The sequence below is a fragment of the Pongo pygmaeus genome, chromosome 9, assembly GCF_028885625.2.
Source record: "Pongo pygmaeus isolate AG05252 chromosome 9, NHGRI_mPonPyg2-v2.0_pri, whole genome shotgun sequence".
Classification (NCBI taxonomy): Eukaryota; Metazoa; Chordata; class Mammalia; order Primates; family Hominidae; genus Pongo; species Pongo pygmaeus.
In genome coordinates, this window is record NC_072382.2 from 1805156 (window position 1) to 1929964 (window position 124809).

Genomic DNA, 124809 nt, shown 5'->3' on the forward strand with positions numbered 1-124809 from the left:
CGGGTGTGGAGGGAGGCGGGTGTGGACGAGTGGCGGGTGTGGACGAGTGGCGGGTGTGGAGGGCGGCGGGTGTGGAGGGCGGCGGGTGTGGAGGGCGGCGGGTGTGGACGAGTGGCGGGTGTGGAGGGAGGCGGGTGTGGAGGGAGGCGGGTGTGGACGAGTGGCAGATGTGGAAGGGGGCGGGTGTGGATGGGCAGCAGGTGTGGACGGTGGCGGAGTGGGCCAGGGCAAGGCTCTGTGCTCGCAGGGTGGACTTGGTCTGGGCCTTTCGTCCTTTTTCTAACTTCATAAGTGAGATGATTAGCTCATTAATTCCCACCTCTCCTCCTTTCCAGTTTAATGCTATTGGTTTTCCTGGAAGCACAGTCAGCCCTCCATGTGTGCCTGTTCCACACTTGCAGATTCTACTAACTCCGGGTGGAAAACGTAGTTTGACAAAGGCTCTGCTCGTACTGAACATGTCCATGTTCTTTCCTTGTTATTGTTCCCTAAACAATACAGTATAGCAATAATTATGTGGCATTTACGACACATTAGGTGTGGTAAGTAACCTAGAGATGATTTGAAGGAGACAGAAGGATGTGTGTAGATTATATCCAAATACAATAGCATTTCACATCAGGAACTTGAGCGCCTGTGGATTGGGGTATGTGTGGGAGGTCCCAGAACCTGTCCCCACTGATCCTGAGGGACGAATGTGCTGTTTGAGCAGCATCCTCAAGCTCTGATAGTTAGTATTTTCTGCTTTCAATATGCATTAGTTCTGAATTTTATGTAATTTCCAAGATGATTTATCCTTTGACCTCCAGCTATTTTAGAATGCCCTTTTTCATGTTTAAAAATGCATGTTAGGTCATCTTGTTGTTGTTTTGGTTTTCTAATTTATTTGCAATCTGATCAGAGACAGGGGTCAATATGATACAAATTGATTGACATTTATGAGACTTACTTTATGGGCTGATAGGTAGTCAATTGTTACAAAGGTGAGCCTGGGCAGAACTCGAACTCTCTAACGGTTGGATCCCGGCAGCTCCAACGGTCTGTTAGATCAGGCTGGTAAATGGTGGGGTTAAATCATCCATATCAGTCTGGGCTTCAGAAATTGCAAGTGGCTGATTTCAGACTAACTCTCTGGAGAAAACAATAATAAATTCTAGACAACGTGTTTTTAAAAACTATTTAACGGAACTGGTGAGCCATTGAAACCAGGCATAAATTGATGGGATTCAATGTGAGGGAAAAGGCTGGGCCAAGGTGACATTTTTGGAGTTTCTGTCCCAAGGGCACACTCCAGCCCCCTGAGCCAGGCAGCGGGGCTCCAAGCAGACAGGGCGAATTTCACTGGAGTTGGGGGTCAGAGGATGAGGGGGTTGGGGTGAGAAAGGAAATCTCAACTAGGAGGGAGCTACAGGGAGGGGACACCCAAATCTTCATCTAACTCATTCCAAATCCTAGACCTCTGACCCCAAAAACCAAATCTGCATGGACAGAACTCAAGGAGCCTGGTAAAAGCGGCAGCTGAAAAGATAACCACCTTCATCAAGGACACACGGAGCTCAGCCTCCAAGTCACACCAGTGTAGGGAAGTGTGATAACCACCTTCATCAAGGACACACAGAGCTAAGAGTCAGAGTCACACCAGCGTAGGGAAGTGTGATAACCACCTTCATCGAGGACACATGGAGCTCAGCATCTGAGTCACACCAGTGTAGGGAAGTGTGATAACCACCTTCACCAAGGACACACAGAGCTCAGAGTCTGAGTCACATCAGTGTAGGGAAATGTGATAACCACTTCATCGAGGACACATGGAGCTCAGCATCTGAGTCACATCAGTATAGGGAAGTGTGATAACCACCTTCATTGAGGACATGCGGAGTTCAACCTCGGAGTCACACCAGCGTAGGGAAGTGTGATAACCACCTTCATCAAGGACACGTGGAGCTCAGGGTCAGAGTCACACCAGTGTAGGGAAGTGTGATAACCACCTTCAAGGACATGCAGAGCTCAGCGTCAGAGTCACACCAGTGTAGGGAAGTGTGATAACCACCTTCATCGAGGACACACAGAACTCAGGGTCTGAGTCACACCAGCTTAGGGAAGTGTGAAAATTGCCTTGGACATCTGTGAAGACCCCAAGGGTCATTCCTTAGGGGCACAGAGTAAGCTCCAAGATAGGATGTTCCCCCGAGACACATCTAGATATCCTGATAACTCTTAAAGAACTAGAATTTATCATTGAAAAGCTCCCAAATAAGAAATCTCCAGGCCCAGCTGGTCTCCCTGGAGATTTCCATCCAACATTGAAAAAGAATGAGCCGGGCGTAGTGGCTCACACCTGTAATCTCAACACTTTGGGAGGCCGAGGCAGGCGGATCACGAGGTCAGGAGATCGAGACCATCCTGGCTAACATGGTGAAACCCCATCTCTACTAAAGAAACAAAAAAATTAGCTGGGCATGGTGGCGGGAGCCTGTAGTCCCAGCTACTTGGGAGGCTGAGGCAGGAGAATGGCGTGAACCCCGAAGGAGCTTGCAGTGAGCCGAGATTGTGCCACTGCACTCCAGCCTGGGTGACAGAGTGAGACTCTGTCTCCGTCTCAAAAAAAAAAAAAAAAAAAGAAAGAAAAAGAAAAAGAATGAGGCCGGGCGCGGTGGCTCACGCCTGTAATCCCAGCATTTTGGGAGGCCAAGGTGGGCGGATCACCTGAGGTCAGGAGTTCAAGACCAGCCTGGCCAACATGGTAAAACCCCGTCTCTATTAAAAAATACAAAAAATCAGCCGGGCCTGGTGGCACACGCCTGTAATCCCAGCTACTTGGGAGGCTGAGGCAGGGGAATCACTTGAACCCAGGAGGCGGAGGTTGCAGTGAGCAGAGATCACACCACTGCACTCTAGCCTGGGTGACAAGAGTGAAACTCTGTCTCAAAATAATAAATAAATAAATAAAAATAAAAAGAATGAGGATAAATTCTATGCAATCTCTTCAAGGAAACAGAAGAGGAGGAGACATTTCCTAGCTCATTTATGAAACCAGCATTAGCGTGATGTCAAAATGTTCAAAAGTTTAAAGAAGTCGTATAGGCTGTCATGTCTTAACCCAATGGAAATTAGAAATCAAATTAATCAATTTTAAAAAGACCTAGAAAAGTTCCCAAATATTTGACAAAAAAAATCACATAGGAAATTAGAAAACATCTGATCCAAATAAAAATGAAAATACAATGCATCAAAATTTGTGAGGTGCAGTTTACGCTGTGCTTACAAGGACATAGGTAGCTTTAAATGATTTTACTAGTAAAAAAAAGATTTAAAATCACTTATCTAAACTTCCAACTAAAAACAAAAAAGAAGAGCAAATTAAACTAACTTTAGTGGAAGAAAGGAAATAACAGTGCAGAAATAAAAATAAAAATAATAGAGGATAATTAACAAATTGATTAAAAACCCTAGCAAAACTAATGTTTAAAAAGACAGAAAAAACAATTTACCAACAGCAGGAATGAGAGGATGTTGGGAGATCTCTCTGCATGGAGCTCTCACACTTCTGTCCTGGACTATGGAAGGAGTTTAAAATATGCTTCACTGGGGCCGGGTGCGGTGGCTCACGTCTGTAATCCCAGCACTTTGGGAGGCCGAGGTGGGCGGATCACGAGGTCAGGAGATCGAGACCATCCTGGCCAACATGGTGAAACCCTGTCTCTTCTAAATACAAAAAATTAGCCTGGTGTGGTGGTGCCTGCCTGTAGTCCCAGCTACTCAGGAGGCTGAGGCAGGGGAATCACTTGAACCCAGGGAGTGGAGATCGTACCACTGCACTCCAGCCTGGTGACACAGTGAGACTCTGACTCAAAAAAAAAAAAAGGCTGCACTGGCTGGCATATTAACTATGAGTTAAAAGCACTTGGAAAACAGCAGGTAGAGAAAGATCACTCTGACCTTTGTGCCATTTCTTAAAAGCAGGAGCTGAAATTCCCACGTGAAAGCTGCAACACCCTTATCTTCAAGAACAAGAAATCTAAGATAATTCTGTACAGGCCTTGTTAGACTAGCTCTTATCTCTTAAGCCTCCCCGCCTAACTCACTTGCTTCTTCAGTTTCTGTTTCTTTGTTTCCTTAGGAAGTCTCCTCAGCCACGTAGAACTTCTTTTGAATAAATGTATGTGCCTTTCTCCTGTCGATCTGTTTCATGTCAATTTAATTCTTGGGTCGTGCCAGGATCCCAAGAGGATGGAAGTAGAGTTCTGCCACCTTCCACTATCTTTCCAGGGATGTTTGCCGAACCTTAGAAGAGGCAGTGTCTCCCTGCGGGGCGGAGGGCAGATTGTCCCGGATAATAAAGATGGGGTCCCCCTATGGGCCAAATAAAGATAATGTCTCCCTCTGGGCAGGTTTGATAGCAGGTCCTTATGAAATATTGGGGCTTCCTAAACTTGGGTTCCTTGTCTGGGACTCAAAACTACCACATCCAAAGCACCTGTCTGAGCTGTTCCTCATCCCCCATGGGACTTGGGGACAAGCACAAAGCTCCTGCTGCCTGATGAGCTTGAGGAATCGAGTGCTTGCTCTCCGGGAGTCTCTGCCTACACCTGGGCAACTGAGCAAGATATAATGTTAGCTGGCTGGGAGGGCACATGGAAGGAGGAAATGGGAAACCTGCACAAATGGAGAGACAGACCATCACGTCCAGTAATCGGAAGACTTGAGGGTGTTAAGGTGGCAGCTATCTTCAGATTTCTCTACAGATTTTACACAATCCAAATCAAATACCATCGGGATTCCAAAACATATGTGGAAAGGCAAAGGAACTAGAAGAGCCAAATTAATGTTTACAAAGTTGGGAGAGTCATACTACTCCATTTCCAGATAAAATTTATTGGCCAGGCGCGGTGGCTCACGACTGTAATCCCAGCACTTTGGGAGGCCAAGGCGGGAGCATCACGAGGTCAGGAGATGGAGACCATCCTGGCTAACATGGTGAAACCCCGTCTCTACTAAAAATACAAAAAATTAGCCCGGCATGGTGGCAGGCACCCGTAGTCCCAGCTACTCGGGAGGCTGAGGCAGGAGAATGACGTGAAACCAGGAGGTGGAGCTTGTAGTCAGCCGAGATCGCGCCACTGCACTCCACCCTGGGCGACAGAGAGAGACCATGTCTCAAAAAAAAAAAAAAAAAAAAAAATTATTTACCGTAAAGCTCCAGTAACCAAGACCATGTGCAGTTGGAGGAAGAATAGACTCAGAGGTAAATGGGACAGAATAGAAAGTCCAGAGAGACACCCACACAAACACAGTAGCTTAATTTTTGACAAAGATACAAAGTAAATCAATTGAGAGAGGATTGTCTTTTCACTAAATGATGCTGGAAAAATTAGACATTAACTGCAAACAAAGCAAATGAAAAACTTTGAGCTATACCTCACACTTACACAAAAATGACTTCAAAGTATATCATAGATCTAATTGTAAAATGTAGCACCAAAAAACTTAAAAAGAAGAAGCATAGGAGAAAAATCTGCATGAACCTGAGTCAGGCAGAGTTCTTAGACAGGATTTGTCAATGAAAGGATTGATGAGTTTGACTTCATCAAAACAAAACTTTCAGTCTTCAATTGGCACTGTTAAGAAAAGGAAAAGATAAGTTATGAGCTTGGAGAAAATATGTGCAAATCTGATGTCCAACAATGGATTTGTATCAAAAATACATAAAGAGGCCAGGTGCAGTTCCTCACGCCTGTAATCACAGCACTTTGGAAGGCTGAGGTGGGCAGATCATCTGAGGCTAGGAGTTTGAGACCAGACTGGCCAACATGGTGAGACCCTGTCTCTACTAAAAATGCAAAAATTAGCCAGGCCTGGTGGCACGTGCCTGTAATACCAGCTACGCAGGAGGCTGAGGCAGGAGAATCACTTGAACCCCGGAGGTGGAGGTTACAGTGAGCTGAGATTGTGCCACTCCAGCCTGGGTGACAGAGTGAGACTCCATCTCAAAAAAAAAAAATAATAAAAAAAAATAAAGAATTCTCAAAACATAACAATAAAAAACCCCCAAAACCTAATAAAGCAAAGGGTAAAAAATTTAAGCTTTACCAGAGACACAGGGCTGTCAACGGAGCACATGAAAAGATGCTCAGCACCACGAGTATGTTACTGAAAATCCAGGGGTTCAGTCCAGGTCCTGCCATGCATTGCACAGAAAGCCAATCGCTGAGACAACAAGTACTGCCAGGGAAGAAGGCTTTAATCGGGTGCTGCAGCTGAGGTGATGGGAAATCAGTGTCAAATCCATCTCCCCAACCAGCTAAAATCAGGGGTTTATATGGCAGAGGAGAAATGTAACCACTTGTGGGGAAACAGGAATTAGAGAGGCCTAAGAAAGAGTTGGTCAGCAGTAAGCAGGTGGTGGGTTAGGCAGTAATAACGGGTGAGGGGTCCAGCATCTCATTTTCCAAATGCAGAGATCTGGTGAGTTTCACCTCCTTGACACTATCTGGGAGACATGATGGCTGGTTTCCGGAGAAGGGAACTCAGAGATAAGACAAATGTAACTCTCTCAAGTTTTAAGACTGGGAGGATCAATTTCTATGTTTATTCAAAAGAAACCATTGACATCAGCTCTATGGGACAGTTGGGTTGGTTTCAGTATTAAGAAAATTCAAAATAAATCCACAATGAGTTACCACTACATATTTATTAGAATAGTAAGTTAAAAGAAAATAACAGGCCAGGTGCGATGGCTCATGCTTGTAATCCCAGCACTTTGGGAGCCTGAGGCAGGAGGATCACTTGAGGCCAGGAGTTTGAGGCCAGCCTGGCCAACATGGTAAACCCCGTTTCTGTCAAAAATACAGAAATTAGCTGGGTGTGGTGGCACACGCCTGTAGTCCCAGCTACTCGGGAGGCTGAGGTGGGAAGACAGTTTGAGCCTGGGAGGTGGAGGCTGCAGTGAGCGAGATCGTGCCACTGCACACCAGCCTGGGTGACAGAGCCAGACCCTGTCTCAAAATAAATAAATAAATAAATAATTAAAAATGAACAGCACTGCATGCCAGGAGGATGTGGAGTGGCCGGAATCTTGCCCATCGCTGCTGGAAAGGTGAGACGGGGCAGCCATGCTGGAAAGTGGCCAGGCAGCTTCTTGTAGAGTCTAAGGTGTGCTCAGATGTGACCTGCTATCGCACTCCAAGGTATTTGGAGTGAAATTAAAGCTCGTGTTCACACAAGCACCTGTACATACATGTTTAAAACAGCATTATTCATTAGCATGAGATGTTGCAAACAACCCCAAAGCCCTTCAATGCACGAACAGATAAACGTACTGAGATGGACCTGTGCATGGAATATTCCTAAGCAAAAAAAGGAACCAATTGCCCGAGCGGGCGGCAACGCGGATGGCTCTCAAATGCGTCATGCTGAGTGAGAGAGGCCAGACCTGCAGGCTGCACAATTCCAATTGTGTGACATTCTTTAACTGACAGAAACTATAGGGACCAAAAATGGGTCAGTGACTGCCAGGGGTGAAGGGTGGGAGGGTTGACCACAAAAAGGAAGCTTCAGGGACAATTTTGTGGTGACAGGATTGCTCTAGATCCTGGTTTTAGTGGAAGTTATGTAACTTTATGTATTCTTCAAAACTCACAGACCTGTACACGCACAAACGAGTGAAGTTCACTGTCTGTAAAATAAAAACTACATTTAAAGACACAATATGCATTCTTTCAAAAGTTTACTGTCAATCAGTCAATCTCCTCCTCCTCCTCTCTGGGAATGTGAGGTCCTTATAACCTCAAACTCTAATCTCTCTCTCCTTTTCTTAGGTATTATTGGCAAGTATTTTATTTCTACTTTTTTTAAACCCGTATGGCTTGTTTTATTATTTCTAAGTTAATTTTTTTTAGTTGTACATAAATGTTAACCAGTTAATTAACTCACCATTTCTTCTTGTGCCTTTTTTTTTTTTGAGGTGGGGTCTCATTCTTACACCAGTCGCCCACTGGTGTAATCTTGGCTCACTGCAGCCGTGAACTCCAGGGCTCAAGTGATCCTCCCACCTCAGCCCCCCAAGTAGCTGGGACTACAAATGCGTGCCACCATGTCCCAGCTAATTTTTTTTTTTTTTTTTTTGGTAGAGACACGGTTTTGGCATGTTGCCTAGGCTGGTCTCGACCTCCTGGGCTCAAGTAATCCTCCTACCTCATCCTCCCAAAGTGCTGGGATTAGAGGTGTGAGCTACGATGCCCGGCCTTCTTCTTGTGCTTGATCAGTCTTCCTGGCTAGAATTTCTTCCTGAAATCGACTCATTAATAGTTTCTTTCGTTTGACTCAATTCAATTTAGTTAATTGAATTTGGTGTGCAAATAAAACACCTTCATTTCCTCCCAGGTCTTGAATAATCATTAGATGGGTAAGTGTTTCTATGCTGGCAGGGGTCTCTTACAAAGCAATTTGGGTTTTTTGTGTGTTTTCTTTTTTTTTTTTTTTTTTTTTTGTGTGTGTGACAGAGTTTTACTCCGTCATCCAGGCTGGAGTGCAGTGGCTCAATCTTGGCTCACTGCAACCTCCACCTCCCGGGCTCAAGCCATTCTCCTGCCTCAGCCTCCTGAGTAGCTGGGACTATAGGCAGGTGTCACCACGTCCGGCTACTTTTTATATTTTTAGTAGAGACAGGTTTCACTGTGTGGGCCAGGCTGGTCTCGAACTCCTGACCTCAAGTAATCCACCTGCCTCGGCCTCTCAAAGTGCTGGGATGACAGGCGTGAGCCACCGCACCCAGCCTCCCACAAGCAATTGGAAATGTACTTCCACGTTCTTCATACTCCTGTTTTTGCCAAGAGACCTGCTTTCAGTGTATTAGCCATCTTTTGTTGGGTGATCTGGCACGATCCTAAATTGTGTGAACATTGTTCTCTTGCCTTTTCTTCTGGCTACTGTTTATGAACGCCTCCCCAGCTCATCTCCGTCAGTTTCCCTGACTTTTCCAGTTTGTATACAGGACATCCTGTCAAGTGAAGTGCCTGTTCAGGTCATTTGCCCATTTTTGATCAAATGATCCCCATATCCTCACTGATTTCCAGGAGCCCTTTTTATTCCAGATACCTGTCCTTTTCAGTGATAAGTGTGGCAGATATCTTCTCCAGCTCCATAGATTATCTTCCCACTGCTTATGGAGATTTGTTTTATCAACTTCATTAAGATATGATTAAATACAACAAAATGCACAGATTTTTTTTTTTTTTTTTTTTTTTGAGATGGAGTCTCACTCTGTTGCCCAGGCTGGAGTGCAGTGGCCCGATCTTGGCTCACTGCAAGCTCTGCCTCCCAGGTTCACGCCATTCTCCTGCCTCAGCCTTCTGTGTAGCTGGGATGACAAGCGCGTGCCACCACACCCAGCGGATTTTTTGTATTTTTAGTAGAGATGGGGTTTTACTGAAAATGCACACATTTTAAGTGTATAGTACAGTTACTTTTAAAAATGTATATGCTCATTTAACCATGACTACATCAAGATATAGCCTTGATGCTCATTTAATTGTGACTACATCAGGTGGGAATTGCATGGATGTTTGCTTTATGATAATTAATGCTTATATGTTATTTGCATTATTTGGTGCATTTCATAATTAATAAATGAATGATTGAATAAAGGTACATTTTACATCCTTCATATATGTTTTCATTCTCCATTCTCTTTGCTGTTAATCTACACTCTGCTGCCTGCCCCCACACTCCCATTATCTGCTCCAAGCACCTGCTAATTTGATTCTGATCCATTATCAATGAGTTTTGTTTGCTCTAGAGTGTCATGGGTATTAATTTTCATCTGGCTTCCTTCACTCAAAATAATGTGTGTAACAGCAGCCCCGAACCTTTTTGGCACAGGAGACCAGTTTCCTGGAAGACAATTTTTCCACAGATGGGGGAGGAGGGGATGGTTTGGGGATGATTCAAGTGCATCACAATTGTTGTGCACTTTGTTTATATTATTATTACATTGTAATGTATAATGAAATAATTACACAACTCACTGTAATGTAGAAAACAGGCCCTGAGCTCATTTCCCTGCAACTAGACAGCTGGGGGTGACGGGAGACAGTGACAGATCATCAGGCATTAGATTCTCATAAGGATCAGGCAACCTAGATCCCTTTTATGTGCAGTTCACTGCAGGGTTTGTGCTCATATGAGAATCTAATGCTGCTGCTGATCTGACAGGAGGCAGAGCTCAGGCAGTCATGTGAGTGACGGGGAGCAGCTGTAAATACACATGCAGCTTCACTTGCTTGCCCACTGCTCATCTCCCACTGCGTGGTGAGGTTTGGGGACCCCAGTCTAGAAGATTCATCTGTGTTATTGCATGTTTCAGCAGTTTCTTCATTTTCATTGCTAAAGTATGGATATGGCACAATTTGTCCATTCAGTCGACAGTTGATGGACCCTTGAGTTGTTTCCAACTTTCAGCTATCGTGAAAAATGCTTCTATGGATATTTGTGTAGAAGTCTCCTGGAAGACATATGTTTAAATATCTTTTGGGCAAATTCCTAGAATAGATGGGTCATATAATAGATGGATGTTTAACTTGATAAGAAACTGCAAAACCACTTTCCAATCTGATTCTACCATTTATTTACACCAGTCAAGTCCTACACTCTAATTTTGGAGCTGGAAAGTACTTTTACAAAACTTCCTGAACTCCCCATTATAAAATTTGCAGAGTTCTTTTTAAATTGGAGTTTTTAAAGTATAATTGATATAAGCCAAAAAAATTTAAAGTATACGGTTAGATGGTGTTTGACACCCACGTATACACAGTTAAAATAGTGAATATACCCATCAATCCCTCCCCAAATTCTCCCCAACTCTCTGTGACCCGTGTTCTCCTCCCCAGTGATCCCCTAGAGACACCTGCTCCACTTGTGTTTACTGTGGATGAAAGGAGACCTGAACGCTCACAGTTGTTCATTTCTTCCTGTAAATCTGAGATTACATCTGGTATAATTTCCCTTTAGCCTGAAGAACATTATTTCATATTTCTCATAATGCAGGTCTGATGGCAATACATTCTTTTACCTCTTATTGAGGAGTTCTTATTTCACTTTTTTTTTTCAAACTTGTACTGTTTACTCACCATTTTAATATAGTTGCCAATTATAGCAGATTAAAATCTGTACATATGACAAAATGGAAAAAAGTCCCAAAGTGCAAAAGTTTCAGCAAAAGAACGTACTAACTAAGGAATACTACAGTTAACATTGCTACAGTAAAACAATGCACACAGGGAGTTGGCAGTGCCTTTACAAAGTGGAATCATGCACTGTGAATACATGTTAGATATCTCTCAACAGAAAAGGCCGGGGAGATGGAAAACAAGAGGAACCTTGTACAAAACTCCCTGTGATTGAGACAAATGAGCAAGAATCAAAGTGGTCAACTTAGTAAATAAGTAGCAGCAAAGTCACTGTTCTGTTTGGAATTTAGCAATGGGCATTCCTGATTGGCAGCTGCCCTAGGTGTGTCTGTATCCATGAAGCTGACTTTATCACACAACATCGGCATTTATCTAGTAATTTGGTAATCAGCATAAAGAAAGTTAACCTTCGACCACAAGCTTAAAGAAAAGAGAGAGTCATTAATAGAATCTTACTGCAGAACTCGCCAATGTAATTACCATTTAGAAACTGTAATGGTGCTTCCAGCAGGATCACTTGTATTTTTGAAGACTACTTTTCCAGGTGCAGACTCTGGCTGACAGCTGTGTGTGTGTGTGTGTGTGTGTGTGTTTCAAAGAGCTTTAAAGACATAATTCCATTGTCTTCTGGCCTCCATTGCTTCAGATGAGTAGTCAGCCATGGTTTATATTTGGTCTGCTGTATGTCATGTGTCTTTTTTATCTGGCTATTTTCTATTTATCTTTAGTGCATAAATGTGGCTTTCTTTGTATTTATCCTGACTGGCATTCACTGACCTTCTCAGAACTCTAAGTCAATGTTTTTAACCAAATTTGGAAATCTTTCATCCATTTTTTTTAAAATTTTTTTTCTGTGACATCCTCATCCTATTTGCTCTTGGATATTTAAGTTATATTTATTTTAGAAGATTGGATATGTTCCCATAGGCCATTGAGTCTCTTCTTCTTTTTAATCTTGTTTCTTTCTCTTCTTCAGATTGGATTATGTTTTTGGTCTGTCTTTAAATTTACTGATCTCACCTTCTGTGGTCTCCTAACTGCTCTTATGGTACTCAGTAAATTTTCTATTTCAGGTTATGTACTTTTCAGTTCTAGAATTTCCTTTTGGTTCTTTAAAGTTTTTATTTCTCTTCTGAGTTTTCCTTTATGTTCACTCATTAAGACTTTATTTTAAGACTTTGGACGTAATTGTAATAGTTGCTTAAAGTATCCTGAATGTAACATCTGGATCATTTGGGAGCCTATTTCAATTAACTGCTAATTTTATTGACTATAGATTTCCTTAAAATTTCTTTGCATGCCTAATAATTTTTATTGTATACTGGACTAGTGGAGGATGCATTGTCAGAGGCTAGATTCTGTTATCTTTCCCTGAAGAGTGTTGATTTCTGTTCTAGTAGCAAGCTTAAATGCTGGCTGCTTACTTCGCATTTATGTAGGCTTGGTTTTATGCCCTGTTAGGACAGATCCAGGTTTTATCAAGCTTCTCTATCTTAGAGGATTCGATCTCCACACTCTGGCTTCTCTGTGGCCCTTGACAGGGTTTGCTTTTAGGTTTTGTTAGGACATATCTGGAGAAGCCCTTACTCTGGGGAAAAGAGGCCAGCAAACTTCATCTATAAAATAGCAGAGAGTGAGTTGTTTTGGCTTTGCTGGCCACACAGTCTCTGCTGCAGCTAGTCATTCAGCTCTGCCATTGTCACACAAAAGCAGCCATGGATAATACATAAACAAGCAAGTGTGGCCAAATTCCAACAAAACTTTATTACAAAAACAGGTGTCTGTACAGTGCGCTGAGATCACGCCACTGCATTACAGCCTGGGCAACAGAGCAAGACTCCATCTCAAAAACAAAAACAAAAATGAAAACAAACAAACAAAAACAACAACAAAAAAACAGGTGTCTGGCCCACAGGCTCTGACTGGACTGGAATTCCAAGATAGCTTAGCACTTCTTAGCTTCCGGCACCCCCATTTTCCTCTTGACTCCTTGGCAGCAGCTATCTGGCAAGCCCTCCATATGCACAGCCCAGTCCCCAGCCAAGGACCTTTAAGGAGCCCCCACACTGACTCCAGAGGTCCCTCTGCACAGATCTTCCTCTGAGGTACCCTGCAGATTCCAGTCCCTTCAGTAGCCTTGGACTGTTACCTCTGCTTTGAAGTTCAGCCCAGCAGGATCCCTTTCCCCTGCGTGGTGGCCTTGGCACCAAGGTTGGGAAATTGGCCCCAGGGTGAATGTCGAGTTCGCCTCATGAGCTTCTCTTAGGAACTGCAGTTTTGCATTGTCTGCTGCTGTCCAGTGCCTGGAAACAGTCATCTTCTCTTGACAAATTCTGTCCAGTGTTTTTCAAAATTGTCTATTGCTCAGGTTGGAGTGCAGTGGTGTGATCTCGGCTCACTGTAAACTTTGCCTCCCGGGTTCAAGTGATCCTCCCACCTCAGCCTCCCAAGTAGCTGGCACCACAGGTGCACACCACCACACTTGGCTAACTTTTGTATTTTTAGTAGAGACGGAGTTTCACCATGTTCGCCAGGCTGGTCTCAAGCTCTTGACCCCAAGTCATCCACCTGCTTTGGCCTCCCAAAATGCTGAGATTACAGGCATGAGCCACCATGCCTGGCCAAAAATGTCGATATTTTTACTTTTAATTTTGAAGAATATTTTCAGTGAACATTGAATTCTAGGTCAGAAGATTGTGTTTCACTCTCTGGTGGCATCATTCCAATTTCTTTTTTTTTTTTGAGATGGAGTCTCACTCTGTCACCCAGGCTGGAGTGCAGTGGCACCACCATCTCGGCTTACTGCAAGCTCCGCCTCCCGGGTTCACGCCATTCTCCTGCCTCAGCCTCCCGAGTAGCTGGGACCACAGGCACCCGCCACCATGCCCGGCTAATTTTTGTATTTTCAGTAGAGACGTGGTTTCACTGTGTTAGCCAGGATGGTCTCGATCTCCTGACCTCGTGATCCGCCCGCCTCAGCCTCCCAAAGTGCTGGGATTACAGGCGTGAGCCACCACACCTGGCCATCATTCCAATTTCTTCTGGAGTGCGTTGCTTCTGCTAAGAAGTTGCTGGACAGCTTAGCTGTTGCTTCCCTTTGGGGCATTTGTCTTTTTTCTTGGCTCCTTGAAAGATTTTCTCATTGCCATTGATGGCTATGACTCTCTAGCTATCCGTTTTCCAGTTGTGTTCTGTTTGGAGTTTCTCATGCTTCTTTAGTCAGTGGCTGGGGCTCCTTTCGGCAGTGATCACTTCCGCGTCTCATCTCCGTTCCATTCTCTCTAAGGCTCCACGACCTGTTCGACGCTCTCGTGTATCCCACTTCACGCATCACGTCTGCCAGTTCTGCCTCCCGCAAGCTTTTGTCTTCCTTCCAGTTCACGAATTCTCTTTCAAGGGGCACTCACTTGCTAGCAGGTCCGTTTCAGCCACCACTGAGATTTTTCTATTTTTTAATTCTTGAATTTCCATTTGATTCTTTTTCATAATTTCAAGTTTTATGCCAGATTTGGTTTATCTAATTTCTTGAAGATAAAACTCAGAGTTACATTAAAGAGATGCATGACAATATTCCCGGTGCAATGGCTCACGTGAGGCAGCCTGCCAGCCATAACAAAGCAAGGGGTCCGTTTCCCCGGGGGACACGTTCCAGGACCCCCAGTGGACGCTGGAAACTGGGAACAGCAGACAGCCCTGAACCCTCTATATACACACTTGTGTTAAAATTTAATTTGTAAATTAGGCACCGTAAGAGATTCACAATAACCGACAGTAAAAGAGAACAATTGTAACAGTATACTGCAACAAAGTTACGAGATGTGGCCTACGTTAGGCTCATCCTTCTTCCTGTGAGGCAAAAGGGATGGAGCCCACAGGGCAAGAGAGCTCCTCATGCTACTCAGAACACTGCACAATTTGGAACTTATAAGGCCGGGCCTGGTGGCTCATGCCTGTAACCCCAGCACTTTGGGAGGCCAAGGCAGGTGGATCACCTGAGGTCAGGAGTTCGAGACCAGCCTGGGCAACATGATGCAACACTACCTCTACTAAAAATACAAAAATCAGCCAGGCGTGGTGGCGGGTGCCTGTAATCCTAGCTACTCAGAGGAGGCTGAGGCAGGAGAATTGCTTGAACCCAGGAGGCAGAGGTTGCAGTGAGCCAAGACCACACCACTGCACTCCAGCCCAGGCCACAGAGCAAGACCTTGTCAAAAAAACAAAACAAAAAACAAAAAACAAAAACTTATGAATTGCATCTTTCTGGAATTTTCCATTTAATGTTTTCAGACCATACTTGGCCATTGGTAACTGAACCCACGATGAGGGGTGACTAGTGCGCCACAAGTGGCACAGCTTGAACAGCAGGAATCTGTTGTCTCTCAGTCCTGGAGGCTGGAGTCTGAGATCAACCTGTGGCAGAGTTGTTTCTTCCCAGGCTGCTCTCCATGGCTTGCAGACGCTGCCTTCTCCCTGTGTGCCCTCAGAGCTGTCCCTGGGTGTGTGTTTGTCCTTACCTCTCCTTCTTGTAGGGACACAGCCACACTGAATTAGGGCTCTCCCTGGAGACCTCATTTTAACTTAATTGCCGCTTTAAAGATTCCATCTTGAACAGCCTGACTAACGTGGTGAAACCCCATCTCTATTAAAAATATAAAAAATTTAGCCAGGCGTGGTGGCGCACACCTGTAATCTCAGCTACTTTGGGAGGCTGAGGCAGGATAATCACTTGAACCCAACTGGAAGGCGAAGGTTGCAGTAAGCCGAGATTGTGCCACTGCACTCCAGCCTGGGTGACGGAGCGAGACTCTGTCCCAAAAACAAAAACAAAAAGAAGATCCCATCTCGAGCTACAATCACATTGTTAGGCACCGAGAGCTAGGACCGCAACATGTGAATTTTGAGAGAACACAATTTAGCCCATAACACAACTGCTCAAAGCACATTTGGGAGGTTGCAGAAGTGAAAGGATTTCTGTGTCCCCAAACCAGGGGCCCACAGGGGCCGCCTCCTCTATGAGCAGACCTCATGCAGAAAGACTTTGATTTGAAAGGGAGATCAGACCCGTCTCCTGGAGGCTGCAAGCTCCAGGGGAGTCAGGAATGGAATAGGAACTCAGGCCCTCGGGCAACACCCGACCCCCGACGGCAGCGCCGGTGTGTCCCAAAGAGGAACCTGCAGGAAAGAGACGCTGATGTTGAATGGGGCCAGGCCATGGTGCACGGCAAGCCTGAGTGGCACTGTGTTAGGACAAACAAGCAATCCTCCCCTTGTGGAAGGCTCTGGGCCTGGGCCTGGCCTGTGTCCCCTCCCCTGCAAGGAACCGCCCCCTCCTCCATGGAGGGCCAGCTTGGTGGGCCTGTCCATCAATCAGTGGCCGTGGCCATGCTCCCCGAGAAGGAAGACCGTGTCTTTCCAGGGACTGCTCGTGGGCTCCCGGACCAGAAAGCCTGAATGGGCTCTTTGGTTCTTTCTTCTGTTCTGACTGCCGCCCCTCCTTCCAATAAATGCTGTCTTTTCTTCCTGGCTTAAGTTGGCTTCAGTTTGTGTTATTGCAACCAGAGAGCCTTAACTGTCCCCAGGGCTCTGTGATGATTACACCGGAATTTCCCGATGGTGGTGGGGCACTGAGGCCCTGGGGAGGCTACGGCCCTGGGAGGCTGGGCCTGAGGCATGGGCGACCAGGAGTCCGCTGGGTGGCCGGGCGCTCTGGGCATCATGTCCAGGGCCTTCCCGGGAGAAAGGCCAAATACAGGCCCAAACACCAAGCTCTTTCCCTCCCTTCCCCAGGAGAAGGGCCCCATGGGAGCAGGGGTGTCTCCTTCCATAAAGGGACAGGGGCTGGGCTCACGTGTGAGTCCCCTAGAAGGGGTGACAACTTCTGGCCTTTCCGAGAATACTCCGGGATGACAAGGTGGGGAGATGTGGGGCTGCCAGAAGTGCTAGCACGTTGCTCGGGAATGAGGCGACCTCAGAGTCACGAGGGCTTAACCCCCATTGTAGTGGGCCCAGGAATGGGACTAACTTCTGGATAAACTCAGGGAGAATGCACCAGAAGACAGCAGCCCACAGAGCCGCCTTGCCACGCATTTCCCTGATGAAGGCAGCTGAGGCAGGAGCTCTGGGCTGGCTGAGGACACAAGTGTCTTCCAGGACCACTTGATGGCAGCTGGGGCCACCCAAACTGCCTCAAAACCTACAAACGGCGGCTGCGTTGGCCGTGCATGGGGCACCCCATGTAAGAGCAAATGGCGCAGGTGACCCACCTGTTGGAGTGGGTCTGGTTGGACAAACCAAGTCCACGCTGGGGAGCCTTTGTGGCTGACAGTGGATGAGAGGCTCTGGGCGAAGCTGTGGCTGGTCTCCCAGACCCGTGTCTGGGGCACTCAACATGGGGCAGACCAGATGGGGATTAACACACTGTCGTTTACTAAGAAAGGTTTTGGGGTGTGAATAAATATCTTTTAAAAAATGGGACTGTCAATCAAAGCTTGCAAAAAGAGACCAGGCGCCATGGCTCATGCCTGTAATCCCAGCACTTCGGAAGGATGAGGCGGGCAGATCACATGAGGCTAGGAGTTTGAGACCAGCCTGGGCAACATGGCGAAACCCCGTCTCTACCAAAAATACAATAATTAGCCAGGTGAGGCGGTGGGCACCTGCAGTCCCACCTACTCAGGAGGCTGAGGCAGGAGAACAACTTGAACTCAGGAGGTGGAGGTTACAGTGAGCCGAGATCGCACCACTGCACTCCAGCCTGGGCAATACAGCGAGACTCTGTCCCAAAAAAATAAAAATAAAGCTTGCAAAAAGGGGCAAGGGCCACCTGAAAGAGACAGCAACCAGGATGCTGAGCAACCTGCCTGTGCCCTGTAGTTTTTTCCGTCATAAAACGGTTCACATAAGGTGTGGAACACAGTGAAATGAAAATGAAACCAGAAAGCTAGCACGTGAGAGAGAAATGAAATCAGTGCAGCTCATTTCGTATAGAGCTGGCAGCTTAACCACCCAGAGAGAATTTATTTCAGGAAACTTTAAAACACAGTAATATGAGAACTTCTGCCAAATGTGGTGGATTATGGGGCTGTGTTGATATGTGTTGTGTGTGTTTGCACATGGATGTGTGTCTGTGCATAAATGTGTTAAATGCTATCAGGGTAGCATTCTCAACTTAAGGCAGATAAACTTGTGCACTCCAAGAAGTCAAGAAAGAAACTTAAAATCCTGTATGTAAATTAGAAATATCAGTATGAGTCCATGATATATTTACCTTTAAAAATATATATTTCCAGCTGGGCCACAGTGGCTCACTCCTGTAATCCCAGCACTTTGAGATGCCTAGGCAGGCGGATCACTTTAGGTCAGGGTTCAAGACTAGCCTGGCCAACGTGGTGAAACTCTGTCTCTACTAAAAATACAAACATTAGCTGGGCACGGTGGTGCACGCCTGTAATCCCAGCTACTCGGGAGGCTGAGGCAGGAGAATTGCTTGAACCCAGGAGGTGGAGGTTGCAGTGAGCCGGGATCACGCCACTTCACTCCAGCCTGGGCAACAGAGGAAGACTTTATCTAAAACAAACAAACAAACAAACAAACAAAAACAAAAAAAAGTTATTTCCTAAGCCAGTCAAAAAAAGAAAAAAGAAAAGACAAATACTGTGTGATTCTACTTGTATGAGGTCCCTAGAGTAGTCAAATTTATAGGGACAGAAAGTAGGATGGCGAGTACCAGGGGCTGGGGGAGGCGGAGGGGGAGTTGGATTTGATGAGAGCAGAGCTTCTGCTTTTTGAGACAAAAGGCATTCTGGAGCTGGGTGGTGGGATGACAGCAGCGCGAATGTACTGAATGCCACTGAACTGTGCACTTAAAAGATGGTAAATTTTGTTACACATATTTTACCACGATACAAAAACTGGAAAAATAGCTTTTGCCTAACTCTGTCCACAGTAAAAGCTTAGAAACAATAAAAATAAACTAGTAGCAATGAGCACCCTGGCACCCAAAGTGGGACCTCTAAATACCCACCAAAGTCCCTTTGAAAAGAACTGTGAACCCTTGGAGAAATAATTGGTTCCGGGCTGAGCCGTGACATAGGCAAGACAAACCTAGAACTTCTCATCACATCAGAAAGCTAAGAAACGATCAAACACTACCGGGGTCATTTCAAAATGACATACCAGTCAACTTAAAAGTATACCCATTGACCAAATGTGGGACAACATGGTCACCAGTAAAGACAATAAGTTCAATGAATGGAAGGGCATTGTGTCAGGCACACCCTAATGTGGCCTCCAGTGAGTAATGGCCTTATTTAATCCCCTGCCCTGAGGCAGGGCAGAACTTGTGATTTTTCTTTGACTGACAGATTAAAGCAAAAGTGAAGAGACTTTGCAGATATAATTAAGTCCCTAACCAGTTGACTTTGAGTTAATCAAAAGAAGATTTTTCTCAGTAGTCCTGACTTAACAGGCAAGCCCTTTGTAAGAGAGTCTAGGGCTTCTCTGAAGTTAGAGACTCAAAGGGGCAGAGATCCTCTCTCTCTGTTTCTGGCTTTGAAGGAGGAAGCTGCCATGAATTCTTCAACTTCATGGAAATGAGCTTGGAAGCAAAACCTAAATGAGCTTGGAAGCTGCTGCTTCCCCAGTTGGGTCTCCAGATGAGAACACAGCCTGGCTGACAGCTTGATCTCAAGCTAGTGAGACCCTGAGTGAGGAATCTGGCTAAGCTATACCAGGACATCTGGCATACAGAAGTGCATATACTAAATGGGAGTTGTTTAAAGCTTTGTGTTTGTGGCAATTTGTTCCATAGCCATTGAGAATTACTGCACACATTCAATACAGTACATTTAAGTAATATACTTCAATTTATGATTTCACAATAATATATATTTAAAATAATCAATATTTTTCTCTGCCTTCCCTGTACCAAATATTTGATGTGGGAAAGTGTATCTTTAGAAGAACTCTTGCAAATAAATGCTGAAGAAATACCAGGTTTAGAAAATTGCAATTTTGCAACCCCTAATGAAATGATGGATCAGGGCAGTGGTCCTCAACTGGGGGCAATTTTGCCCCTCTGGCAATATCTACAGGTATTTTTGATTGTTGTAACTGAGCGTTGCTGTAGGGATCAGGGATGCTGACAAATATCCTAAAGTGCACAGGACAGCCCCACAGCAAACATTATCTGGCTGGGTTGGAAAGACCCTAAGATGAACCACAGTGACTTCTGCTTCCTGTTGGCTGTGCTTCTGTGTTGTCCCCTCTCCTTGAAAGTGTTAACCAACAGAATATGGCAAAGGTGGTAGATGTCACACCTGGGATTACATTATAGTAGATAATATTCTGGAGTCATTCTCTCTGTCTCCTGCTGGCCTTGAAGAAGCAAGAGCCATGTGTGAACTGCCTTTGAGGGGCCCACAAGACTGGGAACTATGGGTGGCCTGCAGGAAGTGAGGACCTCAGTGCTACAACCACAAGGAACTGAATTCTACCAACAAGCTAAGTGAATGCAAAGCAGGCCCTGTCCCAGTTGGACCTTCAGATGAGAATGCAGCCCCAGCTGACACCATGGGATCCTGAGGTAGAGAACCCAGCTAAGTTGTGCCCCAGGCTTCTACCCACAAAAACTGTGAGATAAGAAACATGTGTTGTTCTAAGCCACTAAGTTTGTGGTAATTTGTTCCACACCATAGAAAACTAACAGCCTGGCCCCAAATGCCCACAATGCCAAGACGGAGAAACTTAACTTAGGGCTTGTTGTTGTGGTTGTTTTCTGCAAGGGCTGAATTGCAAACACGTCTGTCTTTGCAGGCCATTTGCTGTCTGTCATTGTGTCTGTTTTTTATCACTGTGTAATAAATCACCACAAACCCAGCTGTGAAACAAATCCTGTGCATGGTTGGCTCACAGTTCTGTGGAACAGAGCTCTGGGCATTCCTGTGGAGCTTTTTCCTTAGGGCCTCACTGGCTGAGAGCAGATGCCAGCCAGGCTGGGCTCCTCTCTGGAGGTGTTGAGGAAGACTCCACTCTCGGAGCATTCACGGTGTGGACACAATTCAGTTCTTGTGTTTGTAGGTCCCCATCTTCCTGCTGGCTGTAGGCAGGGTGACTCTCTGCAGGAGGTTGTGCTCAGTCCTTTCCCCTGGTTCATGGACAGCCTTCCTCGAAGAGAATCCCCTCTCACTGTGAATCCCTCTCAATTTCTCTCCTGCCACCAGCTGGGGGGTAAAAAAAACAACCCAAACTCTGCTTTTACAGGGCTCATGGGATTCAACCAGGCCCACGTTGATCCTCTCTCTGTTTTAAAGTCAATCCATTAGCAGCCTAAACTTTACCCACAAAATGCCTTTTGCCAGGCAACATAATACAGTCACAAGGGTGAGAATTATTCACAATTCTGGGAATCACGGCACAAAGTCTGGGGGGACCTTCTTGGAATCACCACAGCCATGGTACCATGAAAGCAGTCACGGATGGTACATAAGTGAATGAGTGGGGGCCATGTTCCAATAAAACTTTATTTAACTTTATTTATGAAAACAGATGGGGAATAAGATTTGGCCAGGGGTGACTGTAGTTTGCTGACCCCTGGTCTAGGAAATGTCACCAGCAGCTGCTAAAACCATGAAAAGAAAAGCCACTGGGCACTTGGTGGCTTATGACTGTAGTTGGCTACAACCAAACCTACTCACTGATCAGCCCCATATCCCAGGAGGAAGTTCCAGGACATCCAGTGCCTCTCGCCATGCACAGAGGAAGTGCCATCTCCCTCCATGAAGCAGCTTCACCAAAAGGCTTGACCTCACACTGATCAGGCCTCAGCACTACAGAGTAAGGAAAGACACCTGAAACGCTGTGTTGCGACTTGTGAAACCCAGAATGTTGGGAACTCCTTAGGATGAGCGCCCTTGCTTCTTCAACAAATAAGTGGCAAGAATGAAAAGACAGAGGCACCAATTGATCAAAGGGGGCTCCAGAGGCACAGGAGCAAGGTGGCACATGAGTTCCATGTGGGGTGACTTGAAGACACCATCCATAAGATCCATTTATGAGACAATGGGGGAAATTTGAGACCTGTCCAGGTTTGATCATATTAAAGAATTACTGGTATTTGTTTAGCTGTGAAAATGGATTTTTGAAAAAGCGTTCTTATCTTTTGGGAACATGACAAGAGAGACAGAGGCCCACTGGGACTTGCTATAATAAGAGGAATCTAGAGAGGGAGCCTCAGGGTGGGAGGCACTGGCTGGCTGTTTGGCGGTGCTCATGGAATCTAAGGAAGCCTTGGAATGTTGCTGTGTGTGTGTAAAATTCTCCCAATAGAGGGTTTGGGAATAATCTGCCTTCAGACTACAAGGCAAGCTTCAAATGGAAAGGCCCAGGGGCCAGGGGAGCCCCTCAGAGCTGTGGGTACCTGGCTTTCTCTCCACCAAGCACTCCAGGTAAACATGGGTTGTGACTCGTTACGGAGAAATTGCCCCTGGGCATTTGTGAGTCAGGGCTGCTGTGTGCCAGAGTGTGGCCAGCAGCAGCTTTTAGGACTCCTTCCCTCCATGCGGCCCTGGGGGCCACTGTTCAAGTTCCCAAGGGACAGCCCAGCTTCCCTCCACCTTGGCCTTGGCAGCTGAACATCTAATTCCTGAGCAGCCTAAACTCACCCAGCGACTGCCCAGTGGGTCTTAAAACTTTGCTCCTGCACCATCCGACTCACTCAGCACAGCTACAAGCTGCAACAGACATTCGGCACATAGGAGCTTGAGAACAACGGGGCCACACCTACAATGGGGCAGCTTACGAACAGCGCCAGACCCAGCAAGCCAAGATGACAGCCACTGACCATTACCATGAGAATCTTGGGGCTTGCGTGTCCAGCATCACCTCCATGACTGCATAAAATCATACATGGGAGGGAGGGAGAAGAAGGAGGGAGAGAAGGCAAAATGGAGTAGGTGGATGGATGGATGGATGGATGGATGGATGCCTGGATGGATGGATGGATGGATGGATGTTTGGGTTGATGAATGGTTGGGCGGATGGATGGTGAATGGATGAGTGAGTGAGTGAGTGGGTAGATGAAAGAGTAGATGAATGTATGTATGTATGTATGTATGGATGGATGGATGGATGGATGGATGGATAAATGGATGTTTGGGTGGATAAATGAGTGGGTGGATGAGTGGACAGATGAGTAGGTGGATGGATGGATGGATGGATGGATGGATAGATGTATGGATAGATAGGTAGACGGAAGGATGGTTGAGTGGATAAATGGATGGGTGGATGAGTGGGTAGATGAATGGATGGGTGGATGGATGGATGAATGAGTGGGTAGATGAGTGGATGGATAAGTGGTTGGATGGATGGATGGATGGAGGGATGGATGGATGGATGGATGGATGGACTGATGATTGGATGGATGGATGGATGGATGCATAGATGGATGGATGGATGGTTGGGTGGATAGATGTGGATGGATGAGTGGGTGGATGGGTGGATAGATGAATGGATGGATGGTTGAGTGGATAGATGGATGAATGGATGGATGGATGAATGGTTGTGTGAATGGATAGATGGTTGTGTAGATAGGTGGGTGGATTAGCAGGTAAATGAGTGAGTGGCTAGCTCTATCTACCTATCCACCTGGCTATCCATGTAGCTAGATAGATAGATGCAGAGAGAGGATAGATAGGGGCACACAGAGGATGAAGGAAATGACAGATATGAGCATACCCGCAAACACAGAGCCCCATGGACAGGCAGATGAACACACACTAGCAGGAATAGCCTCTGACATCCCAGGCACCTTACAGCTCTCTGCACTTCCTACATGGTAAGTTATGGCAGCCCTTGGACGTGTGTACTGCAGAGGCGGCATGTGAGGTGTAGGAGGGCCCTCCTTCTTGCTCAGCATCCTGCAGCTAGTAGGCAGAGGGACCCACACCAAGCGTCTCTGGGTGCCATGCTAGGACCCACAGAAATGCAGGGTTACCCAGGCCCCTGGAGAGCAGATGGGCCCACAGAGAGGAAAGAAGTTGGGGCCCGTGGATGACCCAGAAGTTCAGACACACCCACAAGTACCAGAAGTACACTAGGGGCCACAGAAACTCAAGAGCCAAGGAAGATTCTTGGAACCACAGAGGGGAACACACACAGGCAGACACACAAACCCAGATGGCTCTTTTACCTGGATGCCTGCCTGGGCAGTGACTGGATGGGTTAAAGGAACTTTCCTCAGCCCCACACCCCACACCCCACACCTCATGCCATCCAGATCTGCCCACAATTAGGTCAGGGAGGGATGGCTGAGAGTAACGAGGGGAGGGCTGGCTTTGGACCACCAACAATCAGCCAACCCAGCCAGCAGCAGCTGTCACCATGAGGTGACTCTAGGGTCTGAAGAAGCCATCGAGGCCAGCAGTAGAGAGGTTCCACTGCCACCACCCCTAGGCCAACCCTCCTCTCTACCCTAGGGCCTGCCCTGAGCCCTCCAGAGTTCTCTATATTTGGAGACGCTGCCTTTCCGGCTGACAGCCTCAGCAGGAACCAGCCCTTTGCTGGCCTACTTTGAGCTAATCCCCCAACCCTGCCCTGTGGGCACTGGGAAAACAAGCAGCCAAGTGGGCTGGAAGTGCAGCTGGGAGCCAGTCAGGGTCTCCAGGCAAGGAGGGAGAGGAGCTTGGGAAGTTCCAGGTCCCCGGGTCACCGCAGGGCAGCTTCTAGGCCAACATAGCCCGGCTGGATTCTGGCGAGCTGGTCCTGCGCCCCTGCTGTGTGCCTGCATTGCTTCTGCCTAGAACACTGGCCCTCCGATCTCCAGTCCTAGGACAACCCCCAGGTCACTGAAGGCCCGCTAGGCTGTTTTCCCCTGGGAAACACTGTGGGCCTAGGCTCTTGCCTAGTGCTGGGCAGGCCCCTCTGGACCCCCACATGGGCAGTCTGTGCACCCCTGTTCCCCGAAGCGTGGGCCTAGGCCTGGTGTTCCTCTACCATCCCTGGGAAGAGGAGCCACCCTGTGGGTGGGTCTGCTCTGACCCTGGGAGGACCTTTCCCGAAGGTCAGAGTCCCTTACCTACCAGCCCCTGACCACGTCCAGTTCTGGAGAGGGTGAGCGTGGACAGGGAGGCCCAAGGGGCTGCTGGTGGCCAGGCCTGGGAGGGCAGGCTGGAGTGAGGGGCAGCATACCCAGGGGGCAGGTGGGCTACAGGCCTCTGGAGGCCCCCACATTCCCCCACCCAGCACCAGGCTCTTGCATGTCTTCACCTCTGTTCAGAATCTGGCCCTAAAATGGTGGCAGAGGCTGGAGGCTGAGCGCCACCCCAGACTTAATGGAGGTGAACAGGAAGCCCCCGCGATCCAACGTGGCTGGAACATGCTGTGGCTGTCAGAGGCGGGAAAGGCAGGACAGCCGTGCCTGCTGGCTGGGGCTGGGTGGAGGGTGCCCAGTGGAGGGTGGGCCCAGCCTCCTCTCCATCCTGCTGGATGAGGCCAGATTTGGTTGGCTGGCCACTGTGCTGGCCACTGGTGGACCTTGTGTGCCCCACTGGGAGCCAAAGGAAGTGGCCAGTGGTGAGGAGCAGAGGTGGAGGCGGTGAGACCTGCAGGCACTGGGCAGCCCTGGCACCCGCCCATGCCCTCACCTGCCAGCATGTGCTCACAGAGCTGGGTGGCACCTGACGTCTCTCTGTGTACACCTTGGCCAGGACGGCAGTGCAGGGTGCAGGGAGCCAGTGGCCTCTGGGGAACTAAGACCCGGCCCTTCCAAAGCAGGTTTGTGCCGAGTCTAGACAAGCTGCAGAATGTTTCCACCAAGAAGGCAGCTGCAAGAATCAGGGCGACAGTGGAGATCCCAGAGTCACCTGGGGGGCTGACGTGGAGAGAGCAAGTACGCGTGCGCATGGGTGAGTGTGCACGTGCATCGTGTGCGCAGGGAGCGAGTATGTGTGTGCGTGGGTGAGTGTGCACGTGCATTGTGTGCACAGATGCTTAGCAGTGTGCCCGTGCCTGGCGTGTGCGTGTGTGTGAGGCTGTGTGGGTCAAGCGCCCACACTCGCAGGTGAGGGCTGGGGCTGACACTGCCAGAAAGGGTCTCCTGTCCTCTTCTGCCTGCAAGCTGATGCCTAGTGCTAGGCAGGCCCCTCTGGACCCCGACATGGGCAGTCTGTGCACCCGTGTTCCCCGAAGTGTGGGCCTAGGCCTGGTGTTCTCATGTCACCCCAGGGAAGAGGAGTCCTGCTGGGTTGCCAGCTTCCACAGACCCCGACATGCTGGGTGGCCTTTGTGCTTCGCTGGGTCTTTTTCTCCTTCTCTCCCAGCCACTCAGATGACTTCAGTGGTGGCTTCTGATGCCTCAATGTCAAGGACTTAAGGTGACCCTCTGGGTTGGGGGCGAGGGCAACATCTGAGATCAGGAAGCTAAAGCCCCTTCCAGGATGATCTGGATCTCCTGGGGTCACAAACTGCCCTGCTCTGAGCTCTTTTGGGGACAAAGGAGGGCCCCAGGGCAGAGAGCTGTTCAGAAGAGACCCCAGTTCAGAGGCTTCTGTGCAGACCAGGCTCCCAGGACAGACACTTTTATCTAGAAAAAGGACCCCTGTGGGGAGGGACCCCAGGAGGAAGGCTCTGAACAGTCAGGGGTCCCAGGACGGCCCCCCTGGGAGGAGGAGGGTCCAGGCCTGCACTGGAGAGGCCTGCGAGAGGCCTGTGTACGGAAGGGGGCGCCCGAACGCCTGCCAGGCCAGCAGGCTGGGCTGGGAGGCAGCAGGCGGAGTCTGGCCCGTAGGGCAGGGAGGGAGCAGGGGTCGGGCGGGAGCCGGAGGTCAGGCCACCTCCAGGAGCGGCCAGCAGACAGCAGGGGGAGCTTGGAGCCCAAATGATCCGGCTCTGCCAGCAAGCTCTGCCCCATGCAGCCCAGGCTTTCCTGCTGGGACCCCCCCCACCCCCGGCAGAGGTGCCCTGTGGGGCCAGTCAGTCCTCCCCGGCCAGCAGCTGCCCTTGGGGATGCCCATGAGGGAAGCTGAGAAAGGCCCTGAGGGCATCTTGGGTTGGATCCTGAGCCACCCTGGACCCAACTCAGGGGAGCTGGGACTCAACTCCTAGCCCACCGGCCAGCCAGATGGGGGACCCCAGTCAGGGCTTGGGCAACGAGGAGCCCCGACCCGCATCACAGATGCACCAAGCCTGCTCGAGGGCAGCGGGAGAAGTGCGGCCCTCAGATGCCAGGTGCTCCAGGCCCAAAACCCTCTGGCTGGAGGGGCCCTCTGGAACTGCAGAGAGGACTCTGTAGCCAGGTGGGGCTGGGGGCCGTGGGTGACCCTGGCTCCTTTCTTATTCTCTGAGCCCAGCAGCCACTTACTTGGACTGCTGTGTCACACAACCCTTGCCCCAGGTCTGCACGCACTGGGGCCTGCACATAGTGGTGCCTGCACGCAGTGGGGCCTGCACACAGTTGGGCCTGCACGCAGTGACGCCTGCACGCGGTGACGTCTGCACGCAGTGGGGCCTGCACGCAGGGTGTTTGCTCACAGCAGGTCCGTGCATGGTGGAGGCAGTGCCACAGGGCTTTGGTTCAGCCCGGTCAAGGTGTGGGAAAGCCCCCGTCGCACCTGCAAGTCCCCCACCTGCTTGAAGGGAGCTCCTGGCTCATCCTACCAGGAACCCCGGGGGGCTCCGAAAGCCAAACCACTGGTCTGCCCCTGAGCTGGGGGTGCCTGGAGAGTGTGGAGCCAGCAGCTGTGAGAACGAGGCTGGAATCCCAAGCAAGTGGCAGGGGGCAGGGCAGGGGGGACGCAGCACCAGGACAGGTGGGGGTCCCGGGGCTCTCCAACCTGGGGGTCAACTGCAACTTCCGGGTCCTAAGTGTGGGGACCCCACAGGGTGGGACCCAGTGCCCTTCTTCTATCCAGGGACACAAACCAGCCTGCCCACGACCGAGCCTGAATCGGGCCTCCTCTTCTTCCTCAGAAAACCTGAACGGCCCCCCATCCACCTCCCAGAGAGCCCGGCCGGCCCCTGCATATCCCAGAGCCTGCCCGCTCGTCTCTCCCATGGGGGCCCTGGTGGGTAGGACCCAGCTCTCACTCACACAGGGCTTGGAAAGCTGGGGCAGCTCCAGGGTGACCCCAGGAATCCCCAGGACAGGAGACATGGCATGTACACCGCGTCATTCTCTGACCTCCAGGGAGCACACAGCCAGGAAACTTGGGAGGCTGAGCGAAGGGCCTTCCCGCAAGGGAGCCAGAGTGGGTGGGGGCGTGGGCTCCAATGGGCTCTGTCCCTGGGCCACAGCCTCACAGCACCCAGCATCCCAGCCAGGTTTGGAGCAGGGGGCAGGGGTCTGCAGCCCCCAGAGGTGTCACACCCCTACCGCCTGCCTCTGTCCCCCACTCCTCTGGCCTGGGACCCTGTCCCAAGGCAATGCTGACACATCTGACAGCCAGGCCGTCATGTGTCCTAGCCCGGGCAGCCAGTGGGTGGGTGGCCAAGGCAGCCTGGGCAGGAAATGGCAACGCGGTGGAGGGCCCTGGAACATTCCTCCAGCCTGCGCACTCGCTGGTCCCTCTGGCAGCTGGTCCAGGACATGCCTCCGTCGGAGACTGGGCTCCCACACCCCGACACCCCCTGCTCTCCAGGCCCCTGTGTGTACAGGGAAGGCTTTGAGCACACAGCTCCAAACTGTGGGTCCCCTTTCTCCCCTCGTGCCCCACCTCGGTCAGTCCCTGCGTCTGCCCCCACTCGGTGCTGCTAGTGCCAGCAGTATGAGGGTTTGCGTTGGCTTTTGGCCAAACCCTGGAATGTGCCTGCTGGCTGCACAGCAGCTGTTCTTGGAACCGGGCAACAATGCACAGACTGTCTCTGAGACGTGGGCGGATGGGATGCAGACTGCCTGGAGCTGCGCGTGAACCCAGGCCCCGAGACAAGGGTGAATGGGCTCACACAGGCCGAGACACCGGTGAATGGTGTCCAAAGATGCAGCAGGACCTGGAACTGGCACTGGGGGCCCTCAACCTCAGCCTGTGTGAGGTGCGGGGCACAGGTGGCTGATGGCACACACGGCTAAGAACCCCTGATGAATGGGGAGCAGAGCACCCCAATACTCAGACTCACAGGGACACGTGGTCCAGGTGCTCAGGTGGGGTGTATGAGCGACGGCACCCTGATTCCAGATGGGCATCTACAGTCACAGGCAAAGGGCATGTCGCCGGTTGTGCAGGGTTGTGGGGGGACAAGGCACCCCAATTTTAGGGTCAGTGGGGTTCATGTCTCTCAGATGCTTCTGGGATTGTGAGGGCTTCAGGCCTCTGAGGAAGGGGCACAAACCCCTGGAGGCTTAGGTGATGAAGCTGAGAATTCGTGAATAGGGCACAGGGGTGTCTGGACAGGGATGAATGTAGCTCCCACGGCCGAAACAGCCGCTGATGAAAGGGCAGCAGGCGTCCAAAGACACAGGGGAACTTGGAACTGGCACCGGGGCCCTCGACCTGGGATGTGCGTCTGCGTTCGAGGCAGGCAGTGGGGGCTAGGCTGCCGAAGACCCTGACGGACAGGGTACAAGGCATCAAAGCCCTCAGGCAGCTAGAGAAGAGGGGGGCTCGAGGGCTCAGAGTGTGGGTGCACAGCTCCCAGTGCTGCAGGGGGCGAGCTAAGCCATCGCACAGAGGGTTGGGGTGGAGCATCCAGAGACCCGAAAACCCAGGGCAGAGTGCCCGTCAGAGTGAGGGTTGAAGTCTTCACTACTCAGATGGTCGGAGGAGGGGGTAGGACACCCAGTCAGCTGCCGGACACTCAGATAAGGAGGTACTGGAGCCAAACTGAGCGACCGGGTCTGCAGGACCTGGACCTTGACAATAAGAGGGCCCTCTGCAGTGGGACCAGGAGGGAGGGTGTGTGTCCAGACACGTGGGTGAATAAGGGCTGTGCTTTCTGTCCTCAGGGGACTGGGGGCACCTTTGCAGACGTGTGCAATATCACCCACACTCTCAGAGGATTCCAGACACACACTACTCAGAAATGCAGGCGAGGAGCACCCGCTGCACCTGCCCTGAGAGAGCTGCAGAATGGGCTACCAGCCCCTCGGATGGAAAGAGACAGCCGGAGCTCGCAGGGTAAGATAACCTCATTTCTGACATATAGGGCACCACGACATTCAAAGATAACCTCATTTCTGACATATAGGGCACCACGACATTCAGAGTCCTGGGGTCCACGCTGCCCAGATACTCAGACAAGTGGGGTATCAAGGCCCATTTCTCCGTCATCCAGGTATTCCAGTGATTAGCGTTCCGGCTCCAGAACTGTCAAGAGGGCGGATGGACAGAAACTTGCCCAAGCCTCCAAGCAATGGGGTCCAGAGACCCAGATGCTCAGGCTGATGAGTGCAGGAACCCACACACTGACAGTAATGGGGTCCAGAGACCCAGACGCTCAGGCTGATGGGGACAGGAACCCACACACTGACACCAATGGAGTACAGGGCTCTAGGTATTTAGAATAATGGGGTACACGTGTCTAGATGTCAGATGATTGAGGTGGAGGCTCAGCTCCTCAGAGGCACATTACAGAGCCATGGGAATGAGCAGCTCTCAGACAGGGCAGACACGAGGGCAGAGGAGGTGCACCCAGCAGTGAGATGCCTGGAGCACAGGACATCCAAAACCACAGGAATGAGGCACCAGACTCCTGGCCCTGGGCTGGCACCCAGGCTTAAGTACCATGTGTCATGGGGGATTCAGAGGGTTCAACAGGTGGGGGGCACGCTGTCCTGGCACCCTGGTGACAACAGGAGACCAAGGAGGGGCAGGTCACCTGGCCCTGGGCATGAGGGAGGGGGCTGCACAGGCACTCAGGCCCCTAAGCTGTGTCCCCCAGGCACTCTCAGGCATGGGGTGTAGAGATGCTGACGCCAGGGTTCCCCATGAACACAGACCCCCCTAGACAAGGTAAATGGGGTCCACACAAAAGTTGTGGGGGATCAGGCCCTAGCCATGAGGTCCCCAAGGCCCTTGGGAGATGAGGTCAATGCGGGGAGGACACAGAGAACCCCCGTCCTCTGACACGGCGGCTGCAGTACCAGCCATTTGAGGAGTGGGTTACATGCCCCCAGACTTCCAGGTGACGGGGGTGGCCACCCAGACACTTCAAGACGTGGGGTTTTCATCACCAAAATCCAGATGCAGATTCTCAGAGGATAGGAACTGAGCCCATGGAATCAGCACCAGCCATGTTCAGAGGGTGCAGACCCCCATGCCCAAGACGGAGCAGAGCCTCCCAGAGGCTCGATGATGGGGTGCAGCCTCCCCGGAGGCTCAGGTCATGGGGTGCAGCATCCCAGAGGCTCGGCGATGGGGTGCAGCCTCCCTGGAGGCTCAGGTCATGGGGTGCGGCCTCCTCCCAGAGGCTCGGTGATGGGGTGCAGCCTCCCCGGAGGCTCGATGATGGGGTGCAGCCTCCCCGGAGGCTCGATGATGGGGTGCAGCCTCTCCGGAGGCTCAGGTCATGGGGTGCAGCCTCCCCAGATGCCTGGTTGATGGGGTACAGCCTCCCGGGATGAAGAGGCACAGATGGTATGCATGAAAGGTAAGTGTGGCACACACAAGCTAAGACACAGAGAATGGGCACAAGGCATCCCAAACCACAGAGAACTGTGGCAAGCTGAGCTCCCCCATCCCCGGCCATCCCGGGCCCCAGCCCTGCGGGGCTCAGCAGCTGGGGTCAGAGTGGGTGGGGCAAACACGCGCTCACCCAGCACACTTCTCTTTGTGTGCCAGTGACTCCTGGCTCCCCAGAGCCAGCGCTCGCCTTGCAGTCCAACCTCAAGCATTCCCCAGGCGACCTCAGAGGAAGCGTCCCCATCCAGGAGCCCCACCAGGGTCTCCATGAGGCTGCTGGCTGCCAAGCCACCGTCTCGGGGCCTCGGGGCTGGCCTCGGGCTCCAGCTCTGTTTGGTTTTCTCCTTCCTGCCCTGGAACCTCAGACGCCCGTCTGGCCGTGAAGGCGCCCATACACTGGGGAAGGTACAAAGCCCCTACACAGCTGGCTGCAGAGAACCGCGCGCGGGGCACGTAGCTCAGCTGTACCCTGGGTCCAGCGTTGAGCCACCCCCTGCATGTGTCCCCTTGCTTGCCTAAAAGCCCCACTAGGGCAGCCTCTGGCCCTTCTCATCCCAGACTGGGTCAGACTAGGAGACAGACCCATGCCCTGTGCAAACACCAGAAGGACGTACACGTCCCCACACGCCCAGGGCCGCGTATGACCGGATGGGCCCAGACGTGCACATGCGTGCCCACACGTCCTCCTGCTGTGGCCCGAAAGCATCCTTGGAGCCTGGGCTATGTCCTCCATACTTGCTGCCTGACCAGCCCTGCGGGGCCGGCCCCACTGGGACAGGTTTTCCCGTTAAGCATTAACCACCAGCAGATAAGGGCTCTGAGGGAACGCCCTGACCTGGAATGGCTGCTCCACGGTAGGCCTAAGTCATGGATTTGACTAGAGTGACCAGACCAGACTAACTGGCCAGAGCAGAGGGAGGGGAGCTTAGGCTATAGGCTCTGCTCGGGGGTCCAACTGAAGCAAGAGGCACTGAGGTTAGACCAGAGTGAGGACTTCCAGCCACTCACCCAGGGGCCAGCTGATAAGGGGATCACTCATTAGGAAACCAAGAGCTCAAGGGATTGGGTCAGCCCAGCAGGAGACAAAGGCACAGAGGGGAATGGCCTGAGGGTGCCTGGGGCTGGAATCAGAGGCAGCGGCGGAGCCAAGCAGGCCTACCTGGCTCTCTGCGAGCCCCCTGCCCCACACTGCCCAGGGCAGCCCCCGCCCGGCCCCTACCCTCCTCACACTTGGTTCTACCCTGCCCACAGCACCTGAGGATGCCCTCTTCCAAGTCAGGCGGCCCTGCACCTCAGGACCCCTCCCCGCTGTGAAGAACCTGCTCAAACCAGGTTCAGCCAGGCCACCTCCTGCTGCCCCTCACCAAGGCCAGCCTGACGGGCCCATCACCCGCTCCTGCAAAGCTGGGTAGGGCTCAGGGTGCCCCCAGCCCTAAGGGACCCTCGGAAATAGGCTGGAGCCCAGATGCTCAGCCTCTGCGTCTCGGGGTGACCTTCCTCCCGAAGGGAGTTGCCCAGCTCTCACGGGCCAGCAGTTCCGGCCACAAGGTGGGGCTCCTGCAGCCCTGCCCCCCGCATCCCCTCCTCCCCCAGGAGAGAGTTCCCCGTCACCAGAGGCAGTGCTGTCCGAGAGCTGGACCAGCCTCTGGTTGTTGGAGACGAAGGCCTGGTGGCTGGCCGGCCACAGGAAGCGGTGGGCCTCAGGTGAGAGCGTTTACACCTGTGGGGCTGCCAGCCCCAGCACTCGGGGAAACGTTGCTTTTCCAGAGGAAGGGCCCACGGAAAGGTGTTCCCACGGAAGCAGAAACCATTCCGTGTAGACTCACCATGGAGGGAAGCATTAGCAAGCCTGAAACGGAGCCCGCCTTGGGCTAACAAGAAGTCTAAAGGAGGGGCTCACCCCCGTTCTGCCTGGTGGGGACTGGGGGCCCCAACGGGGTGGAATTCAGCACAAAACGTCATGGCAGGTCTGGGGGTCCTGGGGTGACCAGGGAGGGCTCCCTGGAAGAGGTGGGCTCACACTGGCCTTGGAGGGTGAGCCGGATGGGGATGCGGAGGGGCCTTCTAAGCAGCTTGGCAGCTGCAGGAGCAGAGCAGCCGCCTTCGTGGCGAGAGCGGAGCCGGCTTCCAGAGCCTTAAGGAGCCTCCTGGAGCAGTGGCCGGGGGGAGCCAGGGAGGAAGGGCCCGTCTCCCTTTCCTGGGAAAACATGGCGTGAACTCCTAGAGAAGGTCTTCCCAGCAGGGCCGCAGGAGACAGACAGCCAAAGCTAGACAACGGGGAGAGCAGCCCCGGGAGGCTCAGGCAGGGAGGGCGGGGGATTCCCAGATCGGGGAGGGGAGGCCCGAGAGCCCCCAGCACCCAAGGGTCTGCAGGGCACTGTCCCCAGGAGCCACGAGGGAGGCCCGGTCCCGAGGGGCGGACGGCGCCACCTGGTGGCCATGCGCCCGCTGCACCTGCACCTCCCTGGGGTCCCGGCGGTCCAGAGGGACCCCGCACCTCCCTAGGCCTTGGGACCCCCAGAGTTGGCAGCCAGCGCCCCCAGGGTCCTGGGGTTCTTCGCAGCAGCTTCTGGGTGGCCCCTGTGCTCCTCTGGGGACAAGGTCACCAGGCTGGCCCAGGAGTACCGCTGGTCGGCAGCGACAAATCACTGCAGGGCTGCTCTCCCCGCCCGGCCCTGACTGTTCTTAGACTAAAGGAAGGGGGATGCCAGCAAAGCGGGGGCACAGGGGAGGGGCGCAAGCACACGCACACATGCCTGCACTCACAGATGGAGATTCTGTATTGGCAACTTATCCGGAATCTCAACCATAAAAATCTCGAGTGAAGCTACTTTAATCTAAGCATGTATACAGGCTGTGACATTTCAAAAGGAGAAGTTGCCTTTAAACTCCACGTGGGGAGGAGGCAGTGGCCTGTTTGAATCTGGCCTGCACAGTCCTGCTTCAGAGACCCTGCGGACCCAGCCCATTCCATCAGCCACCACTAGGGGCGGTCCGCCACCCACGTGTGGGACGCCCGACCCACCTGGGAGTGTCCCCCAGGGGCCAAGGGGCTGCCGAGGCCCGTGAGCTTCGCTGCACACCCACACTCTATCTGCAGGGGACTCACCCAAGGGGTCCCCCAAACAGGACAAGCTCCATAATTTGTGAGGCCCAGTGCAGAATGAAAATGTGCAGCATCTTGTTACAAAATTAAGAATTTCAAGATGGCCCCAGCACGCATTAAACCAAGCAGGGACCCCTCTGAGCATGGGGCCCTGTGCACAGGATGCGGCCTGGAAAGCTGGCCCTCACCTCCGCGTCTCCTTTTTGTACCTATAATCCCTCCACCGTGCTGGCCCCTCTGCTGTGGGGACAGGCTGGGCTTCCTGGGCCATGCCGGCCTCCAGAGCCACAAAACTAGAGCTCCCAGCCTCGGTCCACTCGTCTGTAAAACACCTGGCCTGCTGACCTCACAGGGACAACATGCATATGGGGCTGGAACCTGGACCCTCCCTCCCCTCCTTGAGCTGCGGCCCCCTCCTGTGAACACTGGGTGGGGGTTTGGGTCCGTTCTGGGAGTGCAACTGCCTCTCCCAGCCTGCCAGGGAGTGGGGCATTTATGCTGTATGCACGTGTGCACACGTGTGTGTGTGTGTGTGTGTATGTGTGTGTCTGGAGTCATGGCAGGGTCCCTTTCTGTCTCCTTGCTCTGCCCCAGACTGGGGGGCTGCAGAGGTGAGGGTATCTGACCTGAACAGCTGCTTATTCCCGAAGGGATGGCCTGGGCTGGGCCCCTAAGGTCAGGCTGACTTGGACATGGCAAGAGGGGTCCCAGGCTCTTGTGGGCAAAGCAGGGGAGGTGCCAATGTGGAGGAACAGAGTCTCCTGGCCGGCTGCTGCTCTCTGGGGCGGGTGGAGTCAGGGAAGAGCTGAGCTGGGGAGACACGCTGGGCCTGGGGTCACCGTAGACCCCATGTAGCACCCTGGTTCCCCTGCCTGTAGGTGAGAGGAGCCAGCCCAGCCAGGTGTGCTCCCTCTCCAAGCCCCAGGCAGGCGGGTACAGGGGCCAGCAGCTGCACCCGCCCCACCCTCCTTCCCACCCGCATGCCGAAGGGTGGCCAGGCAGGCAGGTGGACGAGCCCAGGCAGCGGCTGAGTCAGTGTGTGAGGAATGTTCTGGCCGCTCCCAGCTGCACCCTGCCCCTACCTGCCACCACCTCACCTTCGTCCCCAGGCGCTGCGGCCCTGAGCCCCTGCCAGGAATGCACCTTTAGCCCAGGCCTGCTCAGTGAGCTCCGCCGACAGCCAGCCCTGCTCCTCCCTCCACGACCCTGCAGACCCCTCTGGGCTTCCAAGTTCCTGGGGGCTGCAGTGAACATGCTCCACCCGCATGGCTGGCAAACCATGGTGGGCCCCAGCTGTGGTGGGTCCTGGGGTAGAGGCAAGGAAGTGATGGGACTGCAGAGATGAGACCCCCAGGGATGAGATGGGACCCCCAGGCAGGGCCCAGGGTCCAGGGCCCAGGAGAGAGAAGCAGGGAGGGAGAGGGCTTCCTGGTGGAGGAGGCATCCTACAGTGGGGGCAAGGGTGCTCTGAGGTCCGTTGAAGGCAGGGACTAGGCTGCCCAGGCCCTGCCTGCTTGGCTGGGGCTGGGGGCTGCTGGGAGGTGGCCAGGAGGCTGGGCCTGGGCAGCTAAGCTGGAGCTTTGGCCTGGGTCCAGAGCCTCCCTCCCTTCAGCTTCCTGCTGCACAGAACCCTCGCCCCTGGCCACCCCGTGCTATCCTTGCCCAGGCAGACCCAGCGCTGGCTGCTGCCAGGCAGATGGGGTAGCGGGCAGGGGCTGGAGGGGCCACCCTCCCAGCTGACCCAGCCTCCTGGGCCGCTTCCTCCAAACCAGTGGGATAGAAAAGATGGGGCATCCACCAGACTCTCCCAGTGCCCCGGCCCCAGCTGGCACCACAGCTATACCTGGGCTTATTCCAGACCTTGTCGCCGGGACCCCCTGTGAGTTGTGGGATTCCCAAGAGGGGTGTGGGGATAATCCAGCCAAGTGGGGGCCGCAGCTGTCCACAGATGCACTCAGCCTGGCCTCTACCCCAGGGCCCCGCTGGGCTCTCATTGCTGGCACCCTTGCCGCGGGCGTCCTCCTCGTCTCCTGCCTCCTCTGTGCTGCCTGCTGCTGCTGCCGCCGCCACAGGAAGAAGCGCAGGGACAAGGAGGCCGTGGGCCTGGGCAGTGCCCGAGGCACCACCACCACCCACCTGGTGAGGAGCGGCTCCTTGCTCACTCAGTCCAGAGAGGGCTCGAAATCCAGTCTCCAGAGCCCAGGGCAGCGAGGCGAGTTCAGCCCCAGGGATGGTTTAATCCCCACAGAGGCAGGGGCGGTGAGGACCTTCCTGGCAGGGAAAGTGGGTGAACAGAGGTGAGAAGGAGGCCATGCAACAGGGGCTGCTCCATGGGCCCGAGGGAGCCACAGCGGGTTCTTGAGGAAGGCAGGGGGTACCCTAGATGCCACGTTTGGGGTGGGTTTGGCTGGCCTCACAGAGTGAAGCCGACGATTTGTGCCTGTCGGGTGGCCTGGCCTAGAGGCAGGGGGTCTTGACCCGTGTCATGCAAGTGCTGCCCGGGAGCCCAGGGCTCTGATGGGGCATGATGTCAGCACCACCTGCCCCTTGTCCCAACTCACTCCAGGTGCAACCTGATGTGGATAGCCTGGAGTCCAGCCCGGGGGGTGCTCAGCAATGGGGGCGCCTGCAGCTCTCCCTGGAGTACGACTTTGGAAGCCAGGAGGTAAAGGGCCCCACTGCGCAGGACCAGCGATTCTGCGAGTTTCCAGAAAGGGTGATGGGGGAAGGGCAGACCCTGTGCCCTGGGTAGTGGGGAGCTGACAGGGCAGGGGCCCTTGGCTGAGCCCACCCCCCTGGCTGAGCCCACCCCCCTGGCTCCCAGATCAGGGTGGGCCTGAGGCAGGCAGCCGACCTGGGGCCTGGGGGCACCGTGGACCCCTATGCCCGGGTCAGCATCTCCACCCAGGCCGGACACAGACATGAGACAAAAGTGCACCGAGGCACGCTCTGCCCCGTGTTTGACGAGACCTGCTGCTTCCACGTGAGTCAGGGATGGTCGGCTGGGTGGGCCTGGACGGCTGGTTGGGCCTGGGCTGGGTGGGCCTGGGCAGCTGGGTGGGCCTGAGCTAGGGCAACAGGGCCTGGCTCACACAGCTGCCTCAGATCCCGCAGGCAGAGCTGCCAGGGGCCACCCTGCAGGTGCAGCTTTTCAACTTCAAGCGCTTCTCGGGGCATGAGCCCCTGGGTGAGCTCCGCCTGCCACTGGGCACCGTGGATCTGCAGCATGTTCTGGAGCACTGGTACCCGCTGGGCCCGCCGGCTGCCACCGAGGTGAGGCGCTGGTCACCAGGCCACAGCCCAAGGCACAGCTGGCAGGGGCTCTGCCCTATGGGCCATTGGAAAGACTGAGGCCTGATGGGCAGCAGCTGCGGGGGCCTGAACCCCAGCTTGGCCAGAATCACCTTCCCGGGCTGAAGCCCCTCTTGCTGCCCACAGCCCGAGCAGGTCGGGGAGCTGTGCTTCTCTCTCCGGTACGTGCCCAGCTCAGGCCGGCTGACCGTGGTGGTGCTGGAGGCTCGAGGCCTGCGTCCAGGACTGGCAGGTGAGGGTCACACCTGCCCACGCTGGTGTACAGAGGGGGGGCCTGTGCTCAGCCCCGAGCCCTGGGATGCCCCTTTGACCCCCTTGCCCTCCCAGAGCCGTACGTGAAGGTCCAGCTCATGCTGAACCAGAGGAAGTGGAAGAAGAGAAAGACAGCCACCAAAAAGGGCACGGCGGCCCCCTACTTCAATGAGGCCTTCACCTTCCTGGTGCCCTTCAGCCAGGTCCAGGTGGGCCACCGGGAGGCAGGGGCAGAGCGGGACCCAGTGCCGGACCATGATGATTGTGGTCTTTCTCCCCCAACTCCAACCTCTGGTCTGTCTCTGCACAGAATGTGGACCTGGTGCTGGCCGTCTGGGACCACGGCCTTCCGCTCCGGGCTGAGCCCGTGGGCAAGGTGCACCTGGGTGCCCGGGCCTCGGGGCAGCCCCTGCAGCACTGGGCAGACATGCTGGCCCACGCCCGGCGGCCCGTCGCCCAGTGGCACCCCCTGCGGCCAGCCAGGGAGGTGGACCGCGTGCTGGCCCTGCAGCCCCGCCTGCGCCTGCGCCTGCCCTTGCCCCACTCCTGAATGCACCACGTGCCTCTGTCTCCCCGCTGAGCCCAGGCACTTGCTCAGGCCGCCCTGCAGGACCACTGCAATAAACGCCTTCTCCTGCCACTGTGTCCGGCTGGAACCCGGAGGGGATGCAGAAATAGGCCCCGGGTCTACTCACCAGGGCCGCCTGACAAGGACAGGGGAGGGGCTCCTCTCCAGACTCAGCCAGGCCCTGAAGCCTCTGACCGGTCCCTGCTTGACCCTGGGGTGGGGGTGGGGAACCTCCCCAGGAGCAGAGATCTCCTCTCTCCGGGCCGCCTGGGAAGACCGGGGAGGTGGGGGCCAGAGAGTCGGGACCACATGGGATGGGGCGGGCTAGAGCCAGCCCTGTAGGGACACAATGGGCAATGGTGTTTGGGGGCTGGTGAGCGTGGAGGGAGGACCCCCAACACCTCAGAGACCTGTGCTGCAGGGCCTTCCCCACACAAGCAGCAGGGGGCAGCAGATGCCTTCGGAAGCCGCTGGGGCCTTCAGGGGCTCAGTCCTGGCTGGATGCCCCTCCCCGTCCCCACACATCTGGGCTGCCTTAGCGGCTGGAGCCTCCACGCTGCTGTCTCCTCTGATCCTCCCCACGGGGCTGCGAAGCCGGCAGGGCTGGGGCCAAGAGCCCCCACTCCGAGAGGGTGCCAAGTCACAGTCCAGGGGGCCTCTGCAGGGTGGGGGCCTGGGGGCTGGGGGGGCGATGGCCTTGGGCCTGGGTGAAAAGGGCAATTCCAGGCCTGCCCGGGCAGCCAGGCGGGCCCCAAGCCCCCACGGATCAGAGAGGCTCCCAACGCAGGTGGCGCCATTCTCCTTAGGTTGAAGGATGGGTTCCAAGTCGCCCGGCGAGGGGACTGCAGCAGGGCGTTCTGGGCAGGCTGGGAGGGGCCCAGAGGCACGTGCGGCGTGCCCCTCACTCCTGGTCCTGCTCCCCAGGCAGGAAGATAGCATCAAGCAGGGAGAGGGCAGCCCCCAGCCCTCGGCCTCTGTGGCAGGGCCCAGAAGGCCACATCTGGAGGTCCAGACCTCACCCCAGGAGCCAGGCTTGCAGAAGGGGGTCAGGCCTGGGCTGAAGTGGGAAACCCCTTGCAGGGGCTGAGCCGGGGATCTGGCCCCGCAGGGAGAGGCTGTGACAGGTTGGTGGGCTGGACGCTGACCTCGGGCGAGATGGGCTGAGGCGAGGTGTGGATCCTCGCAGTGACTCCTCAGCTGACCTGAGCCGTGTGCCCGGCCGAGGCCACAGGCAAAGCCAGGCACACTGTCCTCAGGCTCCTTACAAGAACAACGGAGGCATCTCCAGTGCGTCACCGAGCCCTAAATAGAGCAGCCCAGCCACGGCACCCCCCACCAAGACTTCTTGTACTGGGCGGCAGCACGCGGCCAGGCCAGGAGGCCGGACAGGTGGGGAGGTCTCTGTGCCTCTCCGCGCCCCCATTGGTCTGAGGAGGACTCTATGCCCTTTCTGAGCAGGGGCCCAGCCTGGGGGAGGCCATTTATACACCTCCCCCTGGGCCCACCAGCCCAACTCGCCACTGCCGGCCTGACCTCGCTCCCAGCCCTGCTGCCCAGATTCTAGGTGAGGCCCAGCCCAGCCCGCTGAGGCCGGGGGACAGGGCGTGGCTCGAGCTAGTTTGAGGGAGGACTCCCTGGGGCAGGGGTCTAGGGGCCTGGGGGATGCCGCCAGCAGCCCTCTTTGGGGGCCTGCGCGGATCCGGGAGTGAGAAGGAGAGGCTTGGGGAGGCAGCTGTAGCGTGAGGCAGGTTCTAGACAGTCCCTGACCACCAGGCTTCACCTTTGGGGACCCTGGAAGGAGAGTTTAGGGGTCAAGAAACCCCAGAACCTGAGCTCCCAGGCCAAACTGAGGAGAGATTTCTTCCATGCACTTAGGCCCAAAGCCAAAGAGAGAGGGTTAAAAATAACAGCGTCACTCAGGCTGCCACCTGCGCCGGCCCATCCCACCCTCCCTCGGGGACAGCTGCAGCTCCTCAGGCTATGCCTGGGACATTTTGGGAACACTTTCTCCTCTTACTTCTCACCCTGGGGAATTCCAAGACACTGTCCTTGAAGGAGGTGACAGTAGGGGGAGGAGGTGAGAGTAGGGGGTGGGCGGGAGGGGGCTGTCATTGGGAGCCCCGAACCCCTCCCCACCTGATGGGCTCAGGCATCACGGTGGCAAGGGCCCGACCAACACCTCTGCCTTCCTCTCCCCACAGGCTCCAAGCTCAGGACCTCAGGATGGGAGAGTAAGTGGCACCCCTGTACCCCCATACAGTGACTCTGCCCACCTCCTGCCCTGTCTGCCCCATCACGCACTCCGACCCTGCCAGCCATGGCCCTAACCTCTGTCTTCTCTCCCCGTCCTGCCTGTGTCCTCCCTCCCTGGACAGTGAGGAGGTAAGTACTTGCTGGGGGCTCAAAACATGACGAGGAGGGGGCTCCCCCTACTCGGGATAGGTCATAGGTCACAGCCTTAAGGCCCTGAGGCCCAGGGAAGATGGCCCGGCCCTCCCTGCTGGCAAAAGTGTCCCACCCACCCACCAAGACGCTGCCGAAAGAGAGGAAGTGGCTGCCCCGAGCCTTCTGGGGCAGGGGAAGTGTGGCTGTGGCCTGGTCACAGGGGAATCACTTCTTCTTTCTGATTCCTGCACTTCCCACCCCCACCTCGCCAGCCGACCTGCCCCCAACTGGCCCTGTGGCCCGGACTCCTCTCCCCCAGCCTCTGGCCTCCCAGCATCATGTGCCACCTGGGCAAAGTGTCACACACCACACAGCACCGTGTCCCAGAGCAAGGTCTGGGGCCAGGGAGGCCCAGCCTGCCCATCATGGCCTCGGGAGCCCCCAGGCTCTGCTGGTCCCTGAGCTGGAGACCCTGACCTGGCCAGGGAGCGTGGAAGGGGGTGGGGGTGCTCCAGACCTGGAGATCCTGACTCGACCCCGTGTCCCCTGCCCTGCAGAAGCGGAACAGGGTCATCACGGCCCGCAGGCAGCACCTGAAGGTAGGTGTGGGCTCCCGGGGGGCCGCCCAGGTGGGTCTGCAGGGGAGCTGGCTGCAGCCCCTCACCTCCCGCCCCACTGCAGAGCGTGATGCTGCAGATAGCGGCCACGGAGCTGGAGAAGGAGGAGAGCCGCCGCGAGGCCGAGAAGCAGAACTACCTGGCGGAGCACTGCCCGCCGCTGCACATCCCGGGCTCCATGTCTGAAGTGCAGGTACCAGCCCCTCCCCGGCCTCCTCGCCTCCCCAGCAGCAGGGCTGCCTGCTAACTCAGTTTCCCCACTTGTCAAGAGGACCAGCGGGGTAGTCAGGGCAGGGGCAGGTGACCATGGCTGCCAAGTGTCAGGACGACCGCCCACCCCCACACCCACCCCTAGGAGCTCTGCAAACAGCTGCACGCCAAGATTGATGCAGCTGAAGAGGAGAAGTACGACATGGAGGTGAGGGTGCAGAAGACCAGCAAGGAGGTGAGTGGTGGCGGCAGGCCGGCGGCAGGCGGGCACGCGGTGGCCCAGCGGGCAGGCGGGGCGGGCCGGGGAGGCCGAGACCACCGGGACCTCGGGCTCCCACCTGGCTCCCCTGCCCACAGCTGGAGGACATGAACCAGAAGCTGTTTGATCTGCGGGGCAAGTTCAAGCGGCCCCCACTGCGGAGGGTGCGCATGTCGGCCGACGCCATGCTCAAGGCCCTGCTGGGCTCGAAGCACAAGGTGTGCATGGACCTGAGGGCCAACTTGAAGCAGGTCAAGAAGGAGGACACAGAGAAGGTGCGTGCCACGGGGGGAGCACCATCACACCTGCCCTGCCGGGGGCCACAACACCCACACCTGCCCTGTCTCTGGGGAGCACCACCACACCTGCCCTGCCAGGGGAGCACCTCCCACACCTGCCCTGCCAGGGGAGCACCTCCCACACCTGCCCTGCCAGGGGAGCACCTCCCACACCTGCCCTGCCAGGGGAGCACCTCCCACACCTGCCCTGTCCCTGGGGCGCACCTCCCACACCTGCCCTGCCAATGGAGCACCTCCCACACCTGCCCTGCCAGTGGAGCACCTCCCACACCTGCCCTGTCCCTGGGGAGCACCTCCCACACCTGCCCTGCCAGGGGAGCACCTCCCACACCTCTCCTGCCAGGGGCCCTGTACCACTGCCCCTCCAGGGTGCCATGCAGGGGACACTCCACTGCCCAATGCAGAGGGTAAACTGAGGCTGAAGGTGGTGTGGACCAGGGTGCGTGCATAAGTGGGTGGGCCTGAGCTCTCTCCTGCCCTCTCCTCCACAGGAGCGGGATCTGCGAGACGTGGGTGACTGGAGGAAGAACATCGAGGAGAAGTCTGGCATGGAGGGCCGGAAGAAGATGTTTGAGTCCGAGTCCTAGGCCACTCGCTGCCCTTACGCCTGCCCCAGTGCCCGGCTCCCAGCAGAACATACCAGGGAGATGCACCCAGAGCCTGCCAGGGAGGGCTGGCCTCACCTCCACTGTCAATAAAGGATTTGAATCCCTATGGCTGGTCTGGTCTGGCTCTCCCCAGCCTCTTGGGCCATGCTCTGGGCCCCCGCATCGGTGGCCTGCAGTGTGGTCAGTGGCCAGCAGGGAAAGCCTGGGAGGAGGCCACACGGGGCCTGGGATTTCAGGCTGGGAGGGAAGCTGCTTCCAGCAAGGAGGTGAGCCTGGGAAGGCCCCTACAGGGGAATCCACCCCAGGCTGTACGGGGCTGTTTGGAGAGGGCCCTGATAGTTCCCCAGGCGTTCCCAGGGCTCGGCCTGGGCACATCCAACATGCAGGGCTGGGGATGGAGGCTTCGGAGCCGAGCCAGGTCTGGGTGGGAGTTTCCGAGATAAGCGGGTCTCCCATTTGCACAGCCATCCAGAGGCCCTCCCGGGGCTCCAGAGACATCCACACACGTGTGGCCCCTGCAGTGCTGGGGGCAGCCCCCTGTGCCTCCCAAGCTGCCCCTCCTCAGGGAGCTCATCTGAGGCAGGAAGCCAAGAGCCACATTAGACCCCAGGCTGCTGTCCACGCGTGCCCACCCCCAGATCCTCCTGCTCATCCCCCTCCCACATCACTTTAGGGGCAGACCCCCAGCCCCGGGGCCTCCCTGCTTTTCCTATCTGCCCCCTGCCCTGAGCACTGAGGCTGGGCGCGGGGAGCGTGGAGGGGCGAGCCTGCATGGTGGGCCATGACCAGGCCAAATTGGCAGTCTCCGGGCTGGGGACCAGCATGGTGCTGGAGGCTGGCCGGCCTCGTCTCTGGTCCTTACTGCCACCCTGAAAGGCAGGCTGTGTCACTCCTCACTATGCCAGGGGACCAAGAGACCTGTGCCCATCGGGCAGGGGCTGGGCCTGGCCCTGACCTGGCCCCAGTGTGGCTCCCAAGTCTCGTTTCCACTCAACCCCAAGATCCCAGCCCCATCTGGCCACCAAGGGCAAGGCAACTGACAGGTTCTGACAAGGCCGGTGACAGCAAGGCCGCGTTATCAGCCCTGCTCTTTGAAGGCTGACAGAGCAGGCACGCCAAGGTCCCTGTGCTCAGATCTGCCCTGGGGAGGCTGCCAGCCCGCGCTGTGCCCTTGCCCCCGGGAGGTCCCTTCGATTGATCTGCCGGAGGTGGACGTGCAGCAGCAGTTCCGCCTCGGGCTGCCTTGAGGGACTGACGTCAGTGGGCGCCCGGGACGGCCTTGGCTGTGTGCAGTCCCCTGCTCCCCGGGCACCCTCCAGCACTGGCACTCAGCTCTGACCTTTTCTGTAGCTGGAGCCCCACGCCAGTCCGAACCCCCCACCCGGGGCTTCTCCTGGAGCCTTCTGTAGGGGAAGGCACGAGGCAGGGCAGCTTGGGGCCAAGGGGACACTGCCTGGTGGGTGCAGCTGGGGCAGAGGTGCATGGCGCCCCATGCCAGAATGATGGGACCAGGCGCGGCCCAGGGTGTAGGAGGCCGTGGGGTACAGAAGTGAGGCCTGAGATCTGGCCTGTGGGGGGGACTCTGCACAAGCCCAAGCCTCGGCTGAGACCTGAAGGAGGACAAGTGTGGAGGCAGAGGGTGCTGCAGGCCGAAGCACGTCCCATGTAGAGCCAGGCAGGCAACAGGCAGAGCGAGGGACAGGCGGCAGTGGGGCCTGGCCATGGACCCCTTGCAGGGGACACGGCAGCTTTCCGGAGCCTGTGCCCACTGGGAAAGGGGGCCGGACCCAATCCCACAGGGCGTCAGAGGAGTGGGACAGAGGAGCCGGGGCAGGAGCATCACACCTGGCTCCCAACCACAAGATTCAACTCGGCCAGGGCAGACACACTGTGTGGGAAAATTATCTTTTTTATTTCAAAGGAAGGAAATGTTGAACACAAACACGAAATTCCAAAGAGTGACCCTCTGGGGTGGGTGGGGTGGGGGCAGAGCAGGGGCAGAGAGGACCCCTACGCTGATGAAGGTTTGGGGGATGTTTTAATTCTTGGGCTGGATAGTAGATGCACGGGTGTTTGTTAAATTTCCAATAAATGAGTGAATGAGTAAATGAAGGAGTAAGTGAGAGGCCTGCGGAAAGCAAACCAGCAAATATCAAACCGGCGCCCCTCTGAGCCCGGCTCCGTCCCCCTCGGGTGATTCTGGTGTCCCTGCTGGAAGTGAGGCCTGCAGCCAGTGCCACATGGGGCAGTCCCCCAGCTCTGCATTCTAGAAGGACCTCAGCAGGGCGGAGCACAGTGGAAGTCACCACCGGGTCGGGGGAGTGAGGAAGGGAGACATGGAAGGGGCCAGGTCCCCAGGACTTGTTGGCTGAGGGACATGAGGAAGGCAGGCACCTGCTGGGGGCACGGGCGGGCGGAGACTGTTCTCCAGGGCAGGAGCTGTGAGAAAGTGGCTTTGGGAGGAGGTGAGGCACTCACTTTGGGGCCGCTGGGTTTGGGGGCCCCGTGGAAATTCCGAGGGGAGAGCTGGCCCAGGCAGCTGGAGCAGGGGCTGGGCTGGAGATGTGGATGTGGGTGTCCTGGGTGGTGAGCCGATGGGCAGAGGTGCCCAAGGCCAGGGCGAGAGGAGAGGAGGGGGAGGGCGGGGACAGCCAGGGCAGCCGGGGCAGGCATCATGAGCCCCAGGGGAGTCCCGGAAGAGGAGGGGGACAGGCCCAGGGCAGGGGATGTGGGCAGCCCTGTGCGTGGCTCTGGAGGTCGGGGAGGACATGGCCTCTGAAGTCCCAGGTAACCCGTGCTGGGCTGTGGCCAGGAAGGGGTTGGGGAAGACTGGGCACAGCGGGCCAAGGAGGGACGGGTGGGAGGAAGCGCACAGGGCACCCCTGTGGGTTGCGGCTGCTGGAGACAGACAGCAGGGGTTCCTCGGGGGAGGCAGGCGTGGGTGCAGGGCAGGCGTGGGTGCTTCTGCACACACAGGCATTTCCTGCTCTGCCGCTGAGCCACTGAGACGCAGACACCCCAGTGTCAAGGAGCAAACCAGGCCCCAGGCCCCGCTCCCTAAAGCCGTCCTCCCCTGAAGGACCCGGGGCTCCTCGGAAGAGAGGCTGACTGCAGGGTGGGGCAGAAAACGTGCAGGAAGAGCCTGACGTGTCCTTTCTGCTAGGAGGCTGCGGTGACGCAGAGGGCCTGCCCTGTGCCCCCGCTGATGGGAGCGGCCATCAGGACACAGACTGGCAGACAAGATAACAAGCAGTGTCCGCGGTAAACGTGCTCAAGTTCATAGCTACTCTGTGGTTACACAAAACAACATCTGCATTCCAAGGAAACAGACCTTAAAGTCTTTAGGAGGAAAGGAGGGAGACAGAGAGACAGAGAGGCAGAGGCAGAGAGACAGAGACACAGAGACAGAGACAGAGACACAGAGACAGAGAGACACACAGAGACAGAGGGACACAGAGACAGAGACAGAGAGACAGAGACAGAGAGACACGGACAGAGGCAGAGAGAAAGAGACAGAGGCTCAGAGAAACAGAGAGAGAGGCCGAGAGGCAGAGAGGCAGGGGTCGAATGGCAAAGTGGACGTGTGCCCTGGGTGAGGGGGGTACAGAGGCACCTTGTCAAATTCTTATTCTTGAAACTTCTCTGTGGGTTTGAAATGACTTCCCCCAAAGCTAAACTTTTCTTTAAAAGTTAAAGCAACACAATTTGTAAGCAACAACAAAAACAGATGACATGAAAAATACCACAAGTTAGCAGAGAGGAGCTCACAGGGCTCAGGTGTGGGCAGAAAGGTGCCCCAGAGGGTGTGGGGGACTTCGGGGTGGTGGGGGAGGCTGAGGACTGCGTGTGTGCCCCTGGCTGAGGGCCGAGGGCGGGGCTGGGTGCCAGGCCCCCAGGGACACCTTGGTTAGGGTTAGAGTTAGGGTTAGGGTTAGGGTTAGGGCCAGGGATCCAAGGCTGGAAAGTTGCCCTTCAGGGACAGCAGGAGGGAGGCCTGGGTGCCCTGGCCACGCTGGGCGCTGGGTGGAGCTAGGATGAGGCAGGTCACAGGGCTTCATTCTCTCCGCAGGGCTGAACTCAGAGGGGGCTTCCCCCGACTTTCACCCCCTCACGCACCCGATCAAGGGGAAGCCGGGAGTGGGGTCCCAGAGGGGGACACAGAGTTCCCCATGAATGTCCACCTGCTGGACCCCCTGTGTGGTCCTCAGGGGTTCCCTGGGCCGCCACCGAGGGGCCCCAGGATCAGGGCTGGGCTTCACCCTCTCTCTCCAGCTGCACCTCACCCCTGACCTGTGCAGCCCTTGTCCTTTTTGTTCCCCTGGCACCTGCTGTGCCTGGGCCCAGACCCACCTTTGCAGGCTGGTGCCTGGCTCCAGCCATCCTTGGAAAGCTCAGCCCGGTGCTTGCCAGGGCCTCACCACCCCCACTCCTCCGGCTCCAGCTCTCCCCAGACAGCCCTGGAGCCCAGGGCTAGAGCTGCCTCTGTGGCTCAGCCCCCACTCCACCCCAGGGGGCTGCCCAGCCTTGGTTTACCCAGACGTACAATGAACATGGAGATGAGAGCGCCTGCCTCACTGGATCACCAGGTAGGCAGAGACCCGGCTGGCACCTCCTGCATCCCTAAGCTCCCCTCCTATGTGCCCCCCAGAGTCAGCCCGACTCTCCCCCAGCCCCAGCAAGGCCTGGCTTGGCCCCCTGGACCACCCAGCTGCTGAATATCACGCCAGGACCACCAAGCCTGCCTCTGCCCCAGGCCTGGAAGCTTCTCCCCACTCTCCCTGTAGCCATCTCCTTCATACCCTTCAGTTCCAGCATGGTCACCTCCTCCGTGAAGCCCTCCGTGAGTCCCCCAGCCATCTCTGTGACTTCTCCTGGTTATTTTCCAGAATGACCGTGGACTTGTTTTTTCACTTGTTCACTGTCCGTCTCTTCCTCTGGGAGGGAAAATCCACGAAGTCAGGGACCTGGAGTTATTTGCAGCTGTGTCAGTGCTGCTGGGGCGAGGCATACACCTGTGACAGGACCTCAGGATGGGGACAGGGGTCTGCATGAGGATTGTCTAACAGTCCCTACAGGACGCTGGGGCCACCATGTATACCGGAGTCCTCTGGCAGCCAGTGTTCCCCATTGCGCGGAGCTGGCCGTGACCACGCTGGAAACCCCCTGATCCCCTTGTTGCTTCTGCCCTCCTGCAAGCACCTCCGCCCCCTCGACAAGCACAGCCTGGCCCCAGGGCCTCTCCCTCCCCTGGCCCCAGTCACCCCCACCTCCTCACCACCCCCTGTCATCTCCCATTGCTCCCCCTCCTTGCCAAGCTGCTCCTGACTCCCTGCCCCCTCCTCCAGCCATCAGGAAGGCCTGGGTCCTCGCAGGCTCCAGTCTCTGCAGCTGGGCCTCCAGCAGGCCGCCGAGAATCAGCGCGGCATCGGGCCAGGCATGGTTTCCACGAGCTTCCTCCTTCTGATCCTTCCCTCCGCCCCCTCCACCAAGCCCCCAAAATCTTTCACTCACACCCTAAATCACCTGGGTCCCCCACCTCAAACCAGAGGCCATCGGGGCAGAACCCAGCAATTATCACCGCCCTCTCGTGAAGCGTCCCGTGCCCCCCGGAGCACATGTCCACAGCGAGGCCCTTCACGGCTCTCAGGTCAGCTCCCTGCCTGCAGGTCCCAGCCGGCACCGCTGTTGCTGCAGGTTGAGCTTCTCATGAGTGAAGGCCCCGCTCACTCTGACGCCGCCAAATAGTGGAGACAACACAAAGCTCTAAAGATTGTCAAAGGGAGAGAGACAAAAAAAATGAAGGCCAAGTGTGGTGGCTCACGCCTTTAATCCCCGCACTTTGGGAGGCTGAGTGGGGAGCCTCGAGCTCAGGAGTTCAGGACCAGCCTGGGCAACAAAGTGAGACCCCTGTCTCTACAAAACAATATGAAAATTAACCGGGTGTGGTGGTGTATGTCTGTGGTCCCAGCTAGGGAGGCAGAGCTAGGCTGAGGCAGGAGGACTGCTTGAGCCCAGGAGGCAGAGGTTGCAGTTAGCCCAGATCACGCCTCTGCACTCCATCCTGGGCAACAGAGCGAGACTCCATCTCAAAAAATAAAAGCTTTGAGAATTTAAAGGAAGAAAAAAAGAAGAAGGCCAGGCCGATGACTCATGCCTGTAATCTCAGGATTTTGGAAGACCAAGGTGGGCGGATCACTTGAGGTCGGGAGTTCGAGACCAGCCTGGCCAACATGGTGAAACTCCATCTCTACTAAAAATACCAAAATTAGCCGGGCGTGGTGGTGGGCTTCTGTTGTCCCAGCTACTCAGGAGGCTGAGGCAGGAGAATTGCTTGAGCCCAAGAGGCGCAGGTTGCAGTGAGCCGAGATCACACCAATGCACTCCAGCCTGGGCGACACAGTGACGACGATCACTTGAGGCCAGGAGTTTGAGATCAGCCTGGGCAACATAGCAAAACCCCATCTCTACAAATTTAAAAAATAAAAATAAAAAATAAAGTAAAAACTAAAAGCAAACAAAATAAATAGCCAAGCTCTCTGACCCAAGGCCTTTCATGCCGACCGACGCCCGTCTTCTCTGACCTGGCCCGTGTCTCTCTGCCCCAGCTGGAGAACTTCTTCCACCCTCAGCTGGCCCTGAACCCTGGGCTCCCCCAGTACTGCCTCCCCCCCGCCCGGACTGTCCGCTTTGCTAGGGGCAGCTGTCTGGTCACTGCCCTCTCCTGGCATCCCTCCGATCCAACCGGCCCCCTTGAAGGCTTCTCCGCCCCTTTCCTGTCTGTCTCTGTCCCCATTGAGAGCTTCTCACTCTCTTCATTCTCTTCACTCTCTTCACTCCCAGGCCAGATTCCCAAGCTCACCAGTGGCCACGACCAGTGGAAGGAAAGGGGCCGAGTGACCCCAGCTCGCGTGCAGGGAGAGGGCACAGCCCCCAGCTTTGCTCCCCACAGCAAACCCCTCCAGCACCTGCGTGTGCCCACAGAGTGATTTGCCAGGGAGGGGTGCTGTGGGATGTCCTGTACTGCGGGATGTCCTTTCCAGCCCATGGTGCCAGCACACAGCATCTCCTGCCCAGGCCTCTCCCTGCTCATTGGGGACTTCTACACGCACCTCCAGCCTGCTACACAGGTCCCAACCCCCGGCTTCTCCCCTCAAATCCAGGTCTGCACTGCCCAGACATCTGCCTTGTGGCCTCTGCACCTGGAGTGTCCCTGTGTCCTGCCCGCCTGGCACAGACCTCCTCCTGGCTGACCCCTCAGGGCTTCCCTGCTTGGCTCCATCCCCCAGAGTCTGATGCCCTCAGCTCGCTCCATCCCAGAATCCAAACTAACTCATCACCTGACGCGGCCGCTTGCTGGTCCCCATGCTGCTTGCCAGATCCCGCACCAGATTTGGAGACAGGACAACGGAGGGGCCGGGGTCTGCCCTCCATACACTTCCCTTAGAGTTTCAGGAGTGAGCGGCACTGAGGGAAGAAATGATTCTGCATCTGATTCTTGGGTAGACTCTTAGCTCTTCAGAGGAAGGCTCTGTTCCTGTTTAACCTCCCACCCAGCAGGGCCTACGTGGTTCTCAAACATGCATGCACTGCCCGAGTGCAGTGGTTCATGCTTGTACTCCCAGCACTGTGGGAGGCTGAGACAGGAGGATGGTTTGAGCCCAGGAGCTCAAGACCAGCCTGGGAAACATGGCAAGACCCCATCTGTACACACAAAAAAATTTTTTAATTAGCTGGGCGTGGTGGTATGTACCTGTGATCCCAGTTACTTGGGAGGCTGAGGCGGGAGGATCACTTGAGCTGAGGAGGTGGAGGCTGCAGTGAGCCCTGGTTGCACCACTGCACTTCAGTCTGGGCAACAGAGCAAGACCCTGTCTCACACACACACACACACACACACACACAAATGTCCGGACTGCCTGAGGAGTGTCTGGGCCCCCACGGCGGGGACACCTCCTTCCTTGCCCATGCCTGCCAGTCCAGGCTGAGTGGAGAGAAGGGCTGGAGGCAGGGGCTCGGCCAGGGAGGGAAGGAGTGAGAAGTGGGTGGGCCACATGGGCTGGGCAGCCTCCGGGATGCTCTTTGCTTTTGTTTTTTTGTTAAAAGGTTGAGTGATTTGCACATCAATGTGGAGGGTGTAGGGAGGGGAGGCTGGGGGGACCGGGAGGAAGGTGGATGGGCCCCAAGATGGCCCTAGCGTCTGCGGAGGAGGAGCTGAGTGAGAGAGCAAGAGTCTGCTTCCTCCATGATGGTGATGTGGGCAGGAGAGAGGGCTGGATGGCCACAGGAGGACACCTTGCACCCTGGCTTCCCTTTCCGCTGCGATTTGGGAGGTGAGGGCGCACATCCGCTGAGAAGGCCTCCCAGAGCCCTGTGAGCATCCTGGAGTGTGCCTATTCCTCGGCCTGGGTTCCTCGAGAACAGGCAGGGCTCCCCCATGCCTTGGCCTGCTTGTGGGACGTGTTGCTGGAGGGGCTGTCCTGCTGCCCCGCGGCTGCCGTGACGTTGAGCTCCCACATTCCGGAAGTCCGAGATCCTGGGGTGGACAGGGCTGGTTCTCCTGAGGCCTCTCCCACTGCTGGGGGTCCCGGTGCCCCTTGGTGCAACCGTCTTGTGGATGCCTCACCCTCATCTCCGCTGTCTTCTCATGGGAGGCTCCCCACCGTGGGTGTCCATGTCCCGTGTCCACATTTCCTCTTTTTTTTTTTTTTTTTTTTTTTTGAGACAGAGTCTCGCTCTGTCGCCCAGGCTGGAGTGCAGTGGCATGATCTCAGCTCACTGCAACCTCCGCCTCCTGGGTTCAAGCCATTCTCCTTCCTCAGCCTCCCGAGTAGCTGAGACTATAGGCACACGCCACCACGCCTGGCTAATTTTTTTTTTTTTTTTTTTTTTTTTTTGTATTTTTAGTAGAGGTGGGGTTTCACCGTGTTAGCCAGGATGGTCTTGATCTCCTGAGCTCGTGATCTGCCCGCCTCGGCCTCCCAAAATGCTGGCATTGCAGGCGTGAGCCACCGTGCCTGGCCCACATTTCCTCTTTTTGTAAGGAAACCAGTCACACTGGATGAGCGATCACCCTCCTCCACCATGACCTCATCCAGCTAATGACACCTGCAGCAACTCCGCTTCCAAACACGGTCACGCTCTGAGGGGCTGGGCTAGTGGTAGGGTTAGAACTTCACCATATGAATGTGGGGGGGCATGATTCAGCCCCAACAGGGTTGGGTAGGCAGAGGGGAGGAGGGCACACTCTCCCAGCCCTTGGGGCAGGCTGATCGTCACCCCAGCCTTCAGCTCCAGGGCTTGTGGTCCTCCCCCTCTGCCTGAGCAGCTTCGTAGACCTGGGGCTGAGTGTGGTTTTGTGCTCTGTGTCTCCCTCTTGAAATTCTTAGGGTTTTTTTGTTTTTGTTTTGTTTTGTTTGAGATGGAGTCTAACTCTGTCGCCCAGGCTGAAGTGTAGTGGCACGATCTTGGCTCACCGCAAACTCCGCCTCCCAAGTTCAAGTGATTCTCCTATCTCAGCTTCCCGAGTAGCTGGGCTTACAGCCGCCCACCACCACGCCTGGCTAATTTTTGTATTTTTAGTAGAGATGGGGTTTCACCATGTTGGCCAGGCTGGTGTCAAACTCCTGACCTCAAGTGATCCACCTGCCTCGGGCTCCCAAAGTGCTGGGATTACAGGTGTGAGCCACCGCACCCGGCCAAAATTCTTAGTTTTTGAACCACAGGGTTCTGCATTCTCATTTTGCTCTAGCTCCAAAAGGGAGGCAGCCGGTCCAGCCTTCGGGCAGTAGAGGGCAGAAGGGTGTGGACCCCAGCCTCCACCTGCCTGTCCTCTTCCTGGCAAGGTTCCTGAAGCTCCCAGCGACGACGTTGGGGCTGCCCTTCTGCAGGCCAGGGGAAGGACCTCAAGGGCAGGAGGACACAGGCATTGCACCTGCCAATGCGGTGCCTGGACGGGTGGGTGAGCGGAATGGCTGCAACCTGGAGGCGAGACCCTACCACCACAAGGGGAGCCGTTTCAGGATGGCCTCAGGATGGAGGCTGCATGGTGAGAACCTCAGGGCTCTGCCATGTGCCACTCTGCAAGGGGGACTTGGGGGCCCTTAGGGACCCCCAGGGAGGAGGCGTGGGGAAGACACAGGCATGGCCTATTCATCTCCATGGCGCTGGGCCTGATCTGGTGTTAGCCCTGCCCATCATCTGGGCCATGGATCCCTCTGGTGCCTCCACTCGTGGGGCTCTGAAAGCATCTGCTGGTCTTTGTGGTATGTTTGGTGGGTGGGGGCTCACTGCATCCCAAGGAGGCGGCCTCCGGTTCGGCCCTACCCTGATGGGTCAACACTCTGGGCCCAGGGCCCTCCCAACCCCCGGCCCCTCTCCAGCCCCTCTTTGCCTAGGGACCCCCTGCAAGTCCTTGCTGGTTGGATTTCTCAGGCCCAGCCGCTGGCCAGGGCTCCCTTCTCCCCTTCTCCTGTGCTGAGGTTTCCAGCAGGCAAGCCTTCGCCACCTCTGTGGCTGCCCTACTCTGGCCCAGCTTAAGTCCTCCCCTGCCTCAGCTTTTGGGGTCTGGCTCCCACAGTCATGTATCCCTCCTCCTGACCCTGGAGCCACTGCGTGGTCACTCCCAGAAGCTGAGGACAGTGAGGGCTGGAAACAGCCTCCATCCCTCTCCTCGGGCCGGCCTATGCCTCTCAGGAGGGTCCCTGAGGCACCGCCTTTAGAGCCTGGGGACACGAACCACTCGGTGGTCAACTCCAGCACCCAGAGCACGGAGAGCAAGGGGCAGCGGGGGGACGAGGCAGCTGCCAGACAGCTCGGCATCAGCAAGGGAGCCCAAGACAGAACAAGGCACCTGACGGGTAGAACGCAGGGGCATCCCGGGCACAACCCCCAAAGCCACCTGGGACCCACAGCCATTTGATGTGCTCAAGGCTATGACCCCAGGCTTTGAGAAAAGGCTCCACCAAGTTCCATGAGCACCTGTAGGAGAGCCGGCCTCTGGGTAGATTTCACCCAAAGAAGCTAAAATGCTCACGTGGTGCTTATGGGATCACAGACATGTTTGTCCCTGATGCTGCAGGAGAACCGGCCACTCACAGGTGGACCTGACGGCCAGAGCTACTGGTGGGGACCAGGGGCAACATGGGCCCCCCTCCCCGAGCCATGAGGAACTGCCTGAGGCCATCTTGGCCCTCGCACCCCGTCTCTGTCACCCCAGGCCCCTGTAACTTGCTTAACGCTTCCTGAGGGGTGGTTTGGGTTTTTTTTTTCTTCCTCTCCTCTTGTAGCAACAGATTAAAAAACAACACCCTGACCCAAGCCGAGATAGGTTCCAAACCTCAACCTGCAGCCGGAAGGGGGAAGTGAAACTCGGCTGGGGGTGGGGGCTCAGAAGCCGCCCCAGAAAGCACTGAAAGCCACAGCACGTACACCCACTCCAGGGATCTGCCAGCACCCTGTGGGGCCCAGACTACAGGCCGATGGCAGAGGCTTCGAGTGACCCGGGTGCCGAAGAGAGGGAAGAGTTGCTGGGGTAAGGGTCTGCGGCGACGCCCGGCGCCCCGTGCCGTGTCCACGGGTGCATAGTCCTTGAGCTGCATAGAGGGTGGAGAACTGGGGTGCCTGATGGGGAATCTGGGGCCCCCAATGGGAGAACTTGGATGTTTGATGGGGAAACTGGGGACCCACAGACAGGTGGCAGGAAGTCTTGCCGGGACCCCCCTCTCACAACAAGGGTGGAGGTCTCTTCCGCCCGCCTCTGTGCCCTGGACTCACTCGGGGAGGCGCGTGGGATCCTAAGCCCATGGTGGATGTCTGAAGCGAGGAGACCCCAAGACGTGTCCTGGACTGCCAGGGAGGAGCTGGGAACTGTGGGCCCTGTTAGCTTGGGAAGAGGCAAGGTGGGGGCTGGGGAGCAGCTGCTCTGGGATGGGTGGAACTGGCCCGGGCCCGGCCACCTGCCCACAGGACTATCTGAGAGGGGCTATCCTGACTTGAGGGTCTGGAGGCCGCCAGGTTTGGGGCCCAGCAGGCCTCAGGGCAGGGCACCCAAAGCTGCCCTTGACCTGCGGTAAAGGACGAGGCCCAGGATTCTGGCAGGTGCCTGTGCTGGGTGCCGGGCACCGTGTGTTGGTTGGGGTGGGGACATGAGGGGGCATGGCAGAGGTTGTGTGTGGGACTGCCAGAACTGGGCGGAAAAACCCCGCTGCCAAAGGCCTCCTAGTGGGCAGCTGTACTCTGTGGTACCAATGGGCATCCAGCCCTATGCTGGGGTGGGTGGAGAGGGCTAGGGGCCTTGTAACTGGGCTCCCTGGCAGAGGGGAGCTGCCGGCCAGCAGGCATCCAGGCATCACAGCTGAGCCTCGCCAGGGGAACCCGAGTTGACCCCGGTGCAGGTCCCAGAACAGACGGGAGGGCTCAGGGCGTGGGGTGCAGGGACAGGTAGGGCTTTGAGGGGCAGAGGGGTGATGTGCTAATGGTCAGGAGATGGGGATCCGGTGCTGGGAATAGAGGCCGGCCTAGGAGCCGGCCAGCGGGGGCTGTGGCCTGGTGTGCAGAAGGGAAGGCGCTGGGGCCCAGTTGCAGAAAGGGTGTGATGCCCGCAGCCACACAGGATGGACCTGAGAGGAGGCCCAAGGTGATGCTCACAACACCCCAAACTGCAGCCAGGGCTGCTACCAAGCTCTGCCTTGGTGCTGACGGCAGAGGGTCCCTGTCTACCCCACCCAGGGCGGTGCAGGGACCACCTCCTGGCCTTCATGCAAAGCTCCTGTGCTGTGTTGGTGGCTGCAGTCACTGTCCTGGGTCTGTGTCCTTGGCGACCGTCACATTGCTGTGGGCCTGGTGTGTGTGAGGGGCCATTGAAGGGACCCCGAGTGCCTTTAGTGGAGTGGAGGCTAAGCAGAGGCCGGGGCTGGCTGAGGGCTGGGTCAGGATGTCCGTGCCTGTCCCCACGGAGAGGTGGGAGGTTACCCTGCCCAGGCCGTGTGCAGGCAGACAGGCTGCTGGGTGCATGACAGCTGTGTCCTGGCTCCAAAACGGGCCCTCCTGTCAGCACCACCCCCAGCCCTGGACTAGGTGCTGCTCCTGGTCACCTCATGCCCATAGAAGGGCAGGACATGAGCCTCTGGGCTGGGGCACCCCCGCCTTCCTCCTTGGACTCATCCTTGGCCACCCCCTCCCAGCTGTCTCAAATGCCTTGGATCCCCGGGGCCGGGAGCTGGGGCGGGTGTTGGGGCGGGCATGGCCAAGGCACAGATGATCCTGGGGCATCTTGGTGCAGATCCTGGGAGGCCAGGGCTGCACCTGTGCCGGGGCTGTCAGGCGCTCCAGCTGGAGAGCAGTGATTCTCCTGGGATCTGCAAAGCCTGGACCCCCTCTTTGGACATCCCCTGCCCCCCGAATTGCATGGGGTGTGCAGCCAAGCCTGACCTTTCAGAAACTGAGAGCCCCAGTGGGGTAGGCTTCTCATTTCACAAGGTGACTAAGGGAACTGGGGAGTTTCCTGTCTAGGATGGGACAGAAGTCCCCTGCACCCAGGCAGGGATGTGTGGCCTGGGAAGCCCCCACACGGGAGTCCCCAGGAAGGCCCAGGCTGGGCGGGCTCAGCTGGGGCTGGAGCAGAGTGGATGAGACAGCCCCCATGCATCTCACAGAGTGCCAGGGACGCCAGCCTGTGACAGTCTCAGGACATGCCCCCGACACGAGGCCCAGGGCAGGCCAAGCCCCTCCAGCCGGACAAGTGGGTCCAGCCCCTCAGACTGTCCCATGATGTGGCCCCTCCCCTCAGACTGCCCAGGACGGGGCCAGATTCCTCAGAACCACCCCTCCATGATGTGGTCTCTCAGATGCCCCTGGGACAGGACTGTCCTCTCCCACCAGGCCTCAGGCCAAAGAAGGTCCCCTGACCCTGGGCGGGGTCCAGGCTCCGCTTCTGCTGCCAGCCAGGCTGGACTGTGGTTCCTCCACTCGGGGGCACTCCTGTCTCGCCCCGCTGTCCAGCCAACAGTCACTAGCTTGTCCTTGTCCCTTGGGGGCAAGACGAGGATTTCACAGAGCTCCCTTGTGGCTCCGGGGGGACTCCCTGGTGACACTGGGGGACGCCTGCCCTCTATAGCCCCCAAGAGCAAGGCTCTCCCCACACTGAGGAACTACCTGGCCTTGGAGGCCTTGAGGCGATGAGGACGGGGCGTCCCGGTCCACAGCTGGGGAGGGTCAGGATGCCTTCTCAGACCTTGTGTTCGACATATCCAAATGTTGGAGCCCAGCTCTGCAGGGGTGTACCCTCCCTGGGGTCACACTGCATTTTTGGCTGCAGTGCCTGTCCTTGGCCCACCCGTCCTGGGGTGCCCACCCGCCCTGGGGTGCCCGCCCCATGCCCACACCTAGAAGGCAAGTCTGCCTGCCCCCACCCCATCCCACAGACACCCTGGCGGCCCTCTCAGTCTGCCCCTGTGTAGCCCAGGCCCCCATCAGGATGACCCTGCCCCCAGTCTATTCCCCATGCGCGACCAGGCCGTGTCTCCCACGGAAAGAACCATTCACCAGCTACAGGCAAAGTCCATGCCCCTGGGTGGCCACGCCGGGCCCTCCTGGCCTGGTTGAACTCACTTCCCATCCCACCGGCTTTCCCAGCTCTTCCCAGTTTTGGAAGGTGTCAGAGCTCTGGCACGTGCCCCTCCTAGCATCACCCAACCGCCCTGCCCCTCTGCGGACCTTCAAAGGCTTGCCCAGCCCTCGGTGGGAGGCCACTGCCCAGGGCTCTGGCAGCACCTGCCATGGACAGGGCCAGTTCTGGAGCCCCGCCTGGCCCATCGGAGCCTCCCTCGCTTCTCTGTGTGCTGAGCTGAGTTGGGAAGGGCAGGGATGACCTGAGGGGCTGATCTGGCAGGGCCCCTTCTGGCCATCTGTCCCTGGAGACCCTCAGAGCTCCAGATTCTGAAGGAAGAAGGGGCTGGAGGCCCCTGGCAGCCCCCTGGAAGTCTTCATCTGAGCAGCAGGAGCCCATGGGATGGAACCCCCCAGGCAGCCAGGCCCTTGGGCAGCCCTCCTGCCCATCTGCTCTCTGAGCCAGGGCCAGGTACCACCTGGAGGATGTGCAATGCTCCAAGCTGGGGCTGGTGGCCCTGAGGGCCCCCAGAGGTGCCCACAGCTGCTCAGGAAAGAGGGCAGAGCTGGGGACAGTTGGGGAAGCCACCTCAGCCCCAACCCTGGCCCCACAGGGGCTGCTGAGGGAGGTTAGGATTGAGGGCTAAGCCCTGGGGCTCTCTCCCTACACCTTCCTGTGGTCAAGACCTGATGTCTGGACTCGGGATCCCTGGGGAGGTCCCCTTCCTCCTGCCCTGGGTATGGAGTCTCAGGCATCTGGAAGTTTCCCAGGGAAGCAGAAGGATGTCTTCTTCCTCTTGGGCTGGCAGGCGCTGCTGTCCGCTGACACCCAGCTGGGCTGGTCGCACAAACGGGAGCATCACAGGCCCCACCCCTGCTGATTCTGGAAGCCAGAATCCTTCCTTCCTGCGCCCCCTTCCTGGGTCCCTGGTGTCTCCTAAAACAATCCTGGAGCCACACAAGGGCAGTGCCAGGAGGGTCTGGGGTCCAGCTGGGACAGGCCCTGGCCGGTGGCACCCTGGGGTGGCAGGATGGTGGGCCTCCCCTCCACTACCCTACAGGCCAGCCTGCCTCCGCCTCAGTTCCCTGAGAACGTGCCAGATGGATGAGTGAGCCCTAGAGAAGACGAGGGTGTTGGCAGCGGAAAGGGCCCAGTTGTCTCCCGCTCTGAGTCCTCAGGCTGGTGAGGGGTGGGGGTGTGAGCTCTGCCTTGCTGTCTCAGCCCCTGAGATCCCACTGCTGGGGCAGCGGGAGGGGGACACGCTGCAAGGCCCCAGGGCTGGCCTTGCCTCGGCTGCTATAGGCCCTCGGAGTGCTTTCTGGTTGAGTAGGCCGTACCCCTCTGAAGCCTCAGTTTCCCCGTCTGCACACTCAGAATGTAGCCACTCAGACCAAGCGCTCACTCCATGACAGTCTTTGCCAAGCTATTTATTTATGTATTTGAGACACAGTCTCGCTCTGTTGCCCAGACTGGAGTGCAGTCACACAATCTCGGCTCACTGGAACCTCCACCTCCCAGGTTCAAGAGATTCTCCCACCTCAGCCTCCTGAGTAGCTGGGATTACAGGCACCTGCCACTGCCCCTGGCTAATTTTTGTATTTTTAGTAGAGAAGAGGGTTTCACCATGTTGGACAGGCTGGTCTTGAACTCCTGACCTCAGGTGATCCACCCGCCCCAGCCTCCCAAAGTCCTGGGATTACAAGCATGAACCAAAGCGCCCCGCCTTTGCTGAGCTTTTTAAACCAAGGCTCTTGTTTCATCCCCCAGAGCTGAGAGGCAGGTCCCTGGAGCCTCCCATTTCACAGATGCAAATGGAGGCCCACAGGGGCCAAGTGCATTGTCCAAGGGCTGTTCCCTGCCTGGGGAGGGGCCAGAGTCCTTGCCCCTGTGGAGTTCAGGTGCTGAGGGCCCACAAGACCTGCGGGCACCAGCAGGGAGCTGGGCTGGACTGCCCTTCCCGGGGGCTCTCTGACCCCACACCACACACCAGCCACTCTGGACTCAAAGGCTCCCGAGAGCACCAGAGCACTGCTCATGGCCCAAGCTCAGCAAGCACCTAAAGGGACCGTCCCGAAAAGCAGAACTGGGACCGGGCACTGCAGAACCAGCAAAGGGACCGTCCCGAAAAGCAGAACTGGGACCGGGCACTGCAGGACCAGCAAGGTCCTCCACTTCCCTCCAGCCCAGCCCCGCCCAAATCCCAGCCCTCAGCATCTTTTTGCGGGCCACTAAGGACCTTCTGGGAGATGGCAGCCCAGGACCACAAGGCAATCGGAGAGGGCTTTCCATATGCGCCGAGGCAGACAGAACCAGGCCCTGGCTGTGGACGAGGCTGTATTGATACTTAGAAGAGAGGGAAGTGAGCGGGCTGGAGGGGCTCGGCCAGGGGGCAGCCCTGCAGGGCCCCTTCCCCAGGGTTAGACTCTCTACAGCCGGCCCAGCCCCCATCCCCTCCCCAACATCTAGGGACCTGGAAAGAGGTTGGAGGGGCTGCATGGGGGTGGGGTTGATAGGAGATTAGGGGATTGAGAAAGCCAGGCCTTCTAGCCGTGTCCCACCCAGCACAGCCCCGCCAGTGCCGGACACAGGCAGACAAGGGAGGAGGGAGATGCTGAGCAGGGGTGGAGGGAGGAAAGCCCCTGGCCCTTTCTTGGGGCCAGGCAAGTCCTATCCTAACTCCATCTGCTAACTGCCTCCAAGCTGCTTGTGGGTTGTCGGGGAAGGGAGTTTGTGGCAGGGAGGGCCTCTGAGTCCCCTGTATCCCCCGGCAGGAGGAGGCAGGCACATGGGCCCCTGACCTCAGAGCTTGGAGCAGGGCCGCTCTGTGCGGGGCATTTGTAGGTCACAGCATGAAGGGTTCCAGCATACCTCCTGGGTTCCCAGTTTCCCTGGGAGCAGGGGTGCAGACGCAGGGGCCTCTATACACACCACACGCTTGGGGAGAGTGGCTGAGGTGTCCAGGATACCCTGTCCACTGGGGAAGGGGGTGGCTTCTATGCCCAGTACCCTTCCCAGAGTCCCCAATCTCCAGCTGCCCATGGGCTGCAGATGAGGATTCAAGGTTGTGCAGGGGTCACTCTCCTGCTCCATCCCTGGCAGGTGGGACCTCACCTACTGCTCTTTTCTGCTCCAGAGAAGAGCACATCCCCCTCATCTCAAAAGTGCCTGTGCTCCTCCTTCCTGGGTGGAACCTACACTTTTGACAGTTTGGTTTCTGAGGCAAGGCTGCCTCCTCCTCCTGTCCCGGGTACCTCCCCTCAGAAAAGCAATGAGACTTGGGATGGAAGGATCTAGCCAATTCATTCCAGATGAATCTAGAAATAATCCTTTAGCCTTTCTCCTAGACCCAGTCCCAACCAAAATCTGAGCTTCATCACCACCACCCAGCACCCACCATTCACCACCCAGCCCCCAGCACCCAGCACCCATGACCCACCACCCTGGCCCCTGCCCATGGCTCTGGCCCATTCTCCTGCTGTCGGCAGTGCTTGCTTGAACAGAGGGCCACACTGAACAGATGCATGCTCCAAGCATTTGGAGGCTGCCTCCTCTTTAAATCAGAGATATTTATCCACCAGGGATCACTCGGGAGCCACTGAGGCCACCACCCTGTCCTCCCCTGTCCCCACGGGCTCTCTCAGTGCTCAAAGCACCTTTCACTGGGATGCTGCTCTGTGAACATACATTCGCAGGTATGTGTCAGGGATGATGAGAATGTGTCAATAAGAAGACAGATCCCTACCCCTGTAGCCCCTGCTTAGGCTCTATCGAGGTGCTCAGCCTCCTGGGCCATGGTGGTCTGCTTTATTCTTGGGCCATGAGCTTATGAACCATGTCTTAGTTGCATAAGAGGAAAAATAAAGATTAGAAAAGAATCAATTATGGAGAACAGTATGAATGAATGGAAAGATGAATGAAGAATGATAGGAAGTAGGAACAAATGGATGGATGGATGGATAATTGAATGATGGATGGATGGATAATTGAATGATGGATGGATGGATGGGTGGATGGATGGAGGGATGAGTGGATGGATAGGTGCATGGATAGATGGACAGGTGGGTGAATGGATGGGCAGATGGATGGGGTGGATGGATGAATGGGTAGATGGACTCATGTATAAATAGAGTATAACTCATGCATAAATAGAAAGAATTATTTAGTAACTGATGAATGGATGAACAATTGAGCAGATGAACAAAAAATAGATGGATGGACAGAAGAACATATGTATGTATATATGGATGTTTGGATGAAAGAACGAATGGATGGGTGGATAGATAAATGCAGATGTGATATTTAGAATATTTAACAAAGCATGTGGTACAAATATTAATCTACCGGAATCAGTGCTGATTATATATATTCCTATATTCAACTGTGTTGTATCTGTGTATATTGGCTGATCATCAGCCCAACAGCTAAATGAGCAAATGTACCAAAACAAAAGATGAGTGGATTTATGGATGAATGGATGATGGATGAATGGGTGTATAAATGGGTGAATGAATGTATTGATGGAAGGACACATGAGATGGAATTATGTATGGGTGGATGAGTGGATGGCTGGAATATGGACATATAAAAGATTGGAAAGATTAATAGAAGGATGTCAGGAGAGGTAGACATATGGATGGATATGGATAATAGATGAATAGATGGATATGTGGGTGGATATAACAAGAGATGAGTAGAAAGATAAATGGATAGATAATGAATCAATAGACAATTGAATCCGTGCTGAGTGAACTATTAGAAAGACAGATGTGTGAGTAGACACTACTAAATCAGGAATTTTGCACCCTCTTCCTGGAACACTTCCTCCTATTTCTCTCATCTCTTTTCAAATAAGAAAAGAATTACTTCTTTCCATGAGGCTTTCATATATAAAAACCCAAGGAAAGAATTACTTATTTCCATGAGGGTATCATACATAAAATATCAATCCCCTCCAGAACTCCATATGCCTTTACCCTGATTTATATTTTCTGTCATATTTTCCATCATCTGACCTTTATTTATTTATGTGTTTGTTCCCACACTTGAAACATGATCATTGTAAGAGCAGGGACTTTGTTAATGCTGAATACCCAGCACCTTCAAAGTGTCTGAATTCAGTACAGATTTATTGAATAAATATATGGAAGGATGGAGAGACAGATGGATAGACAGATGGATGAATGGATGGATGGATGGATGAATGGATGGATGGATGGATGAGTGGATGGATGGATGGGTGGATGGATAGATGGATGGATGAATAGATGGATGGATAGATGGATAATGGACAGATAAATAGATGAATGGTTGGATGGATGGATGGATGGATAGATGGATGGATGAATAGATGGATGGATAGATGGATAATGGACAGATAAATAGATGAATGGTTGGATGGATGGATGAGTGGATGGGTAAATGGATGGATGGATAGGTGAATAGATGGATAAGTGAATGGATGCATGGATGGATAGATGGGTGGATGGGTGGATGAGTGGGTGGATGGATGGAAGAATGGATGGATGGATGGATTGGTGGATGAGTGGATGGATGGATGGGTGGATGGATAGATGGATGGATGAATAGATAGATGGGTGAATGGATGGGTGGATGGATGGGTGAATGAATGGATGGATGGATGGATAGATGGATGGATGGATGGATTGATTGATGAGTGGATGGATGGATGGGTGGATGGCTAGATGGATGGATGAATAGATGGATGGGTGGATGGATGGATGGGTGAATGGATGGATGAGTGGATGGATGGATGAATGGATGGACGGATGGATGGATGAGTGGATAAATGGATGGATGAATAGATGGGTGGGTAGATGGGTAAAATGGATGGATGAACTGATGGATGGATGAGTGGGTGAATGGATGAGCGCACACATAACAGTGGAGTTGACATCAAATACTCTCCCATATTGTCCCTCACAGGACATGCCCTAGTTGTAAAACCATGACTCTTGGCCACTGCATGTAAATATCTGTTCTTGTCACTTCCCATCCATCAGCATTTCTGACAGATGATCATTCTCTAGTGACAGGAAAGTCCTGCCATTCCAAGGTAGCTCTTTTCCCTGTGGGAATATTCTTCCTTCTTTTGAACTAAAATATGCCTTGGCCACATTTCATTCCTGACTGTCTGTGGCTGGGACTCCCTCCAGAAGTCAAAACAGGAGGTAAGGAGGAAATAGGCAGGTTGAGGTGCAAATGAAGCACAAGCTCACTGCCCCCCACCCCAGGTAATCTCGCCTCCCCTGGGTGATCTCACCTCCCCTGGGTGACCTCACCTACCCTAGGTAATCTCGCCTCCCCTGAGTGATTTAGCTTTCCCTGGTGACCTCACCTCCCCTGGGTAACCTCACCTACCCTAGGTAATCTCGCCTCCCCTGGGTGATCTCACCTCCCCCGGGTAATCTTGCCTCCTCTGGGTGACCTCCCCTCCCCTGGGTGATCTCACTAAACGTTTGTCCAACCTGAGGTCCAGCCCTGGCTACCATCCCTCCTGCTTACTCCAGAACCCTGTGGTCTCTGCAGCCCTGGGATGCTGGGGATGTGGGGCCAACACCATGGTCTGTAGTGTACATTCCCTGCTTCCTCCTGGGTTGTGCCGGGGGAGGGGAGATGCTATGGGCTCCTCTCTCCAGGACTGGCCCTGAGACCCAGCCTGGTGTGTGCGTAGGGAGTGGGGACAGACTTCCTGACCCCCGCAGTCTCCATGGGGTAGCCCACCACCTGAGTCACCACAGCCCGGGCTATGGTCCCATGTAAAATTTTCCGACTGTCACCGCCACCCCCGGCGCGCTGCCCTCTGCGGTGATTCACCCGCTCGCCTGTCTGCTCCCAACCTCGCCCTTGCTTCCCTCAGTGTTCCCAAGGTACTGCGCAACCCCAACTCCCTGGCCTGGCCAGGGTCATGATAGCTGGGGAGGCAAGAGGTGGCTGTTCTCCGTGCATGTAGGGACAGAGGGTGGCATGGGCAGGTGAGTGCTCATGCACAGATGGTGGCCCAGGACTAATCCGGTGGCCAGCGGCCAGCAGATCTGGCTCTGGTTCTGGCTGTGCCAGGCCCTCGCTCTGTGGCCTTGGATGCCAGTGCTGCTGGCTGGATCTTGGTTTCTCCATCCGGGACATGGGTACAGTGGTGGTTCTGAGTGCCAGCGAGCTGGGCAAGCTGCCGGATGTGAGACTGTCATCGCAGAGCTGACCCTCGGTGAGCCCTGAACATGTGTCCCATCCCACCCCTCGTCCGTCCGGCCACTAGCCCCGAGTGTCCTCCAGTGAGTCACAGCAGCCAAGCCCAACCAGAGGAACAGAGGGCTGGGCTGCTCCTCCCTGGGCCAGGGCCAGAGGACAGTGGCAAGGGGGGCCTGGCTGGCGAGGGCACCAGCCCGACTTTGTGCCCACTGGCCACCTCTTGGGACCATGCTGTGCCAATACCAAACCGAAGATGCTGCGTTGGTGGCGTCTCTGCCTCTTGGGTCATCTCTGCAGTCTGGCTGGGGGTTGGGGCCACCGGGAAAGGCAGCAGCCTCCCCATTTGGGGAACAGAGAGGGTTCTTGGGGTGCCAAGCCTTCTCTGGAGGTGACAACAAGAGCAGAGGCTGGGAATGAACAAAGGGAAAGTGGAGAACCAGGAGCGGGGGAGAGGGGAGGAGGGGAGAGGAAGGGAAGGGAGGGGAAGGGAGGGAGGAGGGAAGGAGGGAGGGAGACAGAGATAGGGACAGAGACACCAGAGGGAAAGGAGAGAGAAGAGAGGGGCTGAGTGCGAGAGGGGGAAGGAGGGGACGGGACAAAGAGGAACCAGCGAAGGGTCCAGGCCTGCAGTGATGGTGAGGGAGGTGGCAGGTTGACGGGGGACTGGACAAGAACGGCCGATGAAGGAGAAGAACAGAGGAGGGCCCGGGCAGGGCCTGGCAGAGGGCATGAGGCACTCCAAGGTGGGAGGCAGCGATGGGCAAAATAGGCCCGGCCCCTGTGCCTGGGGCAGGGGCACCACAGAGGGCCAGGGGAGACCGAGAGGCGGGCAGCGGCTGCTAAGGTGGCCTGAGGGCAGAGGCAGAGGGAGGAAGGGAAAGAGGAAGGGAGGGAGGGAAGGAGGCAGCCATGCTGCCCATAGCGCGCCACAGAGATCTGGCTGAGCCCCACGCTGCTGGGCTGGGAGAGTTTTCGCTCTGACATTTTTACTCTTCTCGGAAGGAGGAGGAGGTAGAGGTGGAAGAGATGGAGGCGGGAGGAGAAGGGGCCTGGGGGAAACAAAAGAGAAGCAGCTGCTGAGAGTCCTGAAGTAGGAGAGGGGAAAGGGAGACCCACAGTCAGGGAGACCCGCAGGGATGGGGACACAGGGACCAGGCTGCCCGCAGGGAGCCGGCCTGCAGACCCTCGTGCCAGGAGCTGAAGGGAGGGACCAGGCTGCCCACAGACCCCTGTGCCAGGTGCCAGAGGGAGGGACCAGGCTGCCCAAGGGAGCCAGCCCGCAGACTCCCATGCCAGGGGCCAGAGGGGCCAAGACAGACGGGCAGAGGGTCACAGGGACAAGGAGAACACCAGACAAAGAGAAGGGACAGGGGAGGGGTGACAGCCAGCGAGGGACCGAGGGCCAGGGCAGAGCGCCAAGGAAGTGCAGGAGTGAGAGGCGCCGGGAGAGGCAGGAAAGCCAAGGAGAGCCCGGCATAAGGGGGCAGGGGTGCGAGAGGAGGGCAGCAGAGAGGAGGGCCAGCAGGACAGGAGCCTTTGACGATGCTGCTGTATCCCCGGGGCTGGGGTCAGGCCAGGTCGCTGCCTGAGCAGAGGCTGCAGCCTGGGCAGTCCCGAGCTACTGAGGAGGAACTCTAGCAGACAGGGCCTGGATACCTCTTGAGGTAGGTCCCTCCTGCCCCGGCTGGGCATGGAGGGCAGGGCAGGGTGCCCATGCTGGGCTGCCACATGCACCGGGCCACTGGGCCTCCCCCCAAGCTTCGGTGGGCTCCGCTGCCCCAAGCGTGGGCAGGGAGAGGGTGCCAGGCTGGCTGCGTGTACATGTGTGAGTGCAGAGGCTGCTTGAGGCCTCTTCCTCCTGGTTCCTGGCAGCTGCCCATGCATTCTCCTCCCCCATCCCACCTGCACCGCCGGCTTCACTGTCGCCCGCTCACACCGTCCCACCTGCACCGCCGGCTGCACTGTCACCTGCTCACATCTCTCCCCTAGCCCTGGGGTCTGCTCGACTCTGAGCCCCGAGGATGAAGGGCCCATCCTCTGCGTGGCTTCTGGGGCCTCCCGTGGGGTCCTTCGGATCCTGGGCACCCTCCCGTCACCCTCACTTCACAGATCATGAAACTGAACTTTGGGCTGAGCTTACCGGCCCTGGCTGCAGCCACCAACTCTGAGTAGGAGGCTCCTCACGGCCAGGGAGGGTGCCTGGGCCTTGTCCACCTGCAGGCGTTGGGCCAGTGTGGTGCCCTCTCCCAGCCTGTTTCCTCCTCTGTAAAGTAGTGGTGTGGCCCTTCGTGGCGTCAGGTGTGAGAGCAGAGTTTGGAGGGCCCAAGGCTCCTTGGGACCCAGCCTGGGCAGTCTCAGAGATATCCCTCTGCACCGTCAGCCACTCTGAGCCGCCTGTGGTGCCCTTTCTCCTCCTCAACCCTTCCAGGCTTTTAAGCCAAGTTGAAACACCACCTCCTGCTTGAAGGCTGCCTTGCTTCTTCCTAACCTGGAGGGCTGTCCTGCTCTGACTCCCTTTGATGGCATGGAGCATGTTGGCTGGACCTCGAGCTCCTGGGAGACAGGGCTGGCATCGGTCAGCTTGCCACTGCCCACCCAGGCCAGGCACTCAGTGCTGAGACTCTGAGAGGGCAGAGAGCCAGGGATGCCCATGGGGGTGAGCTAAGCGGGGTCTGAGGGGTTGAGGGCAGCCCGGCTCACCCCTCCTCCCCAGCTCCCACTTGTTGGGTCCGTGCAGATGCAGAGAGATGGCTCTGATCTGGTCCCCACCTGGCAGGGTCTCCGGCTGCCACCCAAGTTCAGGACCAGCACCAGGATCTGCAGTGGGCCCCTGGCTGGGCACACCTCATCCCAGCCTCCCCCTACCCCTGGCCCTCCATGAGCCTCCTCCTCCTGGGCTTCCAGGCTCTGCTGGTCAGACCTCCCTCCCTGCCCAACGGGAATGTGTTTTCCCAGGGGACGCTGCTGTCCACCAGGAGCTCTGTGGCCTGGGATTTGAGGAGTGCCTGGAGTCAATCCCCCAGGCTCACCAGTGCTACTTAACAAATAGGCCCAAGAGAAGGAAGTGCAGCCCCCGAAGGAGAAGCAGAGCCCCTGCCTGGCTATGCGGGGGCTCATCCCCTTGTCACCAGGGGCTCGGCCATGAGCATACGTCCAGCGGGCCCAGCACCAACTGCAGCCCCAGGTAAGCAAGCCACACTCAGGAGGCACTGAAGCCGTGTGGGCCCAGGCTCGGAGCCAGTCCCTGTGGACCTGGGGAGGAGACAGTGGGAAGGGGACCTCACTTGCGGTGGTCAGCCAGTGGGTTGGTGGCATAAGGACCCGTCCCTTTGAACTCCCTCGGAACTTGCCCTGACGGGGGCCGGGCAGAGGGCAGCAAGAGTCCCTTGTCCAGCTAAGGGGAGAAACCAAGGTGAGCTACATGAAGCAAGGCTGACGCGTGTGCACTAACACACAGCCCCTCCAGGACACAGACCCAGAGGTCACTGCACCCCACCCACCCGCCACACCCACACACGCACATGCACACACACACGCACACACACATGCACACACACACTACCACCCGGGACAGTGCTGCACTCACCACCACTGCCATGATCACTTCTCTGCAGACTCCAACAGCTTGGACTTCCCCAGTCCCAGCCCTCCAGGCCAGGCAGACTGCCCCCTACCCACTCCCTGTTGGATAAAGGAGTGAGCCAGGCTCAGAGAAGCTGTGGGTGAAGAGACTTCAGGGCCACTCAGCAGGGCATGATGAGCCCGGGTCCCCGGGTCCCTCCTCCACCCGCATCACCCCATCCCTTTCCCGGGGACCCCCTGGGTGTCCTGCCATGTCAGGTGCAGGGCTGGGAAAGGCATTGCAGGCAGGGTGCTGTGTCCTCAGTGATGAGCCCTGAAGGGCCATGCTAGGTGCCAGCAGCTGCCAGGGAGTAAATTCAATGCAGTTTACATTCATTAAAAATGGCGCTCTGGGCCAGTGGGAAAACGTGTCCCCACTGCTCCGTCGTCCCCCGCCCCTGCCCCAGCGATTCTCCTTGTCTACATCCAGTGTGAGCCCAGGGGCTCTGCATGTAGCCCCATAACACCATTTTCTCCAGGTCTGGCTGTACCCAGCCCCTGCCAGAATGTGGCTTCTGGCTGGCAGGGTCAGGCCCTGGGCTGACCTCCCCCCAATGCCTCCCTGCTAAGTCTGCCCTTCCAGGCACCTGGGAGTCTGCCCTGTGCCTCCTGCCTGCCCCTGGGCAACTCGGGGCTCTCCCAGGGCCAGCTCGGGCAAGGCAAGTGTTAGGGATGGTCAGGGGACCTCAAGAGGACTTCAGCACACTCAACTCCAGACGTCACCCGGACTCAGCCACCGGCCTGATCCTGCCACCTGTGGGGTCCTGGCTTTGTGAGAGGGCACCAGGCCGGCTGAGAGTGCCTTGTAGCCTGGCCCAGAGTGAAGAGGGGGGCTGGGGATCAGCCTGGCAGACGTCCTCATCAAGCACTGAGGTCCCTGGAGCCCCGTGCTCACCCTTAGCCACGGCTCTTTGGGCGGTGTGAGTCCCTCCATTCCCTCCATCTCGGGCACATGTTTGCCCACAGATGTACAGATGTGGCAGCCACACCGTGCTTGGCTCTCCCCAGGGCTCTAAGGCCCCTCAGGCAGAGACCCACCCTGAGCAGACTGGCCCAGGGACCTCTGGGGCTACTGATGTGGCCAGTGGGGCAGGAATGGGCTGGCAGCCTGCTGGGCTGGCCCTGAGGGGGCTGGGGGAAGCCAGGCCTCCAACCGCAGTGTCCAAAAGGGTGTGGCTGCCTTGGGCCCATCCAGGCCTGAGATCCTGAGGGTGGGGTAGCCCCCGCCCTGGCAGGGCTGGAAGTCGGTCTTCGGACAGAGCCCATCCTGCCCAGAAGCCCAGGCGAGCCAGCAGCAGGGGTGCAGGGACCGAGTGGCCCAGCCCCCTGGGCAGGGTGTCAGGGCCAGAGCCCAGAGGACTGCGGTTCAGGCTTCAGTCCCAGCCGGCGAACCAGAGCTGGGCAGAGCGGCCAGCAAGCGGCAGCTAGGGTGCCCTGGGCACTCGACCCCCAGATGCCCCTGCCGGAGCCGTAAAGGGGAGGCACCCTGAGGCCAGAGGGAGCATGGCCCCGGGGACTGAGCATCCGGCTCAGAGCGGCTCGGCAGAGGTTGGTGGACTGGGGTTGACCACAGAGGTCTCTGGAGGGCAGGCAGGAGCCGCTGCAAGTGGGAGCTTGTGGGAGAGAAGCCCTTGGGTGACCCCTGGATGGGGTGTGGATCATTAGGGAGAAGGGTGAGGGGCTCTGGCCCCTGCCCCAGGCTCCAAGTGGGCTGAGACCTGGGAGGCATGAGCATGGCCGTGAGGGTCGGCTGCTGCCCGTGACGGGTTGGGGAGGTATTGGTGCGAGCCGAGGTGGTGCTTGTGGAGGTGAGATTGAGGGCCCGGCCTGGCCAGGGATGCTGGGAGGGGGGCAACCCTGTGCCTGGAGCTGTAAGTGTCTCTCGACAAGAACAAACCCTACCTGGGGAGAAGTGACAGAGAAAAGAAAGAAAGAAAGCGAAGGCACGAGAAAGAAATGAGAGAAAGGGAGGGAAAAATGCTGAGAGGGAGGGAGAGCAGGGGTTGCCTTGAAGGAGGAGGGAGAGGGGAGCAGAAGCGGGTGCAGAGTGGCGGCAGGATCGCAAGGGCAGAGGGAGGGGCTGAGGGGCGAATGGAAGCTGTGTGAGGGTCCCGGGCACTGCCCCTTGCCGCAGACCCCAGGTGTGGGAGGAGGGGTCTCTCCCACATGGGCCGCACCTAGCAGGTGCCCGGGGGCAGAAGGCTGCGGAGCCGCTGTCTCACACAGCTTCTTGGTGCCCCAAAGACGGATGGTAAGAGGAAGATCAAAGAAACGAGAAATGGACACTGGAGGAACGCAGTGAGGCCAGGCGAGGGCTGGCGAGCTTGCCAAGGAGAGTACGGGCAAGGAAAATGGGGCGCCCCACAGAGGAGGGGGCCTGGGGGAGGGCTGGTTTTCCCTGGGACTGAGGAATGAATTTCTGCGCCCAGACTGGGACCCCCTGGGTCAGGACCCTCCACTCACATTCAGGGGCAGCACCTCTTCTGGCCTCTGTCCCTGACTGGTCTTCCCCACACCCGGTTCTTCGGGGTTGAAGGGTTGGAGCCCCAGCCACGTCATCAGCTCCCTGGGACCCCTGCGTGAGATGTGAGATGTGCACCTCCGAGCCTCCGTTTGTGCATCTGTAATGGGGGTGATAGAACTGCGCCCCTGGCAACCATTGCGAGGACGGAGGTGCTGGCTGCACTGGTGCTCACTGTGCCCCTTTAAAAGGGGATGTCTGGACCTCAGGTGCAGAGGACCAAGGCAGGTCCACTTGACCTCAGCCACGAGGACATCCCAAGGCCATGTGAGTCTCCCACGGCTCACTGAAGCTGGCCTTCATACCCCATTTTGCAAACAGGAAAGCTGAGGCTCAAGGAGGCGCCAAAGCTTACCCCCATCCTGGGGTTGGCAGGGGGTGTCCGCAGCACCAGGGGACATACACCAGGGAGTCTCCTGGGAAAGTAGAGCCGGCCCAGGGGCAGACTCTTTTTTGCTCTGCGATGTCTCCCCTGCACCCCCAGAGATGATGAGTCTGGGAGGGGCTGGTCAGCCATGAAAGCTTCGGGGAGGAGCCGGTGGCCAGGCCGGGCACCCCAGAGCGCCACAGGCAGACATGGTGTGGGGGCGTCAGGAAGAGGGCCTGGCGGCTGGGTGCTGCGGTAGGAAGATTCCGGTGCTGTGGGAGTGGAACAGGTGGTTGAATGCCAGGCTGGCTTGGCCCTTCTCTCTGGGTGCCGGCTGTGGCTCCCACCCAGGTGGGCACCACATCTGAATAATGTATGAAGCCTCTGCTTGCGTGGAGGATGGGAGCGCTTCGGGCAGCATCTGTGGGCAGAGCCTTCAGGGATGTGAGGTACATCTGGGCACGGCTAGCTGGGAAGGAAAGAGGATGGCAGAGCCTCGAGCCGTTGCCAGGGACTGGTCGCGTGTCCCGGAACGTGCCAAAAGCCTGCCTCGTGAGCACGGCAAGAGCACTGCCAGGGCAGTCCCAGCTGGCCCAGGCGCCGCAGCGCTCCCGAGGGCCGTCGAGCAAAGGCGGGAGGTGCAGCCGGGCTGTCGGTGGACCTGTAGGTGTCAGGGCTCCTTGGTCCCCTCCTGCGGGAAGCAGGCACCGAGTGGGGTGGCATGTAGATGCATGCGAGGGTGAGAGCTGCGGCAGAGGACGCTGATGCATGCGAGGGTGAGAGCTGCGGCGGAGGACGCTGATGCATGCGAGGGTGAGAGCTGCGGAAGAGGACGCTGATGCATGCGAGGGTGAGAGCTGCGGCGGAGGACGCTGATGCATGCGAGGGTGAGAGCTGCGGCGGAGGACGCTGATGCATGCGAGGGTGAGAGCTGCGGCGGAGGACGCTGATGCATGCGAGGGTGAGAGCTGCGGCGGAGGACGCTGATCGCAGAGTGCAGGCTAGGGCCCCAGAAAGGTCCCGCAGGTCGCCTCGCTCGTGGCACGGGCCCGGCAGCGTTGTGGTCAGTGACACGGAGGAGGACAGAAAGCCTATATGCACAGCACGCAGAACAGGAGGAGGGGGGAAGAAAGAGCAGACACGGAGCAGGCAGAGCCGCAGCCACGCAGCTGGGATGCAGCAGGCAGGGCCACCCACGAGCAGGGCAGGGCCCTAACCTCCGACCCAGGCTGGTCGCGGCAGATGGGGGCAGAGATGTGAAACAGCTGCAGAGCGGGACGAGGGTGCTGCCGGCACAGGGCTGGCCACGGAGCACATCAAAAGAGGTAGGGCACCCAGCGCAAGGGAGGTGATGGGCTGGTCAGCGGGAGATCAAGCCGGTTCTGGACCCTGATCTGAGGACGGTCCCTGACCCAGCCTCTGAGGACCAATGGGAAGCCAGGGGTAGAGGGGTTGGGGGAAACCAGGCTCCATTTTCCAGTCTCAGCAGGGGTCCAAGGCTTGCGGCTCTGCGGAGGCCACACCATGAGGTTTCCAGGGTCATAGATGCCCTTTGGTCAGCGCTGTCTGCCGCTGCATGGGCACCCCTTCTGTTGGGTGTCTGGGTAGACTTCGGGGTCTGTCCGGCTGGCGTGGGCACCTTTGGGAGGGATTGTGTGTGGCAGGCAGGCCTGGGCTGCAGTCACCCTGGCACACGGTGGTAGAGTTGCGGTGTGTCCGGCTGGCATGGGCACCTTTGGGACGGGGTGTGTGTGGCGGGCAGGCCTGGGCTGCAGTCACCCCGGAACGCGCTGGTGGAGTTGGGGTCTGTCCGGCTGGCGGGGGCACCTTTGGGACAGGGTGTGTGTGGCGGGCAGGCCTGGGCTGCAGTCACCCCAGCACGCGCTGGTAGAGTTGGGGTGTGTCCGGCTGGCGTGGACACCTTTGGGATGGGGTGTGTGTGGCGGGCAGGCCTGGGCTGCAGTCACCCCGGTGTGCGGTGGTAGAGTTGGGGTCTGTCTGTCTGGCATGGGCACCTTTGTGGGCACCTTTGGGACACAGTGTGTGTGGCGGGCAGGCCTGGGCTGCAGTCACCCCAGCCCGCGCTGGTAGAGTTGGGGTCTGCCTGGCTGGCGTGGGCACCTTTGGGAGGGGGTGTGTGTGGCGGGCAGGCCTGGGCTGCAGTCACCCCAGGCCGCACTGGTAGAGTTGGGGTCTCTCCGGCTGGCGTGGGCACCTTTGGGAGGGGGTGTGTGTGGCAGGCAGGCCTGGGCTGCAGTCACCCCGGCCCGCACTCAGTCTAGTCCTGGCATCACCACTCTGGGGCGAAGTTGAAGCAGGACCTCAGGGCCCTCATGCAGCACTGGGTGGGTCATGAAGCTCAGGGGGCTTCAGCAACAGAGGAGGTGACCCCATCCCATCCCAAGTTGGACAGCAGTCCCAGCGGTGGGGGGTGGGGGAATAGGGGGAAGCAGGTTTGGATTGGGTGGGTAAGGAACCCAGAGGAACAGACCCCTCCCTGCGTGCCTCTCCCCAGAGGTGGAGGCAGGGAGAGGTGGAGGCAGGGAGAGGTGGAGGCAGGGAGAGGTGGAGGCAGGGGGCAGAGACACGGACAAGCCTCAGGTCATCAGGAGTTGGGGACTGGCGTCTGGGATACGGGGAGGATGGGGAGAGGGGAGGGCTGTGCGGGTGGGGGGCAGCTCTGTCTCCCCTTGGCTGTGCCTCCCTGGGGACCGCTAGGCATACACACGGCCACTGAGCCCCTTCCTCCCTGCCAGGACCCTGCCCACTGCGGCAACCCCGAGGCTCAGAGCAGGCACAGGAGCCCCTCCTTTGAAAGACTTCCTGCCAGCTCCCCTCTGTGCTTCTTGATCCACATCATGGGTCAGCGCTGGTTTCTTGGCAACTGCTAAGATTTGTCAGGGCAGGGAGGAGATCTCACTCCTCTGTCTTTGGGTCCCTAGCACCTGACAAAATAAACTGCTGGCTAAGGAAAGATGGAGGGAGGGAGGGAGGGAGGAAGGAGGGGAGGAAAGGAGGGAAGGATAGAGGGAGGAGGGAAGAAGGAGGAGGGAGGAAGGGAAGGAGGGAAGGAGAAGGAGAAGAATGGAGGGAGGAGGGTGAAGGGAGGAACTGGACTGAGGCTATGGCTATGGAAGAATCATGCCCTGGGCCATCCCAGGCAGGCTGAGAAGAAAAAGCCGGAACCAAGTCTGGGCTAGCCTGGTGGTTGTGGGGCAGGAAGTAGCCATCAGGGTGCCAGCCAGAAGAGCAGGGAGCCCGGCAGAGGAGGGAGGCTGGGGACAGTGGGGGCAGTGTTGGGGTGAGGATCTGGTCTCCCGACACCCCTTCCCAGAGGCGAGACCTCAGGCCCAGGCTCCACTCCCCAGCTGTGAAATGGGTGAGAACGGAGGGTGGCTGAGGCTCGGGGTTGTTCAGGGCGGGGTGGGCTCTGGATCCAGCAGGCGCGGCACCCAGGCCAGGGCTCCAGGGGAGGCCAGGTGGGGCGAAGGCCAAGAAGGGGCCGGGGCTGGTCCGGAAGGGCTCATGGTGACCAGAGCACTTTGCCTGAGCCAGCTTGGGAGGGAGGTGGGCTGGATGAGCCAGGGAGGTGCCGGGAGGGGCCTTGGCAGAGGCGACCCCCTCCATCAGCCCCCAGGCCATTGAACCCTGGGTAGCGAGAACCAGCAGGGGAGGCTGTAGACGGAGGAGTGGAGGCTCCTTGGCTTTAGGGGCTCTGAGTAGAAGCACCTAGGGAGTCCCTCAGGAGGTCCCCAAATGCTGCCCCATGGTGAGAAAACAAGGAGAGGCCCGGCAGGGACCCTCCAGGTTACAAAGGGCTGCCACTGTGAGAAGGCAACGCTGCCGGCTGGGGCTGGGCTTTCTACCTCACCAAGCCTCTTCCCACCCAAAGGGCCCAGAGAGGGGCAGCTGCCTCCCCAGCGGGCACAGCACCTCCTCCCTGTGTGATGGGTAGGGCCCACAGTCTCCTTTCTCGAGGCCTCCCTGGGCTGACCCTGGGTCCCAGCTCGGCCATGGGGGCTTCGGCATGTAAAGCCCATGGGGGGCAGAGCCTCCCGCCCCCACCAGCTTCTGGCTCTCTGTGTCGCCCCCAGCACTGGGCTGGTGCCGTGGAGGGAGGCTTCGCCCTCCCCCCCATCAACCGCTGAGGAGTTCTGTCTTCCCAGGGTTGTGAGGGAAGCCAGCTCTGCCGGCCGATGTCCAAGTCCAGGCGCCGCCTCCTCCAGGGAGCCTTCCAGACCTGATCTGTGCGGCAGAGGCCCAGAAGGACCTGGGTGTGGGAATCCTAACGGGAGGCGGGGGACCCAGCGTGTGCAGAGAGGGTCCCAGTGCTTCCTCCTGAGTGAGGGTCACCCATCTGGCTCCGGCCGCACAGAGCTACTCCCTCTAAGCGCTCCTGCTCTCTGCCTTTCTGCATTAGCTCTTGCCTGCACCTGGCCCAGCAAACCCCTGCTCATCTTTCAGACCCAAGTTCAAGGCCTTCTCCTGCTCTGGGCGGCTCATCACCTGGCCTCCCCAGGCAGAGAGGCTAGGGTCCTGCTCACTGGGGCGTCTCCCTCGCCCACTGGCGTGGGACTACAAGGAAAGGGGTTGACCCCCACCCTCCCCCGCCATGCCCAGCAGGGTGCAGACACAACTGGGAAGGTGCTAGAGGCCCCGGGGGGAGGCTTGGCCAGCACCAGGCGTTGGGGGGCAGGTTCCCATCTCTACACCCCAGCCCCAGGCGGACGGTGCGTGCCCCTCCCGCTGCCTCACCTGTCACCCATCTGCTGGCCCTGGGCTGTGTCTGCTCCTGGCTCCCATCCCAGCTGCATCCCCAGCTGCCTCTCCAGGGAGGAGTGACAGCTGGCCTGTGCCACACCCTTGAGCCCCTCCCTGGACTACCCCCTCCCTGGGGCAGGACCCCTGCGTGTGGCACAACCAAGGGGCCTGCTGATGGGGGCTCATGTGAGCAGCGCCCCAGCTCTGGGTGTGGGTGCTGCCAGCTGCCACTGCCTTTGCCCTGGCTTCCCAGATAGACCCCGAGCCACACTCCGAAGCTGTATCATGAACGCTGTGGTAGGCGGCTGGCGGGGAGCGGGGTTGCTGTCCCACTACCCTCTGGAAGCCTCAGCCACGAAGGGCCCCTGTGGGCACCTTTTCCCGGCACACGGTGCTGTGTCTCTCCACTCTTGGGCTCTGCAGTGACTTGAGGGGTCAAGTCTATGACCCCAGGGGAGGCTGGGCTCATGAGGGGACCAGAGACCTCAGTGCTGTGCAGGGAGCCCCGAACCACCCTGGTGGAAGGCCCAGCCCAACTCCCCAGGCCTCCTGCCAGCTCCCTGTGGTGTCCAAGGGACCTGTGGTCAGACCTGGAAGAGAAGCTCCCCCTCCCCTCGACATCCTCCCTGCAGCCCTTGCTCTTCACCAGAGCCTCCTCACTCCCCAGGACCCCAGAGAGGACCAACCCTCTCCAGCAGACCTCTGGGCTCAGGACAGCCGGGTGGGGCAGCCACAGGAGCTGCCTGCAGGGGGCAGAGTCGGGACGGGGACCGAGCCGGACACCCATTCTGGAAGTGTCTGCAGGGGGAGGACGGAGGTGGGTAGCTGGGAGCGCTGGGCGAGGATGGGCATTGTCAGGCCCTCAGTGGGGACTGGGAGGTAGAAGTGGGGGGGTCTGTGGAGGAAGGAGAAGAAGGACCAGTGTCCCGAGTCGGGGGGTAGTTGGCAGTGGATGAGGCCGGCAGGAACAGACCTGAGCTTGGGGAGCTCCACTCAGAACGAGGCATCCGTCAGGGTTCTGTGCATACTGGTGTCTCTGGCTGGGGGCCAGCCCCGAAGTGGAGCCTGGGACTGTGAGGGTGCGGGGGTGTGCTGGGGTGGGAGGTGGATGGAGCCCCCCCACCGCCTGGCCCCTTGGGCTGAACCTTGGGCGCCAGAACAGACAGGAAATCGCCTAATTGCATTTGCGCAGGAACACCAAATCCCTCGCAGCTGCACGGGGCTGAGCCAGGGCCACGGGCGGGGTCGGCCGTCCCAGAGTCCTGACAGCTCCGCAGTGCATGCCAAGGGGCCTGGGCCGCTGGCCGGGGGGCGCCTTTCCCAGGCCAGAGGCCCCCACCCCACCCCAGGAGAGCTGCCCCCCTTTCAGTTCCCAGAACGGAGCCCAGCTGTGGAATAGTGAGGGGGTGAGGTCATGGGGAGGGGGCCCGCATGACTCATATCCTGGGGTAGGGGAAAGGGAGGAGACGGAGAAGGGGCCCAGAGGCCTCCACGTCCTCAGGCTGCTGGGTCAGAGGCCAGGGGCCGGCGGGGCTTCTCCTCAGCACTGGGTTTTAGGGGAGACACCAGGAGATGCTTACTCTGCAACCCCACTCTGTCCCCCAGGCCCCTAGCCAGGGAGAGCTCAGTCGGAGTGATCCTCCAGGGGCCCAGCTCTGCAGGGATGATGTTCCCAGAGTACACACCTGGGCCTCGTGCCAGGGCCGGCACCGCCGTTGTCGGGGCAATGGCAAGGCAAACAGTCAATGTTTGCCTCACTAAAGTGAGGCTGCGGCACCCTGAAGGGATCCCTGGAGGGGGACGTGGTCCCCTTGTTCCCAAGCCTGTCTGCACACGCACGTGGATGTCAAAGGTTCCCGTGTGTGAGCACGTGCATACTTGTATGTGCATGGGGTGCGGGCATGTGTGCCTGTGTGGCCGGAGCGTGGGCTCGTGGAGAACGTGTGTGAGTTGGGTGTGCTCCAGGCCTAGGGAGTCCTGCGCCCGGCCGCACTCCATGTGTTGGGCATGAGCTGTGAGCACAGCAAGGGCCTTTGTGGGGCTGTTGGGGCCTGGACTGCTTACCCATAGGGGTGGACCTGAGGAAACGTGTGCACACGAGCTTCTGGGGTCTCTGCGCCAATGTGTGCTTCCAAGCCCCACCTCCCCTATGGCTTGGTGGAGGGGGTCTGTGGAGCTGGAGTGAGGGCCCTGGACCCGTCGGAAGCCCAGGTCCGAAGAGGAGCTTGGGCTCCATCTCATGCCCCAGGCCCAAGGACACACACCCCAGCTAAGCCCTTGCTCACATGGAGGGGCTGGGACATGGGAAGACGGGGAGCAACATGGCCAGGCTTCCCCTCCGTGGAACCCCTTCACCTCCTCAACACTCTGCCCCAGCTCTGCACCGCCCTTCGTGTGGAGGGGCTGGGGCGTGAGTGAGCACGAGGGCCCCTGCGCCCCAGGCTCTGCCTCCCCAGGTGGAACGAGGCCCAGCAGCCCCCCGCCATGCGGAGGCCGGCAGAAGCGGGAAGCTGGGCCTCATCTGCCCAGATGATGGGAGCCAGGTGTGGGGAATTAAGTGGCTTCCTCGGGGGCCGGGAGTTGAAGGCACTTCTGAGGAGCAGGACAGGCAGGCGGATTCAGGGGCGCAGGGGGCGGGGTGCACAGGCGGCTGGGTTTGCGTGGCTAGAGTCCCCTGTGACTTCGGTGGGGGGAGTGGGCCTTGAACTCGGGCCTGTGGAAGGGCCTGGCTTTTGTCTGAGAGGCTTAGAGGAGACCTAGGAGAGATTAGATCACGCGCTGGCAGGGCTGTCTGGCCAGGGGACTGGGGCCCAGTGGGGATCAGGCTGCAGGGTCAGGCAGCGGCCACTGGCCGGGAAGAACTGAGACCCCAGCAGGGAGACCCCAGCCCTGCACCCTGTGCTGGCCTGGGCTCCCTCCCTGGGTCTGGGATAATAAGCCCTGTAGGAGTGTAGAGACCCTGGGCCCCTTCTCAGGCTCTAGGAGGGCGATGGGAGGCAGGGCCGTGACAGCTGAGGCCGTGGTGTCTGCAGGACCTGGACCATCTGAGAGTTGCTGGGCCGAGGCTCTGATGCCCAGGTCCAGGCCAGCCTGTGTCTACCTCTGTCCCCGAGGGGGGCGTGTGGGACCCCAAGAAGCCATGGTTTCAGGCTCTGAGAGCAGAAGCACTTCCTTACCTCAGTTTCCCCATTTTTGAAATGGCTCAATCGGCTGGGTGCTGTGGCTCATCCCTGTAATCCTAGCACTTTGGGAGGCCGAAACGGGTGGATCACATGAGGTCGGGAGTTCGGGACCAGCCTGACCAACATGGAGAAACCCTGTCTCTACTGAAACATACAAAATTAGCCGGGCATGGTGGTGAATGCCTGTAATCCCAGCTACTCAGGAGGCTGAGGCAGGAGAATCGCTTGAACCCAGGAGGCGGAGGTTGCCGTGAGCTGAGATCACACCATTGCACTCCAGCCTGGGCAACAAGAGCGAAACTCCGTCTCAAACAAACAAACAAAAGAAACAGCTCAGAGAGACTCCGCAGAGGGCTCTGAAATAAGGATGGGGTGGGGTTGGGTGAGCCGACCCTGTAAGGTGCCCCCAGCTATGGGGTTAGGCCCAGGCAGGAGCCCATGGGTCTGCAGGGCTTCTGTGAGCGGGGCTGGTGGTGGGACAGGAGGTGTCCTGCCTGGACATGCTCAGGACCTCCTTTCCTCAGCCTTGGACCTCCCCTTTCTCCAACACGCCCTGCCTTTGGGGTGCAGGAGGGAGCACCCGCAGGTGGGGTGGAGGTGCCGCCTGGAGGTGCGCTGTGGCCAGTCTCCCTGGACTCCAGTGTCTTCTTCCTGGGCCCTCCAGGGTCACCTGGGTCTAGGTCCTGGTTCTACTTAGGGAGGGAGGCAGGCTGGGAGAGGGGGGCAGAGGGCCTTTTGTCCTGTCCTTGAGTTTCTTCAGGCTTGAATGGGCCTTGGAGTCCCACCTTCATCCCCACAGGGCACAGGGGTGCCCAGATCCTCACAGGGCCCCAGGACCATCGCCTGGGCCAGAGGGCACCTCATGACCACATGGGCAGCCTCTATTTAAAGAAGGACAAGATGAGGCCTGAGGGCTGGCCTAGGACTGCCCTCGTGGACAGGGCTGCCTGCACCGTGTGGCCCCAGCAAGGCCTGTGTAGATGGGAGGAATGGGTGCAAAACAGCACCTGTGTCGGCTGTGGCGTGACTGTCCCTCTGTGTCCCCCACCAGGCCCACTGCTCAGTGGAGCGTGGAGGACGAGGAGGAGGCCGTCCACGAGCAATGCCAGCATGAGAGACACAGGCAGCTTCAGGCCCAGGACGAGGACGGAGGCAGCCATTTCCCCGATCGGCCGGAGCAGGAGATGCTGTGAGCAGCCCCCTACCGCATGCCTGGGATCTAGCCCCTATCCGTGTACCCTGGGGCCTGGGCAGAGGGGGAGGTCAAGGGCCTGGGCTTGGGGGTTCCAGTGCAGGATGAGAGTGAGGAAGGGCCCCCAGGAGCAGGCGCAGGAGTGGGTGAGTTCTCCTGGGGCGAGGGTGGCCACAGCCCTGGATGAGGGTCTGCCAATACCTGGCAGCCTCCTGGGCGCTGACCCAGGCTCTGTGCCCGTGCCCTGGCCCTTGCTTGGACTGCCTCTGACCCCAGCCACGCAGCCTGGCCCGAGCCCCCCACCAGACTCCCCCGCCAGTGACTCACAGAGCCACGTCCAACTTGGCGGCCAGGCTGGCTTGCTTCCTCCTTGGGCCCAGGAGGCCTCCGCGGCTGGGCTGAGCTGTTTTTCCAATAATGCTTCCCTTCCTCCTGGCCTCTTTTGTTCCATTTTCTCCAAGTCAGCAGCCTTGGGCAGAGTGGGGTTCAGCGGTCACCATAGTCAGGCCCTTGGCCACCCCCACCAAGGGCCCCAGCTATCCAGGGGCTCCCCCTACCACATGGGAGGCCTGAGAAGTCGGGGCTTAGGAGGACCTCATGTAGGGTCCTCATGTGGGGACCAGGGCAGCCCTTGGGGAGCCCCAGGATGATGGGGGAGGCACAGCCCTGCCCTAGGGAGCCCCAGACTGATGGGGGAAGCACAGCCCTGCTGTTAGGGAGCCACCGGCTGACGGGGGAGGCCCAGCCCTGCCCTAGCGAGTCCCAGAGTGATGGGGGAGGCACAGCCCTGCTCTTAGGGAGCCCTACACTGATGGAAGAGGCACAGCCGTACCGTCAGGGAGCCCCAAACTGATGGGGGAGGCATAGCCCTGCTGAGCCTCAAGGAGTCCTGGACTGATGGAGGAACCACAGTTCTCAGGCTTCCCCAGAACTGACGAGGGAGGCACAGCCCTGCCCTCAGGGATTCTGACCACAGGACACACAGCCCAGAGCCAGCTCTGTGGCAGACAGGGTCTCCTACACTTGGAGCCCAGGGCCTGAGCGGGCGCCGTGAGGTGAGTGTGGGCCCTGGGCAGAGGAGGCAGCAGCCGCCCAGTCCTAAGCTCTCCCCTGCTACCCTCAGCCTCAGCCTGAAGCCCTCAGAGGCCCATGAACTGGATGAGGACGAGGGCTTTGGTGACTGGTCCCAGAGGCCAGAGCAGCGGCAGCAGCACGAGGGGGCGCAGGGCACCTCAGACAGCGCAGAGCCCCGCTGGTGCAGGAATCCTGAGGGGGAACAAGAGGACAGGTGAGTGAGGGCCTCGAGGGCGGGCGCTGGGCAGAGCGGGGCACGGCGGAGCTCCCTTCAGGCCCTCAACCTGCGCCTGAGCAGCCACCCCATCCCCCCCTTTCCAAGCAGCCCCTGAAATGCCCCCCTGGCCAGGAAAGGGGGGAGAAAGGAGGGAAGGGAGGAAGAGGGCGAGACAGCATGGTGGCCGGCGAGGGGCCGCGAGGAAACCTCATTCTGGGGCTCCCCAGGGCCCCTGGGCCCCATCCAGGCAGCTGCGAGGCCAGGCCGGGTGCTGCCACATCAGCACACAGCTGCGGCCGCTTCCGTAATGGAGGCTGAGAGCCCGCCGCCGCCCCTTCCTCCCTCGGGGCTGGCTGATCTCCATTCCCACGGAGGGGAGCAGGTATTTCCAGATGTGCACGCCGGAGAGTCGGCCGGGAGGACGCACTTTCCAGATGTGGGGATGTGTGTGCCTGTTTCAACCCCAACAGGCCCAACAGGGGCTGCTCCCGAGCCCCACCTCACTACCCCTGCTCAGGGTCCTTGCCGCTCTCAGTCATCTGCGGCCATGATGGGGCTGACCCCACCCGCCCTGCAGGGCCCGGGCCATCTGGGACCCCAGCCCTGCTCAGGACCCCCTTGCCTTGAGTGGGACCAGAGCCCGTGGCTGGGCTGACAGTTCTCCCTGGTCAGGGTCCTTCCTGGCCCCTCTGAACCAGCCTGGAGCTCTAGGGACCAGTGTTGCTGAGCGACGCTCCCTTGTCCTCCTACAACCAGTCTCCCACTCCCCAAGAGCCACTGGTCCTGGCCTGGCGCAGTGCCCACCACCCCCCTCCCCAGGCCTCAGTCTCCCCCTACGCGCTTGGGAGTCAGTGGTCCTGCTTTTCTGAGATGGGGCAGCTCCCTTCTCCCTGGCCTCAGGCCTAGGCGGACGAGGCTGCTCCCACCAGCAGGGGGCGCTTTGACTCTTCCGTGGAGCCCAGCTCTGCGACTGCCACCCCACCCCCTGCACCTGCCTGGCTGCACAGACCTGCTCCTGAATGGCCCCTCTGTGTGGCTGCTGCTGGCTCAGACCCCTGCCCACCTTGGGCGGGTGGGTCTGGGTCTTGGCTGGCACGCACACCCAGGGGCCTGAAATCATGGAAAATTCGAGAATTTCCCATCTTCTCCTCCAGGTTCAGTCCTGCTCAAATGCAGAGCCGCTCGAAGCTGCCAGCTGGCTGGCCTCCCCTCCCCCGCAGCCGGCAGCCCCTTGGCCCTGCTCCTCAGTGACCTGGCCCCTACCCCTGCCTAGCCCTCCAAATGACCCAGCCTCCAGTCCCCCAAACACCCAAGGGCCCCCACAGGGAGCAGAGCAGGAGTGGTGGCCCCAGCAGCCTGGCCCTGCGGGGACCCCGCCAGACCAGCTGGGTGGGCGAGCAGCTGCCAAGCTGAGGCCCAGCCAGAAAGCTGGGGGTTGAACCCAGCCTCAGTGCCTGGGGGACCCTCAGTCTGTAGAGCCCTGCCTGGCGGGGACTGGGCAGTTCCCCAAGGGCCTCAGGCCCTGACACAGGGGCCCAAGCAGACTGCGCTGGCTCTGAGGCCACTGGACCTTCTTTCCCAATGGGCTTGGGTCTCAGATCCCTTGGCACTCAAGTAGTTTTTTACAGATGGGGAAACTGAGGCTTGGAAAAAGGAAGGGGTCAACCAAGCAATCCAATGGCCCTAGAATGGCTTTGCCTCCCTTTCTACCCACAGATCCAGCCTGCAAGCCTGCGAAAAGGAGGACAGTGACGATGTCCACCTGGAGGAGTTGAGTCTGAGCAAGGAGGGGCCAGACACAGAGGACACTGTCCAGGACAACCTGGGGGCCGCAGGGGCTGAGGAGGAACAGGAGGAGGTGATGGCTCCACCTCAGAGGGTCTGGGTGTACCCCCACCCCAGGGATTAGTCTGCTTTGGCTGTCTGCACCACTCTGTGGGCCCTGTGGGTCTAGCCCAGAGTGGGTCAGCACCCCACACCCCTTGACCTTGCAGCCCCTTCTGGGCCCACATTCTCAGAGAGGGCGAGGCTCAGTGATCCTCTTACAAGATCCGGAGACATTTCCCCAGACTCCTCGGTCCCTCCCCACCAGCTCCAGAACTGGAGCACGTCAGGGCCACAGAGAACCTGGGGCTCAGGGAGGAACAGCATTTGTTCCCACAGGTGCTGGGCAGAGCAGGAGGGGTACAAGCAGGGGGTCACCTGGGATGTCTGTTTTTTTTTTTTTTCTAGCACCAGAAATGTCAGCAGCCCAGGACACCCAGCCCCTTGGTCTTGGAGGGGACCACTGAACAGAGCTCGCCTCCCCTGAGCCCTACCACCAAAGTAGGTCAAGCTGCAAAGCCTGCCATCTTCTCCCCTCTCCCGGACTCATACCCAGAAGGCCAATCCCACATGCCAGCCACAGGAAGACCAGGCCCAGGCCTGGCTTTTGTCTGCTATCCCCCCATTGTCCGGTGCTTAGTAAACCCCCATGATATAAGGGTTGGGGGTTGGATTAGTGTATGGGGTAGCTGGGGAGATGGAGGGTGGGCTTTACCTCGGCTACTGCAGGCCTGTGTCTCTCTCTACCCTCTGCAGCTCATCGACAGGACCGAGTCCCTAAACCGCTCCATAGAGAAGAGGTCTGTCTGTCTGTCTGTCTGCTTTCTGGGCTCAGATCTTAGGTTTCCCCAAGAGGGGGTTGAAGGGAATCACAGGGTAGAGATCTGGAGACCGAGGGGAGCTCTGGGAGAGGCTTGGGCAGGTTGGGAGAAGCCTTGTGGGAGACATGGGGCCTGACACAACTTCTACCCTCCAGTAACAGTGTGAAGAAATCCCAGCCAGACTTGCCCATCTCCAAGATTGACCAGTGGCTGGAACAATACACCCAGGCCATCGAGGTATGACCTGGCTCCCCTCTGCCGTCAGGTCCCTCCTGCATCTTGGCGCCATTCCTTCATCCAACCAATGCCCTTCCATCCAATCAATGCCGCCTTATTCAACCAACAGCCTATCCAACCAATGCTTCTCCATCCAGTCAGTGCCCCTCTCCCCAATCAATGCCCCTCCATCTAATCAATGTCCTTCCATGTAGTCAATGCCCCTCCTTTCAATCAATGCTACTCCATCCAACCAATAATCTCCCATCCTATCAATGCTCCTGCATCCAATTAATGTTCCTTTATACAACCAATACTCCTGCCACCAATACTCCTCCAATTATTCAGTGTTCCTCCATTCAATCAATGCCCCCATCAGAACAATACTCCACCATCCAATCAATGCTCTTTCATCCTATCGATGCTCCTCTATCCAGCCAATATTCCTACAGTCAATCAATGCCCCTTTATCCAACCAGTACTCCTTAATCCAGTCAATACCCCTCCATCCAATCAATGTCCCTCCCATCCAATCAATGTCCCTCCCATCCAATCAATTCTCCTCCATCCATCGATGCTTCTCCATCTGACCAATACCCTCCATCCAACGAATACTCGTCTATCCAATGAATGGCTCACCATGTAACCAATGCCAGTCCCACATGCCAGCACCTCCATTCAATCAGTACCTCTCCATCCAATCATCCAATACTCCTCCATCCAGTCAATGTCCCTGCATCCAACCAATATTCCTTCATCCACCAACTCCCTTCAATCCAACCAGTACACCTTCATCCAATCAATACCCCTATTCATTCAGTGCTCCTCCATTCAATCAATTCCCCTCCAGCCAACCAAAACAACTTCATCCAATCAATGGCCCTCCATCCAATAATGCCTTGCACCCAATCAATGGCCTTCTATCCTATCAATTTCCCTCCATCCAACCAAAATAGTTTCACCCAATCAATGCCTCTGCTTCCAATCAATGCCCTTCTATTCAACCAATACTTCTTTATCCAATCAGGACATCTCCATCTAACCAGTATCCTTCCATGCAACCAACACTCTACTAAATCAGTGCCCCTCCATCCACCCAGTGCCCCTCCATCAAACCAATACTCCTCTGCTAAATCAGCGCCTCTCCATCCACCCAGTGCCCCTCCATCCACCCAGTACTCACCTATCCAACAAGCACTCCTCTATCTTACCAGTATTCCTCCATCCAATCAGTGCTCTTCTGTACAATTAATGCCCTCCATCCATACATTACTCCTTCACCCAATCAACGCCCTTCTATTCAATCAATACTTCTGATTTCAATTAATCCCCCTTCAAACAACCAATACTCCTCCATCCAATCAATGTTCCTCTATCCAACCAACATCCTTCTATCAAACCAATATTCCTCCATCCAATTAATGCCTCTCCATCCAACCAGTACTCCTCCATCCTATCAATGCTCCTGTATCCTATCAATATTCCTCCATCCAACCAATACTTCCCCATCCAATCAATATTCCTTCATTCATTCACTGCTCCTCCATCCAGTCAATACCTTTCCATCCTACCAGCACCCCTCCATCCAACCAATACTCCTTTATCCAATCAACGTTGTTGCATGCAATCACTGCCCCTTCATTGAACCAATATGGCTCTATCCAACCAATACTACTCCATTCAATCAGTGCTCCTCCATCTAACAAATACTCCCTCATATAATCAGTACCCCTCCATCCAATCAATATTCCTTCATCTATCAACACCTTTCTATACAACCAATACTCCTCCATCTAATCAATGCTCCTCCATCCAACCAATACTCTGCAATTTAACCACTGTCCCTCCATCCATTCAGTGTCCCTCCATCCATCCCAAGGTCCCCCAGCCCTACCCCATGAGCAGCACGGAGGCAGACCCACATCTGTCCTGTGTACCATCATCTCCCTGATGCTCTTCAGGACAGGGAGGTGTCTCACAATTGCATCAAATGGAGGAAGGCACATCTTTCCGGTGATCCCCACTCTAGGGCTGCATTGGGAAAGCGCTCCCAGGGAAAATGCAAACACAAAGCAGAGGGTTGCCCAGTGTGACCCTCCGATGTGATCATGGTGGCTGGCCACTAAGGTCATCCTGATGCTTTTCCTCCTCTGCAGACCGCTGGCCGGACCCCCAAGCTAGCCCGCCAGGCCTCCATAGAGCTGCCCAGCATGGCCGTGGCCAGTACCAAGAGTCGGTGGGAGACGGGTGAGGTACAGGCTCAGTCTGCGGCCAAGACTCCGTCCTGCAAGGTAAGGTCCCCTCCAGGGGCAAGGCTGGGCTGCAGAGCCAGCGCCTGGGAGTTTAGCAGCAGGCCAGGTTTCCTTGTTAAGACAAGCGTGGGACTGTCCAGGATGAATGTGGGCAGACAGAACCCTGAGGTATTGCAGTAGGGTTGGGTTCACCCTTGCTGGTGTAGAAGGCTGTGTTGTCCGAGTGAAGGTGGATGGCACCTTTATTCCTTTCCCTGCCTCTTCCACTGGGATCGCACAGAAAAAGTTTAGGTAGGCAGATCACAGGCGCCCTGGCCAGGTAAGGCAAGGCAGGAGAGAAGGGCCCAGGGCTTCTACTCCCCGAGATCCAGGGGTCTGCACTTGTGACATACCCTTCTGCTGCACCCAGGATATTGTGGCTGGAGACATGAGCAAGAAAAGCCTCTGGGAGCAGAAGGGAGGCTCCAAGACCTCATCAACAATTAAGGTAGAGCCTAAATGTGGTTGGTGCAGGCAGGGTGGGTGCAGCAGGGGAGGGCAAAGAGGCACTGTCCTCTGTGCATCTGGGAGGGCTTCCCAGAGGCGGAGGCAGCATCATCTCCTTTCTGCTGCTCTCACCTTCACTCTTGGTCTCCTTTCCCAACAGAGCACCCCATCTGGGAAGAGGTATAAGTTTGTGGCCACCGGGCATGGGAAGTATGAGAAGGTGCTTGTGGAAGGGGGCCCAGCTCCCTAGGCCTCCCATCTCGGTGAGTCCCCGGCAACCCACAGAACGGGATGAGGTGCACACATGTGCACTGTGCTGGGAACTTGGCAGCCTGGAGGGTGCCTGGAGCCCTGTTGCAGGCTACAAGGGTAGACTCCGAGTTGGCCAGAACCCAGACCAGCTCAGTCTCCCAGTCCTGCGCAGATGCTGCCTCCCTCACCTCACACCAGATTCAAACTCTCTGCTCATTTCACTAGAGTCAGCCCGGCTCAGCCACTGCTCCACTAGGGAAGCTCAAGGCTTCCATCTGGGACTCCCCCAAAAGCCCCAGCAGGGCTCGTGAGGGAAGTGAGGGGCAGCCTGGCCACCACAGGGCTAGCATTGAAGGAAGCAGGTGGCATGGAGCCCAGGTTCCCTGACCATCTGTATGCTGGGGGTCCATAGAGGGGCAGGAACTTAGGTCCTACTCCCCGTCCCAGCCGAGAGCGATTCAGAGGTCCTGATGCCCTCCCCATCCCATGTTGCTGACAGAGCAGTGCCACTCCTGCCATGGTTAGACACACATTTATTAGTGACCTGGGCCCCAGGCTTCATTTCCAGCACCCATCACACCCCAGGGTGGGGCAGCCGTCCTCCTACCATCTTTCCCTGCTAAACCCTGACTCAAGCAGCTGTGGCAGAGGCTTTTTCTGGTACCTCTGTGTCCCTCTCCTGTGGTTGGCCACCCCCACCAGAGCCTGGCTGACTGCTGACTGGGCCCCTCCACTCTCCCCACCAGGGCCACAGCCCCTTCTCGGTCCTGCTTGGCCAAGCTGTTCCCACAGGGTTGCGACTGAGGGCTCCCTCCTCATCCAGCTGTCAAAGCCTGGGCATGGCCAGTGCTGAGACCCTCCCTGTCCCACCAGCGAATCCCTCGAGTTCTGCCCCCTCGGGCTGTCAGCCCAGGTAGGGGAAGCAGAGGTGGGCCGAGAGAGAGGTCACACTGGGCCCTCCTCCACCGCTGATGAGCCCCTCCCTGCCTGCCCCTGAGCACTTGTATTGGTGCCAAGTCCCACGCTGGCTGAGGGCTCCCCCCTGCACCCTAGTCCCAGGATCTGGCTCTGCCATCAGGAAACACAGGCAGCAAAACTGCTGACTGCTCCTGACGCCGATGGCCAAGCCAGCCTGACCGCACCCATGCCTCAGCAAGCAGAGATCTGCCCCCAAACCTTTGACAGCAAAAGGTGACAGCAAAAGGGAGGAACAATGCGAGGCCCAGGCCCCTGAAGAGCCTGGGCTAGGTCAATAGGTGCAGTCCTCTGCCATCTTACCTAAAGTTTTCATCCCAAGGCCCCCATCCTACATCCCGACACAGACCCCTTCTCTGTTCCCCTCACACCACTGCAGCCCGGGGGCTCCAGCTCGTCCTCTCTGCCGCGCCCACCTGACCACCCTCCTGATCATGCAGGCTTCCTTCAGCACCCCATGTGCCCTTCCCAGGCTGCCCTGCACCCCATGCCCCTTGGGCCCTGGTGCATCTTCATGCAGCAACTATGGGCCCCCAGCTAGAGCCTCAGCCCCTTCTTCTGTCCATCCCATAGTCCTGGGCCCTGGAGGCCGTTTTGGCCACTTCACTGGAGCCTCCAGCCAGTCGCTGTGCGGTTGAAGTTCTTGGGCTGGGGGCTCAGCTCCAGGATGGAGCGGACTGTGGGAGGGGGCCGGGTGGCCTCCTGCAGCTTCCGGGCATTGAAGCGAGGCCGGTACAGGAAGGGCAGGCGGCTGAGGCTGGCTGGGGTGTGCTCCCCACCGCTAGGCCCTGCCAGGCGCCCTCGGGTCTCCGCCACTGACATGCGGTACAGCACGGCATCCCACATCGTGGAGGCCCGGGAGGCGGGGGCCCGGGTTGCGGTGGGGACGGGCACCTCCTGCTCTGTGGGGGCAGGCACCTCCTGCTTTGTGGGGGCGGGCACCTCTGGCTCCAGGCTCTGCCGTGGCCCTGGGTGCGGAGGCTCCGGGGCCTCCTCCAGCAGCTGCTTCTTGAGCCACGTCCAGCCACTGAGCCGGGGCTTGGGCGCAACTTTGGGGACAGGGCATGGGTGAGGGCCTGATGGTGGGGTAGGGGATGAGGCCCAGGCAGGGCTGGACACTCGCTCAGCCTCAGCAGCAGGGCCAGCCATCGGGGGCTCCTCCAGGTGCTCTCCGCCAGGGCCCACGGGGGCCAGGCTGTGCAGTGAGGACTCCAGCGAGCGGCAGGTCGGGGCTATGGGCACCACAACCCTGGCACTAGCCTCTCTGGGCACCGAGGCCTGGAAGCCAGGTGGCGGCCGTGGTACAGGGGGCTCCTCAGGCCAGGGACTGGCAGCCTGGGCTGCGGTGGGCAGCGGGCGGATGTGAGCCACTGGGACCAGGGGCTGGGCCCTGGGGGGACTTGGGGTGGCATCTCCATCCTGGCTGTTGGATCCCCCTTCTGGGGCTGTCCTGGGGGGCTCAGGTGTCCCATTGTGTGGGGATGGTGCCAGCTGGATGTGCACCTGGGTGATGTGGGTGCCCCCACCCCCAGAGACAGGGACGAAGCCACTTGGGGGCCGGGCAGGTTCTGGGGCCGAGGCTACAACCTGGGGCCCCGTGGCCCTGAATTGAGCAGCTAGAATCCTGCGCTGGGTGAGGCCGATGGAGAACGTGGACTTCTGCAGGGGTGATGCCACGTGATGGATGATGGGGGTGTGCGGGGAGCGGGGTAGGGCAGCCACCGTGCGGGGAGCCTCGGCGGGGCGCGGGGCTTCAGGAAGGTGTGGGGCTTCAGCGGGGTGCAGGCCCTCAGCAGCTTGTGGGGCTGTGACCTCCTGGTCATGGCTGGCCTCACTCACGGGGGACAGGGAGGTGCGGAAGGCCCCGGGTGGAGCGAGGTGTGTGCCTCCCATCATCTTCTTCCGGGCTGCTTTCCTCAGGAGCTTCTGCAAACGCAGGTTGTCCTTCCCTGGCTTGGGCAGCAGGGGCGGTGGGGGTCCAGGGGTTCCCTGGAGGCTTGGGCCACACAACTCGGGTGCCATCGATGCAGCCGATATGAGCATGACTGTCCTAGGGTGGGAGGGACAGTGGTCAGGCCAGCCCTCCTCCCTCCTGAGGTGGGAGGCCTGTGTCTCCCGTGGTCCAGGGAGGACCTGGGGCCAGGGGTGTGGAGGCCTGAGTATTCTGCTTCCTGAGCACCCAGAACCTGCCAGGGGCATCCTGAGCTCGACTGTGCCTTGGGGACTTTGGGGTGGCCCCACCATCACCCTAGTGTAGAAATGAGGCCACAGAGGCCGAGTCCCTCCGAGGACGGGGCTGGAACCTGCCTCCAGGGCTCTGTCCTCCATGCCACCCCAGCACAAAGCAGGCCCCAAGTGCACAGCCTGGGTCAGGCTGCAACACCGTGTGGGCTGGGGTGGGAGATGCGGGTGAGCCCCAAGTGACAGGCATGCCCCTGGCCAGCTGCTGGCCGGGCCCAGGGCTGGAAGAGCGGCTGCCCACAGACACGTGAGGGGCGCCCTGTTGTCGCCGGCCCAACCACAGGCGCGTCCGCTGCGAGCCAGCGGTGAGGGGTGGCGGCCAAGAGGCTTGGGAAAGCTGAGGCTGCATCATCAGAGGTAGATCGGCCGGAAGGTGGGAGCAGTTTTCGCTGAGCTATGCTAAATGGGATATTCCCGCAGACCTCCTGTCTGGGGTGGTCCGGCCAAGCCGCCCACCCTGGTTTCTGGGCACCACGTGTTTGCAAGGACATTGACAAATGGCATCTGTCCGAGCCAGAGGCTGTCTGGTTTGGGGAAGGAGGGAGTCCTGGGGGCTGCCGCTGGTGGGGGCTGGCTCTGCCAAGGCAAGAACAGAGCTGCTGGAGGAGTGGGGGTGGAAGGAGCCTGCTTAGGACTTGCTCTCAGCTACCGGCCTCCTCTAGATGACGGACTGCAGGAACCACGAGAACCCCAGTTCTAGCCCCCGGGGTGGTCAGGCTGCTTGGCAGGCAGGCCGCCTTCCCTCCACCTGGAGTCAGGTCTCCAGCCAGAGGTCTTGACCCAGGGCACAAGTGCTCACACTGGGAAGCAGGCCTCTGAGGCAGGACATCTTCTCCTGTGGTGGAGTGCGGGTGTGGGCAGGGCAGGGAGGCCAGCAGAGAGAGGCTCAGGGAGCGGGCTCTGTGGGCTTGCAAGACGCAGGTCTGTGGCCCCTCCCTGGACCCTAGCCTAATGCCCCCTGCACCCCATGCCTATGTTCCAGCTTCCTGGGTCTGCAGGTCCAGCCGGGTTGCACCCTCCATGTACCTAGGGGAGATTCCAGCCAGACACCCGCCCCCTGGCCCTGGCTAAGAAGTTGCTTCCCGTTGCCAGCATGACCTACCCTCGCCTCTTTGATGCCACCCACCGCCACCTCCTTTTGCTCTTGGACCCTTTAGCCTCTCTGCCCTTCCACTCTCAGACCACCGCCCCCCACCCACCCCAGCTCTGCTTCTCATTACTTGGGGGAGGAAAGAAACTCCTGATCATTGGCCAAAGGGACTTACCCCTGGAGAGGCCAAGTGCCTTCTAGGAAGTTAGGAGGTTGAGGCACAGCCTGTGCAGAGAGGGCGGGTCACCCCCCAGATCCAAGGGGAAACTGCAGGTCAAGGGCTGATAACGGCCATGCAGGATGCTTGATGCTGCGTCCCCCCCGCACTCTGCTTGCCGCCCCCCACCCCGCCATTTTGTATAATAAAGCTTCCTGTGTATTCTCATGTGCTGGCTGTCTTGTACTCACTAAGGGGGCAGGGCTGGCCAGGATGGAAAGGATGGGCCAGTGGCCAGCCTGTTCCCACACTGTGGGATACTGTGGCCTCTGGGTTCAGGCAGTCTGACCTGTCTCATGGCCTTTGCAGTATAAGACTCCAGGACATAAGCTCTCTGGTGGCCTAAGTCAGAGCACACACAATGGGTGGGGTCCGGGCTTCCTTTTCCAGAATGTCTGTGATATCCCTACCCCAACCAGGACTAGCCCAATATAAACTTCTGTGCCCTGACTGCGCACCCACTGGGGCAAGATCCACCTCGGGGCCTCCCCCAACACCACCCAGGAGGTACTCAGTGAAGGTTTGGAAAACAGACAAATGGGTGGACGGGTGGGTGGATGGATGGATGGGTAGGTGGGTGGATGAATGGATAGATGAATAGATGAATGGAATGACGAGTGGACGGATAGGTGGGTGAATGGATGGGTAGGTGGGTGAGTGGATGAATGGCTGGGTGGGCGAGTGGGTGGATGGATAGATGGGTAGGTGGGTGGATGAATGGATAGATGAACAGGTGAATGGATGGATGAGTGGACAGATAGGTGGGTGAATGGATGGGTAGGTGGGTAAGTGGATGAATGGCTGGGTGGGCAAGTGGAGGGATGGGTGAGTGGACGAATAGGGGATGGATGAGTGGATAGAGGGATGTATGGATGAGTGAATGAGTAAGCGGGTGGGTGGGTGGATGGATGGATTGATGGATGGATGATGGACGGACAAGCAGGTGAATGGATGGGTAGGTGGGTGAGTGGATGAATTGTTGGGTGGGTGAGTGGAGGGATGAGTGAGTGGATGAATAGGGGATGGATGAATGGATAGAGGGATGTATGGATGAGTGAATGGGTAAGCAGGTGGGTGGATGGATGGACTGATGGACGGATGAGTGGGTGAATAGGTGGGTGAATGGATGGGTGGGTGGGAGGATGGCTGGATGGCTGGCTGGATGGCTGGCTGGATGGATGGAGGATGGATGGATGAGTTAGTGAATGGATAGGTGGATGGATGAATGGAGGGATGCATGAGTGGATGGGTAGATGAGTGGATGGATGGATGAAGGGATGGCTGGATGAATGTACAGAGGGAGAGAGGGAGGGATGGAGGGAAGGATGAGTGAGTGAATGGGTAGGTGGGTGGGTGGATGGATGGATCGAAGGAAGGAGCGATAAATGAAGGGATGGGTAGGTGGTTGGATGGATGGATAGGTGGAGAATGGAGGGATTGATGAATGAAGGGATGGATGCATGGATGGGTAGATGGTGGATGGATGGATGAAGGGATGGATGAGAGTGGATGGACAGGTGGATGGATGGATGGATAGGTGGAGGGATGAATGGAGGGATGGATGTGTGAATGGGTAGATGAAAGGATGGATGAAAGGACGGATAGATAGATAGGTGAGTGAGTGAATGGATAGGTGGATGGATGAATGGAGAGATGGATGAGTGGATGGGTAGATGGGTGGGTGGATGGTTGGGTGAAGGGATAGATGAATGGATGGACAGAGGGAGGGAAGGATGGATGGAGGAAGGGATGAATGAGTGGATGGGTAGGTGGGTGGGTGGATGGATGAGTGGATGTGTGGATGGATGGATGGAGGGAGGGATGGATGGAAGAAGGGAGGGTGGACGCAGGGAGGGAGGGATGGATGGATGCATGAATGGGTAGATGGGTAGATGAAGAGACGGATGGATGGATGGATGGATAGACAGGTAGATGGATGGATAGATGGATAGGTGGGTGGATGAATGGATGGATAGACTAATGATGGATGGATGAATGGCGGGAAGGGCGGATGAAATGGAGGGATTAGTGGATGGGTAGGTGATTGTATGGGTGGTTGAAGGGATGGACAGACGGAGGGATGGATGATGGAAGAGAAGGAGGGAGGAAGGAAGGAAAGGAAGTGGTGAAGGTGAGAGTGAATGAATAGAAGGGTGGATGAATGGACAACTGTGTGAAATAGCAGACAGCCTGGGGACATCCTCCCTCCTGTCCCTCCTCTGCCAGGTCCTGCACTGGGGCCTGGCACTCAGCCCTGCAGCCTTCAGTGTCTGGGAAGCCCCTTTGAGGAACAGGCCCCCCAGATTCTGATGTTCTGGACTTCACTTTGCCATTCCCTTGGGTCCTCGCAGCTTCATGTCAAACCCTGCTTGCCTCATGGATACACACAGTTCAGAAAAGCGAAACCTCGACAGAGCCACCACCCACACAAGGGAGGTGACGTGCCCCCATCCTTTCTCAGACGGCCCAGCCACTGAGAGAGGATCCAGGCCACCCTGCCCAGCTGGGGAACCACCCAGTGACAGCACTCACTTGCTTTCCCACCTGATCCAGATGGGACAGTGACCAAGGGCAGCCAAGAGGCAGGCCCAAAGGCTACAGCTGGGCACTCAACACTGGGGTGCAGAGTGGACAGCACCAGGGGCAGGGGGTAGTTGGGGTCAGCAGTGCTGAGGAGGCAGCCACTGCCTGCCCCGCCCCCGACCAGCCCTGGCCCCTTGTCAGATCCTCTGCACCCCTTGGCTCAGCCTCAAGAACAAGAACCCAGGGCCTGTCCCTCTGAGCTCTACCCAGCCACAGCCCTGCTGTGTTTCTGATGCAGCCTCCCCTCCATGGCCACAGCAACCCCATGCCCCTGCTCCTGGAAACCTGGAGGTCAAGCCATGCCCAGTGTGGAGGTCAGGAGGCTCAAAAGGCCTGCAGCCTAAGAGGCCCCTGGCCAGGGATGGCAGACGAAGCCCCTAGCCTCTGTCCTGCCTGCCAGAGCAGCCACCTGACACCCTGTGACACTTGCTACAGGCCCCTAGGCCAGCCACACAGAAGACACCCATCATATCTGCAGAACGAGTCAATGAAACTGCAAAATCAGAAGCACTAGGCATGTGGGGAGGCAGCTACCTAGGGCTGGAGCAGCTCAGTCCCCAAGTGCTGTGTCAGCTGCTCCTGTCCTGGGCCTGGCAGTGACTGAGCCCACAGCTGGGCCGAGCGGCCTCAGGCTGGATCCAGCTTGGGCGCTTAGGTCAGCTCAGGGCATGAGGAGAGGCTCAGGACCCTCTTGGTCTCCACCACCCCCAACCATGCGCACTGGGTGCTGGGACCTAGATTGAGGGGCCCCGGCCACCATCTGGGGGCCACCTAGCCAGGGAGCTGGAGCCAAGACACTCAGGAGGCTGTCCTCCCTCCCACAGCCTGCCCCCCACTCCCTGGGCTTGGCTCAGCATTTGCCAATTTCAGAACCCCCCCATCCCCCAACAACTGCCCTAGAGCCAAGGCCCCGTGGTCTGTCCTCAGGCTCCTCCTGGGTGGAAATGCGTCCCCAACCCAGGCTGGGCCTCCCTTGTGCCCTGCCCCCACCCAGGTCTACAGTCCCCAAGGAGGCCCCTGCCCTGCCTCCTCTCCTCGGACCACCCGTCAGGCCAGATGGCAGCAGGGTGTGGGTTACCTGGTGCAGGCCCTCGAGGCCGCTGGTGCCTGCTCTGTGCAGTCCTTGCTACGCCTCAGGCCCAGTGCCCGAGCCGGAGGTCGCCGATACCCAAAATAAAACCTGCCCTATCCCTCTGACCTCAGCCGGCTGGGCGGAGAGCTCCTGCCAAAGCCCCAGGAGCTGGGCCGGCAGCACCCTCCCCTGCTGGCCACACGGGGCCAGTGCAGGGCCATGGCACACCCACCTTCAGGTGCGCCCCTCAGGACCCCTGGCCTGGGCGAGGGCTTGGGTGGGCACAGGCTTCCCAGACCTGCAGACTGAACCATGTGTAACCAGAATGGTGGGCTCAGGGCTCCATTAGAGAAGCCGGCAGAGCGAGCCTGGACAAGGAGGTTGGCCCCACCATGGGAGAGGACAGGGTGGGCCCGCTGACCCCCAGGGACCCGCTCAGGTGCCTCTGAGGGAGCAGCTCTGCAGATGTCCCCAGTGGGCAGAAAGCTGGTCACAGATGTCCAGGGGCCAGGGCTGTACGTGGCCCCCAAAGCCTTGCCCATCGAGGACATGGACGGGGAGGGGAAGGCGTGGAGTGCAGACGAAGCCACAGACCCAGAGCAGGAGGATGGGGATGTTCCCAGCAACCCCAGCTCCAAGAGCCTTCCCAGTGCCCGGCACTCAGCGGGAGGCAGGCAGGGGACCGGCCCTGTCCTTTGAAATGGCAGCCTGGGGCCAGCCCCCCTTGTCGTGTGACCCCAGGCACACCCTGCCTGTCCCTGGGCTCTGCGGCCTCGCAGTTCCATGGAGGGGTGGAATGAGGTGCCAACCAAAGCCTTCCGGAAGGCCCCCGACCCGTCCCCAGGGCACTGTGAGCCCCTGCCGAGTTGTCCTGATGACCCTGACTCTAAGCCTGGGGAGGACAGGGACCTCGTCTGTGCTTCTCGGGACTCACCCCTGTCCTGGGCGCTGGCCAAGAAGGAACCAATCTGTGCCTGAACCGAAGAGTTCCACAGAAACCACCGCCCACACTCAGACTGTGGGGTCTGAGGGGAGTGAGGGGGTGGGTCAGGGTGCCAGACTGCTCTCCCCCACCTTGTGCCTCAGTTTCCCTGATCCAAGAGGCAGGGTTATCCAATCTGGTGGCCTCACTGGCCAGCATACGGGCCATCGGAGGCCAGGAAGGGTGTCTGCTAGTCGGACGGTGCCACCTGGAGTCCTGCGGAAAGAAAGCCAGTCTCCACACGCCACAATGAGCCTGTGGGAGATGCTGGCACAGATGGTAACGGCCACTGCGAGTGCCCAGGGCCCTGGGGCCCCAGGGTAAGAGAGGGCCTAGAGGGAGGACCCAGACCCTCACCCAGCAAACTCCATGTGTAGCCCCCTCCAATGGCAGCAGCCCCGGGGGAGGTATGGCAGACTCGGACTGCAGCCAGCCTGGCCATGTCCCTCGCCTGCTTATTGTGTAGGCCCCAGCGGTTTCTAGCCAGGAAAGCAGAGCTGGCCTCTAAGAGGGTCTCAGATAGGGTGGGGGCCTGGCGTCAGTTCCGTGGGGGGTCTCCGAGGCCTCAGGCTGCTTCCTCCCCTGGGGGAGGCAGCGAAGGGCCTGGGGCATTGGGCTGGCTGGCAGGAGGGGACCCCGGCTGTGCAGACCCTTTTCCTGGACAAATGTTTACTCCCACAGATCATCTCAGAGAGAAGGGGCGGGGGGATAGGAAACCTGGCAGCCCAGCTCTGGGGACCCCCACACCAGTTTGGCCCAAAGAGAGCCTCAGCTTGGTGCCCCAGGGCCACCCAACACCTTCCTCCTCCCTCCTCAGCCCATCCAGAATGTACCCGCTGCTGGGAGTAAAAATAGCAGCTGACACCTCCTGGAGGCGGAGGGAGGACCTTGCCTCCTTCTCCAAGCATGTCCTCTGCATCCTGGCCTCCTTCAGTCTCCTCCTCTGGCCATTCCTATACTTGGTAAGGGGCCTGCACGGGCATAGTCCCCCCCAACAAGACTCGGCACACACCCCGGCCACCCAGTCACTGACCAATGGGCTGCTGGGAAGATCAAATGTCACTATAACACGAGGGTGTGAGCCGGGCGCCAGTGCCTGCAGCCGGTCCTGTCCACAGGGAGCTCCAGCCCTTCTCACACTCAACCCGCAGGTGGGTATAGGCAGGAGCGGCCACCCAAGACTGGGGCCGATGGGGCCTCCGGCGTGCGGGTGGATGGTCCCTCATTCCAGGGACACTCTGGGGTCCTGGGGCACTGAGGTCCCAGGTCCGTGTGGTGCCGAGCATCTCAACTCGAAGCATCATGGCTCGGAGCCCCCAGGTGGCTGCTCCAGCGTCTGGAGAGTCTGGGATGCGGACACAGTGGCGTGATGGTCTCAGCACTGGGAGGATGCAGAAGAAGGCAGAGTGTGGGAGGCCGGGAGGGGGCAAGCCGGGGCTCAGGGAAGCCCAGTGCTAGGGAGTGGCCTGAAGGCAGGAGACACAGAGGCGCGGGGTGTGAGCGGCAGGGAAGACGCCGTGCAGGGGCGCTGCCAGGGCTTAGGTTGCCAGCTTGTGGCCGCCATGCAGACATTTGCCCGGGCCCATCCTGGCCTTGCCATGCAGCTCTCGCACCTGGGCCTCCAACGCCACCATTTTGTAGAGACGAAAACGAGGACAGGAGGGCAGGGGATCCTGTACGGCCAGCCCGAGTGCGTTGGGGTGGGGGCGTCTAAAGCCCACACAGCCTTGGGGGCCAGAATCTGAAGGTGCAGGACATAAGTGGACAGGGGCTGGACTGGGGCAGGACGGGGCAAGAGTGCGGGGCTGGGCTTCATCACGTCCCCCAGGTGCAGGACAGAAGTGGACAGGGGCTGGACTGGGGCAGGACGGGGCAAGAGTGAGGGGCTGGGCTTCGTCACGTCCCCCAGGTGCAGGACAGAAGTGGACAGGGGCTGGACTGGGGCAGGACGGGGCAGGAGTGAGGGGCTGGGCTTCATCGCGTCCCCCTGGCTGGAGGCTGGAGGAGCTGGTGCTCATAAGAGCCCCCACCCACCCTCACTCCCCTGGACACGGTCCCCCTGACTTGTGCCGTCTGATCAGGCCTTGGCCACCCCTCCTGAAGTCCACGGGGGGACATGGGACAAAGCAAAGGTTGGCTGGGTGGAGAACAGGTCTGGGGGCATGGTCAGGGCCACAGCAAGCAAGGGGCAGCGGCTCTTGCCTCCCCACCCTGCCCTGGCCCCGTCACCTTCCAAGGAGGGAAGGGTGATGCATACGTGCCCAAAGAAACTGACCACATAGTTTATTTTCACGCAGCCCCTCCGAGGCAGGCACTAACTGGACACCTGCTTTGCTTCTCAGCTGTTGAAATGCCATCCCCTGCCCCCAGCACACCCCTGCCACCAGCCCCTCCCCGCAACAGAGGCAATGACACAGGCCATACTGGGGAGGGACAGAACAGCCTTGTGTTGCTTCCAGGCGCTCAGCAGAAAACCAGGTGCCTCAGTTTCCCCACTTGGAGAGTGGGCCTTTCCCGCCTCAGGTCGGGGGGCCTTGAGGTCACCCTGCCTGGGGGTGTCGGGACACCCATGTGACTCTGGCCTGGGGGGACAGGAGGGAAATATGAGGAGCTGGGGAGGATCTGGGTGCCTGAGGGTGAGGAGGCCACTGTGGGCCAAGGAGGGCTGGGCTGTCACACCCGCCTCACCCATGTCTTGGGTTTCTGGGCAGAAATGTCTTGCCTATTTCTGGACGCCTCAGCTGCCACTGGTTCCTTATAAATAACCCACCCCAGGCGAGGGCCACGCTGCCCCCATCTTGTGGCAGCCAACAGGTGTCAGCCCAGCCAGGGTCAGGGGTGGGCACAGCAGGCGGGGCCAGGCTCCGCTCCCTCCCTTCACTGACCCTCCTTCTCCTTACAGAGGATGGCCCTAGAGGAGTCTGTGGGGTTTGGGGCCTGAACCAGCTGGGAGGACAGCACGAGGGGCTGGTGGGGTTGAGGACTGAGGAGAGCCTGGCCCAGCCGTGGCAGTTACAAGAGGCTTAACCTGAGGGGCAGCAGAGTCTCAGGAAGAGATTCTGGGATAGGAAAAAGCTGCCCCCGTTGCCTGGAAGACAGCTATCTGCTGGGTAATTTTGCATGGAGCTTAAGTTGCTCTGGGAAAATTAACATTCTTGACAGAGGGTTTGGAAAACAGTTCCCACCTCAGCAATGCAACGTAGATGCATTTTTAGCTGATGAACGTGTGTTTTTCTTATACAACACTCCCAGGGGGGACCGTAACTATTGTCTTCGGGTAATCTGTACTGTGTTGTAATGAACTTTGTTTTCTAAAACCCTGGCCAACATGCCGGTGCAGCTGCTCAGAGCCTCCCCAGGCCTGGCCGCCCAGTGTGCATGGTGGCCAGCTCACAGAGAGACAGTCCCCAGCATGCTGGCCTGGCGCCACCACCGCACATGGACAGGGCAGCCAGTCCCGGGCACGGAGCTTCCCCTAGACAGGGACAGATCCAGAGCATCCTCGGGACCAGGGAAAGCGGCCACAGGGAGGGAAATGGGGGGGCTCTTCTGTGGGCTCCTGCAGTCCAAGTATTCCTTGCACAGAGCCCAGCCCGGGGGGGTGCACGGGAAGCAGCCCAGACCCAACCCAACGCGCTCTGGGGCTCAGCCTCAATGTTTTCAGGTGACAGGGGTAACGAGAAGGAACAGCTTCCCTGCTCTGTGATCTTGGAGGAGGGGTCCTCAGAGGGGTGTGGTGGGACACACTCTGGGCACCCCATAGGAAAACAGGCACAGAAGGGAGCTTTGGGCTCAAATAGGGAAGAGGGGTTCTCATGGGGAATGGTAGGGTGAGCAGATTACTCATCTTGGGGAGCCAGCCTCGGTCATCCAGGGGCTCCCAGGGAGACCCTACCTACACCCACTGGGCAGAGAACACCCAGAGACAGGTTTCAGCTCCATCAGTGGGACCTTTCCAGTGTCTAGAGCGGGCTGGACGGCACACGGCCTGCATTCTGGATGACCCTCCTCAGGGGACGCCGTGGAGAGGATGTCTGCCCTGGGTGGGGGTGGACGCCACGACCTTCCAACATCCCGTCCAGCTCCAAGATTCCAAGCTCCGGGCTGGAGCCAGGGCAGGAAGAGGGGACAGAGTCCGGGGCGCCAAGAGCTGGGAGGGGCCAGGATCCCTGGAGAAAGTGGGGGCCCAAGGAGGTGGACTCACCCAAGGCCAGAGCTGGCCCCCAAACCCTGCCTGTGGTCCCCCCACAGCGCTGCTCCAAGACCCCATCCCCCATCCTACGCCCAGGCAGCTCATAACTCTCTTTCCATCCTCTCTCTCTCTCTCTCTCTCAATCTCTGTCTGCAGAAACCACCCACCTTCACCATGTCTGACGAGGAAGTGTGAGTACCCAGCTGGTGGCTGCCCCCTGCCCGGCTCGGGACCCTGGCCCCTTGGCTTCTGCGGGGCTGGAGCACGCGCTATCTTGCACAAGTCCAAGCAAAGCCCAGCCTCACCACCTCTCTCTCTTTCTTTCTCTCTCTTTCCCTGCCCCACAGTGAACAGGTGGAGGGTAAGTGCAACAGCCATTTTCTTTCTACTTTCTGCTCTAGAAGGAAGGGTCACACGTGGGCAGGGGGCTGGACTGTGCATACCATGTGTCCCCTTGGCAGCCCTACATCAGCTGCATCCCATGGGTGGCTTCTGAGTGACCCCCGGAAAATAGCTGTCCGACTTGGGGGCCTCGTCTTTTCCCCGACGTGTGGCCACACGGTCCTGAGGGGCCTGCAGGTCAGGCTCTGGGTCCTGTCCCTCCGCTTCTCTCATGCCCACTGTGGGACGTGGGCATCCAGGACCCCTGAGCTCCCCAAAAGCCACCATCATCACCAGAGCCTCTGCCTTCCCTAGCGCCTCTTCTGGGCCGAGGACCCCTGATTCCACGCCCTTGGGCAGGGGGAGTCGCTGGCCTGTCCAGGGCTGGGACACAGTGGCCTCTCATCATCCTCCTCCCTTCGCGGGCTGCCCCTTCTAATGTGGTTCCCCTCTTTTGTTCTGTCCCAATGCAGAGCAGTACGAAGAAGAAGGTAATTCTGGCAACCGCCGGAAGCCCCCCCAGCCCCTCCTTGGAACTTAACCCCCGTCTCCCGTGTGGCGCTCACAGAACCCCCTCCCCAGGCTGCTCCAGGCCGCCTTGAGCTTGTCAATCAACCATCCATCTTCCTCATCATTAGTCATTAACAATCACCATTCATCATTAATTAATGATGATGAATGAGTCGTTAAATCATCACTAACCCCTGTCTCTTTAATCGATTAATATGCATTCATGATCCTTCATTAATCCTTCATCCTCCGTGTGCCACGGTGTGTGGGGTTCGCTGGGGCTGGTCATGAAGGCTGCACTCTCATTAACACCAGGTGCCCCGCCATGCCCAGTGTTGCTATCTCTCTGCTTCTCTCTCTATCTCTGCCCTCCCGGCATCTCAGAGTCTCTCCATCTCTCTCCAGTTCCTTTCCGTGTCTCTCTTGGCACCTTTGTCTCTCTGTGTGCCTGTGTATCTCTCAGCTTCTCTCTGTCTCTGTACCTTTCAGCCTCTTGGTCTCTGTGTCTCTCTGCCTCTCTCTCTCAGTCTCTGTCTTTCTTGGCCTCTCTGTCCCCATTTCTCCACCTCCATCTCCATCTCTGTCTCTCTGTGTCTCCATCCCTCCATACCACCCCCCCACCCTGTGCTGCAACCCCGGGTGGAGCCTGGAGCCCCCTCCCTGTGCTGGCCGGGTGTGGTCTGTGGGCGTCTCCATCGTGCCTGGGCAGGCGTGGGCGGGTGTGGGCGCACCTGGGAACCGTGTGGGGCGGCGGTTCTCAGGCCGAAGGCGCTGCCCCGGAATCCCTGGCACCCGCTCAACTGGGGAGCGTGTTCACGCCACCTTAACAGGCAGGGCTGTCCTGTGAGGAGTCCTGAGTGCTATGTTTTGAAAATATTTTGAAAACACTTGGCTACCCTAACAACGTGAGCAAAACATTTATTTTTCTGCCGAAAAGGTGGAAAGACTCATTTCTGCGAGGGAAATACGGCACTGGGGAGCAGCCGCGTGGCAGACTGGGAGGCCACGGAAGGGTCTTCCTGCGACATTTCTCTGAAGACCCCTCAGTGTCAGCATTGTTTCCGGGTGCACTCAGAGCCGGGGCTTCCCGCAGGCCCTGTGGGTTCTGTCCCCGTTCTCACTTGAGTCACCTGCAGAGCAGGACTTAACAAGGGCCCCTGTGAACAAGCGCCTCCAGGCATGGGAATACCAGGCCCCCAGGAGGGTGGGAGGGGCCTCAGAACCCCTCTCAGGGGCCGGGCCCAGCCCAACTGACAGTGACCAGTTCTGCTGGTGGGAGTCCGTGCTCCCCGGGGCTGGCCAGAGATGCAGGACTGAGCCCCATCTTTCACCCCAGCCAAGCGAGCCCCAGGCCCTCTTCTCCCGGCCAGCTGGCCTCCTGTCCTTGCGGCCTGAGTACACTCTGATCACTGTCTCTGTTCCCTCTCTCCCCCAACCCCGCCTTCTCCTGCTCCTGGCTTCTCCGGCTCTCAGAGGAAGCCCAGGAGGAAGGTAAGTGGGGTCCAAGGCCCCGGCCCCCATGCCCACTCCCCAGACTTCCCGCCCCACCCAACATTGACCTCCACCCCGCCTCTAAGGATTGCTGTGTGTCCCTGTCTAACCCTCTCCTCTCTCCCCTGCCACCTGCAACCCCCGGCTCTCCTCAGCTGCAGAAGTCCATGAGGAAGGTATGAGGACACAGGACTTCTTGTCCCCATGTGGGGCCCGGGGCCTGGCTGGAGCCCACATGGGGGTGGCGGGGACGGGGAGGGGGTGGAAGCCACTAGGTACCAGCCAGCCAAGGGGCCCCCACATGTGGCCCTAATGTAACCCACTAACCGCGGCCAATGCTTGACCAGAGAGAGAATGGGGTCTCGAGGGTGGGACCCCTTCCCCACAGCCCCCCAGGCAGTAGGGCCAGGGACTCCCCGGGCAGGTGCAGGCTGGGCTGCTGGTCAGCAGGGCGTCTCCAAGCATTGGGCAGAGGGGACACGTAGGCCCACCCTAGTCCTCTACCCCAGGGTAGGCAGTCGAGAGCCCGTGGTGGCGTCGACCCCTGGGCCTGGCCAGGAGGCCCGCCACATCTTGGGACAGCACAGAGTGAGGGGAGAGAAGGCGGCTGGGGGCAGAACCCTGCAGCCTGGCACACTCAGCTCCCTCGTGCACGTGCCCTCGTCAGCCCCGCAGGCCCCCTCACAGCCTTCTGCTGTGAGACCCTTGAGGTGCACACAGGCTGGGAGCAGATGGGAGGGCTGGGGTCCCATGCCCAGATCAGCGGGCAGAGCCATCATTGGTGCCCAGGGCTGCCAGCACCCTTGGAGGGTGGAAAGAATCCCATCAGGGAAAGAACGAGTGGGCCCCCAGCTGTTGGGATGGCAGGAAGTGGGGGTCCTGGGGACACCTTCCATGGCCCATCTGTAGCTCTGCCTCCCAGGGCTGCCAGCACTGCCTTTGTGGGCCCCTGGTGCCGCCCAGCCAGGCTACAACCTCGCACATGGGCCTTGGTGCCCCGGCCAGAGGCACGGACACCCTTCTGGGGGCGCCCCAGGACAGACAGGGGATGGGGGCGAGCAAAGGAAGGCCTAGCCCCAGTACCGAGCCTGCTCCACAAAGGGCAAGAGCCACAGCTCCCAGCCATCCTCTGAGCCTCAGTTTCCCTAACTGGGGTGCTCCCAGATGCTGAGAGCAGGGTTTGGGGACATGGGACTGGGGCGGTGGCCGCGCCTGGGCTAACTCTGACCGTGTCTTGCTCGCTCCCCGCACGCACCCCACCCTCGGCCTCGAGTGGCGATGGGCCGCTTTTCCATTAACCTCGGACCCTTCTCCTTTGACCTCTGACCCGCGGTTTTGCCTCTTGTTCCGTGGCCTCCTTGGCCCATGAAGTTCATGAACCAGGTACGTGCATGACTTCAATGCCACATGGGCACGTGTGGCCATGTGGGGGGTGCAGGACCCAAGAAGGAACAAGAGGGGCCGCGTAACCCTGCACAGCCCGGCCTGCTCGCTCTGCCGCCTCGGCACCCTCCTCTCTGCGCTGCCACCGCTCACACTGGTTCTCTCTCCCTCCCACCCTTTCTGCCCACCATGATGCTGCTTCTGCAGAGGAAGTTCAAGAAGGTGTGCCGGCGCTCCCCAGCCTCCAGGCCAGAGCCCCCGTCCTCCCTTCTGTTCTCTCTCGCTTCCTCCCTCTTGCCCGCCCCTTGTGACGTTTGCCACCAACAACTGAACCCGTTCTGGCCTCTGGGCTGGGGACACAGTGAGGACCCTGGCTTAGGAAGGGCTGGCCAATGCAGTGCAGGCTTCCTCTGTGTCTCCCAGGCAGAGAGGATTGATTCCATAGCCCGGGGACAACGAGCCTCTTCCTGGGCTGCCAACAGGAAGGTGGGAGGTGGGGGTGGCCAGCCTTGAGGCCGAGGCAGAACAGGCCTTGGGAGGACGGTGCTGGGGTCCACTGGGACCCTCTGGATCCACCAGGGTGGGGTGGGAAGAGCGCAGGAGAGGCCTCCACCCTGCCCCAGTTAGCAAGCCAGAAGCGGGAAGGTAGGGAGGGGTAAGGCGGAAGGGAGGGTGGAGGGGCAAGTGGAGTGAAGCAGAAAGGCAGGCTGAGGCCCAAGGTGGGGACGCTGGGGACCCAGAACAGCCAGGGGCCATGCGTGCAAAGGCCCAGTCAGGTCCCAGCATCCCACCCATTGCCTGGGCCCGAGCCAGACACACCCGGAGTGAGGAGGCCCCCTGGGTGGGCCTGCCCTCCCTGGTAGTGGGGCCGGCCGTACTGGGTGGAGGTCAGAGAGCTGCACATTCAAGTCAGGGGCCCCAGCTGGGGAGCGCTTCTCGGCTCCCCCCATTCCCGGGCCGTGAGGCTGAGGGGCTCCTCCCTGCTGGGCCTGAGCTCTTGCATGACTAGAGCCTCAGAGAGGCCCCTGGACAAGAAGGGACATGCTGGGAGGGGGATGGGACTCCAGCCATGCAGGGAGGTGTCCAGGACATGGCCTGTGGGGATGACAGGGTTGCTGGGCCACTCTGGAACCAGCACTGAGGCCAGCGGACAGACAGACAGACAGCAGGGGAGGGTGGGGCAGGAGCAGAGGAGGCAGGGCCGCAGGACAGCTTTGCTGCTTGGCTGTGTGCTTGCTCCCCAAAAGCGCTCAGCCTCTCACCCGAACTCGCCCTCCTCCCTGGCCGGCCTTCCCACCCAGAGGGGCTCCTCAGCCACACACTGCGTCCAGCAAAACCCCTAAGTCAGGGAGGCCAGGGCGGGCAGCCCATTCATCGTCCTCACCACGCTGTTCCTTCTGGGCCCTTGGTTGGAACGCTCAGCATGCCCCACCGCTCACTCCCGGTGCACACGCGCCCCAAGGCATCCGGAATGGGTGACCTCAGGCCCACCTGCAAAACCAAGAGCGCTGGCGGGCTCTCTGTGGGGTGCAGGGGGCTCCCAGGCAACCGAGGTATCTGCCAACGAGGAGGACTCAAGGACCAGTGCCCCCCAGGCCAGGCACTGGCAAGGCAGGACCCCCACTCCCAGGCCCAGGCCTGCTGGCCTTAGCCAAATGCAGGGGACGGTGCTGGGTCAGACTCAGAGGGCCAAGGGCATCGCATGTCAACGGCCTTGCTGCCACCTAAGGCCCAGAGCAGGGACTGAAGGGACAGGATGGGCGGGTGCCACTAGGCCAGCGGCAGACCCCACTCCTGGGCCCCAGCCGGGCCAGGCCAGCCAGGTCCACCCCAGGGTCTAGGAGCAGAGTGTATCCTAAAGGAAGCCACCCCTTATTAGGGTGGCCAGGGCAGGCCAGGCAGACCCCAGAGGTGGCCAGGGAGAGGTAGCAGGGGGGTCCCAGAGGGGCCCAGTCTCAGGACAGCAGCTGTGTGGTAGTCAGAGGGCAGGTCCCAGGGAGGTCAGGGATGAGCGTGACTGGGCTCCTGGCCTATGGATGGGGGCATTGGTGGACATTCTGGACTCAGGCTGGTGCTGAGACCAGCAAGGAGTTAGACAGCACGTTGCCAGCAGAGGCTCCTGAGGCCTGAGGGCTGTAGTCATTCCATGAACTGCTGGGTTCCACCCAGTAACACAGACTTTACAGGCAGGGGTCAGGCTCCGGGAAGCACGAAGCGAAGGGGCTGCACCCAACCGGCTGCAACGCACTCTTGGTGTGGAGGGTCTCAGATTCCAAGGTTGGCCCTGCCAGACCCAAGAGGACAGACTAGGGGGACAGATGAGACCCAGTGCCCTTAGCCCCCAACCTTGCCCCGCGAGGTGTCCGTGTCCCTCCTATTCTCCACTAGGTCTTCCAGGCAGGTGCTCCACTGGGCACCTAGCCCCTTCCACCCCCTCCCCAGGCATTGATTCACCGGCCCCAGCTTGGGGCACTTGTAGGGCCCCGCAGGCACACCCTGGAGAAGACAGTGTCCGAGTGAGAGGGGTGGGCCCCTTGCCCGCCACAGGCCCCTTGCCCACTGATCCCCCGCAGCTGTGCTGGCTTTTCTCTTGCATGTGTGCTTGTGCCTTTTGCTACCTGGAAGACACCGCAGAGGAGGACGCGGAAGGTAAGGGCCCGTCCCCGCCGCCGGAGATGCAGGACCCTGGCTCTAGCCGACGCAAGGGAAAGAGGACAGGCTGGGGTCTCTCACTGCCCTGCCTCCTTCTCCCTCTGTCCTCTTTCTCTTTCCCTGGCATGGGGGCCTTGGAGGGCCAGGTCTTGCTGCTCCGCATGGTGCCGCTGGGGTTGGGCTGCCAGGATCTGGCGGATGCCACCGCTCCGAGCTTCTGCCACACAGTGGAGGGGGAGTAAGCAGGACCAGCCAGCAGTGCCAGAGCCCGGGCCGGGCACGCCCCCTTCCCCTTTCTCCCAAGCCCCTTTCCTCCCAATCTTCTTCCCGAGCCCCTGTCCTCTTTCCTCATCTCCTCCCTTCCCAGCCTTCAAGGATGCTGCCTGTCTTGCTCCTATTTCTTCCCTACCTCTTCTTCACCCTTCCTCCCGGCCCCAGGCCCTGAGCTCTTCCTCTCCGACCCTGCCAGGGGCTTTTGCAGGCCTAGAGCAGAAACAGGACCCTCTTGTTTCTGGGGGTTGGGGGTACGCCCAGCTGAAAAGGATGGCGGCCTTCAGCGAGGGGGAACCCAGGGCTGCAGGCCGCCCAGTCTCACCCAGGCTGTCTCTCTCCCTCTCCCCACGCTGGTGTCCCTCTCCCCATGCTGGTGTCCCTCTCCTCACACTGGTGCTGTGCGGACCAGAGGAGAAACCGAGACCCAAGTGAGTGTGGGGTCCTGGCAGGCTCGGCGCTGAGCGTGTTCTGGGGTGGGGGCGGCCAAGTGAGTGTGGGGTCCTGGCAGGCCCGGCGCCTCATGTGTTCCATGGTGGAGGCAGAGGAGTGAGCCAGGGCCGGATGCCTGGAGCCTGCATTCAGAGGGACGCTCAGAGCGCAGGGTGGGAGGGATGATGAGGGTCACCTGGGAGATGGGCTTGGGAGGCCCAGCAGGGTGTGATTTTGCCCAGGGTCATCCGGTGCAGACAAGGAGGGCTTCCTGCAGGAGGAGGCTACTGATGAGGAAGGAGGGAGGAGAGGTGGGTGGGAGAGAGTCGAGGAAGGAAGGGGGGGCACCGGGTGCAGGGAGTGTGGCCACTGCAACACCCCACGGCCTTCAGGGGACCACACCATGCCCGGCCATCCTTCTAGGACTCCCAGAGCCCTAGATGTGAAAAGCGACAAGAAAGTGAGTCCAGAAGTGGAGAGGGGTGGGGGACTCAGCCCAGAAACCCACTTCAGAATGATACCTTGACCGCGTCCAAAAGAGCTCACTGTGCAGGGGCCCCTGCTCCCCTTTGGGGCAGAATTCAGAGGAGCTTGTCCTCATCGCACCTGCTTGTGAGCACTTCAGGGGTTGTTTTTTTTAATGCAGCTCTTCTGACTTTTCTGCTTTTGATTGGTATTCACAAGCCACAGCACTCGCTACGTGATTCACCATTTTGTCTCTCGAGCGCTCTTGCCTGCGTTTTGCTCTGCGCGAGGTGGAATCTTAGAGCATCTTAGCACACTCTCACTGTTGGCTCCCACTTGGGGAGCATTGCAGATTCTCAGAAGAAGAGTGAGAACATCTGAAGGGTACAGCCGGCATATTCCCATCCTTTGCACTGTATTTTTCAGTGATTTTAAGTACAGTAATGCCGGATCATGAGATATTTTCTCATTTTAGAAAAATTGTTTGTGTTTTCCTTATGAAAATAAAACACCTCATGAAAGAAAATTTGGAAAATATATAAAAGTCAAATGAAGAAAAAACGTCATCTATAATTCTGCCACCCAGCCAGCCAGACTGTGGAAAAGAGCAGAAAGAAATAAAAAGCCTTATTTCTTCCTTTTTTCCATGCATAGCACTTGGAAAAAAAAAGATTTAAAGTCGGCCCTGTTTTTCAAACATCGTACCGTCTCTACGACCTTGAATTCTGCTTTTTTTAAAATTTAGCACTATTCATAAGTATTTTTCCATGTTTTTACACAGTCTTCTTAAATATTTTGAATGGCCACATAATATTCCATCAATTGGACAAACCATAATTTTCCTAACCATTCCCCTATTGCAGGCTTTCCCCAATATTTTACTATCATAAATAACGCTGGTTGGAAAGCGTTTTCCGTCTTTAGGGTTATTTCCGTAGGCCACATTCCCAGAACTGGAATTACTGGGTCAAAGAGTATGAATGTTCTTAAGGCTTTGACATCCACTGCCAAATTGCTTTCCACAAGGGCCTGGCCAACGCCGTCTCCTACGTGGGATGTGAGCGGGTCTGTGTCCCACACCCTCCTCACCCAGGGACAGGAACGTGCTTTTACATTGCAACCTCTGATGGATGAGAAACGGCACCTCATGGTTGTTTGGCTTTGCGCCCTAACAGTCACTCAGGGCCAGCGTTTCCCTGAGTTTGGGATGGGTCGTCTCTTCTCTGAGAACTCGTAGCTACGGCCATTGCTCATTTGTCTCCTGGTGGAGGAATCTCTGTGTTTTCTTAGTCATCAGTTTGCATAAGGATATAAGTCTTCTCTGTATTTGCTGAAAATATTTTTTTAGTCTTTTTTTTTTTTGCCTTTCCATTTTCCGTTTTTTTTTTTTTTTTCACATACATAAGTTTTTCATTTGCGTGGCGTCATCTGGCCTTGTTTCCCTTAGAGGCACCTTCTGGTGCTTCTGAGCTTAGGAAACCCTTTCCTGCTCCAGTTTCTGATTGATATTTAGTTCCACTTTCTTCTAGGGTTTGTTGGAAAAAATTGTTGTTGTTTTAACTCTTTGCTGCATCTGGAATGTATTGGTGAGAGGAGGGGACTGCACACCCAGCCAGAGAGGGGGCCTCGTTTCCCCTTCAGATTGCTTTCTTCCCAGCCCCTCTCCTCCTTCCTTTGGGCCCCCAGAGAGAAAGATGAAAGAGGGGCTGGGGAAAGGCACAGACTCGCAGCAGCCATTCCTGCCCAGGGAGGCCACCGCCACCCACAGTGGCCGAAGCTTCTCACCCGACCTGGCTGCGTTTGTTTATCTGTTTGAGAAGGAAACAGAGGTGCCCTCCCTGGTAGCTGGGGTTCAGTGACATTGCAATGGCCAGAAGCCAAAAGGCAGACGGTGGTGCTGGAAGCTGAAGCCTTCTTGAGGGGCTCAAGCCACTCTCAGGATGGTGGTCTACAAACTTCATAAGAATAAAGCTGGGGCAAACGTGCCACTAGGCGGGCATCCTCGGCTGGGGGCAAGAGCAGGACGGCAGGCACCAGGGTCAGCAGGGGCCAGTGGGGAAAGCGCCAGGCTGACCCTCTGGGGTGGGTTCCCGGGTCTCTGCTCACGGGCCTCTTTGTCTCCTCTTCAGACTCACTGCTCCTAAGATCCCAGAAGGGGAGAAAGTGGACTTCGATGTAAGTTTACGGGACTCTGGTTAACATGGCCACGGTTTCCCCACACCCCAGCTTTTGGGCTCTAGGCTAGGCCTCAGAAGGTCACTTCCTCCCAAGCAGCCAGAGCCGGGGCCTCCTGGGTCCAGGCAATTCTACCATAACTTATTCCTGGGCCAGAGGAAACCCCTCTAACAATAAACATCTCTCTTCCCTTCTCCTCCATCTATCCTTCTATCCATCCATCCACCCACCCACGTAAGCTCCTACCCATTCACCTATCCATTCATACACCCACCCACCCATCCACTCAACCATCTATCCATCCATTCATCCACCCAACCACTCAACCACCCACCTACCCATCCATCTTTCCATCCATCCATCCATCCATCCATCCATCCATCCTGCCTAACTTCCATCCATCCAACCAGCCACGTATCCACTCACCCATTCATCCATCCATCCACCCACCCAACCACCCATCCATACACTCACCCACCTATCCACTGACTCATCTCTCCGTTCACCTACTCGCTCACCCACCCATCCACCCATCCATCCATCCATTCATACCACTCATTCATCTACTCATCCATCCATCGATCCATCTATCATCCACTTACTCACGTAACCATCCACTCATCCACCCTCCAACCCACCCATCCACCCATTCACCCATTCGTCCTCCCATCCACCCACCCACCCACTCACCCACCATCCACGCATCCTCTACCATTAATCCACACGTCCATCCCTCCACCCATCTACCTATCCATCCATTCATCCATCTATCCATTTCTCCAATCATCCATCTATCCACCCAGTCATCTGTCTCCATCCTCTCTCACTCATCCACCCACCTATCAGTTCATCTGTTCACATGCCTATCTATTTATCCAACAATTTCTCTCATTCTGCAGTCTTCTCTCTGCCAGGCCCATGCAGGGCATCTCTGAGGATGATGACAGAGCCAAGTCAGGGCCAGTTCATCCTAAGGATGCCGAGGACCTTATGGCTGGGCACCATCCCTGCTGTGTGTCTCAGGAATCAGGCCACCCTAGGCCTCTCTGAGGATAGCAGCCATGGCAATATGGAGAAGGCAAAACATTCCTTGCCACTTGCCATTTTCATGGTGGCCGAGGGAGTCAGGGCTTCTCTTCTGGGGCAAGGGAAGGGACCTCTTGCTGCAAGGCAGGCCAGGCAGGGCAGAGGTTGGAGAGAGGGGTGGGGCTCACTCCCACTGCCCCTGCCCACAGGACATCCAGAAGAAGCGTCAGAACAAAGACCTAATGGAGCTCCAGGCCCTCATCGACAGCCACTTTGAGGCCCGGAAGAAGGAGGAGGAGGAGCTGATCGCTCTCAAAGAGAGAATCGTGAGTGGGGCAGTTCAGGTTGCAGCAGGGGCTGGTGGACACCCTTGGAGGAGCTGGGGACAGGGCCGAGCAGACCCCCCTTCTCTGGCTGCAGGAGAAGCGCCGTGCGGAGAGAGCGGAGCAGCAGAGGATTCGTGCAGAGAAGGAGAGGGAGCGCCAGAACAGACTGGCGGTGAGGGCACCATCCGCACTGCTGCCTCATCAGTGAATGAGCCCCAGGCCCAGAGAAATACAGGGGCTGAGACCTTCCTCCTCCCGGGGTTCCTATTGTCATTGGCCAATGATCAGAGCCACTGGCTAAGGCCCCAGCGCCCTGCAGAACCCCTTGCCAGAACACAAATCCTGGCCAAAACCTGGATCTTCCTTCCAGATAGTTCTAAGCCCAGGGTGGGCCCTTCCAGACAGCTGTAAGCCCAGGGTGGGTCCCTAAAGCCTGCCCAGAAAGCATAGCCCTCTCTCCATCCCTGAGCATCTTGGGGATGGGGTCTCCACAGGAGGAAAAGGCCAGAAGGGAGGAGGAAGATGCCAAGAGGAGAGCAGAGGACGACCTGAAGAAGAAGAAAGCTCTGTCTTCCATGGGAGCCAACTACAGCAGCTACCTGGCCAAGGTGCGTGCCGCTGCTGGGAGCACGGTGGCAGCCTTCAGCGTGGGCTACGCCCTGCGCCCTCCTGAGACCAGGCCCCTCTCTTTGGGCCTGTCCCCTACAGGCCGATCAGAAGAGAGGCAAGAAGCAGACGGCCCGGGAAATGAAGAAGAAGATTCTGGCTGAGAGACGCAAGCCGCTCAACATCGACCACCTCGGTGAAGACAAACTGAGGTGAGGGGTGGGTGTTGTGGGGTTCAGCCCCACGGGGTGGCCCTGCAGGAGCTGCCGACTGCTCCTCAGGCTGCCAAGGACCATGCTCCTCAGTGGCTGGAGGAGGACTCCAGGGGCCTGGCCCTGCCTTTGGGGCTTATTCAACGAAGCCCCACCACTTCCTCTGCCCCAGGGATAAGGCCAAGGAGCTCTGGGAGACCCTGCACCAGCTGGAGATGGACAAGTTCGAGTTTGGGGAGAAGCTGAAACGCCAGAAATATGATGTGAGTCCTGGCACCTCCGGCCCTGGGGCCCTAGCGGCTTTCACCCACCAACCAGAGCAGCCACCTCCCTGCGTCCCTACCAGACTCTGGACCTGCCCACCCCAGGGACCTGGGCCCTGAGAGGCCCACACAGGCTGTTGCCACTGACCCCTGGCTGAGGCTACTCTCCTGCTGGGGACTGTGGCCAGAGCCCGTCCTCCTGGCTGGCCATGCAGCACCCTGAGCGATGAACCTGGCCCCTTTGGGAGGCCTTGGTTACCCCTGCCATGAGGACTGTCATGGCAGAGTAGCCATGGCCAAGTGGACTCAGGGTTCATTTTCGGAACCACTTTAAGCTTACAGAAAGTCCCCATCATCACCCAGCTCAGCCCCGGGGCACCGAGTCCGTCTGGTGTGGGGTGTCCTTTCCACAGAGCCTCCTCCGCAAACCCAGACTCTGGCTTCCACCAGGGCCCCAGACACCTGCTTCCTTGGGGCAGGCAGAGAGGGGTGACACACTGCACCCCGCGGTTGGGAAAGGGGGCCTGGGACTGTGCCCCTCTGGGACGGAGCAGAGCCACCATCCCATGCAGGCACTATTGCTGCGGGCAAAGCTGAGACTGGGGAAGGCAACCTGCCTGGGTGGCCTCAGGGGCTGGGGTACAACGTGGGAGCTAGGATGGAAGCCAAGCTGCTTCCCACCCTCCCAAACACCCCTGTGGGCTCCAGGGGCAAGGGGTGAGGGGTGCAGCCATGGGCGATCCGCATGCTCGGGGCAAATGCAGACACTCCAGCATCACCATCAAGGCCATGATGTCCACCCTCCAGCACCGCCAGAGGCCCCAGGGGAGGGCAGTTGTGCCCATGGGGCTTGTGCTCTACCCAGGTGCAGCGGGTGCGGGGCGACCAGTCCAAGCCAGCCGGACAAATCCGAGCTCCTTCTCGGGGGTTCTGGGCAGGCCACCTGTTCCACCTGAGCTTCCGCGAGCTCCCCTCCGACAGAGGCAGGGCGATTACACTCCCTCCCAGAGCTGTCCCCAGGGGGTCCAGGCATGAGGGACAGCCCTGACCTCACCCTCGGGGCTCTCCCAGAGGGGCTGGCCCCGAGATGGGCTTCACAGCACAGGACCCAGGCCCTTCCCATGCTGTGTTCCCAGAGCTGAGTCAGGGACCCACTGGCTCTGGATAGATGCGGCCACAGTGGGCTCCCAAGGGCTCCAGAGCCTGGAGGGCCATCACCAGGCCAAGCTAGCCCACAGCGGGGCCTCGATGCCCCAGCCGCCCATCCAGCCTTGTAACCATCTTGGTCTTTCTAGATCATGAATGTCCGGGCCAGAGTGCAGATGCTGGCCAAGTTGTAAGTAGCCGGGTCCGCCCTGGGCCAGGCCCATGGGTGTGCGCTGCACGGTGAGGTGAACCTCTCGCATGGCTAAAACCTGGATCGCTCAGGATGCTGGCGGCAGGGGGCCTGGAGCCTTCCTCCTGCCCCCGCTCTACCCTCGTGCCTGCAGCCAGGGGCTTCCCAGTGGCCGCTGCCCTGTTGGCAAGCGAGGAAGGGCCCCCACCTTCCCAGGAGCTCCACCTCAAGCCAGCAGCGGCCACAGAGTGCCCCCGGGCGCAGGCACGAGGGCGGGAGCGGCTGGCCCAGGAGCAGGAGGGCCGCTCGGAGCTCTGAGCTCAGCGGCTGAAGGGAGCGGGAGCTGGGAAGGAGGGGTCTGCAGGCCTCACCTGCAACCCTCCCCCGGCCCCATCCATGCTCCGTGCTCCCCGCCCCACATCCTGCCGCAGGCTGAAGGTAAGTGGCCAGCTACGGGCTGCTGTGTGTGGCAGTCCAGGCCAGTACAGGCCGGCGAGAGTAAGTCCAGGCACGAGCCCGAGGGCCACGGGACGGTGTCCCCCTGCACAAGGAGCCAGGACACAGTAAGGGAGCCGAGGAGCCCTCACGGGAGCCCAGCAGCCCTGGGTCGCGCAGCCCAGCCCACCCTGCGGTGGAGACAGGCCTTCACCCAGTACACGCAGGCCTGGCCCTCGGGTCGTTGCAGTGAATCACTCATGTTGTTCACAGATCACCACGCTCAGGAGCCGTATTGACCAGGCCCAGAAGCAGTGAGTAGCCCTGCCGTCCTCGCTCCGCACTGGGCACAGGGGCCCTTGGGGCCAGCCGCTGTAGCCAGTCCCTAGCAAGGGCCGGTGGTGGCTGGCCTCTGCAGGGCAGTAACGAGACTAACCCGGCCAGGCCACCCGGGCCAGCATGCCCAGGCCTGTGGCCAGGGACCCGGAGCCTCCTCCCTGTCCTGCACACAAGGGAGCCCTGAGGGATGGCAGAGTCAGGAGGAGGGAGCCCAATGGGGCTTGCCTGTCACGCCCTCGCCCCGAGTCTGGCACTGGCTGCAGGGAGAGGGCAGCCAGGGGACCCCTAGACGGGGCTACTCGGGGGGTCTTTGGTGTGGCCAGCCTGGGCCCTGGGGTATCCCACCAGTGTCCCACCCTCCAAGGGAACCTGGGACAGGGAATTAAGCAGTCAGGGCTTCATCACCAGCCCCTCTGTGACGCTGGGCAAAATCATGGACTCCTCAGGACGGTGAAACCTCGTCCATAAAATCGTGTCCCCGGGGGCTGTGGGATCCCTTGACACGGCTACTCGACCACCTGCTTGGGGCTGCACCCAGGGTGCCCCCGGCGACGCCACGCTGGGGATCCTGTCACCGAGCCCAGTTGCACAGCCAGTTCCATTTCCCCAAGGATCGCAGTGTTCGGGGGCTACTTGGAGTTTCGATGTTTTCTGGGATTCTTCTCCCTCCTCCTGTAGCCCTGGCTTCCCTGCGGCGCGCAGGGCAGGCTCCTGCGTGGTGCACGTGACCTCATGGCCTCCCTGTTGTGCCATCGGGGTCGTTGCAGGCCCCTCTGAGGGTGGGCAGTCGGCGTGGTGTGCATGTGCTGAGGGTGCCCAGGAACGTGTGCATGTGCTGAGGGTGCCCAGGAATGTGTGCATGTGCTGAGGGTGCCCAGGAACGTGTGCATGTGCTGAGGGTGCCCAGGAACGTGTGCATGTGCTGAGGGTGCCCAGGAACGTGTGTGGGGGCCTTTGCCAGCCAGGTGTCCTGCTGGGCAGCCGCATCTGAATGGGGCCGGCCTCGCGGGCCGGAGCACTCCTGTTCTCCACCCGCCTTCGTCCCTCACCCGCATCCAGCTACTCCTGGTTTGCGGCCACTTGAAGGCCTCAGACAAACGGGGCAGGCTCCTGGGACTGCCACCCCTCAGAGGCCACCGTCTGGAGGGGCATGAGCTCTTTCGAGGCCAAGCGTCTAGGATTATCATTATCTGCTAAGACAGTCTTCCCCAGCTCGGGGGTCTGTCTGCAGTGGTACCTCAGGCAAGGAAGGGAGGACAGAGGGAGGGTGCCCCGGGCTCACGTGCCAGCCCTCTAACCACACTAACGATCTAGGCCCACCAGGCACAGGTGAGTGGGCACTGCCTGGACTGAAGCTGGGTGTGCGCCGTGAGCTTGGGTCGGGCCTGTGCCCTGAGAGCAGCCTGGGGTCAGGCTGAGAGTCCGCCCAGGGTGGGGGACCAGGAGAGGCACGGCCAGAGGCCCTGACCCTGAAGGATCACTTGCTTCCCATTTGCAGCAGCAAGAAGGCTGGGACCCCAGCCAAGGGCAAAGTCGGCGGGCGCTGGAAGTAGAGAGGCCAGAAAGGCCCCTCGAGGCAGAGACCCTCCGCCCTCTTGCACACCAGGGCCGCTCGTGGGACTCCACATCCTCCAGCCCCCACAATCCTGTCAGGGGCTCCTTGACAGTCCTGGGGGTGGAGAGGCCATCCCGGGGCATCCCCCGCATCTCTGTCGTTGCTGCCTCCATCCTCTGGGGCCTGTGAATAAAGCCGCAGACCCCCCTTCACAGTGTGTACTTGCTTCTGCATGGGGGCCCCAGGGGACACGGGAGGAGGCAGGTAGGGGCTAGCCAATGGCACAGCGTCCTGGTCATCTGCGGGACCAGCTCAGGAGGGCACTGGCCAGCACGTGCCACCTGCTGCTACGGCCAGGGCGGTGCCTGGATGCCCATCAGACGCTGCCCACAGCTTTTCCCTCTAAAACGTGGGCTCCATCCCCGCCCAAGCCTATAGGACCCCTCCACTCTCCACTTCCATGGGCTCTTTGTGCAGAAGGGGATGATCTGCAGGCCTCACCCCCAGCCCCAGACCCCTTCCGTCTGCGCCAGCTGTCAATCCACTGGGGGCAGAGAAACTTTGCCTCGGGAGGGGGTGAGGGAGGATGGCAGGGCTGCGAAGGAGACTTTGCCACCCCCCCAGAAAGGCAGAGGCAGGCGGGAGCGGCTCCTGCGTGAGGGGCGCACCCCAGGCCCTGGTCGGGGAAAAGCAGTGCAGGAGAGTGCACTCCCAGCAGACAGCAGGCAGGGAAGACACAGACAGCCTTCTCCAGAACGCAGGACAGCAGAGCGCACGTGGGTCGTAAATCTGAAAATCCTGACCAGAGAAAATTATGGAAAATATAAATCACAGAAATTGGATCAAGACGCAGAGACTTGTACAGCAAAATATTCACAGAGGAAGGTTTGGAGTCCAGAACGGCCCCCAGAAAGACTCGGGGGCGGGCGGCCACATCTGGGAGTTCTGCTGCCGGGGATGGGGGCCAAGGAGCGGGGGATGGGGGGGGCAGCACGGCCCCCTCAGTCTGCGATGGGGATGGGGACAAGGCCAGGACCCAGAGAACAACACAGAACCTCCAGATAGCATCACACACGTGTGCAGACCCCGCAACACACACACACATAACATCACCCCCCACAACACACACACACACAGCATCACCCCCCACAACACACACACAGACACACACACAAAATCACCCCCCCACAACACACACGCAACATCACCCCCCACAACACACACACACACAAAAACATCACCCCCCAAAACACACACACATAACATCACCCCCCCACAACACACACACACACAAACATCACCCCCCCACAACACACACACATAACATCACCCCCCACAACACACACACACACAAAACCATCACCCCCCCACAACACACACACACATCACCCCCCACAACACATAGTCACCCCCACAACACACACACACAAACATTACCGCCCACAACACACACACATCACCCCCCACCACACACACACAATCACTCCAATACACACACACAAAATCACCCCCCACAACACACACACACATCACCCCCCCACAAAACACAATCACCCCAACACACACACACATCACCGCCCACAACACACACACACACATCACCCCCCACAACACACACACACATCACACACACAAAAACATCACCCCCCACAACACACACACACATCACCCCCCACCACACACAATCACCCCAATACACACACACACAAACATCACTGCCCACAACACACACACATCACCCCCCACAACACACACACACATCACACACACAAAAACATCACCCCCCACAACACACACACATAACATCACCCCCCACAACACACACACACAATACACACGCACAAAAACATCACCCTCCACAACACACACACACATCACCCCCCACAACACACACAATCACCCCCACAACACACACACACACACACACAAAAACATCACCCCCCACAACACACACACATCACCACCCACCACACACACACAATCACAACAAACACACAAACATCACCCCCCACAACACACACACATAACATCACCCCCAACACACACACACACACATCACCTCCCCACAACACACAATCACCCCAATACACACACACACAAACATCACTGCCCACAACACACACACATCACCCCCCACAACACACACACACACACAAAAACATCACCCCCCACAACACACACACATCACCACCCACCACACACACACAATTACAACAAACACACAAACATCACCCCCCACAACACACACACATAACATCACCCCCAACACACACACACACACATCACCTCCCCACAACACACAATCACCCCAATACACACACACACAAACATCACTGCCCACAACACACACACATCACCCCCCACAACACACACACACACACAAAAACATCACCCCCCACAACACACACACATCACCACCCACCACACACACACAATTACAACAAACACACAAACATCACCCCCCACAACACACACACATAACATCACCCCCAACACACACACACAATCACCTCCCCACAACACACACACACATCATCCCCCACAACACACACACATAACATCACCCCCCACAACACACACACGCACGTCACCTCCCCACAACACACACACACACCACCCCCAACACACACACACACACATAACATCACCCCCACAACACACACACACATCACCCCTCAAAACACACACATCATCCCCACAACACACACACAATCACCTCCCCACAACACACACACACATCACCCCCCACAACACACACACACACATAACATCACCCCCCACAACACACACACACACAGCACCTCCCCAACACACACACACCACCCCCCAACACACACACACACATCATCCCCCAACACACACACATAACATCACCCACCACAACACATACACACACAAAAACATCACCTCCCCACAACACACACACACACCACCCCCCACAACACACACACACATCACCCCCACAACACACACACACCCCCACAACACACACACAGAAACACCCCCCACAACACCCACACACATAACATCACCCCCCACAACACACACACACACACAGAAACATCACCCCCCCGCAACACACACACACATAACATCACCCCCCAAAACACACACCCAGAAACATCCCAGGTGTGTGACCCCACAACACACACAGAGAAACATCATCCCAGGTGTGTGACCCCACAACACATACACACACACATGCAGAAACATCATCCCAGGTGTGTGACCTCACAACATACACACACAGACACACACACACAGAAACATCCCACGTGTGTGACCCCACAACACACACACAGAGAACAACATCATCCCCAGGGGTGTGATCCCAGAACACACACACATAGCAATATCATCCCTAAGTGTGTACACCCCACAAGACACACACACACACAGAAACCTCATCCCAGTTGTGTGGCCCCAGAACACACACACACACACACACAGAAACATCATCCCAGGTGTGTGACCCCACAACACACACACAGACACAGAGAAACATCTCAGGTGTGTGACCCCATAACACATACACACACACACACTCACAAACATCCTCCAAGGTGTGTGTCCCCACAACACACACAGACAGAAATATCCCCAGGTTGGTACACCCAACACACACACACACACATCATCCCCAGGTGTGTGACCTCACAACACACACACAGACACACACACACACACAGAGCAACATCATCCCAGGTGTGTGACCTCACAACACACACTGACACACACACAGAAACATCATCTCCAGGTTTGTACACCCACAACACACACAGAACAACATCTTCCCAGGTGTATACACCCCACAACCCACACACACAAACACACAGAAATATCCCAGGTGTGTGACCCCACAACACACAGAGCAACATCCTCCCCAGGTTTGTACACCCCACAACACGCACAGAGCATCATCCCCAGGTGTGTGACCCCAGAACATCTACACACACACACACAGAGCAACATCCCCAGGTGTATATACCCTACAACACACACAGGCACATACACAGAGCAATATCATCCCTGATGTGTGACTGCACAACACACACACACAGACACGCACATACACAGAGAAAAACATCCTAGGTGTGTGACCCAACACACACACAGACACACACACAGAGAAACATCATCCCAGGTGTGTGACCCTACACACAACACACACACACATAAGGAGCAACATCATCCCAGATGCGTGACCCTACAACACACACACACACACACACACACACACAGAGAAACATCATCCCAGGTACGTGACCCCACACACAACACACACACACATACAGAACATCATCCCAGATGTGTGACCCTACAACACACACACACACAGAAACATCATCCCAGGTGTGTGACCCCACAACACACACCAATGTGCACCGTGGGCCTGCACCCCCACAGCAGGCCTGCACATGGGAGTCTCAGCTACGCTGCGCCCAACCAGGCGTGTTCATTGGGTAATGCACAGGTGGGAACCGGGGTACACCTGGGTGAAATCTGTTGGTTGAATGTCACCAATCTTGCTGTGCTGCCTTGTTCTGAAAGGCCCCCCAGGAGCACCAAATGGACAGGAGGCAAGCAGCTATGCTGGGCACAGAGGTGGTCACCACCCATGGACAGGGGCTCCGTCCCCCATGCATCCCGCAATTGGGACTGGGAGTGCCGTGGGAGCCCGTGGCAGCATGGCGAGGGAAAAGGAGTCCGTGATCCCAGTGCACAGCTCACGCTCACCGCAGAGCGCGGGGTGAGGCGTCTAGGACTGGAACGAAACGACTTGGCTTAGTGGGACAGACAGGGACTGAAGCAGAGCCTCCAAACCAGAGGACGTGTGGGAGACAGTGACCAAAGCTGGCCATGGACATGAGAATGCCCCAGCCAACTGTCTGCCCTCTGCAGCCAAGTCAGAACCCAACTAACTAGAAGGCGGCCCTTTCAGCAAGGGTTAGAAAGTAAAAACACACCTGAATAGCTCAGGGATCAGAGGGGACGTGGTCAGGGAGAGCGGCTGAGGCTGGAACTGAAGGAGAAAGGGAGACCCCAGAGCAAAGCCCTGGGTGCAGCTAAAACAAGACAGAGGGAAATGGGAGGCCTGGATGCTAATATCAGAAAGTGGGGGCCGGGCGCGGTGGCTCACGCCTGTAATCCCAGCACTTTGGGAGGCTGAGGCGGGTGGATCACGAGGTCAGGAGATCGAGACCAGCCTGGCTAACACACGGTGAAACCCCGCCTCTACTAAAAAAAAAAAAAAAAAAAATTAGCCGGGTGTGGTGGCGGGTGCCTGTAGTCCCAGCTACTCGGTAAGCTGAGGCAGGAGAATGGCGTGAACCTGGGAGGCGGGTTTGTGAGCTGAGATTGTGCTACTGCACTCCGGCCTGGGCAACAGAGCGAGACTCCGTCTCAAAAAAAAGAAAGGAGGAAAACTAAAAAACAAAGAAAACAAAGTACGGATTACCCTAGAACAAAAAAATAGAGAGGGGAAAGTATTAATAAGTATGCATCTAATTTATGAAATTAGGAAATGAACAAAACACTAAAACCAAGGGAAAGAAAACAATGGAAATAATAAGAAGCATAAGAGGTTAATAGAATGAAAAATAAAAATTAATGAAGATCAACAAAATTAAATATTGCTGCTGTGCTGGCCGGGTGCAGTGGCTCAAACCTGTAATCCCAGCACTTTGGGAGGCTGAGGAGGGCAGATCACTAGCCTAGGAGTTCCAGATCAGCCTGAGCAACATGGCAAAAACCTATCTCTACAAAAAATAAAAATAAATTAGCCAGGCGTGGTGGCAGGTGCCTGTAATCCCAGCTCCTTGGGAAGCTGAGGTGACAGCATCGCTTGAGCCCAGGAAGCGGAGGTTGCGGTGAGCCGTGATCTCGCCGCTGCGCTCTGGCCTGGGCGACAGAGTGAGACTCTGGCTCAAAAATAAATAAATAATTTAAAAATGGTTTATGTGAAAAAACTAACAAAGTCTAACATCTGGCAAAAAAATTAGTAGAAAGAGGAAGAGACACAAATAAGCAACGTCGACGAAAAGAGGAACGCAATGACAAAGGCTGCAGAGATGACATTGTGGTGAAAGAATTCCATCAACAACTTTATGACAATTTAAAAACTGAGCAAAACAGCCCATTCCCAAGAGAAATAGAACACGGAATTGACTCAAAGTGAAGTTCAAACCTTGCATAGACTAATTCATGTTAAAGACATTGAACCTTGCATTCCGAATCAGGGGTGCAAAGACAAGAAAAGACAAGGAACCAGTAGTTAAATCTCCTACCAAGCAAAAAACAGTATGAATTTTTGTTATTACGTTATGACCAAGGGGGTCCTTTATTATTATTTTTTTAATTTTACCTTTTTAAAGAGATGAGGTCTCGCTCTGTCACCCAGGCCAGAGTGCAATGGTGAGATCCTGGCTCACTGCAGCCTCAAACTCCTGGGCTTAAGCGATCTCCCCCACCTCATCCTCTCACATAGCTGGGACCACAGCTACGTACCACCACACTTGGCTTTTTTTTTTTTAGAGATGGGGTCTCACTATCTTGCCCAGACTGGTCTCAAACTCCTGGCCTCAAGTGATCCTCCCAGCTTGGCCTCCCAAAGTGCTGGGATTACAGGTGAGACCCACCATTCCTGGCCTCAGGGGTTCTTTTTAATGTGATAATAGTTGTACATCAGAAAACTGAATGATGTAGTGATTCACAACGCATAAAGAATGTAAAGACTACAAAAAATTTTAGATAAAATATAACACCACTCATAGATAGACATTCTTGTCAACTAAGAACAGAAGGGAGGTCTGGGCGCCTTGGCTCATGCCTGTAATCCCAGCACTTTGGGAGGCTGAGGCAGGTGAATCACTTGAGGTCAGGAGTTTGAGACCAGCCTGGCCAACATGGTGAAACCCCATCTCTACCAAAAATACAAAAAAAATCAGCCAGGCGTGGTGGCGGGTGCCTGTGATCCCAGCTACTCAGGAAGCTGAAGTAGGAGAATTGATTGAACCCAGGAGGTGGAAGCTACAGTGAGCTGAGATCGTGCCACTTATTATTTTATTTTATATTTTATTTTATTTTATTTTGATACAGAGTCTCACTCTGTCACCCAGGCAGAGGTGCAGTGGCACAATCTCGGCTCACTGCAACATCCGTCCCCCAGGTTCAAGCGATTCTCCTGCCTCGGCCTCCCTAGTAGCTGAGATTACAGGCGCCTACCACCACACCCGGCTAATCTTTGTATTTTTGGTAGAGACAGGGTTTCACCACATTAGCCAGGTTGGTCTTGAACTCCTGACCTCAGGTGATCCAGCCTCCTCAGCCCCACAAAGTGCTGGGATTACAGACGTGAGCCACTGTGCCCGGCTAGTAGCAAGGAACATTTGTTCAACAAGATGTAGAAACCACAAACCAGAGAATAAAGAGATTGGTAAATTCAACAAGAAATAACTACAGTTTTTAATAAGTGAACTTCTCTTCATCAAAAGACACCATAAACCAAGCCAAAAAAAACAAGCCATCTCTTGGGAGGAGATGTTTGTAACACATATCACTGATCAAGAATTAGTTTTCACTATCTAAAAAGAAGG

General features: G+C 57.7%; 5 protein-coding genes across 19 annotated transcripts; 4 read left to right on the forward strand and 1 right to left on the reverse strand.

Moving 5' to 3' along the window:
• The first annotated feature begins 29030 nt into the window (after window positions 1-29030).
• Window positions 29031-40326, forward strand: SYT8 (synaptotagmin 8). 4 transcript variants are annotated; one of them, XM_063670676.1, is made up of 11 exons: window positions 29031-29207; window positions 30118-30289; window positions 36671-36777; window positions 36874-37037; window positions 37465-37563; window positions 37723-37881; window positions 38004-38171; window positions 38337-38442; window positions 38538-38671; window positions 38773-40154; window positions 40262-40326. In XM_063670676.1, exons 2-10 carry the CDS (start codon window positions 30195-30197, stop codon window positions 39010-39012), a joined length of 1272 nt encoding a protein of 423 aa, XP_063526746.1. In that variant the 5' UTR covers window positions 29031-29207; window positions 30118-30194; the 3' UTR covers window positions 39013-40154; window positions 40262-40326. The 4 variants fall into 4 exon arrangements, with proteins under 4 accessions (XP_063526746.1, XP_054297057.1, XP_054297061.1 ...); XM_054441082.2 differs by lacking the exon at window positions 29031-29207 and adding an exon at window positions 29297-29316; XM_054441086.2 differs by lacking the exons at window positions 29031-29207; window positions 30118-30289 and adding an exon at window positions 35816-36196.
• A 1581-nt stretch (window positions 40327-41907) lies between these two features.
• TNNI2 (troponin I2, fast skeletal type) lies at window positions 41908-43512 on the forward strand. The gene is made up of 5 exons (XM_054441087.2): window positions 41908-42014; window positions 42097-42225; window positions 42388-42477; window positions 42600-42776; window positions 43292-43512. Exons 2-5 carry the CDS (start codon window positions 42103-42105, stop codon window positions 43385-43387), a joined length of 486 nt encoding a protein of 161 aa, XP_054297062.1. The 5' UTR covers window positions 41908-42014; window positions 42097-42102; the 3' UTR covers window positions 43388-43512.
• An 11275-nt stretch (window positions 43513-54787) lies between these two features.
• LSP1 (lymphocyte specific protein 1) lies at window positions 54788-92696 on the forward strand. Of its 8 annotated transcripts, none has more exons than XM_054439499.2 (11): window positions 54788-54938; window positions 80723-80860; window positions 81987-82151; window positions 83871-84012; window positions 84387-84479; window positions 84735-84778; window positions 84955-85036; window positions 87172-87306; window positions 87677-87754; window positions 87914-88016; window positions 92204-92696. In XM_054439499.2, the coding sequence occupies exons 1-10, from the start codon at window positions 54886-54888 to the stop codon at window positions 88001-88003; spliced, it is 1020 nt and encodes a 339-aa protein (XP_054295474.1). In that variant the 5' UTR covers window positions 54788-54885; the 3' UTR covers window positions 88004-88016; window positions 92204-92696. The 8 variants fall into 8 exon arrangements, with proteins under 8 accessions (XP_054295474.1, XP_054295473.1, XP_054295479.1 ...); XM_054439498.2 differs by lacking the exon at window positions 54788-54938 and adding an exon at window positions 67957-68403; XM_054439504.2 differs by lacking the exon at window positions 54788-54938 and adding an exon at window positions 70113-70388.
• Window positions 88519-92373, reverse strand: PRR33 (proline rich 33). The gene has a single exon (XM_054439497.1). It carries the CDS (start codon window positions 91306-91308, stop codon window positions 89584-89586), a length of 1725 nt encoding a protein of 574 aa, XP_054295472.1. The 5' UTR covers window positions 91309-92373; the 3' UTR covers window positions 88519-89583.
• A 10792-nt stretch (window positions 92697-103488) lies between the features above and the next one.
• TNNT3 (troponin T3, fast skeletal type) lies at window positions 103489-117422 on the forward strand. 5 transcript variants are annotated; one of them, XM_054440840.1, is made up of 12 exons: window positions 103489-103739; window positions 103895-103915; window positions 107748-107771; window positions 108457-108475; window positions 111071-111116; window positions 112352-112468; window positions 112563-112640; window positions 112963-113076; window positions 113177-113286; window positions 113459-113549; window positions 115594-115634; window positions 117158-117422. In XM_054440840.1, exons 6-12 carry the CDS (start codon window positions 112385-112387, stop codon window positions 117210-117212), a joined length of 573 nt encoding a protein of 190 aa, XP_054296815.1. In that variant the 5' UTR covers window positions 103489-103739; window positions 103895-103915; window positions 107748-107771; window positions 108457-108475; window positions 111071-111116; window positions 112352-112384; the 3' UTR covers window positions 117213-117422. The 5 variants fall into 5 exon arrangements, with proteins under 5 accessions (XP_054296815.1, XP_054296817.1, XP_054296819.1 ...); XM_054440843.2 differs by lacking the exons at window positions 103489-103739; window positions 103895-103915 and adding an exon at window positions 107294-107399 and having other exon boundaries at window positions 117158-117386; XM_054440842.1 differs by lacking the exons at window positions 103895-103915; window positions 107748-107771 and having other exon boundaries at window positions 103722-103739.
• Window positions 117423-124809: the final 7387 nt, after the last annotated feature.

Excerpts from the sequence above, each read along its gene's own strand:
- SYT8 (XM_063670676.1), top strand. The coding sequence starts at position 30,195 with ATGCAGGCGAGGAGCACCCGCTGCACCTGCCCTGAGAGAGCTGCAGAA. Across the intron at positions 37,564-37,722 it reads ACGACTTTGGAAGCCAGGAG|ATCAGGGTGGGCCTGAGGCA; the intron begins GTAAAGGGCCCC and ends CCTGGCTCCCAG. Across the intron at positions 37,882-38,003 it reads ACGAGACCTGCTGCTTCCAC|ATCCCGCAGGCAGAGCTGCC; the intron begins GTGAGTCAGGGA and ends CAGCTGCCTCAG.
- TNNI2 (XM_054441087.2), top strand. The coding sequence starts at position 42,103 with ATGCTGCAGATAGCGGCCACGGAGCTGGAGAAGGAGGAGAGCCGCCGC. Across the intron at positions 42,226-42,387 it reads GCTCCATGTCTGAAGTGCAG|GAGCTCTGCAAACAGCTGCA; the intron begins GTACCAGCCCCT and ends ACCCACCCCTAG. Across the intron at positions 42,478-42,599 it reads TGCAGAAGACCAGCAAGGAG|CTGGAGGACATGAACCAGAA; the intron begins GTGAGTGGTGGC and ends CCCTGCCCACAG.
- LSP1 (XM_054439498.2), top strand. The coding sequence starts at position 67,967 with ATGGCTCTGATCTGGTCCCCACCTGGCAGGGTCTCCGGCTGCCACCCA. Across the intron at positions 68,404-80,722 it reads AGCACCAACTGCAGCCCCAG|GCCCACTGCTCAGTGGAGCG; the intron begins GTAAGCAAGCCA and ends GTCCCCCACCAG. Across the intron at positions 80,861-81,986 it reads CGGCCGGAGCAGGAGATGCT|CCTCAGCCTGAAGCCCTCAG; the intron begins GTGAGCAGCCCC and ends TGCTACCCTCAG.
- PRR33 (XM_054439497.1), bottom strand. The coding sequence starts at position 91,308 with ATGGAGGACAGAGCCCTGGAGGCAGGTTCCAGCCCCGTCCTCGGAGGG.
- TNNT3 (XM_054440839.1), top strand. The coding sequence starts at position 107,441 with ATGAGACCCAGTGCCCTTAGCCCCCAACCTTGCCCCGCGAGGTGTCCG. Across the intron at positions 111,117-112,351 it reads GGGAGAAAGTGGACTTCGAT|GACATCCAGAAGAAGCGTCA; the intron begins GTAAGTTTACGG and ends CCCTGCCCACAG. Across the intron at positions 112,641-112,962 it reads AGCGCCAGAACAGACTGGCG|GAGGAAAAGGCCAGAAGGGA; the intron begins GTGAGGGCACCA and ends GGGTCTCCACAG.